This window comes from Amblyomma maculatum, chromosome 6 (genome assembly GCF_055883805.1).
Source record: "Amblyomma maculatum isolate TAMU_Amacu chromosome 6, ASM5588380v1, whole genome shotgun sequence".
NCBI lineage: Eukaryota > Metazoa > Arthropoda > Arachnida > Ixodida > Ixodidae > Amblyomma > Amblyomma maculatum.
Window position 1 is genome coordinate 70,255,668 of NC_139349.1, and position 127,500 is coordinate 70,383,167.

The 127,500-nt window shown below is 45.9% G+C and overlaps 1 protein-coding gene and 1 long non-coding RNA gene across 2 annotated transcripts in view; both read right to left on the bottom strand.

Moving 5' to 3' along the window:
• Positions 1-1,048, bottom strand: part of LOC146185990 (uncharacterized) — a 10,023-nt gene extending 8,975 nt beyond the window's left edge. The window contains exons 1-2 of the mRNA XM_084607962.1: positions 980-1,048; positions 107-181 (exon numbers count right to left, since the gene is read on the bottom strand). Of these exons, the coding sequence (XP_084464088.1) occupies positions 107-181; positions 980-1,048 (144 nt within the window). The remainder of the gene's footprint in view (positions 1-106; positions 182-979) is intronic.
• Positions 1,049-23,770: 22,722 nt separating this feature from the next.
• On the bottom strand, positions 23,771-99,916 carry LOC146185991 (uncharacterized). Its single transcript, XR_014707833.1, has 3 exons — positions 99,762-99,916; positions 24,492-24,568; positions 23,771-24,020 (listed from the first exon to the last, which is right to left on the bottom strand). It is a non-coding gene; the product is annotated as an uncharacterized LOC146185991 (long non-coding RNA).
• Between the last annotated feature and the right edge of the window lie 27,584 nt (positions 99,917-127,500).

Genomic DNA, 127,500 nt, shown 5'->3' on the forward strand with positions numbered 1-127,500 from the left:
TGCTTGCTTCCATTCTCAGTTCTCAGAACTAATACCATGAAGGTGGCGTTGTAATTGGTAGTGCTTCGAGTATGGAACACGCTGCGGTTGCAAGGATATTTGTTACCTTGTGAACTTCCGGCCATCTCTTGAACAGCTTCCTATCTCTCGTGCCTGGGGCATTGCAGTTCTTCTTTGAAGGCTAGAAGTGATCAACGTAAAGAAAAAGTACCTGCATTCAACCGCTGCGGTAAGCACCTTTTGCTCAAAATATTTTTAGTAAATGGCAATTGTTAAGTGCGAAGGACTGCAGCGAAGGACGTTAAGATGGAAATGAGGAAAATTCGACCAGACTGTAATCCTCAGTAAATATTCTCTGGCTCGTGCTGGCTACATTTAGTTTTCTCCAACCATAAAACTTGTATTTATCGGCAGCAAGATTTCGGTTTGAAGCCTTTTGGCCAGTTTCGCAGAACTCGTGACGTCCGTATCGAAACGGAAGCCTTGCCACTGTTTTTAAATGAACAGCGGCGTGGCATGACCTCCGCGATCGGCACCTTTAAATCATGCAATTTACCGGCGAAATCAGCTTTAATAGCCGCATATGTATTTTATTTTATATTTTCCTCCTTTTTCTAGCTTATAAAAGCTCCGTTTATGGTAAAGACTGTTCTCGCGATTAGAAAGTGATGCCCCATCGATACCGTACAACTCTTATTTATCCTCAGTGACCCTTTGATGTAACTGTACTAGGTAGAATGAAGAAAAGCACATGTGACTGAGGAAGAAGTACAAAAGGCATTGCAATTGTGACAGACAATACTCGCGGTGTTCATCCGCACGCTGCTGTTATTTGCAGAATACCAGCCCTTGACGAGGAGAATCTAGCGATAGAACAATGACACGCAAGTATAGGCTCTCGTTTTGCAGTCAGTTTCATTAATAACGACATCTACAATGCAATAGCTTCCATCGTGCCGAGTTTGCTGCGTCACGATACCTTGCAGTCTGCCGAAAAGCGGGAGGGAGGCATCGTCGACGTGTATGCCACAGCAGTCTTCTTTTTCATCGTAGCTCACCTGCCCACCGAGTGAGCGTGGAGCGGTTGGTGGGCGCAGCAATAATTAAGTCCACAATATCTCTAAGAACATGAAGAGGAAGAAAGAATAATAAAAGAAGGAGGAGCATTATTCTATTCTGAATTTGATTATTACAAGGTCTCCTTTTCGACAGGCCCAATCTTGACCAGTCCTTCCAGGTCGGTAAGGGCCATTTCTGTGTCTGAAAATAACAAAAGCAAGAATTATTTACTGGTCTGCAACTGCAGTAGTCTGCAATATAAACATGCCCACCCTTTACAGTTTCTGCCAAACAACCTCTACTTCACATTGCAACATAAAAGTATAGTAAATCTACCTGTGCAAGTAGTCCACACCAGCGTGCATAATTGCCACAGTAGCATATCCTAACCTAATTCCCTTATTAACATACACTGGGTCACTGGCCGATCAAAAATAATAATAATAATTACAAAGCTGTGAATTTACAATTACAATTAAGTGCGGATTTGGCAAAACCAACTTTAATAATATTTGGTTCACAGGAAGGGAAAGGCGCAGTAACTGTCACACCTGCTCTGTGGACACCCGAACCGCGTCGTAAGGGAAGGGAGGAAGGTGGGAATGAAAGTGGAAAGAGAGAAAGAGGAGCCGTAGTGGAGGGCTACGGGGTAATTTCGACCACCTGTGGATCATTAACGAGCGCTGACATCGCACAGCACACGGACGCCACTTCGTTTCGCCTCCATCGAAACGCAGCCGCCGCAGTCGGGTTCGAACCCGGGAACTCCGGCACAGTAGTCGGGCGTCTTACCACTGCACCGCCCGGTTTAGGGGATTTTTTCACAAACTGCATCGTCACTTTTATTCCTACTATTATCATCATCAAAAGTGCTAGTATATCGTTATCACCTAAATTCACCGTCATTGTAATCGCTACTACGATCATTATCACTAATAATGAATGGAGCGTCATTATCATAGGTACACTATCATCATTATCAGTAACTGCCTTGTCAGTTTCATCGCTATCGTCCTCACGCTGTACAAGAACGATTGGTTTCCTACGACGCCGGGTGTTTTCCCATACAATAAAAAAAAAAAATAAACGTCCGCCGTGTAGTAGGGGGGAGTGGTTTGTGCGCTCCGTTGGGAATAAGAAGAAAAGTGGTTCGATTCATGGTAGAGACCGATTTTATTTTTTTTTTATTTTTTTTTTACATTTCATGCGGCGGACACTTCCAGCGAACGGACACGAACGTCATCATGAGCCTAGAGAGGCTGTCGTCTTGATACCGTTTCGGGTCCCATACGGGGTCATTGTTCACAATGAAGACGATACGAGATTGGGAACAAGGGTCACGTATGAGACCCGGTTGTGTTCCCGGTCCCGGTGAGTTGTGTTCCAGCGTCGTCCTTGTGCACTCCTTCCTTGTTAACCGTCCTCTTTTTGCTGGTTTTCACCTTCAACTATGCCCCAACTGACCCAACAAAGCTACGCATCTTGAATCCGAAGTAACATTTTCGTTTCTAACTTGGTCGATGGGCTAATGTTCTTTTTAATAATGTTTCACCTTGACCCGACGGTGTTCCGTGTAACTTTAGAGTACGTAATCGAAAACCCCTGCAGAGAAATATTTCTAAAGGAGGAAGGGGAAAAAAAAAATAATGGATTATTTACCGCAATTACGCAGTATGGGAATTCGATAAGCTAGCATTTCGGTTTTCACATCAGTTTCGGTTAGAGGCTCGGTTTTCAAGATCAAGCAGCCTTCGGAGAAAGTGCTGCCACTATTCAGCACACTATGCGTTAGGAGGTCGCTTAACGCATATTAAAGGGGCAATGCGATAGCGGTGCATTTTGCATCTGTTCCTCACGGCCAAAAGAAGATGGATGAGACGACGTCCAAGGTACAATGCACGAGAGAACGGCAGCTGAAGAGGCAGAGGTTCGGCTGCAGTGATGGCGCAGTGGTTTACGCAGCGGCTAGCGGAGCGTATTTTCGCACTGTCAGCAGCACAATTCAGGAGTTCCAATTCACCTCGCGTAGCACACAACAGAATATTTTTCAGCACGGACAAGTGAACAATCAGCGCAGAGGCATGGATATATTTTTTTGTAGCTGTTGCCAGAGAATAGCAGGAGTTTTCTTATCCATGATAATAAGGTTCCCAACATCAGATAGAACAAGGGGAAACCAGAACAGTATTCTTTCTGTAAAACTTCACAGATAAATCCTTATCTTCACCGCAGTTCTTGCGGTGCGTCAGAAATCCAAGCATGGATATGCGAAATTAAACCGTTTTATTTAATGAAAAGTATAACACGAAGAAAGTGAATCTTTTTTTTTTTTAGAAAAACACTTCTTAACACTCTTATTCTAGCACAAATGTGCAGCAATGACATATTCGGATATATTTTCTCGTGTACCAAATTTTTGCATTTCAGCAATTCATAATTCGCATTCCTATTTGCGGTAAGATGTTCTGCCTGTCACGGTTTCACAAACTAGACATCGAACCATGGTATTGAAACATAAACCAATTCATTACTACAACTGCACAAATACTACGCATAGGTCGCACTAGAGGAACATTGTTTCAACACTCCCACTGTTCACACTAAGACAATTAGTCCGCAGAATTAGAGCATAATCTTGAGGTACAGATTAACACACCGAACACTTCAGATATGCTCTCGCTTCATAGTAACGGTTGAAACCGTACATCTGCCACAAAGAAGGACGTCTACTATAGAATCAGACATTTTTTTTTACACGAATAAAGCACCAGATAAAATGAATAATAATTTGGAAGTTCCCATACACCGTTATAGGATATTCGCAATACGACTGGGTAACTTCCATCCTCACGAGCGTCATATTCTAGCAAGCGCTCACTAGAGAGCACATTGCATTGTACACTTGTTTGAATAAACATATACGGGTTAAATGTTTCACCACACAGCGAAACAATGCATTAAGAGAGTTCCGGAATGCTTGGCATTCATACGTAGTTTCCACTGTGTCGGCTATCAATACACAGCGTCTCCTAACGGCGCTGCCACCGAAAATTATCGCTGCGATGCGAAGAGACTCATGCCCGCAACAGGGCGCAAGGCGATTCCGCTCGCATTGCGTCGCCGCGACCACAGTTGAAAGCATCGGAGAAGGCTTTGACGTGACGAAGAGGCAGGTTGACTCTCATCGCCGGTGGTGGTTGTCGCCGCCGGAGCACCTGTCTTTGCTCAAATTCTTTGTCTTCCTGCTGGCAGTGGTCTAGGGCGTAATACAAAAAGAACAGCTGCATGGAGCTGGTGTCTGGTAAGGTGACGAACCGGTACTCCAGTTTCCAGACGCGGCGCACGTCTAGCAGCTCCCGAAAAGCATGTAGAGCTAGCTCGATGGCCACCGTCTGTTCAAATAGCCACCGTCGCAGCCACTCACCTCCGGGGTTCAGCAGGGTGTAGAATTCAGAACTTAGCGTTTCATGCTGAGAAAGCGTCCGCCAGTCATCCTCCATGCACCTTCTGGCGGCGTGGAGACGCCGTTCCGACTCTGCACCAAAGTCCAGCGGAGCCTCGCGATCGTAGACGAAGTTCGAGTAAAGAAGGGGGACCATGGAAGCATAAAAACGAACGGCCACGCGGGGCAGATGGAAGGCGAACAAGCTGCTGTTTGCGGGAACTGAATCGTTCAGCAACCCCTGCGGAACACGAACATTGCGTCCTGGTGCGTCTAGGTAGGGCCACGTGTTCAGCGGCAATACTGGGTGCCTACGGGGCCCTGAACGTAGATCGCGGCCGGTCTCCCTGGCTCTTCGCGTGCGTAACAGATTGAGGAGGTCCCCTAGGGTGTAACCAGCAGCCCGATTTGTCTGGTCGCAAGGGGTATTTTCCTGCAGCTTGCCAAAGGCAAGCGGGCCATCCACTCGTATACGCTGCAGTCGGAAAGAGAGCGCGATGAGCGCCCGAACGTCGATCCAGGAGACGCGAGGGAGCGTACGCAGGAAGGTAACCTCCAGGTCGGACAGCCAGCGCCTTTGCCAAAGCGCGGCGCCGGAACGTTGCAGCGGCAGCGTTGCAGCCCTGACAAAGCACAGGGGAAAGGCCCGCTCTAGCATTCGAAGGCACAGGCTGTCGACGCTTGGAACATCGGACCGGCCGGTGGCTTCTAGGAAGGACAACTGGCGCAGAGCTTGCAGTGGTTGTGGGATGAAGGCGGCGATCCTAACCAGGGCACGGAAACCAAGGTGGTTAAGCAGCGCATTTGGCGAGGCCTTTCGAAGTTCCGCTGGAAGCCGCTCAAAGTAAGCTGTAGATAGCAGCAGCACCTCTCCAAGGTCGAAGCAAGTTGTCGAGTTTCTCGCTCTACATGATTCCTTCCACAAAGCAACACACACCAGCTTAAAAATGTCTTCGTGCAGCGCACATGATTTTAACATGGTAGTATTATAGTAGTGTCGGGACAGGTAAACACGCTCCAGCAATTCGAATACCAACATTATTTCGCTGTTTAAGCGTTTTCTGTGGTTAGGGTCAGATTCTCCGAAAGCGCGCAAGGCTTCCTTGATGGCACTGTCAACAAGCGAAGACTGCTCGCTGATTTGGCTTGGGAAATGGAGCAGCTCTGGCGTCTTTAGGGTCGTCACACCCCGGCGCTCGTCCATCGGGTTAATAGCGACGTAAATGTCGGTGAACACTGCCAGGCCGAGATCGCGCAGCAATTCTCCAGCGAAAAACCATGCATCTTCGCGAAGACGTTCTTTGTAAGTGGGAATTGGCCATTCTCGAATTTTCCATTGTCTGAATACCTCTTGCACATGATGCAAAGAGGATAATGATGAACTATCTTCGCATGCTTTCAGAAAATTCGGCGCTGGCTCCATTGTTTTTAGATTGTTCATGAAATATTTTTTGAAGTTTCTCTCCATGCGATCTTCAAGTAAAGCGTCTTCAGACAAAACTGCTGCTTGGAAGACATCACTACTTCGCCTCTGCTGCCAGCGTTGGCAGACGTGTTGATAGAAATCTTCGCAGGGATAGACCGCTTCACTCAGCAAGCTCTTCAAGAAATTTCCTTCTTTTGTGCAGTAATCGCTATCGCAAAGATAGGTGTCGGGAAGCTGCGTCGTCGTAATGGGTGCAGCCTCAGTTGCTTCGCTAATCGTTGTTTTCGGAGTGGTAGATAATGAACTGTCGTTCACACCCTTAAGTGTCGTCGTACTGAAAACTACTACAGCAATCCATAGGAGCGTTAGCACACTTAAAATGGCTACACAACTGCGTTCAGGGTACATTTCCTGTACACTTTCCGTCAGCTCAAGCATTTCTTTTTCAGCTGCTGCCTCTTCTTCTGCGGACGCAATCACTAACACAGGAGCGGGGAAGACGTTTTGATTGTCAGGTGCATCAGTCTTCGTTTCAGGTGGAGCGTCTTCATCGGCTGGCGGGCATTCTCCCAGGCCTAAATCATTTGCAGCGGTCATCGCATCAGTACCTTGGCAAGATTCTGCCGACTGCATCAGCTCCTCGCTAAGGTGGGACTTGGGTTCCGGCAGGTCGCGTGGAATATCCTCTAGTGCATTCTCTTCAGTGTCAGGCTTGCCACTTTGACTGTCGCTTTGTTTGACTGCCGACTTCTCGTCGCCATCTTGAATTGGATCTATCACCGGAGTCTTTGGAGCCTTTGGAGCACTTCGGGCCAACAGGTCTTTAGCATCACTCGGCATTGATTTTGTTGTATCCTCAATGGAAACTGGGTCATTCGGCTGCGAACTACCAAGTTCAGTTATTCGCGACACACTTGCAAGTCTCATACGTTCAAATTGGTCGCTTGCGTACGGATCTTCAGTCGCTGCGTTGAGCTCCCATCCTGGGGAACCACTAGATTGCTTTTGAGGAGCTAACGCAAGCACAGTCCTTGGCTTCACAGAAGGGCGATGCGCTACAGGTGCCTTGTTGTCGGGATTTCGCTTCGAGGTAGCTGCACCCAGCACACCAAGCAGGCGGTTGCCAGCTCCAGTCAAACTCCAACCCCGCTCGGACGTAGACGTCTTGGCGCTTGTTTTTGCCTGCTTTACAGAGATCGGGTGCACAGCGCCGAGATCGCTCGACCTCGTGTGGCTAGTAGAACTCAAATACTCCGGAAATTGAGCCCTGGAACTTGCATTTCGGCATTCTTGGCCTCGTTTACCAGCTGATGTCGACAATAGCTTTCGCTTTGCCGGTATGGGTGCATCTATATCAGATAGAGAGCGGCTGAGTAGGCTCTCTACCTCCATCGCGATGCTGGCGGGGCTTATCAAGTCATCCTTCACATTTTTACGAGGATGACTAAATGTTCGGTGCTGAACAAACTGAACTTCGGGAACTTCAGGCTCATCTTCTACATACAGCGTTTCCGTGTTACCTGGGACTGATCCATCACATACAGGCGCAGGTCTCTCAGTTGGCGCTGCTATTTTTTTCTTTTCATCTGTCACCGGTTCACTCGACACAGACTCCACCATCAATTTCTTCGTACCGGCCACTGACTCTATCTTACACTCCGGTTCAGAATTAGTCCCATACGACACGCGCTTTTCGCTGGGCTCTTCTACAGGAGAAAGCGAAGTAAGCAATGGTATGAGCCCTCCGAGTAGGGGTGTGGCTTGTGACGCGATTCTTTCAGATTGATTATGCTGTGATGTATCTTCTTTCATCTTTTCAATGAGATCCTTAGTGTTCCAAGAGAACTGCTTACCTCCTTGTACAATGGAACCCGCATTAGACTCTTCTTTTCTTGATGAATCGCTTCCTGCGTCTGAGCACCGACGACCGCGATAGCCGTGGCGGTGCCTCCAGCCACCTGCCCAGTCTGACGGCGCGTACTGAGGTGGGTATCCGTAAGAAGCTCCTGGTGCGTAAGGCATCGGCATTAAAAATGGGATTATGGCTGGCACATCGTCTGGTGACCACGCGGACTTCGCTCGACGTTGCTTTGTGTCTTCCTGGGCATACTCTAGCACCCGCAAGCGCTCCTGTATACGCGCCATTTGCATTTGCGTCATATCTTGCCGTTGACGCCATTCTTCTGCTTGCCTGCGCTCCTTCAATCGCTCCAACTCATCTTCAAGCATCTGCCTCTCAAGGCGAAGTTCTTCTTCTTCCCTCCTTTCCTCTAAACGTGCTTTCTCCTCCTGGCGTTCCTCTTTCAGGAGCCGTAGTTGACTTCTAAGCTGGCGAGCTTCTTGTTCGGCTCTTAATTTAGCTTCGAAATCGTCCCGTCTTCTGCTTTCGGCCCATAAATAATCTGCATGCAACCTAACAGTGTCTTCTTTTTCTATCTTCGTAGAATCTTCGGGCACTCTTCTGTCTTCGTAAACTGAGCTACTGCGCAAGAGACCAGGAAAAGTGTCTCCCGACTTCGGGCACTCGCTCTTCTTTCTTCCCAGGCCAATGCAGTGGTCTCCGCACTTGACCACGCAAGTGCAGATGCTGCTCGAGCGCTTTGCAATTGGGCGCCGGTCGAAAAGGCTTTCGTCTCTTCTCCTGTAGGTGAAGGCAAATTTCCCCGACGGCGCTCCAGGTGGAATGTAGTGAGGCCGAGCATAGGGCATTTCCTGAACACCTGGGTAATCATTTCGGTCTGGGAAAAACGGTTGACGCGGCTCGTAAAATACCTCTGTGTAAGGCGTCCTCCAGTACTGAAATGGAGCAGCTGCCACAGGAGGTGCTTTTTGCCTTTGTGGCCCAGTGTCTAAAGGGGGAGCAACAAAGTCCGCGCTAGGCAGTGCTCGGTGTGAGTCCATGGACCTCATGCTTTGATCGGCGTGTTGCTCAGTCTGATTATAAATATCCACCTTTACCAAAGGTTCAGTTGTCGGCGGCTCCAATCGCGTCTTCCACAGTCGGCTACTGCTCGGATATGGTACCGGCTGCTGCCCTGCAGTTCCTTGCGGCAACGTGTCCAAGGGCCGTACTACCCGAGTTCTCCGCAGCCTGGGGCTTAAATATTGTCCATAAGTACCTTGCCCGAGTTCGGCTACCTCTTCGGTCACTTCCTCTACGAACCCCACACCTTGCATCTTCTGTGCAGATTCATGAACCGACTTTTTCAATTTTGAATCTAATTGGTCCGGCCTCTCTTTGTGGTGTGTTTGTTCTTCAGCGTCATCTCGGGCTTCACGCCAGTGATCTGGTCTTCGTCCCTTTTTACGATGCTTCGGTTTACTACGACGTTTTCGTGCATAATCTTTGTCTCTCCTGTCAAATTCCTCAGAACTCGACTCCGATTCACTTCCTTCATCATAATCACGCCGTGATCGGGATTTTTTACCATCCTTCCTCCTGCGCCCCGGTACTCCTCTCCACATCCGCCTTGCTCCCCTGTCTTCATACTCATAGTCCTCACCACGTGCCGGCCTCCACACTGCTGTTGGTTCGTGAAACTCGTACTCGATGACTTCCTGATCCCTTTCATGCGGAGAAGTGACGCCGAAGAACGACAGCAGCCTTTGCAAATTGCTTTCAGACTGGGGACGCCTGATCACGTAAGTCGCCACCGGCAGCTTGCTTGGTCCAGCTTGCACTTCTTGATTCTGTTTCGAGGAATGGTCGGTGAGGGAAATTTCGTCGATCGTCTCGGTAATCGCATCCGCCACTTTATTCATCCCGCGATCCCTGGAGGCCTTAAATTCTACGTCTGCCACGGCATCCTTTACCGCCTTCGAGATCATTTTCTCGGTGTCTAACTTCATAGACTTCCCGTCATCCGGCCCTACACTTGGCGCTAAGGGCTTTTTGCGCCCCCGTGGCTTACGCGCTTCAGTGTCGGCTTCGTCTTGCCTTTCGACGGGTGGTGGCGCTTTCTCTCTTTCCTTTCGCTCTTCTTCAAGCTGCCGCTCTTCTTCAAGCTGTCGCTCTTCTTCAAGCTGTCGCTCTTCTTCAAGCAACCGCTCTTCCTCACGCCGTCGCTCTTCGTCGATCCGCCGTTCCTCTTCGAGCCTGCGCTCTTTTTCTAGCTGTCTTTTTTCTTCAAGCAGACGTTCTTCTTTCTCTCGCTCCATTTTCATCTCTTCCTTCTTTTCCATCCGCCTCTGATCTTCTTCCAACCTCTCAGCCTCAACTTCGAGGGGCGCGCCTTTAACGTATTCTTCAACTGAGACGGATGAGCTCTCATCAAGGGCATCCGCGATGGCGCCCGTGAGAAACACCTTCGCCGACTCATCTTCAAAGTCCATGTCATCGCGAAGAGCTGCAGCCTTCGAAGGGGGCCGTGGTGCAAATGCTGCTCGTCGGCCACGAATACCTCCACGAACACGGCCTCTGGCGCGGCCTCTGGCATGGCCTCTCGCAGGGCGGGCTTGAGGCCGGTGCCTCGGGCGACCTCTTATGAGGGCACCTCGTCCTCTCGTACCACGGCCACGTCCTAGGCGAGCTGCTCCGCGGGCTCCTCCATGAACTCCTCCGCGGTTACCTCCACGACCGGGGCCCGCTCTTCCACGGCGTGCCATCAGAAACAGCTACTGAAGGGTAATTAAGAAATGCTTGCAAGAACGTTCCGAGTCTTTTCTTTCTCTACAGGGCACGCGCCCGCGCTGGTGAATCAGCAGAGCCTTTCTGTTGGCTCTTCTTTTTCCTTGAGTGACGCATAAATTTTATATCAAATAGAAGACAGCTCCAGGTGCATCTTAAATGGGATGACAGCTTGACCATAATCAAACATCTCCTTCGATTCCATGCTCTAAATCGTAGCAGTAATACCGGTTCACACGAACCTTATTTGAAAATGGCTTCAATAACGGGAAACCTACTTGTCATTCATGGTCACGACTAACAAGGGAATTGTAATTTGAAAGATTTTTAGAAGGAAGCACCTGTTGCGGATGAGCGCACTTGTTGCCAAATAAATATCATCGGCTATGATGCCGGAAGTAAACAAGCTCACAGGTGCTTTTGGTCATCTGGTGCCAGACAAAGGGCCGCTCAGTGAAATTTTGTTCAACGCTTGTTTAAGTTGAGTTGGTTCACGTTCTGTGCACCATTTCATATTCCTTCTGCATAGAAAAGATGTCGAGTAATTCGAAGTTGAGAGCACAATATTCTTCTCACTACTTGGTTCACATCCGTGATGTTGACGGCCAACGTGCAAAAAATAAGGCTCCGCAATCTTTGGCTCGAAGCAAATGGCTATGTGGTCTTGCCTCAGAGATGCGCAAATACTTGGAAGGACTTGGTCGACTCCAGCGCAGTCTTGGGAAAGCAGCCTGTGGCCGACGATACCTGGGATTACATCCGCAACCGTAGTTGACGAATTCCAAATAAAGCGCATGATCATATAATTATTACGGCATAATACATTACATCAAAACAGGAAGGAAGGACTCAGCCCTCACAAATCAGTAAATAATTGGTGAAAAAAATTGCGATAAGGGAGAGCGCACACAGAGGCGTGCATATTCAAGTATGGCGCTCAGATTCAACGTAGCGGCAGCGGAGCGGCCCATTGAGGCACCCTAATATTGCTCAGGTCTCTTCTTACTGTTAAAATCTCACACGCTTAGTAAGTTACAACTCCCTTAGCAGATTACAAAACAACACACACCACACGCCAGCTGGTTAAATCAGTGGTACCCTACACTATACTCTCTGCAGTGCCCGCACTATGGAGAGGTAGCTATTGTCTACAGCATGGTGTGAACATGCCAATTAAATCTCCTAGTTGACCTCATTCCAAACTCTTCGGAAGAGTAGAGGGAGATAATTGTGCTCAGCGATGATCTCGGCCGTCAGCATTGGCTGGAGCGGAGCGATAACCAATGGATTGCCGCACTCAGCGGCCATCTCACATGCTCTCACAAGATTTTGTAACTGAACATCTTTTCAATCAATTGGTCATAAAGTTAACACAACCAAGACTAGAGCGATAGCGGCGGCGGCACTCTGCTCCTTTGCTAATCGTGTTCGCAGTCACCCTGGTACCATGGTACTCCGCGCACGGTAGCCAGCACTTTCCACGCAAGTTTGGACCAAATTTAGCGCAAATTACGGCGTACCAACCTGGCAACGTTGGCAAAACGAGAAGCATGGAGGCCGCTTGCGTCGAAGATCGCAGTACGTGCAGCGCAGTGCGGCGGGTGGAACTGTGCTGCTTCACAACTAAATATTGCTAGTTAAATATTTCTTAGTTCGTTTTGATCAGTTTACGCGACTGTGGGAGTTAGAAGGCTTGCCAAGGTGGTGGTGAGCCCTAACGAGCGAGGCGTGACAGTCTGTAGAAATACAGCCGGTACACCAAATACACCATCGACCATGGTGTTCAACCATAGTGCTCACAGGAAACGACTCGCGCAGTACATTCTGCGTCTAGTAAAACGCTGTGCGTACAGCAGACGAAGCGATACGAAACTACCACAAGTATGCCTTCATCAGATTTTTTTACTGTAAAAAGAAAATGCAATTTTCAAGCAAGTTTTAGATTTTTAAATTTATAGACTTCCTTTTTAGAGTTCTTGTGCAAGTAAAGTGAAAATAGTTAGCTCATTTCATTATCAGAAGCCAACTAATGAGTGCAGGCAACCAAAGGAGTACCATGATGGCGCTACATGAGTGTAGCATGTATCTATAGTGTAGCACAGTGTAGCACAACCTCCTCGACACGCTTCACCCCTTGCAACTGATATTAAGTAGAATCACTCGACAATTTTCAGTACCGCGAAGGTCCCATTGCGTATTGGCAACCATGACCGGCGCTGCCATGAAGCTTCCAAATGCTCGGGGCGCGCCTCTGGCGCAGCTATGGGCCTGGTGCGCTGCAGCTTTGGCCGTACATGTGGCGCCATCTGGGAGGCGCCGTCGAGAAAGGCGGCTGTCTGGATCCACAGCCATGGGTAGCGCTTACGCTGTGTTCCGATTCGTTCCTGGTTCCCCGTAAGAATAAAAAAATAAACGCCGACTGAAACAAGAGCCTCTACTTACTGTTGTCTTTATGGTCATTTCCAACCTGATATCGGACCCATTGCTTTTCGTTTCGGCTGCGCATTTCCCATGTTTTTTTTTTTGTTTTTTTTCAGGACTGCACGCTAGGTTTCTTTCAAGCATGCGCATGACCGATCGCTTGGTTGTATCGAGCGCGCGGCATGCGAAAAACAAAAAAGAAAAAACGGGGTAGTATTTTTTTTTTCTGGACTCAGCTGAAGCCCTAAGAGTTGTACTATGCGTGCATGCTTGGAACCAGCGCTCGGCACGTCTTCGGACACGGCCTGTGTGTTAATGTAGAGAGCTCGCAGTCTTCCTGCCCAGCGGGATGCTTTTTTTTTTTTTTTAATGACTTCGTAATGATAGTTCCAGCTGTTATCGGCGCTCGTTTTTGGGAAGACTAGCCTGAAGAAGTACGACATCGAGAGCGAAGCACATTGCAGGAGTGCGCGCTCTTGCCACGCGTTCACGGCTCTCCGCAAAGAGAAAACCTCCTTTAAGACTTACAGCTCGATTTACTGTTGTGTTTATGGGTGCCTTAATAGTTATAAAAAAACTGCAGGGAAGCGACTGAAAATAAAAGTGTTTTCGGTTTCCTTGGCAATTATACGAGAGCGATGCGACTCATCGTTAACAGTGGCCCCCGACCTTGCAGATGCAACTGGCCTCTGTCATATTGCGTGGGTTAATTTGACAAAGACTACATTTAAAAAAAAAAAAGAATTACACATGTGGTGAAGAGACGCCGAAAGGGCCGAATAAAACTAACCTCCAAGCTGACATCGTAGAAGGCGCGCATTTTCCAAAGATATCCGAGGGCCCCTCTGCACTGTGAAGTTCCTCGCGCACTCCATACACGTGCTGGCTTCGTACAGTTTCTGACCGCGCACCAAGCAGTTATTCTTAAAATAAGTCTCAGCATTCTAGGATCGCCACCTCAGAACAGCACGCGCTGCGGAGCTTGCTCAGCTATGCCTGTTTTTCTGTGCACTGCACTGTCACAAGTCACCTCTCATTTCGACGCACCGAATAGAAAATAAAAACTACGGCAAAACTGCAGTGGCGAAAAAGCACGTGCACACATGGCCCGGCGCCTTAGGGTACATCTCCAGATACAATCTGGGCTCGTCCTGTCCTGCGAAAGAGCTTGCTTCTTTTTTTTTTTTTTTTTTTTGAAGAGCGATTCCATTGACTGACAGTGCCCAGCTGTACTCGGCTCTCGGTTCTGGGGGGTCGAATACATGTCGTCTACACATGCACTGCCACCGATCGAGGGGAAAAGCCAGTGGTGCGCATTGCACACTGGCTTAGTTTTTGTTTTATTTATATACTTACTTTCAAACTGCCAAATTGTGCGGATTCCAAATTCCTACTTCCAAAAGAAAAAAAAAAACGAAGAGCCGCCGGCAGAAGCGCTCGCGCGCCGACGATGCGCTGCACCCCAAGCGCCGGCGGCCTTCTACCAGACGACTGCACGAGTAGCGGCTTTCTTTGCTTTGCTTTTGATTTATTTTTCAACACAAACACATGGTACACATGTCTCTTACGTGCGCATGTGGCGCGAGGCAGGAAATGGTCGAAGAAAGTTTCGTTCTAACAAGTTTGCTGTCGAGAAGCGTAGACTTCGCGTTCACTCCGCCGCCTCTCTCCGACGAGCAGACGTACCACATACGGGAGCGCCGGCGGGAGGTGGCGCCACTTGTTCCGGAACAGTGGCGCCTCCATACCAGCGCACTAGGCCCATACTCAAGTCAAACGCAGAGGACATTTTGAAAGAAGCATGCATGTACAGACAAGGCAATTTTCAACCACTCCCAGGAGGCGCCATATCTTGTGAAAAAGGCGGATTCTAATGTTACTAAGGTAGCTGCGGTGCTCTTCAAGGCAATGTGCAGACATTTGTCTGTACATTGCCTTGAAGAGCACCGCAGCTACCTTAGTAACATTGGAATCCGCCTTTTTCACAAGATGTGGCGCCTCCTGGGAGCGGTTGAAAATTCGTCTGCTACTCGTTGAAAACGTCGTTGAGAGACGCAGCCGCCAGCGAAATCGCGATTTCTGTACTTGACAGGTAGCGCCATCTGACGCATACGCCTCACACCAATATGAACTGCACACGGCCCCTGAGGTTAGCTCCCGCGGCGCCTATTGCAGAGGCTATAAACTGCGAATGCGCAGATGAGGCTGGTTGTTTTCAACCAGGGGAAGGCGCGCATGCGCAGAACGGCTTTGTGAAAATGGCGTATTTGCGAACTGTGAACGGTAAGCTTGAATGGAAGGCTGAACGGCGGTCTGCATGCGGATAGGCCTGCCAAAGAGTTCTATTGATTAATCTGACACCTTGCTATTCTATTGTTATTTTCGTGGTATTGTAATCACTCGCACGTTCCTGACTTCCTTGATTACCACTGTAAATGATCACATTGAGCGATTCTCTATGACAAGCGATGCATATGCAATTTAAATGTACATAATCGCAAATGCATGCGCACACCTTGACATAAGCTCACTCGTGCTTGCTTGTTAAGCATCTTTATTGACGCAATCAAAATCTTTATCATTAATAATTATCACTCATCGATAAGCATTGTTACTCGTTTCCAGTCGGTTGCGGTCACTCAAATCGTCGTTTGACGTATTGGTCTTTTCTTAGTCGTGATTAGTCATTCCTAGTCATTATAATCACTATCACTTATCGCTAAGTTTTACTTGTTTCCGGTTTGTTGCAGCGATTTGAGTCTGCTTTTGACATATATTGGTCCTTACGTAGTGACGATGAGTCATGCCTGGTCGCTGTAGTCATTATCACTCATAGTTAAACATTTTACCGATTTCCAATCAAGTGCGATCATTACAAGTCATGGTTTGCCATATTGGTCATTTCGTTGTCATTAGCAGTGACGATGAGTCATGTCTAGTCATTTTACTCATTTCCAGTGAGTAGCGGCCACTCAAGTCGTCGTTTGACATATTGGCCGTCTCTTAGTCATGATGAGTCATACCTAGTCATTGTAGTAATTATCACTCGTTGCTAAGCATTTTTACTCATTTCTAATCAGCTGCGGTCATTACAAGTCGTTTGACATATCTGTTGTTTCGTAGACATGATTAAACATACCTACTCATTGTATTCATTATCACTCATAGCTAAGCATTTTACTCGTTTCCAATACGCTGTGGTCATTACAAGTCATCGTTTGACATACTGGTCCTCCTGTAGTCATTAGCAGTCATGATGAGTCATGCCTAGTCAATGTTGTCATTAACACTCGTCGCTAAGCATTTTTATTCATTTTCAATCATTTGCGGTCATACAAGCCGTAGTCTGACATACTGGTCGTTACAAATCATTATTAACCATAATTATTAGTCATTAGCACTAGTCATTAACTATATCGATGTCTGTTTATAACTATTATTCATTACCTATCACCATCAATCGGCTTTATTCTTAATCTCCCTCCCCACACGTCCGCCATTTGCAGCGACACATTAGCATACAGGTGCCACTCACAGATCACGAGCTAAACAAGCTAGCTTAGAAAGCTCTTGAAGATCTTTCTGGACTCATGCAGATTGCAGCAGCTGAAAGCGCTTAGCCTGGCATTCTGCCGCTAATTACAAGAAAAAAAAACCGAGCAACAAAACCCAGACGCGAAATATAGCAATCTCCGCACATGCACTGCGGTGAAAGGCGACGGGGCTGGGACGGGCAGGTCAGCGCTACTAATATTTCCAGCGCAACAACGACGGCTTTACAGATAAAGAAAAGCAATCCCCTGATGGGGCTGGGACAGGTAGGTCGATCACCGCCGCTTGAGGCGGGGGCTAGCCTGCCACAGAATTTTTATCTGTTGTAGGCCGTCATTGCACCCGCCACCGTTTCGGTAGTGGACGACGGCCGTTGTTGCGGCGCGCGTCTCTCTCTCCCTCTTCCTTTTCTTCTCTATTTTTTCTACTATCCATTGATGTTGTTGTTGTGGCCCCGCCGGGGTGGTGCAGTGGTAAGACGCCCGACTACTGTGCCGGAGTACCCGGGTTCGAACCCGACCTCGGCGGCTGCGTTTCGATGGAGGCGAAACGAAGAGGCGTCGTGTGCTGTGCGATGTCAGCGCACGTTAAAGATCCCCAGGTGGTCGAAATTACTCCGTAGCCCTCCACTACGGCTCCTCTTCTCTCTTTCCACTTTCACTCCCATCTTCCTCCCTTCCCTTACGGCGCGGTTGCGGTGTGCACAGAAATCAAGTGAGACAGTTACCGCGCCTTTCCCTTCCTATAAAAAATTAGTTTTTTGTTGTTGTTGTTGTGGCTGTAGGAAGAAGGAAAAGAAAATGCACGGGCCTGCTACTGGCTCTGTAGCTGAGCCACCTCCGCTGATTTATTTATAGGAAGGAAAAGGCGCGGTAACTGTCTCACTTGTTTTCTGTGGACACCGCAACCGCGCCGTAAGAGAAGGGAGGTGGTGGTGGTAACAACTTTTATTGCCACGAAATGAAAGGAATTATTTCGGGCTGGGGCGAGTCTAGGGTGGCCTCCAGTCGGGAGCGACCTCTTGAGCTCGCGTGACGAGGGCCAGTTGCATAGTTTTTCTTGGGCTGGCCAACAGCTTGTCTCATTCCTCCGCTGAGGGAGCTGGCAAGAGTGTCTTTGGAGGGGGATTGCTGGCGCATTCCCACAGTATATGGTCTTGAGTGGCCTGCGTCCCGTCACCGCAGTGCCGGCACGCAGGGTTGAATTCTCCGTTTGTAATTAACGATAGTCGGTAGGGGCTAAGAATGGCCTTTGTTTGTAGGCGTCTGAGTGTCGTGGCTTGCGCCCGGTCGAGGTCGGGGTGAGGGGTGGGGTACGTGCATCTTAGCTCGCGATAAAAGTTTGTTACCTCCGCGTATGTGCGCGGTGCCTCCACAGGCGCGTCCGTTCCCGATAGATCTCCCGTCTCCCGGTTGGTTAAGCCTCGAGCTAGACGGTCGACCCCTTCGTTTCCGGAGTTACCCGCGTGAGCCGGAACTCATACGAGATTGATGTGATTGAGAGATCGGTTGCGCAGAATTCGTGCCGCGAGTGCGCTTACAGAATTTTTGGCGAAATTTTGAACGGCGCTTTTTGAGTCGCTTAGAATAGTTTTGGTGTGGGGATCCGCGATGGCCAGTGCGATAGCTACTTCCTCTGCCTCGCATATGGAGCTAGCATGAAATGTTATGGCGTTACATGCTAGCTCCATATGCGAGGCAGAGGAAGTAGGAAGATGGCAGTGAAAGTGGAAAGAGAGAACGAGGAGCCGCAGTGGAGGGCTACGGAGTAATTTCGACCACCTGGGAATCTTTAACGTGCGCTGACGAGGTCGTGCAGACAGAAGAGAAAATAGAGAAGAAAAAAAAAAGAAAGAGGGAGAGAAAGGCGCGCGCCGAAACAACAGCCGCCGTCCACCGCCGAAGCGGTGGCGGGTGCCCTCTACTATCCGCACGAGGTAGCGGAGGTAGCTCAGGTACAGAGCCAGTATCAGGCCCGTGCATTTGCTTCTCCTTCTTCCTACAGCCACAACAGAGCTAGTAGCAGGCCCGTGCATTTTCTTTTCCTTTTTCGTACAGTCACAACTTTTGTTGTTGTTGTTTTGGCTGTAGGAAAAAGGAAAAGAAAATGCACGGGCCTTTACTGGCTCTATTGCTGAGCCATCTCCGCTGCCTCGTGTGGACAGAAAATAAAATAGAGAAGAAAGAAAAAGAAGAGGGAGAGAAAGACGTGCACCGTAACAATAGCCGTCGTCCACCACCGAAACAGTGGCGGGTGCAATGACGGCCTGCAACCGTTAAAATTTAGTGGCAGGCTAGCCTCCGCCGCAAGCGGCGATGACCTACCTATCCCAGCCCCATCAGGGTCAGGATCAGCCACCCTTCACCACAACTTTTAAAAGGCGTCCATGTTGTGACTGTTTGGAACCTTGATGATAGGGCTGGGACAGGTAGGTCACTGCCGCTTGCGGCAAGGGCTAGCCTGCCACCATTTTTTATCTGTTGTAGGCCGTGATTGCACCCGCCACGGCTTCGGTGGTGGTAGTGGTGGTAACAACTTTTATTGCCACGAAATGAAAGGAATTATTTCGGGCTGGGGCGAGTCTAGGGTGGCCTCCAGTCGGGAGCGACCTCTTGAGCTCGCGTGACGAGGGCCAGTTGCGTAGTTTTTCTTGGGCTGCCCAACAGCTTGTCCCATTCCTCCGCTGAGGGAGCTGGCAAGAGTGTCTTTGGAGGGGGATTGCTGGCGCATTCCCACAGTATATGGTCTTGAGTGGCCTGCGTCCCGTCTCCGCAGTGCCGGCATGCAGGGTTGAATTCTCCGTTTGTAATTAACGATAGTCGGTAGGGGCTAAGAATGGCATTTGTTTGTAGGCGTCTGAGTGTCGTGGCTTGCGCCCGGTCGAGGTCGGGGTGAGGGGCGGGGTACGTGCATCTTAGCTCGCGATAAAAGTTTGTTACCTCCGCGTATGTGCGCGGTGCCTCCACAGGCGCGTCCGTTCCCGATAGATCTCCCGTCTCCCGGTTGGTTAAGCCTCGGGCTAGACGGTCGACCCCTTCGTTTCCGGAGTTACCCGCGTGAGCCGGAACCCATACGAGATTGATGTTGTGATTGAGAGATCGGTTGCGCAGAATCCGCGCCGCGAGTGCGCTTACAGAATTTTTGGCGAAATTTTGAACGGCGCTTTTTGAGTCGCTTAGAATAGTTTTGGTGTGGGGATCCGCGATGGCCAGTGCGATAGCTACTTCGTCTGCCTCGCATATGGAGCTAGCATGAAATGTTATGGCGTTAATGAAGGTTGACTTTGGAGTGGCCATACATGCCACGTATGCTCCGTTTTTGATGTGCTGGCTGCATCCACGTACACTGCTTCTGGATCGTCACGACAACTATTGATGCGACGCGCGTCTTTCTCTCCCTCTTCTTTTTTTTTTTCCTGTCTATTTTCTCTTCTGTCTGCACGAGGCAGCGAAGGTGGCTCAGCTACAGAGCCAGTAGCAGGTCCGTGCATTTTTCTTTTCTTCCTACAGCCACAACAACCTTGATGGAGAAGGCAGGCCGCGGAGCACACGTGAGCCATACTGACCAATCGGTGGCGCAGCGGCGCGGGGAAAAGAATCGCGGTACTCTGAAAATTATCGAATAATAATTGGTTCGCAGGAAAGGAAAGGTGTCATATCTGTCAGAATTGTTCTGTGGACACCAGAACCGCGCCGTAAGAGAGGTTGGAAGTTGGGAGTGAAAGTAGAAAGAGAGAAAGAGGAGCTGGTAGTGGAGGTCTCTGGAGTACTTTCGAAAACGTGGGATTTTTAACGTGCGCTGACATCGCACAGCACACGATGTCTCTCCGTTTCGCCTCCGTCGAAGCGCAGCCGCCGGCAGTCGGGATCGGACCCGGGCACTCTGGCACAGTAGGGCGGCGTCTTACCGCTGCACCACCGTTGAAATTATCGAGTGCTTCCAATATTATGTAAGGGGACTAAATGTTTCGCCGCAGCGCCTATATTATGCATAATATTATGAAACCGAAAGCGACATCTCTCGTGGCTGCGCCAAACTCGAGCAATGTTGTTGAAAAATGTTGCCACCAGATGTCACAGCATGCCCGCGCTAGGAAGCTTACGGACTTCCTGCCTTCCTGCGCGATACTGGATAGCTCAGTGCGCTTAAAGGAAACAGCCCAAAGCGCTCCCCTGGAGCGTGCTGTGGAGCCAGTGTTTAACCTGACCTACGACTTAACTAAGCATCTTGTTTTTCACGCTTGGGATATTCATTTCTTATATAAGAAATGTTTGTTGGAAATTTGGAGAAAAGTGACTTAAAAGTTATGGCTGATTCCGGAGCAATTCACATTCGGCTTTCAAATCCCCTTTCCATATGGCCACGACAATATGGATGTGCAAAGAAAGCACAGGCGCTAAACTAGCAACCGATGTTTATTGTCAGGCAAAGAGGGAATCCATACGGCATACAAAAACAGGGTCTACGGATACGGTCACAACCAACGAGACAGAAGGTATGAATGATCACACAAGAGCAGTGATGATAGGGCTATTAGCAGTGAGACACAATGCATGAACTGCGGCAAGACACGTGCGCGGGTAGAGGCTAAACTCACATACTGCCTCCTAGCGCTGTTTCCAATCGGTGAACTTAATGAAGCAACTAGCCTGCCAAAATGCCCTTTATATAACGATCGTTCAAGGCCTTCCCTCTAAGTTCAATCTATTAACATGCATTCACTAGCACTATCAGGATTGTGCTTGGTTTCGCCTGCGCTGCAATACCAATGTTGCCTTACATCAGAAAACTCGTGAGTCACGCTAACTAGTAAACTGCCTAACTAATCTTTAAGGGTTTAGTATTCAAATATTATGCTATAGGAGCTAGAATTTAAATGAAGGTTTGTAGCCGGACGTTAGTAAAAGCAATATCACTTCATGAAATTCAGAAAACGCGCTTTCCGTCGGAGTTGTTAGTGAACCGATTTTTCCCATTGCGCACACTTTTTGAAAATGGCGCGCTGCGAAGGGTTACAGGTTGAATACAAGGATGAATTACAAGAGCGTCCCCTTTGAAACGGGGCGGCGGCAGTTCCCGCCATTCTCATTCTCGGCTTATATACATATATATATATATATATATATATATATATATATATATATATACTGGAATGACGACATAGCTCATGGATTTGCAGCAACAACATGCAAGGTTATATATATATATATATATATATATATATATATATATATATATATATATATATATATATATATATATATATATATATATATATATATATATATATGCATGTTGTTGTTGCAAATCCATGAGCTAAGCTATGTCATCATTCCAGTTAGTAAATTTTTGCTTTACCCTTCTAGCCTTAAGTCATCTTTCTGCTTTTCAGCCACTAATCTTGCAGTCGCTTTTCGCTAACTTGCACCAAGGACGGTGCCATTTTCACTGTCACTCTTCGTCCTTGCCCCACATAGTTTTTTTACTCTTACCCTAGAGGGAAGGCTGGTGCCGCCATCTATAGGATCTTCCATGCATGGATCTTCCTTATGACCACTTCAGCCACAATGGGCGCACTAAGCATCATGGGCCGAAGAACTACTTGGTGCAGGACTACAGCTTTTGGCCAAAACATAATGAGATAATAAGCGTTGTTGTACAGTCAGAAATTTCCCGAAATTCAGCACCGGGACTATAAATTGCAAAAAGCGAGCAAAACGGCACGTAAGTAAAATTTCTTCAAAAGAAGCGATCGCTCTCTTCCCAATTGGCGAAGTATTTAACAGCACGGAAACCAATATTTCGCACCTAATAGGCGCACTTTATAAAGAAAAAATGTTTTGAAAATATATATGGCTGCTCAATTGTTCAATTATTTTGAGAAGTTTTTTTTTTTTTTTTTCGGAAAACAATAACCTTTTACTGGTGTCGTCTGCTTTTGCGTCTTCGCTACTATGGCTCCCGCGCTCTACGTTCGCGCCTCCAGATAAGGATGATGATAACGAGGAGGAGGAGACATCTTACTAACTCCACTCTGTGTTCCCGAAAAAATCGGACTGTCCCGCACCAAGTAGCACACAGTCCCATGATGCTTAGCGCGCACGTTGTGGCTGAAATGCAGTATCTCCATTCCTCCATGTCTCCAGCTTTCCCTCTAGGTAAGAGTAAGAAACTTCATGGTTGTTTCGGGACGCTGTTTGTTGCCGCCACTATTATGCTTGACACAAACTAGGTGACATAACTTATTAGGCGCTCATTTTACAGGAGACAGACCCCAGCAAGGGCGCGCCGTAGAGTGATGTTTGTTGACTGACGTCGCTTGGTCACCCGCTAAATAGGCGCGCTTTCCGAAGAAGGCATGCGGAGGTCGAAATTCGTTTAGCCAGAGCGCCGAAGAATGTCTTCTTCTCGAAATTTTAAACAGTAATATGCCTATTACTGATGACAGTCTCACAAATCTTCAATTCTTACATCTGTACGAAATATTTAAAAACCAAATCATAATGATTTAATAAGGCGACTTACTGGTTAGCACGACTTACCAGCTTTCTAATGCCTCGCCATCACTGATATTGCAACGCCGATAAGCCACCTCGACAGCTCAAAAACCTATTTTTAAAAATTCTTGTTCATTTTTGCACAAGCAACTGGTATATATATATTTTTTTATTTATTCAATACACCTTACAGGTCCCAGTTCGGCGCCTAAAGAGGGGTACACACTGTAAAGTATATAAACTAGATGGAATCATAAATATTAGACACCAACAAAACTGAGCTCGCGGTAGCATTGGATTATCCCTTGCGCACGTTGTAATAACGAAAGGTAGCTCTACATATCGATATGCATTGTTATGGTTGTGGGATCTACGTCAGCTCAGTAATCAGTTCAGTTCAGTCGTTCAGTCGTGTTCGACTCTTCGTGACCCTATGAACCATATCACGCCACGCTTTCCGGTCTCTTACTACCTTCCTAACATCACATAACTTCATCTGCAGTTATATAGTATAAATTGACAGACGCGAGCACCGCGCGTGCAAATACCGATTACCAGCCGCACTGCGAGGCAGGAGTCCTTGGCAGCAAGCAGCTTACTCGACGCAGACGTACTCGCTGTAAGCTTTTATAAGACGATCGCTGAAAATAGTTTTAAACTATTCCAACACATTGCAACACTTGGCACTCTTCGCCACTTGTGGCTTCTGAGTGGCTTCTGTGAACGTATGCCGTCGAAAGGTCAACCCAGCAATGAAGTTTATTAACTGTCAGTATACGTATATTGTGTTCACACTCTGTTGTTATGGTTACTATACTGTTTGTTCTCTTCAGCGCTAGTATAAACGGCATCCTGTGTTTTTCAGCATTCGCTATACAGATGGTGCACCAATCGGAGCTGTCCGATGGTAAACCCGCCGAGCCGGACGGATCGATCGAAGCCAGTCATGGCGGTTCCAGGAGGGCGCCGCCGTGACGTCTTACCCCAAGTGCCGTGCTGTGAAAGTCGGGAAGGAAAAAAAGGCGCTCATCACCTCATTGCATCCTATTGCCGCTTGCAGATCGCAGTAGTCTGACTTATTTAACAGCTCTTAATCAAGAAATATCAAAATTAGTAATTAGCACAAGGTACAAAAATACTTACACATAATGTTTTGTTACAACAAAATTTATTTGCGGTTTTTGACCGTGAACCTGTTATGACACCAGATATTTCTTTATTTTGTGTAGCTAGAACTGACATATATAGTACACACCTGCAGACTACAGAAAGGCGCAATATAAAAACTAGAAGACTACAAAAAAAGTCAGTAAAGAACTGAGAAGTTACTTTATGACAGAACTACAGGATATTTGTCGAATTTTTTACACAGTTCTGCACTTTTTCTGCAGCGCGGCTTAGTCAGCAGGGCAGCTGAGCAGACAACCCTGCAACTGTCTGACATTGGCAAGAAAGCATTGCGCATACCCGCATTCTCGTCCGTTTCGACGCTGCCGTCCAGCATGGGGCGTAAAAAGAGGCCGCATTGATGCTCTCGTGACAACCTGCGATTGTAATAAAGACTGAAAGAGGTCTTCTCTTCGACGCCTCGTGAGATGGAGGCCAAGCAAACAGGTTATTTGGAACGGCGATCCTTTGCAAGAACTTCATAAGAATCCATAAAATTTTATACAGTGACCTCTTGTCCATCTGCTTGCTTTGCAATCATAACAGGTCGCCGACCACAGCAGGCAGACTTGAAAATACGCTCATCGCTTTGTTTATTTTGCATATTCATCAGGGAATACCCGTGACTTAAGCTCCCTGTCGATCCATCTCCACGTCACTTTGTATGAACAGTTCCCATAGCAGGTTTTTCCTCGTGTGTCACGTCCTCTTTCCCCTTCGCGCGTGAAACACTCCACCGAAAATGTGTCATACTTCCCCTTCCTTTGCATCTGTCGACATCGCTTCACACTGCCCAGAACTGCTCACCTCAAGACGGCAGAATCCCCACTGTAACGCACTGTAACAGCGCGGCTCGTTTCGTAACTAGTCAGCATAGAAAAAAAAAAAATTGAATTGCGCTGCGAAAGCGGCTGATTGGCTATCGACTACAAATAAGGTCGTGGGCAAAGTTTCGAAATTCGCACTTCATTTTGACGCCTACAGTCAACATTAGCACGAACTGCATCCCAGGAAAAACCTGAAGCACATTCTAGGTGGTTCATGTAGTGAGAAAGATGGGCAGCACGGGTACGAGCTTGTGTTACTCTTGTTTTTTTTTTTTTTTTTTTTTACGCGGTAGTATAAGCAAGCATTGCCGCGGAAAAGCCGCTGCCGGCGCTGCGGCTGTAACACGATAAAACACACGCGCACACACACACACACACACACACACACACACACACACACACACACACACACACACACACACACATATATATATATATATATATATATATATATATATATATATATATATATACATACATACATAGGGAGGGGGTTGAAGCTCGAATGGGTCCGGTAGGGCGTAAACGTAAAGGAGGTGACACACAGTGGAAAAAACAAAACTTGAATCCGACGTTTCGGCCGGGGTCCGGCCTTTGTCAAGGAATGTAGGAGTGTATATATATATATATATATATATATATATATATATATATATATATATATATATATATATATATATATATATATATATATATATATATATATTGGGTCCGGTAGGGCGTAAACGTAAAGGAGGTGACACACAGTGGAAAAAACAAAACTTGAATCCGACGTTTCGGCCGGGGTCCGGCCTTTGTCAAGGAATGTAGGAGTATATATATATATATATATATATATATATATATATATATATATATATGTGTGTGTGAATTCCGCTTTCCTTGGCCTCTCCGACTGTTGGCTTCTTTCCTTCATATATATATATATGCCGTATATGTTGTATGCCGTTAAGTGTACCGCTCCAGACCTTCGTGTGCGGGTACAACCGTGGTCGACTTTGGTGAACTGTACTACATATTTCTGCACTCAACCGGTTTCATTGTGCAGTTATGGCGGCAGAGCTGCGGGATATAAATTCGGTAGCTCCTAACGAACAAGTGAGCATTAACGACGACGAATTAGCAACAGCAAATATCATATATCAATTAAAATGAATCTTTTTATTTTCTTCGAAGGCTTCAGACAGCTGGAGACGACGAAGCTTCGCTTAACTGGCCATGGTTTGAGTTTAGCTTAAGGCTATGATATGAGATTGTTTTTATTCTGCTATATAGATTCACAAGGTTGGTGTCGAAAAATTACAAATATTTCGACTTAAATTCGGTCTCACTATTATTCTGAGGTTCACTTAGAAGTGCAGTTTAGCTCCAGCGTTTCTTTCAGTGTCGCCTTCGCCCTTTCCAGTACGCTGCTTTCCTCATTTTTATGCTTGACACTCACTGGCGATGTACGTTATTGGATGCTCATTTTAACGGAACAGCTTTTTCTTTTTTTTTTTTGCGCCATTAGTTCTGATGTTGCCCACAAAATAGGCATGATGAAAATCGTAACTGATCTAACTCGTTTATGGAAAAATGCCCAGTTGATACCAGTTGGTTTTCATTGGTTCAATTGGTTCAATTCCAATTGTTTAAACAAAATTGAACTAATTTTCAACCAATTTCCACCAGGCACATGAATTAAAGTGCACTGCTTGGCCACCCACTGCACATGCTCCCGTTCTCTTAAGGACGCCACGCAGCCTTAACGTTCCTGGAAAATGCTCATGTGTACGATGAACGTTATACTCAAATGATCCTTATTGCGTAAGCCTGGAAAATATTCAGTCCGTAAGTGCCTTGCTCTGAATAGTCTCCTTTCTCCTTACTGTGAAAAACAGCCTCCGGACGTTCGATTGACGTCACATAATGCTTAAGATGGCTTCAGCTCGTTTCAGGCGACAAACAGTTGAGGCTCTTCGAACATAATTGCAGTCGCGACGAGCGCGTACGTTATCTCAAGTGATTTAAAGGGAATGTGTAATTTGACACCAATCAAAATAAAATTTATCTAAGAAAAAGAAGATATCTGTGTGCGTTCTGGGGTTCAAAATAAAAATAACATAGTGTCCTGTCGCAGTTTGTGCCAACGCCACTTCATTGACTAAGGCTTTCCAAAAAGTGTGCCGGTAAAACTTTGTTTCAAGCTGCACGCTCAGTGTATATTTCAAAAATATAAGAACCTGCATGTGGTTCGCTTTTTTTGTTCTTCAGTTGTTAGGTTGAGCTAAATACCCTACGCAAGACTCTTATGGTGTTACTAAGTCGATCCGGCTTTTCAGTATAATAATATTGGGGTGTTGCAATAAAAAAACAAAAACAATAACCTAACAAACATAAGGAAAAAGGCCGACACTCATTATCATGTATCTTGATTAAGGAACACGGAACAGCTTTCCCCTTTACCACATAGCCTCTTACGAGAAGGGGAGGGATGACCAAATTCCCCCTCCATTGTTGGCGAGAAATGTTCCACGGGGAAAACCAGACATCCAGTGTTTTGTGTCTTGTTTTGTATTACGTGTCGTGCTTTGCGATATATAGGTCATCATGCGGTGAACATGCAAATAAAATCTGCTGATGGCGAGAATCAACAAAACTGCAACTTATAAACTTTTAACTTACAGCCCCAAACAAAAAAACAATAATAAACAATATGGTTCTCACGTAGAATACAGTGAGTCACTCTGCTCAGTCATGAGGGTTCTTTAAATTGAACTGTTTGTTCTTTTTCCAAAAATTTTCCCGATAACTGTTGGTGCTGCTTACAAATGGATCTGCGGCGGTGTCGCGCGAAAGGTACTGAAAACATCCGTATGTGCAATACTCCGTCCACTCCCGCTTGTGCAAGCGCGCAGATGGGTTATTTAGATTTGTAATGACAACCATAAAGTGCAGAAGGCTGCTACTATTTCTTTCAGTAGCAGCGGTTGTGTTCTTGCGGACATACTTATCTGGCTCTGCAGCAAAGGCTACACATGAAAGGGAAATAGATAAGTATTTCCCCCAGCCATAAGGAAAGGATCGAGCGCTGTTTACTGTAGGGGTGCAGAGGTTGGAAAGGCGGGAGTTGGTCATATAGGCCCTTCCCCGCGGCACGGAAATAAAGGCCCGTCTCTTTCCTCTTCCTGCGCAGCCTTGGCCACACTGGCAAATAAAATTGTCCCCGTAAAACAGTTGCACTTTCGCACTTTCGTAGTTTGTTATCTTAAAACGTGTGAAAGAATTTTGTGGCAATGCTAATTCCCCTAAATATTCGATCAACACCGTTCCTATTTCAAGTTATTAATCAATTCGCTCTCGCCTACCGTCTGTTCTGTTGACCGTCCTGGTTAGCTCAGTTGGTGAGTGACTGCCCCGGAAAGGCGGTGGCGCCGGGTTCGATCCCCGGATCCGGACGAATTTTTCTTTAACTACGAAGTTTCTGAGAAAGCTTTATAGCGTTCATTTGCAGCCTAATGACGGCGCTTCGGTGGATGTCAGTGAGTGATTACTACCTTATTACGATGCCGATAATATTTCGGCATTATTATTCCTGACTCAAATTGATATACATAATGGCAAATGTTTGGTTCCGTTTGTTATGACTTATGAGGTTTAACCTTACAAAGCGACTCAGGCTCTGAGGGGGCGCCGTGTGGAGGTTTCCGGAAATTTCAACATCCTAGGATTCTTTGACATGCACTGACATCACACAGCGCCCGGGCGCCTTGATTTCCGCCTCATTGTAAAACAGCCAAGATCCGCGGCCGGGATTCAATCTCGCGTCCTTTGGTTCTGCACTCGAGCGGCTCAATCGCTGAGCTACCACGGAGGGACTAATGGCAAGCGTGTATTGCATCTCGGAGATTGAAATTGTCACCAATATGTGCGCGTATGTAATCAGCCATAGCAAGGGCGCAACGATGTACATCTATGACAGCTTTCGCTTCTCTCATGTTCCGGTTGCCAAAGCGCTACAAAACCGCAGCACCCTTCGAAGGGATCGCGAATTTCGCGGGAGATGAAGCGCCAACAAAGCTGTCGCCGCATCTTCTATCCTCTGGGGCGCGTCTGGTGCGGCGGCTTCGTTTTCCCTCCATCGAGATGCGCGCGGCGTCACATTCGCGCCCTTTCGCTGCGTGGCGGCCGGTTCCGAGAAGCCGTTGCCGCCGCCGCCGCGTCTCTCGTAAGCGCGGCGGGTAGTGTAATAATATTCTCCGGGCATGTGTGTGCTCGCCGGCCGGCACAAGCGAAGGGGAAGGCGGGCGAACCTTGATGACGATCTCCCTCCCAGCAGCGGCAGCTAGAGACCGGCCGAACGGGGCGCGGCGTGATGATTCTCGGAATCGCCGCCGCCGCCGCCACCACCATCACCACGGAACCGCGCCGGTTGCCGGGGCAGCCGCTGACGCGCGACTGGCGCAGTTTCTTTTACAGGATTACGTACCTGCTCGTGAGAGGTCGGTTCGAGCTAGGGCCCCGTTTACTGCTGTTTATTTTGTGCGTTAGGGTGGCGGCACCTGCAGTGCCGCTGGAGAAGCCGGGCTCAATAAAGTTTCCCACAGCATACTTGCTGGCAGAGATTTCTACCTGATTTCAAGAGCTTGCGTTGCAGACGAACAGATGAAGGCAGTAGAACGAGACCGCGAAAGGCCAGATAAGATGGCGCTGCACAAGGTTTCTTTTGTGCTTGTTTTTAACCAATAGACTAACCGCTAAATTTGCGATTGCCTGGAAAAATCAAGTGCCACAATACTGCCTTCGACGTGTCCGTGTTGGTAAACGGTACGTCATGACCCCCCCCCCCCCCTTCCCCACGCCCCCCCCCCCCCTTTTTTTTTTTTTTCATCGTCATTGCATCGTTGATCCCCCGCAAACAATGTGATGCCACACGCTTCTGCGCGACAAAAAGACGCCATCTCTCTCTCTATGAAAACGTATGAGGCGAAGAGTTGCATGGCGAATCTCGTTAAAGCGGACAAGGTCATGAAGAGCCTTGGTGCTGGCAGGATTTCGTCATACAGTTTTCTGCGATGCTCACGGCGGGCATATGTAACGGTCACGTATGCCAGCCTTAGAATGTCACCTGAGCAACGAAATTTCGATTCACTTTGATCCAGTGAGAAAAGAAAAATATCTCACCACTTGACTCATTTAGCAGAAATGGACGTTCGAAACTGTCGCTCTGCTCACGTTACTAAATAAACGCAGACCATGCACAAAGGAAATGTATGGGAAGGGGTCGAATTTGTATTTCACAACACACACTCTTACACTACAGACGCGACGCGCTGAAACTGTCGAATGTCCCTTGAGGAGCAGCGTTACATTGTTTCCTGTGTGATGTGTAATCTCAAGCACTAGCAAGATCCCGTAGTAAGGGTAGGTGTGCGTCCCTGCAGGCTGTACCCTCTCCTTTGGCCGGCAGAGACTGTTTAGTCGCCCGTGATGCCGTTCCTCCCAGCGTCTCTTTCTCTCTCTCCTCACGACTCAAGGCCATGCCGCCGTAAGCAGGGCTCTGAAGAGATCGGCCCCCGCTTCGTTTCGTTTCATCCCTCCATTTATTTCTAGCCGCTGTCTAAGTCAAGGTCATTCTTTCGGTACGGCGTGTCTAGGGCGCGATCATTAGGGAAGTGCTCCCGCCGTCAAATTGCGCGAAGTGTAGCCCTCAGCCGACGCGCAGCCTACAGTCGCTGTTCCGATTGTCGAGGAGCTCGCCCGGATGCTGGTCGGAAAGGGAGAAAGAAATCACGTGGTCCGCTGGCTTCCGCTTCATTTTCTTGCGGCGCGGCGCACGTGCTCCTTGGCGGGCACTGAGCGTGCTCAGCACGTCAAGTGTCCACGGACTGCTGTAGAGAAATCCGCCAGGCCGTGTTCGCCGGGAAATGAGCGCAGAAAAAAATGTGTGTGATTTAACGTGGTCTGCACGACTGTACCTGCGTCGCCTAAGGGTAGCGTGTCAGAATAGCGAATTAAGGGTCCCGGTGGGTTCGACTCCCATACCAAAAAGCTTCTGCCAACTCCGCCATGACGTCACGCTAAACACAAACCACCGAAAAAGGCACAAGCATCGCTGCTACACGAGCACGGAGGTTTCCGACAGCCCGCAACGGCTAAATGACAGAGAGGAAGCCCTGCAGCTGATACACTAAAAACACTCAGCACTCCGGTGAGAAATAGAGTTTGGTTTTAAGAATTCAAGATAATGATTACATCTACGTTTTCCTATGCCACTTCGGTAGAAAGACGACAAGCGGCACATTCTCCAAATCTCAACGCTGGCAGGGATTTGGTAGTAGAGAGGCTTTGTACGTTGATCCTCGGATACCTGGCCTCTTGAGGAAAGCATGGTTTTTCGGCATCAGCTGGAGCAGCATCTACATCAAGCTCGATTTCAGTTCACTTCAATTTTAAGTTGATTCGGTGGTGTGAGCTGCCTCAGGAGTTGATTCCCGCGCCATATCATCGAATTTAAGTAGGCACTGTCAAAACGTTCACTGGCGCTTGATCAAGGCGCTCCGAATAGATTGTCTTACCGCTGTTTTTATTCAGATTGGTTGTAGTAGAAGGAAAATGGCCTCGGTGTAACCGTTGACCGAATAGCCCCAACAAAAGCACACGCACGTTATGAAAGGGTCCATTTTTATTCCACCTTTTCTTTTTTTAGAGAACAGTAAACTCGTCCTGAAGGTGAACTCATGCCTATGACCAGTGCTTTGTTTCCACTTCCCTGGCCCAGTCCCACCTCCATGAATACTTCACTCACCTGCACAGCAAACACATTATGCGGGCGCCTGCATAATCCCGCGAGCAAAACCTACGGCGAACAGCTGCGAAATGCGGACAAGCAAAGCACATCAGCGAGGGCAGACATTGCAGCGGAGGGAAGGAGAGGGACAGCAAAGTCGTGAACGATTTTCCGGCGTGCAGTCAACGACCATGCACTGCGCGAAAGTGGTGTTTATAGCCGCACACGATGCTACAAGAATACGGAGTCGTCTGATGTCCGCCCGAATCACCTGTTGCTACGCGATTAAGCACCGGGCCGCCTCCAGCAGTCGTCCCCGTCTCCATCGCCGGTGGAAGAGGAACGCCGTGAGTCCGGAACACCGAGCAGCTGGCGGCGGCGCGGTCGGGCGCTGCAGTGCGCGCCCTGATGCAGCACTGCAAGCTCAAGTGAGCGCGCCGTCCTCCTCCTCCTCCCGGGTGTCTGCGATGCCGTCCCGCCCTTTCTGCCTGTAAGACTTTCTTAGGCCGAAAGGCAAGTGCAGTCAGTTTATAAAGAGCAAGTTTTAAAGAAAGTTACTGCGGCCATCTTGAAGGATTCGCACTCGAGCAGGGCGTTCATCCTAAGCAGATGTGTTACGTAATCACACTTTCAGTGCCTTGGTGCCTATCAACACATTTAGTTGACATATTCATCTCAACAGGAGCATAAAAAACACCTGCTCATTATTATTTTTTATTTATTTATTTATTTATTTTTTGCCGCAAATATGGAGAGGCAGATGGCTCGGAGCGGCACCAACGTGCTCCTTGCTTGTGGTAAAAAAGGGGCAGCAGCCGGTATAACAGCTTTAAAATGTCATGACCTCTCATGACGGATGGGTGCAATGCGCGACAGAGATAGTATAAATCTCAGCATGCCGCACTACCTTTCAGTACTAGTTACATGTGATTAAAGGGCGACGTACGAAGAATATATATATATATATATATATATATATATATATATATATATATATATATATATATATATATATATATATATATATATATATATATATATTACCATTTTAGGCATATATCGGCCTCCCGCTGTACAGGGCCGAAGAGGCACCGCTGCCGCTGATATCGCTCGCTCAAAAACGACGACTGAGAGCAACACAGTCGTGGCGCGCGAATGCCCTTGTCGCAGGATTTTATTTGTATTTCGCGGGCTTTCTTTTCAGCTTGGAAAAAAAGATATACGTGACGCTTTCTTGGTCGCAATTATTTGATTGGGGGTTTCGGAAAGTTCCCTCCAACTTTCCAATTCACATTTATTGTCTAAAAGGAATACTTAGCAAATTAAAAACAATTAACTACTTAGAAAGTTAAGTAATTGCAAAGCAAAAAGTATATGGTGCACAAGGCGGCTGGCGCTTGTATGCAACTGGTTTCCCTGGCTTACCTCTTATATTTTATTTTTTAACATTTTGTTCAAGTTAGCTTGGGCACCCAGTACATATATTATATAGATGGGTACATATATATATATATATATATATATATATATATATATATATATATATATATATATATATATATATATATATATATATGGGTGTGTTCACATAAGAGCTATAATCATGGTCCCATGAACATTTTTAGTTTGCAATGCAATTCTTATATGTGGCGGGCAAATGTCTCGACAAAAACGAGTAAAGCGTAATTTTGGTTGGTTGATTGGTTCACAGGAAGGAAAAGTCGCAGTTGTCACACTTGCTCTGTGGACACCTGAACCGCGCCGTAAGGGAAGGGATGAGGGTGAGAGTGAAAGTGGAAAGAGAGACAGGAGAGCCGTAGTAGAGGGCTACGGAGTAATTTCGACCACCTGGGGATCTTTAACGTGCGCTGACATCGCACAGCACACAGACGCCACTAAGTTTCGCCTCAAACAAAAAAAAACGTATATCAGAAGAGGTGGAAAACACCGTTTTTGCCATTTCAAAAGTTGCAAGTTTGGGGCATTGATGCTTACGCAGTCATCTTCTATTATTTTTTACACACTAAATCTATGCAACCTTTACTTTTATAAAACCTATTAGGAACGCGTTTTGTTGTTTGCAGCTGATTTAGTATAATAATGGGAAACTTTGCTTCAGGAGCGACTCGCTACAAAAAGGTTCATTTCCAGCCTTACATACTGGCATTATGGATTGAGTTCTTTGTAGTAAAACTTTCTCTTTATTATGCGAGTTATGCTCTAAATTTAAGACAAAATTTGGAGCTCTGTAGATTACTTAGTGTATTCTCCACACGGCATCAAAATCACCCGAAATTCGAAACAGCAAAAAAATGTAAAAAGGGCCACTTTATTTAAAGAAAAAAAAACATCCTCGATTTTTATCAAACTCTCTTTCAAGAATCCACAGTACCTCAGAAATATTATGGACTAAAAAAGTGCTATATTATATTTTTAAAATTATAAAAATAAATATAGAACCTAGCGCTTGCCCTGAAAATTGCCAATATTCAGCGCTACATTCTGACACGACTAAATAAAGTACTGCCACTGAAACTATTTGTATATATTACCCAGGCCTTATTCTTTATGTCTGGAAAAATTGAAGCTATGCAGTGGTCCGTTCTCTCTACATATATTATCTTGAAATCTGCCAGTGTAAGAATATTGAGAAATTGACAACTGTGATTCAAATTTAAAAATCTACCCACTCTTCGATTTTTATTGATATCTCCCAAATACGATCATAAGTAGTTTTTAAATATCAGGCATTAAAAGTTATTGCATTATGTGAAATAAAAATATAAAATATGTATATAACTGAGCGCATATTTTAATCAATAGAAGTACTTATGACTTCCCCTTAAGGAGTAGGCGTCAAAACTTCGATTTATTATTTGCTAAATTTAGTTACAATTTTAACTTACGCAATATTCAAATCCTTCTCAATGCTTATAAAGTCTTTTCATGCTTGTTGGCACGGCTGAAGATGGCTTAAAATGGAATAAATTCGCTCTTTCTTGTAATTTCATGGGAGAAAGCAGGTGACGTTCGAACTTTTCCTCTATCCTGTATTTATTTATTTAATTTATTTCAAGATACTGTCAGTCCTAACTGGAACCGTTGCAGGAGTGGGTTGATATATACAGGATGTGAACACAGACATACAATTGAAACAAATGAAAATGAAGATTTCGCTGCAATCTCATGCAAGCATATAATAAAAGGCACGATAACAAAAACAAGGAAAAAATAAAGCAACAGAAAAGTCAATTTTGGCTAGTTGATAGCACTGCTATCGCAGCAAACTGTTCAAATTTTTCCAATAAAGGCTGTAAAGAAATCAGCTTATCAAGACAGTTCCACTCGCATATTGCACGTGGGAAAAAAGAAAAGTAATATACATTGTTGGCACAAGTGTACTCTTCAAGCGTAAATTCGTGCTTATGACGTGTTCCCCTGGTATGGTTGAAATTTAAATATCTAGTAGGAATCATGTTAAAAAACTTGATGAATTAGTAAATATAAAAACTTGACTCTGTGCAAGGCTGCGCGGCTTGCTAGCGTAGCTAGGTCTGCTCGGATAAGCAATTCTGAGGGAGAGTCTGTGCACTGGCATCTTTTGTATCTGAAACGAACCGCTTTTCGTTGCACTGACTCGAGCATAACTATGTCATTTTGTGCGTACGGGAACCAACAAATGTTCGCGTATTCTAAGATTGGTCGGACAAGAGCCTCGTACGTCAGCAGCTTGGTTTGGGAAGTAGAAAAACGCAAGATGCGCTTAAGAAAAAAAAAAAAGCCTGTCCGTTGCTTTTTTGGTTATGATTTCCACGTGTGCCTTAGGTGCAAGGTCTTCAGAGATGACAACGCCTAGAATTTTTTTTTTTTTCGATGCGGTTTCGAAAATGACATTGCCGATACCATAAGGGAAGTTAAGCTTTAATTTCTTTTTTGTCGCCGACATTGAGACTGATTATTTTTTTTTTTTTTAAGGTTAATGACCATTTGCCAGCTACTACACCACTGCACAATGTTGTTAAGGGCCACACTTAGCCGCACTTGATCTTCTGGTTTATTTATTCTGTGATAGAGCACGCAGTCATCTGCGAACATACGTATCTTTACATCCATGTGGTTCGCTAAGTCGTTAATATACAAACGAAATAGAAAAGGTGTTAGTACTGTTCCTTGCGGTACTCCAGAGATAACCGGTATACCGTATTAGAAGCGTGGTCATTATACTGCACGAATTGTCGGCGCTCTGACAGGAAGTTGGCTGTCTATTTAACAATCGGTTCATCACCAAGGATACGGTTGTGCTTAAAAAGCAATTTAACGTGGGACACTCGGTAAATGGCCTTAGAATAGTTAGGAAAAATTATGTCTGTCTGACTTTGCTCATTAATCTCCTGGGCTAGGTCGTGAAAGAGTTCTACTAGTTAAGTGACAGTGGACAAACTTGCTCTAAAGACATGCTGGTTGGGATGGATAATGCCTTTGGTCTCAGCATACTCTTGGTGGTATTTTAATATTATTTGTTAAAAAATTTTTGGAGCAAGTGCATGCCAAAGAAACTGGCCTAACTAGATGGCAGTGATGCGTCGCCTGGCTTATAGATAGGAACAACTTTAGCTATTTTCGATTTAGCTGGGAGGCAACTATCTTCAATTGATTTAGGGCATATAAGGTAAAGGTACTCACTGACTTGTTCTGCATAGCCCCTCAAAAAGCAGTTTGGAATGCCGTCAGGACTGCAGCTCTTTTTAACGTCTAAGCTCAAAAACAGGAAGAGAATACCAGGCGCGGTTATGGTCGGAGTGCCTGGCAAGTGCATCGTTTCATCAGTGCGGCGTACAAGGGTCTCCAAAACAACGTTATCTTCAGGGAAAACGGACTGAAAATAGTTGTTGAAGGAGTTAGCATGTTTTTTTTTCTTCTACGTCAGAACCTATAGAAGTCTCGATTTGTTACTGATATAGCTCCCGAATTTATGAGGTGAATCTATAATAAAGTTACTGAGCCTAACGCACTTTCTCTTTAACAGTTCTTGTTAGAGCGCATATGTTATCACGTAAATCTGGATTTGCATGACACCTTTTTTTTTTTTTTTTCGTAATCTGTTTATCTTACGTTTCATATGGATAATTTCCCGCGTGATCCATGGATTGTGCTTTCTTGTTACCTTCCTTCTCTAGTTCTTAAATATATGTTTTTAAAAATTCGTTTCTCAGTTATGAAAAAAATGAACAATATTCTATTCATGAAGACCGCTTTTAGAATGTGCACAAAAGTACAATCATAAGCAAAGCGCTTTTATAACATGATAACATTGAGGGAAATTTATATTTCATTATGGTGGCAGCACGAATGAGCCGAGATGACGAGTATTCTTGTCAATAGATCTATCTAACTCAGAAAAAACATGAGCCAACACGGAGAGAACCCGCACTCCACATAAACTGCAGGTTGCGCTTTGCAGGTTAGGTGGACGTTGAGTTCGTTCCTTGCTGGCTCACCGATTTTTCTGGGATAGATAGCTCTTTCGACAAGAATACTCGTCATCTCAACTAATTCGTGCTTCTTCCGCAAATGAAAATTTAATTCTAGCAGGTTCTAATTCTTCTAACTAATTTAATTCTTACTATCATGCTGCCAACCTTTTGCTTATGATCGTACTTAGGTGCACATTAGGAAAATGGTCTTCAACAATAGAGCATTAATTTTGTCATAACCAAGAAATGAAATAATATTAAGATCTGGATTGAATAGCACTGCACTCCGCATTAAAGAGATTACAGGATAGAAAAAAGTGCGAACATCACTTACGTTCTCCCATGAAATTGCAAGAAAAAGCGAATTTATTACATTTTAAGCTATTATCAACCCTGTCAGTAAGCAGAAAACGACTTTATAGGCATTGTGGTGGCTCTGGATATTGCATAAGATAAAATGTAACGAAATTCAGCAGATACTAAGAACAAAGTTTGACACCTACTCCTTAAGAAGAGGCCCTAAGCACTTCTTTAAAATAAAAAAAAATGAGTTCAGTTTTCTTTTGATAGTGTTAGTTTACATAATGCTATACTTTTGGTACCTGATATTTATAAAGTGCTTATGATGGTTTTAGTTAAATCGCAGTATTTTTATAATTGAATCAAAGTTGCCCATTTTTTTTAATATTCGTGAATTTTGGCCGATTTCAATATAATATGGAGAAAGAACGGACAATTCTAGAGTGTCAGACTTTTCCAAAAATTAAAGAGCAAAACTTGCGTACTATATTCAAAACGTTGCAGTGGTAACACTTCATTTAGTCGTGCCAGAATATAGGGCTAAATATTAGCGATTTTCAGGACAAGTGCTATTGACTTTTATAATTTTAAACCAAATATAATGCAACTATTTTCTAGTCCGTGATAGTTACGATGTAGTGAAGATTCTTAAGAAGTATTTTAATAAAAATCGAAGATAATGTTTCCTTCTAACTGCAATCAAAGTTGCGCCCCCCTTCCCCCCCCCCCCCCTTTATTCTTTTTTTTTTCTTTTTGCTGTTTTCAAGTTTCGGGCGATTCGGATGCCTTTTAGAGAGCACACCAAGACATCTAGTGCTCCGAATTTTGCGTGAAATTAAGAACCTAACCTCCATAATAAAGAGACAAAGTTTTAGTGCCAACAACTTTAGCCCTCATGCCAGTATATATGTGGTTGATAATGAACATTTCTGCAGCGCACCACTCCTGAAGCGAAGTTTACGAATTTTTAATAAATCAACTGCAAAGCAAAAAAAAAACACAATACGGGTTTCTAATAGTTTTTGTAAAAAGTAAATGTTGCACAGATTTAGTGAGGAAATATAATACATGACAAAATATTATTGCGGAAGTAACAGGTTTCTAAACTTGCAACTATTTGAAAATGGCAAAAACAGCGTTTTCCACTTCCAGGGATATACGAATTTTATTTTTTTCCAGAAAACTGCGCCATATGTGCAAAACTCAGGTTCATTCCTTTGTGTCGAGATATTTGCCCACCATATATAAAAATTTAATTGAAAACAAAAAATGATCCTGAGACCTCGGTTACCGTTCTTATCTGAACACACCCATATAATAAGCAGCTCCGAAACAACGCCTAATCTATCTTAACATAATACAATGACTTTAGCAGCCAGTCCCGATTAGTGAGCAGGTCAGTGTACGTCGAATCTTAAGAAATGGAGTCTTGTTAACGTTTACGAAGGAGGGGCGACGAAGAGAAGCTCAAGAAGATTGAAAGCAGGACACAGGGCTCGTCCTCCAAAAATCAGTTTCGCATCGTGTACTTTTGAGTACCTTCCCAGAAATACAGTCTATACCCGCTGAAAAAAAGTCCAATCGTGATCTTTATATAACTTACTCCATCGCATCTTTATTGTTATATCTCCGGTGCATCAGGTTGTCGGACAAAGCATCAACTTAGGTTACCGCCGTTTAACTACTTCATTATATTACAGCTAGGTTCAGTTGCTAACTCGTGACCTGCATCCATTTTCAACGCGTAACAGGGACAATTACCGAAAACCGAGGGATGTTCCACCTGGCTTTATTAAAGTTAAAAAGTCTCACGTGAACTGAACATGGAAGAATGAACGTGAATTCGAATGCACATTAGACTTCAGGGTTGACTCAGGGGCTTCAAAACTCGCCTCGTATGCAGTTGGTACGGGGTTCGATCCCCACTGGCGCCGGGCACCCACGAGCGTGCAGCTTTCCCATCGCTTGATGCCTGGCTTCTCTAGGATAAATGAACTCCAGCGCATGTAGACCGCAAATACATTTTGCCCCTGCGCTCCATATCCAAAGCTGCCTCTGAGCAAAAAAAGTCATCACCGTTAGTCAGTAGGTGCGATACGTTATGGAATGCTTTAAGTCCTGCTTTCAAAACTTTTAAGACCTTTTTGTTTCCAGTTTTGCGAGCCCTTCATCATTTCTCACCTGACGCGATATACTTTGAAATAATTTGAAAAGCACTAGACATGACCTTAAGCAAAATGTAAAACCAACAACATCAGCATCGATTGGCTTCCCCCAAGATGTCGCCATCGACCCGCTTGTTGAGTACGGGCCCGCCCTCCGCGGTTCCGCGCTCGCTTTAAAACACGATGGTCAACCGCAAATGAGGAATGAATAAATCGTCCGTGCTTTTTTTATTAATAACGTCAACGATTGGGATACCCGACTGGGCCAAGAAAACGTGTGCAGAGATGCAGAAACCACGTATATTTTACACTTCCACCTTATTTGCTATCCGTGGTTACAGCGAGGGAACCGGGTTCTAGCAATGCAGCGTCAGAGGTTGGCTCTTTGCTTTGAGGCCAAAATTTCTCGCCAAAGTAATCCGCGCATAGTATGCGACCGGGACAAGCATTCCATAAACGGGGCGTGTGTACGGAGACGTAACTCACGCTTTACGACTAGACAACGCGCCTTCGCCCTCGGATGAAGCTGACGGCGGAGGATTACTGCTACAAGTCCCTCAGTTTGGCCGGCGTATCTAATTGTTGATTGGAGGATCCTCGTGAATGTGTCGCACTCTTCAACGCAGGCCGCCACTATAGAGACTCAAACACGGGATTAGTCAGCACGAGGATCATTTCTCTCCTGCGCTTACTTATTTCATTTTTTGCACCTCCTTCCTTGGTCGCCTACGGTATAATCCCCCCACAATATATAGTCACTGTAAGGCGTTTTTGGCCGGATTACAGCGTGTCTGGCGTGACCGTGGCTGGCCGGCGCCCAGCGCGAGACCAAATCTTGGTCGTCTGTGAAGATTTAAGCTGCAAAGACACCATCACGAAGACAAGCGCTTCCGCACCCTTTGTACACAGCTGGGGCGTCTTGGGGCCGCCATAAATACATATATATATATATATATATATATATATATATATATATATGGTGGTATGACTCGCGTGACTAACCCGTAATCCCTGAGGCAGCCCGCGCTGCAGGTGACTTTATGTTAGCGGTCACTCCTGTACAGCCAGTCTGCATCCAAGCTTGCTGCCACTGGCTTCGGAGCCTATCGCAGCGCTTGCACACCTGTCCCGACACATAATCTGCATGCACGCAGTTTCAGAGCCGCAATAATCTTGTTCAGGTCGTACAAGCACTTTCCGTGAAAGAATTGCTCCCCAAGAGCCATTTTTCAGTTCAACACATAGTTGATAGCATCTGCTCAGATCTGCAATCGCCAGGTGGAGTGGAAGAGATTTTTTTCTTATCGGTGAAACCATCGTAGAGGTCAAAGCCAAAACCTGGCCGTTGCTCAGCGCTTGAGCAGAGTGAGTGAGTGAGTGAGTGAGTGAGTGAGTGAGTGAGTGAGTGAGTGAGTGAGTGAGTGAGTGAGTGAGTGAGTGAGTGAGTGAGTGAGTGAGTGAGTGAGTGAGTGAGTGAGTGAGTGAGTGAGTGAGTGAGTGAGTGAGTGAGTGAGTGAGTGAGTGAGTGAGTGAGTGAGTGAGTGAGTGAGTGAGTGAGTGAGTGAGTGAGTGAGTGAGTGAGTGAGTGAGTACGTGTTCGTAGCCACGTGCACATGCACATAACGTATGTCTGTATCCGCCAGAAGAGACATTCTGGGGATGAAAAGATCATAACGCTTTGTTTTGCTTAATGTTCGATCGGACGTGCTCTCTCATAGACGCCACGCTAAACAACCGTGGTCATGCTGTGCTCAAAAATTTCACATCCCTCACCAGTGCCCAGAATGACTTGATCGAAAAAATGCCTAAGCGATAGGAGTCCGTTCAACAGCGCGGCAGTCGCATTCTTCCAGGAAACCAACAAGCCGAGTGGCCGACGGAGCGTGTAAATCCGTTGCTGTGTTGCGGTGGTCGGCGTGAAATGCCTTTTGATACGCTCTAAGAGAAACATACACACAATAACAACATACAAGCAGACAACGAGTTGTGCGCTCACGGGTCAGATGAATGGAGCGCCTGTTTCGCTCGACTTGAGCGCTTACCCTCCCAGACGGAAGTAGGCCTTCCGTTTTATTGCACATTCATTTGTCACATTAAAAATACCTGCACCCAGCCCACTCCTGTTGTAGCTGTGGGTGTTGTTTCCCTTGTCGGGTCGGCATCGCAAGCGGTTCGGCTCCGCGAAGTCGTTATCTTCGTGAAACGAGCTGTGAAAATTACACTTCCTCCTCGTAGTAACTGAATGTTGTTATTCCGGCTTGGTTGCACAGGGGTCTGGGGAGATCGTGGGCTGTTCTCTTTGTACGGTTGAAGGGAGCGCTGGTGCGGAGACTGTATGTGAAAAGGAAACAAAATGAGAAGCGATACGATTTTCTCACAGCAATTCGAATATTTATCGACAAGACTAAATGACGAGCCTGCAAAGCTATTTCTTTCCCAATAGCACTTTTTAAGAATGTGAAACAAACGATATTAAGATGCTCGGTTTAAGGAATCATTAGCTTCTGCCATTTTATCTCGAGTAACTGGCCTTAGTGTTCTGTTTTACGCGAGGCGTACCGGGCTCGTTGCGCCGAAAAGCCATCCCTACCCCGGTTTCAAAGGGAGCTTTCAAGGAAGAGTTAGATTCTTAACGCGGCAAACATTTGGATAGGGTCTTCATGCGATGAGGCAGTCACAATTGTTATTGACCTGATACGTGTTCGCCAATGTAGATGGCGCCTCCACGTTCTAATACATCATCACCAAACTGCTCGTCCCTGTCAAGATAGAGACGAAATAAGAGATACCTGATTTTGTTTGGTTTATAAGATTTGATACCCCTAAGCTACTCATGCTGTGAGAGACGCCACAGTGGAGGACTCCAGAAATTTCGACCACCTGAGGTTCTTTAACGTGCACTGACATCGCACCGCACACGGGCGCCTTACTTTTCGCATACATCAAAAAGCGGCTGTCGAGGCCGGAATTCGATCTCACTCCCTTGGGCGCAAGTCTAATACCCTAGCTAGTACTAAACCATAGCGGTAGAGCGAAAGATATGCCAGAAAAATAATAGAATCCTTGTATGGAGTGTATATGGTATACGTAGTGTTGATTGAGCGATTGACTGAAATTGATAGCGTGATTGGTTGGTTGACTGATTGATCAGTCAGTAATGATTGGTGATTAGTGACTAAAACCAGTGGTTGATTTGGTTTATGGTGTTTAACGTCCCAAAGCGACTCAGGCTATGAGAGACCCGTGTTGGGGGTGGTGCAGGCAAACAATATCGTATGTGCGTCGCTGAATGTGAACACGTGGGGATTTTACTAGTCTGCCAACGTTGTCTGACATTGTATCAGATCCGTGTATTTGTGGGAGGCTTCGTTTGAGGATGCGTCTTGTCATGCTGGTCATGCTCCCCGACCGGGCACGGTTCATAAGACGGATGCCGAGATGGCAGAGAAGAACGGCGGGTATGAGGCAGCTAGAAGGTTAAAACTAAAGAGGGATACCGAGGTACTATCGTTCGAAACGGAAGCCAAACGCCGTAAGTGTGCAGGAGACGCCAAGCTGGAACGAAAGCAAGCTGCTGAAGATCGTCAACTCAGGGTTGAAGCTAAGATGTTCCGTAACGGCTGACATTCCGAGCTGAAACGTCGTCGTTTAATAATAAGCAAATAAATGGGTGTGATAAAATTAGCATATATCAACAAATGAGGCGATAAGCGCGCACGCTATCGCGGGTGCTTTTAAGAAAAAAGCATAAGCGTCCTTCTGTCATCTTTTTTTTTTTTTTATACTTTAAGCTTGACATAAAGTAAGTTACGCCATCTCGGTCAAAATTCTGCTTATCAGGTAATTAATTCTATTATATCAGCAGCAACAAGAGCACCGCATAAAGTAATGGATGACTAAATATTACGTTCCTTAATTTGCCCTAACACGTAGATTTCGTGTCTGGGGCTCGCGTCTGTGGAAAAGACTGGTTCCTGTAAGCCGTGAATATTTTATGTGAACAAATTCTGCACGTACCTTTAACTCAATGCATTTCGGCACAAGTGACGTTCGCCAGACTTGCAAGCATAAACCAGATAATATTATTTCCACTAGGTGCGCTTTGTGTGAGCGAGGCATTGGACATGATGAAAACGACCGAACAGACCGTCGATTTTCATTGGAAGATAAATAGCAGTTGGCTTTCAATTGCGTAATGGTTAATCATTGACATGGCATTTTGTATCTAAAGTTGTTTCAGAGACAAATTTATTTGGTTCACCTTATTTATTTGTTACCTGGATTACCCTACAAGGCATTACAGCAGGTGTGCTATTCATGTTAAACGGGTCATGAACCAATGAATAAACCATGAAATAAGCATCATTGAATGCGCTGCGGTAGCTCAGTAGTTAGGGCGCGGGACTGCTGAACCTCAGGATGCAGGATCAAATCCCGGCCGTGACGGCCGCTTTCCGATGGAGGTCACAAGCAAGGTGGCCGGTTACTATGCGATGGCAGTGAACGTTAAAGAACCTCAGGTGGCCGAAATTGCCGGAGGCCTCCACAGCTGCTTACCTCATCGGCTGAGTCGCTTTGGGACGTTAAAGCCTGTAAGCCAGCCTAATTGAATGCAAATTTATTCTACAGCAAACATCACAGTCAATACAAATTTAGAACTAATTTACTGCTGTCTACGGCTTAGCTTTTTTTAAAAAAAAATAGCGTTTTGTGTGTAATACCGATCGCCATTAGCAACTCCTGTTTTCATCCAGCAACGACATTTAAATCAGATTACACCGAATTTCCACAGAGCTGAAACAATACTATTAGGCGACTGCAATTTTCCCTAACGACGCTTCACTTGGTCACAAGCCAACTCTTTTGCCACCCAAAGTGGGGTATGAAGTGGGTGCATAGTGGGTCCGATGTAGGCAATGCAGGCCAGTCCCGATGGGCTCGATACGAGTGCTGCAACGGGGCCCGACGTATAGGCCTGGAGGGGGCTGTTCACATTTCTCCCGCATTGCAAAATGTGCACGTCCCGCAACCTTTCCCCGATAGTCCTACTTCACACATATTTGAGCAGGCGCTCTGGATAGAGATTTTTGTTATTTTGGTCAGCCCCTCAGATGACATAGGACTGATGCGGGTTCTACAGCAACAAGCCAAACTTGCGCTTGTACACATCATACCCATAGGGGTGAGATGTAGATAACTGATGGGTAGCCCTAGACCAAGTTCTCCCACCGAATATCTACGCGCATAAGTAAGATATTTTATGCTCATCTGCCCTTTAAACAGATACAGTAAGTAATTTAGCAATAATTTCATATGATTAATCTAGCCTAAACGACTTCATGTCGCGGCTACGGGAGGTGGTTAGTTCGAAACCCCCCGCCGGACACCCGCCGGTATAAGTGGGTACAAGCGTCGCTCGGCTTGGCGCTCTGCTTTTCTAGGGGTGGGATTCTCCCTGTTCAGGCGGGGAAGTTGTGTGTTCTAAACGCTAATACTGCACGGAGAGTTGCAGGCTGTTCAGAGCGACCACTTAACAGCAATGTGCATGTCGCAGTCGTTTAGAGCAATCTATATAAGCGCGAGAACCAAAGTCATTGAATTTTCTAGCCGACAAATGTTTGGTTTATGGGGTTTAACGTCCCAAAGCGACTCAGGCTATGAGAGACGCCGTAGTGGAGGGCTCCGGAGATTTAAACCACCTGGGGTTCTTTAACGTGCACTGACATCGCACAGCACACGGGCACCTTGCTTTCGCCTCCATCGAAAAGCGGCCGCCGAGGCCGGGATTCGATCCCGCGTCCTGGGGAGCAGTAGTCGAGCGCCGTAACCACTGCGCCACCCCGGCGGAGCCCTAGCCTACAAAGGATTCTAACAACTGTTATATGTACAAATAAAGAATGGAAATAATGTGTTCAAAATAGTATACAGACACTCCGATGTGTTGAGCTCCGCAACGCCCAATGTAGGACCAACAGCGGCGTTGATTCGGCAGCCCCATTTGGGCTAGCGCTATTTTTCTCTACAAGAGCCCGCATTTAGGTTGCATCAGCAGTCCTTCTTAACAAATCTGACGAACGTGCTGGAAATGCCCATGTGAAACCTGAAGCGGTTCTGTGTTGGCAACCCAATTGGGCTCGGTGTTTTAAACCCAGAGCCCACTTTCTGTTGCACATGCCTTCAAATTCCCCGCAAGAGACCGATTTTGGTATCCCGCGAACACGCCCGCCTTCCAGCCCCATTACAACCGATGTGGTACCTAAAGCGGTATTGTTAAGGCGGCCTCATTTAGGCTTCACGAGGGCTTGCCGAAATTGAGCTCTCATTCATATTCCACCTGCCCTCAAATAACTATACAAGGGACCGAGGGGGGCAGCATGTCGGCATTCTCTTTTTTTGTTTTGCCCCATTACGGACGATGCAGGTACCACAGAAATTTAATTTAGGTGGCCTCGGATCTAGGAGGGCTTTGCTACAAATAGCCCACATTTAGGTTGATCTGCCCTGAAACATCCTGCAAGGGACCCTTGTAATTTGGACGCAGGAATGGGCTCTGCTTAGCCCGAGCAAAGCTGCTATAGGTCCCATGTAGGAAGAACAGGGGCAAGCCCAAATGCATCTTGCTCACATTCGCTCCGTCGGGGACCGATTCAGGTATTAGGATGGTTGCCGCAGCCTTTTTTGCCTACATAGGACCCACTGGGGCCCCACAACTCCTCTGGGTTTGTATAGGACGAACTGGACTGAGCGATTTTGTATTGCTTCTAAAGATTGTATGAGATCTACATGGTAGGGGTCCCAAACTGATTATGCATATTCGAGCTGTGGACGAATGTAAGTTGTGTATAATAGTAGCTTTAGTGATTATGGGGTCAGGGAGAGATGTCGGCAAATATATAGTGTTCAACTTGCCTTAGCAGTTACGTTGTAATGTGTGTTTTTCAGTATATATTATTGATAGTATGAATTCCCAAGTATCGATATGAACTTAAGCATTCTGATGAAGTGTTATTGGGCAAATATGTGAGACACATCATGTTATTATAAGATATCCTCATGGCCTTACACTTCTTAATGTTTACTTCCATGTGCCATGTGCAACACCACATAATAATGTTATTAAGATCTTCCTGAACAACTGTGATATTTGAATAATTAGTTATTTTGCGATATAATGCGCTTATAGTGGAGGGGTTTACAATGAGCGCAGCGCAATCTTTTGCGTTTCCATTCAGGTCCAAGTACCCCACCACCTCAACGGCTCAGTTCTGGCAATCCGTTCCACGGCGTCTAATTTCGTTGTTGCTCCTTTCTTGTTTTTACCCTTTAAGCGCGGAGGTGGCGCTACAGTTCCATTAGCGAGGTGTCATCACGACGCTCGTGCCAGCACGGACTTCGCCAAGAGGAAGCAGGACGACGACGGGCCGAAGGGCAGCAACGCGTGCACGAAACAACTCACAAAGGCAGGCCGCGTCACGGCGGTCCGGTCGTGGTCGCGCAAAATCGTACGGTGCGCTTATAACCCGCGCGCACGTCGCGTTCACGGTCGTCTGGGACTCGTCTGTAGCAGCGGCGGCCAAAGCTAGCGACCGCTAAATGAAATCCACGTGTCCCGCCCTTAGCGGTCGCTTGACTTGTGCTTATCCGCCATCTCGACCATTCGGCGAGACAACACGACCTTCTTTACTTTGGGTCCTTGGGTCCACACGGCCATAGAGGCCTTCTGGTCGTCAAATGTGAGTTATGTCACACTGATTCTTTTCCTTGCTCGTTCTTTCTGCCTCGTAACCAAGAAAGAACACTACCGTGGCAAATTCATCCTTGGTCTATCGCTCATCGCTGTCCACCTGTTTCGTTCTTTTTTTTTTAGTGGACTCGTAGAAACTTTTTTAGGACGATTATGATATTTCCGAACCGGAAATTTGAGTGCGGCCCTTCATTTTAGACGACGTGAATGGCAGGGTCCTTTCGGCGGCGGCGGTGATGATGATCTGCTTCGGCGGTCGAGCGGTGATGTACTGTCGCCGGCGGCGCGCACATTTGGATTGTGCCATCGGCGGCGCTGACCCCCATTCGGACAGCTCGTTTAGAAGCAGCGACAGAAGAAGCATTTTCATCGGTCGTGTCACTCAGTCTTCTTCTTGATGAAATGAAATGCTACGAGTAGAGTGGTGGATAATTTGTCATGCGAAATATCGCAGAGCAGAGTAGAGCTCGTGGCTATTTCTCTTCTACTGAGAAATTCTCTTTGGTTTCTGACTCTCTCGCGGCTGCATGATTACGTTCTGTCAATGGTGGGTGTATGGATGGATGGATGGATGGATGGATGGATGGATGGATGGATGGATGGATGGATGGATGGATGGATGGATGGATGGATGGATGGATGGATGGGTGGGTGGGTGGATGGATGGATGGACGGACGGACGGACGGACGGAGACGGACGGAGACGGACGGACGGACGGACGGAGACGGACGGAGACGGACGGACGGAGACGGACGGCGAGGGACGGACGGACGGAGACGGACGGCGAGGGACGGACGGACGGACGGACGGACGGACGGACGGATGGATGAATGGATGGATGGATGGATGGATGGATGGATGGATGGATGGATGGATGGATGGATGGATGGATGGATGGATGGATGGATGGATGGATGGATGGATGGATGGATGGATGGATGGATGGATGGATGGATGGATGGATGGATGGATGGATGGATGGAATATAGGAGCGTCCCCTTTGAAACGGTGTGGTAGCAGTTGCTATCATGCTCATTTTTCCCCCTATATCTTAATTATTGTTTTAGATTGGTTAACTATACCATCATTCTATTCATTGAATTTTTGTTTCTAAATTACTAAAATTTTGTCTCTTCTCTGCTTTTAAGCCACCCATCTTACAATCGTTTTTTGCTAGCTTCCACTGCAGGTTCATTCACAAGGCCACTGTGAATCGAGCTTGTATACAATGCACACGTACCACCGACAAGCTACGCTTTCTTCGCTTTCCTGTCTGCCAGATATATGAGTACCATACGCAATATGAACCAGAACGACGAATAGAATGGCTCTGGTAACAGTGGCTACTTTTCCATTGTGCCAGAGAGGAAGCACCAGCTGTCGCGCGTCATTGTCGGCGCAGAACAACAGACCTTCACCTGTGTCACATCCAACCTTCTCCTCTGCAACAGGTTGTAAGCAATAAAGGAGGCGCCGAATCCCATACAAGAAAAATAAAATTTCATACAATTATGCGGTAAAGTGCTTCCAAGTATTATTAATATTACACACTAACTGACAGTGATTGTTGTGCCAACTTTTCGCCCTCGCTGACGCATAATATGGAGGCTGTGATGCAACACGTCATCAGCAGTTATTCAGTTTTATGAATCTTTCGCGGCTGTGCTATGAGGTCAGCGAGACAGGGTGAAAACGGAGAACCATTTGTTCAGCCACATTCTGAGTCTCAATGCGCTGAAGCGCGTCACTAGTGGTTACGAATCGTGCCCTTCCTGCGCCAATTAGAAGCGAGACTGGTCAGTTGAATCGCGGCGGTTGGCTTTTGGAGGCCCATATTTTCCGCACCAGGACGACGAGACACCATGAGGCACGCACGAGCCTTGCAGAGTGTCGGGCCCAGAGCGTCGCAGTGGAGCGCCGCCGCTCCGCATGGCCGAACAACGACCCGCTGGCGGCGAACCCGTTTGGGCGCTCCCTGTGCGGACAACGGCGGTTCCGTCTGGATCGGCGTCTAGACTCGGCCCGCCGGAGCCATCGATCGCCATGCGGCGTCGCCGCTGACTGCGCAGCCGCTGCCCCTTTGTTGGCCGCCTTCTCTCCCTCCGCATCTTCTTTTGTCGCCATCTTGTTCGACCGCCGCATCGGCGGCCTCGCGCATGGACAGCGGCGACTGCCACGACCTTTACGCGGCGACTTCGCAAAACTGACAGGGCAGGGATGTGTTCCAAATAACAGTTGTATAGGTATACAGATCAGCAATTGAAAAGGGTGCACGAAATCCCAGCCGAACGGGGTCACCGATATGCGATGGCATGTAGAGGTCGGTGCAGATGGCAGGAGAACGATGCTCGGAGAAGGCGAGTGGGTTATGATCGAAGCAATGTAAACGAGACTGCCCTTCCTCCCGTAAAAAGATAGATTCCATTGTGAGCAACCTAGGTTCAAGAAGAGCGGACCGGGTAACACCGAAAAGCTATGGGCAATTATTTTGTTGTTTTTGTCAAACGTTAATAAATACTCTTAATGCCTTTCCACTTTCAACTATTCTTAAACGTTACAAATGAGAGAATATGCCGTTCCGAACCTTTAATAAACATTTCGACTCTAAATATACAACTTCCCCCCAAAACTGGCACAAAAACCTTGAAAGGCTACTACTAGTGAGCTCTCGGCTGTCATTAACACTGCAGGGCAAAGAGCAACTGGCAATGAGGACGACATGCACTACAACACAGCATAACCAATACATGAGACACTCACCATTTTAACAAACACCTGCACGTCAAGCTTATACAGCCCGCCGTGACGAATCTCTTATAACTTTTAATGTTTTATGGATAATATTTGACGCTTTCTATTTAAACTTTCAATTGGTGTATACACTCACTTTAAGCCAGGCTCCATTTCTGGTTGGTTTGCGGCGTTTATACCTTCCCAAGGCGGCTCAGGCTATGGGGATGCCGTAGTGGTGGACTCCGGAAACTTTGCACCGCCTGATGATGCTCAGTGTGCCCTGGCATCTCACAGTCCACTGGCGCCTTGCTTTTTGCCGCCTTTTAAAAGTGGCCGCTATAGCCGGGGTTGATCCTGTGGGTTTAGCAGGCGAGCCCGTTAACCAGCGAACAACCGCGGCGGGTTGCGGCCGGTTTCAAACACGGATGCGCCGTCTCAATAGACGAGTGCCCTGCACTTATTCACCGAGGCGCGGCCTGCTTTGTCACTGCGCAAATTTTGTTTCTTGAAAAGCAGCATTACACTACGAAGAGTGACAAACGTCTAATCCACATGCTAATGGTGCATTCGTCATTTCTTATTGACATGATTTCATCAGTTAACAACGTTCAACTCAAATTATGAGCGCGTTGTTAAATCGTAGGTGCGACTCATATTTACGCCACATTAAATAACATTTTTGTTTATTTTTGATGGCATCAGCATGACATTACAAATGGCCTGAAATATTACTGCTTTAACTCCAGACTCTATAACATCACTTGTATGTTGGTGCTGAAAATTCGGTGCTGCTGGGGAAAACCTAGAAAAGAAGTGTTAATATATTTGGATTATAGGGCTTCGTTTCTCAAAGCGGCATGGGCTGTGCGGAGCGTCGCATTGACAGCCTGCAGAAATTTCCACCTCTTGGAGTTATAGCGTGCACTGACGTCGTAACATGACCTGACCGCCTTTCGGTTCACCTCCATGAAAACGGGGTCGCCGCGGCCGGACGGAACCCGTGTTCTTGCGATCCGATCATCTGTCAAGCGCCCTGACCACTGAGACACTACCGCGGCGGGCAGAAAAGAAGTATCAGGGGCTTAAATATCATTTGAAATGCTAATCTACCAAACAAGCAAAGGTGTTTTCATGTGAGAAAAAAAAAAAACAGTCTCGCGAATCTGAGCCGTGAGAACAAGCGTCTAAATCAATCAGTTCAGTTCTTTTTTTCCTGAGGTGCTCTTTTACCAGCTGCCGCGTATGCTGCACTCCCAAGCATCCGTAGTTACTGTTTCACGGCCCCCACTGTCACTGTCACTAACTCAAGATAGCTTACCATTCGAAATTCATACACGCCATTCAGTTCAGTATGTGCTGACACATTAGTTTCAGGTTACTTTCTAAGGCGAAATCCTTGGTTTCCTCATGGGTGACGTGAGCAGATTGCGGTATCAAAAATATCACGTGATTTCTCGTTAAAATTATGACGCAACGGTTCCTTGGGGAGCATTCAGGGTGGTTTAATATCATTTCACTCCTCAATCTGCTAGTCGATTTTCGATAGAGATTCAAACTGATATCATATGTACCTCCAGTTGTATGCCGGTAATTGTAAGAGGTCTGACCCAGGTGTAAGACAGACAATGTGCATTCCTTTCTTCAAAAACCAGCCATTGTCATTTCGGGGAAAATACACTTTAAAAAAATCTGTGCCAGCCTATCAATACTAAACCGCCAAGAAAAACAATGCCAAATCATGTCACACGGCGCTTACGCACGTCTTAATAGGTTTAAGCGGAGTTAAATTTCGCCTAATACTGAGTGTTTCTCGGCAACCACGTTTACAAATATTAGGGCAAAAGCCTTTATTGACTCATTAGTGTGCACATGATTTGTGAGTCCGCGGAGGGTGTCACACCTTCATTGTCTAAAAATGAATTGATTGATGACTAAAAGAATGGCTGCTTGAGGTAGAGGTGAAAAAAGAAAGTGTCTGTGTACAAAATTTCGCCAATGTAGAGCAATTAGTTAAATAAATACAGCAAGAAAATCAATTAGACGACAAAAAAGCCGCTGACGCCGATATAGTGCGCAGACGTCAAACCAGCCACGGACGTCGAAATTGTGCACTATACGTCAAACATATTCATAAAACGTGGGAAAAGTTGGAGCAAAAAAGGAAAGAAGAGGAAAACGAAAAAGCAAATGAGGGAAAAAGCAGCAAATGAATGCAAAGACTTACCGCACTTAAGCGAGATTTGAGTTCTTTCAACAAATTTCTGAAGAAAATTGATTTTATTAAATATTTGTCAAAAAGGACAAAACATTTTTCAAAGAGGGCATTTGGCTTGGCGAGTCGCTCACTAAGCATGAAATTCGTAGATTATTTACATTTCAGTACACTTCTTTGCCGTTTTTTTTTTTCTTTTTTTTTTCAGTTCACAAGTGCAGCGGAATTTCACGACGCGCTATATTGCGTGTATCAGTGACTACATTCACGCTAAACCTCTCCTTTGAGCAGGAACGCAAGAGCAGTGTTACGTTATAAATTAGGGCAGATGGGAGAGCGAAGTGGACTGAGTGCTGCACTGGAAACAGAAGGGGGCATAGAAGGATGCTATTAAACTCAAGGAAATGCATTGACCTGCAGCTCCTCTCACGTCGCAAAGAGATCACGTTGAACTTTACGAAGAAATCACGGCGAAGAACTCGAGTAAAGCATTCAGTTTATTAATGGGCATTAACGTCCATAGCTTGGGGAGTCTGCGTTTCACAGTGCTTTTGAAAAACCGGTAGTGACTGATGCTAACTCTCGCAGGCAGGAGCCGGCTTACTGAAAGCCGTGACTATAATTGCCTGACTATTATTTCAAGTAAGATACGAAATGATGGCATGTATAAAGAAACATGCAACAATTTTGACCGATAGCAACTTTTCATAATGTAACGTCCCTTCCAACCACGCTGCGGCCTCAATGTTGCCTAATTAATCGGCTATTTTTACAAGCTCGTGTTTCAAAAACAAAATTGAATATATATGATTATATTGAAATAAACATGCCCCCGGACCTGGCCATTTTTGTTGAGCGCTTAACTGATCCCGAACACTCAACGAAAGCGCAGTACTCCTCTTAACGAAGTTCCGTATAACAACTAAAGGCGTGCTCCCCTCCATTTTTGAGAACCCGAGCATCAGATTATCAAAATGTCGTAACAAATTGGACGTCATGCATTAACAATATTCATACAGAAATATTTATTACTACCTTCCTACATATTTTGCGCGCCATGCTGGCATAGTATTGAAGAGGGGACTATAATTATGAACACGGCGTGGGATTTTCCTCTGAGGAAACGGAGTTACCAGACTAACATTGATAATGGCACGTCGTACGGAAATCTGCGTAGCCCGCTAGTATTAGGCACCCAAAAGTGTGACGTCACTGTGGTCTATATCCAGAGGGAAGTAGAGTTTTGTATACAATGACGGCAGAATGCTTGTGAGTGTATTCGCTTACATGCGCATTTTGGAAAAGCCTTGGGTAGTCCACTCGCGTCATTCCAGTCGATGAAAGTTGTCGTGTGCGTCCGAGGCTTTTATTTAATAGCTGCGTGCTACATCATCAGTGAAGATGTAGCCCGCCATTCGTCAACAGCTTAGAGCCGCCTTACGCTGAAATTCCCCCTCGAGGACAAAGTTGAGGAGTGCAGCAAAAAAAAAAAAAAAAAAAAGTCTTAACACCTTTGCCTCATGGTCGCGCATTTCTCGCTCAAATAACCACGGAAAATTTGCATGGATATTTCGACTGACGTTTCTTTTAACGCATTCCCCAGTTTACTTCCAGTAAACGAATCTTGAAGAAACCTTCGACCACGCAGGCACAGCTTGCCAGGATCGACGTGTTGTTACACACTAAAATAAAGCCTCTGTTCTCTTGACTATAAGGGAAGTATATTCACGTAAGAATAATACCATTTTAATGTTAGTAATATTTTTCTTTTATTTAGAATATACTGCAGGCCCTTACAGTTGGCCCAAGCCAGAGGGGCAAAAGCATGCTGTCAGCACATCAAACAAAAGGTTAGTAAAACGTGAAGATGCGTATACAAACTATACAAAATACATTAGATAATATAAATAGAGCAATAAAATGATGCATTTTACCAAGCCTGTGTATTGTGCCCCCAGAGCTACAAGATGAACTAAGCGGCTCACCAAAAGTAGCAGCTATATTTGCCACCCAGTTGTGAGTGAAGCTTTGCCGGTAAAATTAGGGCAGCCATTACCTGCATAGTTGTGTACACTTACACAAAAAGAGTTAATGCATGACGGCAACGCTTTTACCAAAGAAAAACTTAGACGGTCTTAGACGGCAAGGGGAACTTAAGAAATAATCTGCGCTTACTGCAGTCTGAGCGAACCACTCTATATATGCTAAAGGGAAAAAAAAAATGTAAATTCAGCCACCACTTCTCAGTGGTGCTTTCTACATTAGCTGGGTGGGCATTATATATGTAACACCTGTGCGTTCCAGAAGGCAGGCATCATTCACTGCAGATTAGTGCGGAAAATTGCAAGCTAAATAACGCATAATGTAGGGCTATATGGCTGGTCATACGTTGTCAAGATGCGGAGATTGTCTGTTTTCCCAATTTTTTAAACTTTTTTTCCTGTAATAATTACACGCCGTTTCATCTTTCACCCTTCACTTGTAAGTAAACTTCAATGGGCCTTCTTACTGAACAAACGTAGGGGTGTAGAGGGAATTTCGAAAGCGGAATTTAAATGTTCCCCATTGATCAAACGTAACGTTGCTTAGCAAAGCATTCGTTTTCATTTCATGCTGTTTCGGCCTGTACGTTCGTATTGCGCTGCTTGTCATCATTCAGAGGCAGGACGCGGCTCTCAAAGCAACCTCTGCGCAACACTTGACCCACTTCCGTTGATACGCGCTCTTGTACAACCCGCTACGGACCGCACCCTATAGGAAAGGGCTCTCTATAAGCCGTTGTGAGGTCGTTATCAGTCCGTCACGCACGCGGCTTCGACTCCATGGACGAACGCAGAACCGCTTCCTTACGCTCAGCTGGATTTTCCTGCCACGTGTGGAGGGCGCTTCAGTGAGGAGATCGCACTGAGGTCCCAGCGAAGCCCTGCGATGCACCATCACAGCATGAAAGGAGCGGTGACGTCGAAACGTCTTCTGAGAACCAGCATTGTGAAAGCACTGCTCTTTGGTGAGGGCAGTGAAAAGTACCAGCGATAGCTATGCCATAGAAACACCCTCCCTCCCCCTCCCCCCTCTTTTTTGACGCTTTTTTTTTTAATGCCTTTTGCCAGGTACATAACCACACATCACAAACTACTAGATCACTCGCTTTGATTGTGTCAAGGGTTACGTGAAATTAGATCAAATGATTAGGTTAGTAGCGTCGTACGCATCTCGGCCGGTTGGAAGGCTTGCTTAATAAGTGACAGAAAGGCAACGAGAGGAACAACTAACGGAAAAAATTGCAACTGGGCTCTCCACCCCTTCATTCTTTCTATTTTCAATTCCTCGTCTCTCGTACACATTGCAAGGTTGTCAGCCGTCACGTCCTTCTGGCTGACGTCCCCGCCTTCCGTCTTCCTCTTTATCTCTCTCTTAACGTCGCACACCACACGGGCGCCCTTTCCGTTTCGCCTCCATAGAAGCGTGCCCGCTGTGGTCGGAATTGAAGCCGGGTAGGCTCAGCACCCGAGCGGGCTAGCGTCACCGTGTCGGTGGCAAGCACGTACAAAGAATGTGTCAGCAACCGTTCAGCCATGAATAACCTTGCGCAGTGTATCAAATCTCGACTTTAGGAGAACATACTGCTTCAACACATAATTTAATTCCTCCTTCTTGCCTCGCTACTCGAACTCACCCGCTGTTACTCTGCCATAGTTGACGTAGACGCACCCGGCCAAGCCGTGGTCCTGAGCACTAACCCAGTTCAAGGGCAAATTTTATTTAACTAAGAAGTTTCTAAGAAAGGAGTGCAGATTTCCCTTGTGGCCGTACGGCTGCGCTTGGGAGGATGCTATCCTGCTAACGGCTAATAACACCCTTATTGCAAATCTACTCCGCAAACCTGAATCGCCAGATATTGTCTTTGCTCAGCCATTCCTCAGGTCGTTGTTTTTAACATATCTGGACGATTGTAGCCCTAGACATGACGGTATACTTGTAAGCGTGTTTTGAAACTCTATGCAGTTCATGCTTTTCTATAGTTTTTATGCTTAATGTAATTTTTTTGGCATACACACCTGGTGTTTCGGCAGTGGTCTTCACGAATTTATTAAAATATTTTTAGGTATAAGAAGTGATTTTGAGGCGTACCAGAGTCTGTGTTGGCAGACACCAAGAAACAATAGTGCTGGTAGTAAGCTGCTTGTCTGTACACTAATAGATGACTTGCAGTGAGAAGTATTGTTGCAGTTAGGGATTGGGGGGGGGGGGGGGGGGGGGGTAGCTGGCTTGTAACGGTAGCCACGCGAAATTTTGTAATTTTGAAAACGCATTGGCCTTCGGCCTGTGTTTCCACCAGTTATGGCCACGTTTAAAAAGAGCGCGTCCACAAAGTGTAGCGAGGAACACCAGCCACTACCGTTGCGGACAAAAGTAAACGGAGCACTCAATTTCCTTCTAAAACTTTTCACGCGTTACATAATTGAAACCGTCAATAGTGGTATGCGTGAACCGGTAGCAGGCTCCAGTTCCTTGCACTTGGACAAATAGTTTTCTTATCTGCACAACAAAAGGCGGGATCTTAGATTCAATGCGAAAGCGGGCTCTGTTTACTCATGTGCGTACCTATACATGTCACTTCATGGCACGGTCGCCACTGTGTCACGGATTTTTGACCTTAGCGTTGACAACAGCGCACAGCACTCCTTCAAGGTTCCAAAACTTTAAAAAGCCGGTGATTGCACGGAGAACCAGACACAACTCGCTGCGGCTTTGTTAAACCTCTCCACGAGGATTTATTCGCTTCAACTTAGGGTTGTTCTAGCTCGCTGCTAACCTCCGTAACGCAGCTCCTGCATGAACATTTCGTGACATCACATTTCTCCGCAAAAATGTTCTTCGGGTAGATTTTTTCTTGCTCAGTATCAAAAAACATCGTGAAGTCATTCCTCTCCATCTAGTTTTCATCAAACTATCATAAGCTTGTACCATCGTAGGCACATACCCGGATGGCTTATAGAATATTTGACTACACGCCAACAACGACTAGTTATAAGTAGGACCACATCATTGCCTTTTAATATGCTACCTGGTGTGCCCCAAGGCTACGTCCTTGGGTCGCTGCTTGTTTTCATCTTTGCCAGCTATAGTACTCGCTTGTACTCGGTCCCCTGCTTAAATATTCTACCGTAACTTGTTAGATCGTCAGCTTAATTTTCCTTTTTGTTCAACAAATGCGCCGTAAATCATATGTTTAGGAAAGAGGGATCGCGTTGCAGGAGAAAGAAACGAGAAAGGAAAGGAGTTTTGCTAAAAAATGTGCAAAGGTTGTTTTGTACCCTTTCAGATGACATCAGGAGGCTGCGAGCTGATTTAGGTAGAGTTCTCAAGTAATGACTTTGGTTGTAAATGCACTAGTTAGCATAACGTGGCCGTGCTCAGCCATAATATAAGAAAGACCGGAAAGTATATCTCTTACTTTCTCAACAGCGGTACAGGAAAATATTCTTGTGTTAGATGTATAGGCATGGAGTCCAGTTCCACGCTAGGCTGGATGCATTAGGTCAGTATTATAATTGTAAAATGCTTACTCTCCTTCCAGCCACTTTTAAAGAACGATAATCACATTCCATAGAGTGCATATTGTCGACACCCAGCACAAGACTTGGGATGCTATCCTACCATATGTGACATTCGCGTACAATACGGCAGTCCAAGAGACGACACGCTTCGCGCCGTTTCGCCTAGTTTACGGCAGGGAGGTTCGGACGATGCTGGACGCAATGCTCCCTTGCGAAACAGATACCGAGCTTTCTACCGACTTCGAACACTTTGCCCAAGATGCTGAGCAAGCACGCCAACTAGCACGCGTCCACATCGCCCAGCAACAGGACAAGGATTCACGCCGGTACAACCTCCGCCACAAACAAGCTTCCTACAGCACCGGGGACCAGGTGTGGGTGTGGACTCCTGTTCGACGCCGTGGCCTATCAGAAAAGCTGATTTGCTGTTACTTCGGACCATATAAAATCTTGCGGCGCCTCAGCGACGTTAACTGTGAGGTGCTCCTAGATGGCCCAGAGCAGAGAGGCCGTCGGCTACCTCGTCCAGAGACAGTTCATGTCCTACGCATGAAGCCGTTTTTTACGCGGTAACTGAAAGACGGCATCTGCAAACTTCTTTTTTTTTTTTCGTTTGCTTTTGTCCACCTGTATGCACGTATGCCGTGTGCGTCACGCTTAAGGAGGGAGGAATGCCAGGGGGCGCTCGGAGCGAAAGACGTTGAAGTGGCGCTCGGAGAAAAAGGACGAAGTGAATCGGCTCCGGACTCGCAGGACGTACCATACGTATTCCACCTGCACCGGCTCTGATAACCTAGCCCTAGTCGCCAATACCGTGACAATGTAAAACATAATATTTCAGTACCGTCCATACAATTTAGCAATCCACATCATTAAGCAACGAAGAATGGAACTCAAGAAAAGACTGTAGAAAAAAAATCTAACATGTAGTTCCGGCTTTCGCGCACGCACGCACGCACGCGGGCGCGCGCACACACACACACACACACACACACACACACACACACACACACACACACACACACACACACACACACACACACACACACACACACACACACACACACACACACACACACACACACGCACACACACACACACACACACACACACACACACACACACACACACACGCACACACACACACACACACACACACACACACACACGCGCGCACACACACACACACACACGCGCGCGCGCGCACACGCACACGCACACACACACACACACGCGCACACGCACACACGCACGCACACACACCCACACAAACACACACGCAGGCACACACACAAACACATGCACACACGCACACGCACACACACACACAAACACACGCACGCACGCACATACACGCACACGCACACGCGCACACGCACAAGCACACAAACACACACAAAACATATGCTTAAACTCCCCCCCCCCCCCTTCCCCCTTCCTTTTTCAGTGATGATTTCGAAATAATTCTTCGTTTCTTGCTTTTATAATTGCTTGTAGCTGCATGCATTCCCTCTATTCGCGCAGACCTAACTGGGTTGTCGTTAACTGACAATTTCATCTCTGCGACACACAACGACAGCGTAGGCCATTTCACGGTCGCGGGTGCCACCACGTTGACTTTGTGAATGCAACTTCCTAGTTTTGTACTCTTCCGCTCGCTACCGCTCTTCCCGCGTCTCATATCAGCGGGAGGACCGGGAGTCGTGCGCGCGATGGTAGTGTTGAAATTTGTCATCACATCTTGTTCCGTGCAGACAGAGAGTAGCGCCGGAAAGCTGCTGCGCCAACGATACGGAGCGAAGCTGCTTTCTGAACTCTGTACAACGAGGACAGAACGGCGGCTCATTCCCACTCCATGCAACCTGCACAAAAAATGCAAGCGGTTTGCAAAGTTACATACGCTCCTCCGAGCCACCGCGGTGATCTGGGCACAAAGTTGCAGATGTGAACGAAATATGCCTTCAGCCAGTCAAAGGTGTCTGATACGGATCTTTTCCTGCGGAAATGCGAAGGCATCGCATCGCGAGAGAAAGCGTGCGAGGAAATAAATTTTTTGGCAGTATTGCATAGCTTAGAGGTTTGAACTGCGAGCTCTTCATTTCGCGGCTGAAATTTAAAACTATAGGCCGCACTTTCTCAAGCAGAGTACGCATACGTGCTTGATATGAATGAGGTGATGATGTCATGAAGGCGCCTGGAACGTCAAAGTGAAATACATGTCTCCGACGATCGACTTGCAGCCAGGTTTCTTCATAAATGTTTATGTCACGTCGGCTTACTATTCTGACTGTTTTGAGCGAGAGTTCTAAAAGCTCAGCTAGGCGTGCGGTTTGTGCGGCCAATACGGTAACGCGTTGTCGTTGTTTACCACTGCGAAGCGTGCTTTGCAGAGGGATTAGCAGTGAGTCCGTAGTTAGAGTGTTTAGCGTATTAACAGTGCTGCAATGATAAAACTAATGACGATACCAAAATACAGCCAGCGTCCTGAGGCTGCAAAAAAAAGAAAAGAAAAGAAACAAATCGAGCACTGTGCAGCGCGTCCTGTTCGCTTATAACACAAAGTTTTAGTCGCAAACCAGCCAAACACAAGATTGGGGCCCGTTTTTGCAGGTACAAAGTGGTACTCGGAGCAATATGAACACACGGAAGGCAGTAGTGAAAGAAGAGAGTAATTATTAATTACCATCCGACCCAAGTTCAGGTAAAATTTTCTTAATGGTGGCACATTTGACTCAAGCTGAATTGAACCAGCTGGTACCAGCTGGGATCTATTTAATTAAACCACCTTGACCGCTCAATATACTCGAAGGCAATGGATGATATGCAGGTAGTTAGCTGTACCTTTTTGTAGAAATATAACCGTGCCCCTTTCAAGCTTAGCGCGGAATAAACCGTTCCGGGATGGTTGCCTAAATATATTTACATTTATGTATTTTTTCGCCAAGCGCTCAAAGTTTCCCAGCGATGCATGAATGGCAGCTCCACCAGGACACTGTGCAATAAATAGGACGCTTTATGTAAAGCATATTCCTAAGACGAGCGCACATTCCAGGTGTGTCATTGTTTGTGTTTTGTTTTTTATTACGAAAGCAATACTACTCTCATTTTCAGCCCTTCACGAAGCCACGGTCGGTAGGCACGTTTGACCTTTAATGACCCCAGATGGCTGTGACGTCATACCAGCTGCGAGAGGTGGGCAACCAAGCCGAGTCGTCGGGTGGCGGTGGTTGGTAGGCACGGCGTGTTGCAGCTCGAGCCCGCTGCTGCCGAGTGGAGGCGCTGCGGTCACCTCTTCTCTCGCAGTTGAGAAGAGAAGGAGGAAAAGGATGGGTATATAAATGCTCGCGCTTGCTCAACTGAGGCATTCGCTATGCATCCTGGTAAAGAGAAAGAAAATCACGCCGTCTCGATGAAGCCAGGAAAAGACAGCAGGCTAGAGAGATGAAGAACGGGAGCAGCGCCTCGCTCAACGGCGCGCTCAAGATGCAGTTAGACGAGCATGTCGCGCTTCTCTTGAATCGTCCTCAACCGTTGACGACTCCGAATGGAATCTAATGGACGCTGTCCATTACATTAATTACATTACATTCATTAAATTAATTACATTATTGTCATTCCATTACATGTGTGTCCTGGGTTAATCGTACGGTCAACATGGTACACCACAATTGGGTACACTATGAGCTGAAATATAGCGTAGCCACGCTATTATTGCTTTCTCAACCTACCGGGCTTACCGAAAGCTAAGCCCCAGCTAATTATTTTTTTCTTTGAAATCCGCATAACTGTGTTAAGCAACGCGGAGGAACTGCTGGAAGTTCAGCAGAGCTGTGAATGTTGAATTGCCTTAAGCGTGGTAGAGGTTATGAAGGACTTTTCTTTAGAAAATGGTGTTGTTATATAGCGATCCCATAACGACAGGCCAGTGTCGATTGTGTAACACAACCGAGCGCGGTATGCATTTGCGTTCGCACCTTCAACGTAGTGCTAGCTCCGTAGTCTTGAGTGACGGTTGGGGAGGGAATCTGAATGGCTGTTGCATGCAAGCTGTAGTCATAAGATTCACTCCCCGGTAACTAGGAAACGTTAGCCTGCGTGATTAAAAGTACCCTGTGGGACAAATACAACCAAGTCACTTTATGGAGTCGGTCAAATTCCTAGTGCAATACTTCATGAGCATGCACTCGCTAACGATAGTTTGGCTAACTGAAGAAACAGCAGCATCTGTGCCGGGATCGGATTGCAGCCGTTCCAGCTCGCGAAGCGACCTCTTGCTGCAGATGAGCTTTAAGCCGAGAGCCGCGCTACTATCGGCGCGGAGTTGCAAATGGCATCAGACGTTTAATGGACCCAAAACAACGTGGACTATGAGCGACGCCGATGTGAAGAGCTCGAAATTGATATCAAACGATTTTTTTTTTTTTTCAACATGCTTCGGCATCGCGCACGACGCGGGTATCTTGCGTTTCGCCTCCATCGGAAAGCGGCCGCCGCAGCCGAGTTCGAACCCACGTTCTCACGCTCACGAATAAAGCGCTTTAACTCCCGACAGCGCTAACTGTTGAGCCCCCGCGGCAGTGCATTTGAGACCAACTGCTCACTGGCAACATTCATCACGACAAGAAATGCTACAACTTCGTCCACGGCAGGTCTCTCCGTCCAGCCCAAAATGGCATTTCCTTGGCGTCCTCTTCGGTTGCTCTCTGATTCCAAGGAGGGATCTGCACACAGCGGCTTCACGGAGTTCGGCGAAATTGAAAACCACAAGTTGAGCTAGAAATCCTGAAGTTCGCATCGTCACGGCGTGGGAACCTACACTTGACGCGAATTCTTTATTGGATAGCGCCGCAAGACACCCAGAACTCACGAAATGAAGCTACCTCTCCCTCCCCCAACCCCTTCCAAAAAAAAAAAAAAAAAGAAAAGAAACAGAAAGGAGAAAGAATTGGATTACGCATCTCAGGACGCCAACGAGGGGAAGGGACGGCGACCGCTGGCAAACCCTTTGAAGCCACTCACAATACCATGCGCAGAGTCACCCGCAGCGAGCCGGAAACGCGCTGTGTTGCGGAGACCGGAAAGCCGGAGATGCCACGAATACCGAGACGTCTGCTGCCCCCCCCCCCCCCCCCTCCCCTTCTCTTCCGCCGCGAAGGGCTGCCGAAAAAAAAAAAAGCAAAATAACAGGCCACGTTCAAGCAGACCAGGCCCATCTGCACCGCGCCAACAGCACGAACTGTGGCCGGTCGAGAGACAGTCAGTGCCCGAGAAGCGGTCAGAGTCAGCCGCCTCCCGTATCAGCGAATACGCCAGCGCTTTCCAATACGCAAACGAAGCTATGGCTTGTGTTTAACCGCTAGCAATTTGCATGCTTTCGAGAAAGGTAGCATCGCTGCCACGCGCTTGCAAGGCTGGCTTATAGGTTCGTTGCTCTTGCCTCCTTTCCACACAAACACACCCCTTGCTTTCGTAAAGCCACCGCCGTCATCGACGGTATACCGAAGCAGCGGCGAGAGCTGCCGAGCATATTATGCTACCAGGAACGCAGACTTTGCCCTTCAGGGAAATGTGGTCGAGATTGTACGCCCCCCCCCCCCCCCCCCCCCTCACTTCCTGATTCCAGAAGGCCAATGCTGCTGCTGTTGCGAGACGACGGGGATTTCCCTGAGCGCACAACCACGCTTTCGTGGGAGCCTCAATACAGGTTCTGAATGACGACTTGTGGCGTAACTGGAGATTCCACGCACGGAAAGGAAGAGGGAGGGAGGATGTCATTTACTATTTGGCTTGTTTGATCTGCATATCAGATGCATGCTCTTGCGATGCCATCTAGCAGAATGACCTCATCCTTATGGTCCCGGCCTTGGTAGCGCTATTCCTGGCCTCGACGGAATACATTGCTGACTCATTCCTCGTTTTCCATTATTTTTCTATGTCACCATATGTCTACGGTTTCCCGTGGAACTGCACTCAAAGGATGCATTAATAACTTGAGAGTGGTTCTGCTGTGCCAACAATAACTATAAGATTCTTCGTTTCGCCTTGAATATACGCGTCATTCCACAATTTATGAGGCTATGTATGCAGAGGTTTGATGCGGCGTTAGACGCTTCTAAGGCTTTCTTTTCTATCCGTTAATAGTAGTACCAGTTTTCTAGCAAACCGAGCTTAACGTTTTCGTCAGAAGAATGGTATGACATACTGCACGCGTATTCCAATAGTGCTTTTTGACTCCAACCAAACTTCCCCAAGGCACATGATCAAAAAGAGAGGAATAACACAGTGCATTCAAATTTTTTTTTGCTCTGATTAGAGTTGCGTGGACCTTTTTCAAAGTGTCTATTAGAAATCGAGGGAATCGACTGCACACAGAGCCTGCCTAGTTCAGGGGTCTGAGGTAGGTTCTTATCTGCCTCGAGTAATACGCTCTTCATATCGGGGCCGCTTAAATAAATGGCGGACTATTAAGCGTGATTAGTCCAAGTACGAATTCGGTGCTAACTAGCAATTCAATGTTCTCTTCGGTTCCGGTTCAAGGGTTGGTTTTCAATGTCAAAGAGATTTCAGACAAAGATCTACAAGTTTGATGAGTGACAGCCTAGCAGTAGCATACTATCAAAATTTGGGACCGCTTAGCAAACAATAGGAGGGCAACGCGATAGCGTTGCGTTCTGTGTCCATTGTCCCTTATGAAAGTTGATGAAGATGACGACGTACAAAGTACAGCAGGGAGAGAGTGGCAGCATAACTTGCGAGATATCCGACTGCGGCGCTGGAGCAATGTTTAATACAGCGAAGCTTGTCTGTTCGCGCCGCCTAGAGTTCGAAACTCCCTCGTTGCGACGAAGCTTTTTAGTTTGAACGCCACCATCTTAACATATATTCGGAGAAACGTCTCGAAAAAAATACACAGGTCAATAAAATAACCCTGTCGTTATTGCGGTTCGAACCCAGGCCCTGTGTATGACAGACGCACGCCCGCTTTCAAATCATGTCTTACCAAGTGGTCCAAACTTTCACATTGATCGCCCATGGGTGGTTTGCGGCACCGATCATATCAATCGTTTCCGGCTTAGATCGATCGCATAAAGGCAGCGCCAGATGACATGACTCATTTACGCTGCTTGTCCCATTAGGATGACATTTTCGCTGCCTTGAATCTGGGTGACTGGTAATTAGAGAACGACCAATCCGGAGAGTTCGAATCTAACCCCGGACCCGTGGCCTCGCACAGAGGGGTCGTCAAGTGCGATTCAACATTAGGTCAGATGTTAATTTACACTGGGTTATGAGGTTGAGCTGAGTATTATTTGTAGCTGTATACTAGATACAAATCGACTTCATCAAACAGATTCTGCCCAGAAATATTCTGACGCGGGAGCGCATGCTCACTGTAGCCCGGTGACCCTTTCTCTTGTCGCAAATTATTTGCTATTTTTTCTTTCTTTTTCTTTTATTTCATTATAGATCTGTAACAAACAGCAAGAAGGGGGCTGATCGCAAAAGGCAAAAATTACGAGGGATTTTAGCGACTTAAGTAGTGAAAGGCGAAAGTCTGAGGGCCGCATTCTGCTACGCAACTGGCGCTAGTTAGTAATTAATAATTAATAAGCAGAAAATTAAAACCAATTAATTAAGGTATTACCTAATCAGGCATTAATTAGTAATTAATGAGTAACTGATCATTGATTGTCATATGGCCATATGAGGCGTGGTACTCTGTGATTGGTCGAAACCTCTATGACGTCATCCCGCCTCGGCCAATCAGAGCCGCCGCAAAAGCGGGACACATTTTGTCCACGACAGCATGAGCCATTAAAGGCTTTCTCCTTAAAAAACAAGTAAGACGAGACAAGCGGATATCAGCAAGGGTGAGGATAGTTAGGTGGGCAGAAGGCGAGAGGTGGCGCACAAGGGTAAGCGCAGGCAGCACTGGTGCTGGAGTGCTCCGACGCGACTCTTCATCGCGGCCGCCGACGCGCGAAGGGTTGTTCTTTTTTTCTGCGCCGGCATCGCCGGTCTTCTCGGAAATGCCAACAACCGGCCGGCCGGCCCGCGGGCGAGCAGATGGAATGCCGACGCTTCCGGCGCTCTCACTGGGCTCCTGTTGCCGCCGTAGCGGCGGGCGAGCGTGGCGGGCATGCCGAACCGCAGAAGCGGTCGCGTCGCTATCCGTGTCATTAAACGTGTGCAGCCTTCGAGACGCTGTAGGACACCCCTCCTTGCTTCAGGGAGTCGATTCAGATTTTTGCACTCGTCCGGACTCGAGGAGGGTTCCGTACACCAACGTAGCCCACTAGTCATCAATGCGGTCTTAAGCGCGCGAATATTTTACCAGCTGATGTCACTTCTAAGATCGGCTGCACTTTCCGTTATGCCGCACATTTTTACTGAGGCGAGGTTAGGAACATCCTCTCCTAGCAACGGTACTCCCTGCAAAGCGCTCTGAGCTCACGTGTGCTGTGTCGTTTGCTTCTTCCGCGCACTATCGGGGTGTCTCACCGCCTTCCTTTCTCCTTCCCTGCCTCGCTTCTCTTGTTCACCCTCGCATCCGTGACATCACACACACGGCCAGCTTCGCTTCGAGCTGTGACTCTGAGGTTGCCCGATGCTGCGCTACGCATATATGTATTCCGCCAAACGTGCATAACTAACAAATCCTACGGAGTCAACACCACTGACGTCACACTCGCAAAGCGCAAAAACAGCTTCATTGGTCTGCGGCCAGGAAAAGCGCGGTGTCAGCTGTTGAAGCTCTGAACCGCAGTCCAGGCGGCGACTCACCAGCACTCACGACCTTGCTTGCTTGCTTCTTGTGCGCTGTTAAACGAAAAGTTCAACGCGTCAGATGCCACGATGAGGTTACGTATATTTGGCCAACAAGCAGTACTGGATTATGGAAACACTGATCGCAACATCGACGCCGAGTCCGGTGCAGATGACATGAAAATTCCGCGCATTTCGCATCGATTTAGTCGACGAAGTATATATTTTCGCGGGTCTGTGGTGTGCCCTTTGGAGAAATTTCAACAGCTTCAATAGTCAGTGATTCATATCCTTCGCTCGTCGGAGTGTCTCTGAAGCCGCATTGCGAAGTAGGACATCTCATCACATCTGCCCAGCTGCAAGGCCACATGATAATGTTTCAATGGATTCCTGCCCACTGCGGCCTCCATGGGAATGAGCAGGCCGATGTTGAAGCGAAAAGCGCTCTCATCAATGGCTTCCAAACAGCTGTGCCTTTTTCAAGAGCGGATACGACGTGTCTTCTAAAGAGTTGTATGAATATTGCTACAGCGACTTACTGGGCTCAACCAGACGCCCGACACATGCGTCTAAGAAAGCTTGATCGAACATTTAAATTTACTGTTCCGCGTGATATTCCGCGTCATCAGGCATGCTTGATACATCGACTTCGTTTAAACGTGGCTTTCACGCGCAAGTACTTACATTTAATTGGACAGATGGACTCACCGGAATGTTTAACTTGTGGCATCCCAGAGACTGTGGACCATGTATTATTGGTGTGCCCAGAGTATGCGAACGAAAGAAATGTGCTAGCTGCTTCCTTGAAGCGTTTAGACAAGAGGCCTCTGTCGGAGGAACTGCTGCTGGGCGCTTGGCAGGACAAGGGGAAGGGCATCCAGGCAGTGCGCGCTCTTTGCCGTTATTTGAGCGCCAGTGGACTTGATTCACGTTTGTAAAGCAAGCTGCTGTGTCTGTATATATATTTCATATGCCTTCTCCCACATCGTCACCCATCATGACCTTCTTTCTTCTCTCCTTCCCCTTCCCCAGTGCAGAGTAGCAGGCCAGATTTGAATTATTCGGGCCAACCTCTCTGCCTTTTCCTATCAATAAATCCATCTCGTAACTTTGGAAGAGCCCCTACCCCGAAAAGCAGTGCCGACATTGTATGAAGCAATACTTGCGCGTTCATTTCTGTGACGGAGGAGCCAGACATGTTTATTGGACACGTGCCGAAAGTGCCCAAGCACGTTGCCAGGCTGGCTTGTGCATTTATCTTAGCGCTTACTGATGCAGATTTCTTCACCCTCTAATTTGTGTTTTACGAAATCTGTTCAATTTTACACAGACACACACACACGAAAAGCATTGTTAATTAATACGGAATCACACACCTACATATTTTAAAGCTTTAACGCTTAGTTATGCAATTTCATATTTCTTTTAAAACACACTAACTGCCGCAGTGTTCAGACCAAACGGAACACGTTAGCTCGTCAAATTGCTCAACTTGTACGTCGCCCTTTGCGCGAGGCTTGCATGTAGCCACGACGTTATGTGGTAAAACACCCGTTTAAAGGGCGTGTGAGAGCTGTTAAAATCAGCCAAACGATACTCAAACATTACTTAGCGAACTGATACAAACTGGTGCATGGCGGATGAGAATGCAGCTGCACTTAAACAGGCCAAGAATAACTTTCGTAAGAATGATTTACCCTCCATGCTAATAACTGATATCGAAAAGTTCTGGTTCCATTAAACTTAAGGAGGGTGGCATTGTATCCTTGATTCCCAAAACTTTTAAGAAATGTTACTAAAGTGCACCCGAACTTGAATTCTCATATGACCCTTCCCTTATGCACTCATATTTCTCCCCAACTTTGCATGAATACGATTGCCTAGTCATTAGTTTCCTATAGTCACTGAGTTACGGGGTATATAATCAATAATTTCTTTTCTGAAATCATGTTTTTTGCACTTGGACAAGATTTAACCAGAACCAAGTTTTTCAAAAACATGATCTGTTATTCCTCTATATTTAAACACCGATTTTCCAGAAGTATCTGGACAACTATTCTCCGTCTGTCGAATGAAAGGCCTGTCCTTAATATCATGGAGATTGTACTCCTCCAGAAATAAGGCGACAAGCACTCTCCGTGTGACTACATTTGTATTTATCACGCGAGCAGTCCATGTAAAATTCTAGAGCATCTTGCCCCTAACCTTCCTATATTTGTGGGAACGATTTCATTTCTTTTTCCACTGCAATATGGATTTCGCAAGATATGTTCATGTTAAACACAAGTATCGTTTACATCGAAGCTGAATGTCATCCCTTGATCACTCTTAAGTTCACGACTGCATATTTTTAGATCTATAAAAGGCATGTAAAGTATGCCATAATCTACTGAAGTTTAAATTACATTTATTTAATACTAATTATGAACTGCTTTCTAGGCTCGAGGGCTGTGTCACTAATACATTTAAATTTTTGACTAATGAATAATACTTACAGCCAAGTGAAGTACATGCCATTGTACTTCAAGGGTGCACTTTGGTCCTCACTTTTTTAAAATTATATTAATGATTGACCCTCTAGCATTTCATCTCATATTCACTTATCCTCAGGCGACAGCGTAATATTTGGTAAATAATACCTGTCGCTGAAATACATACGCTTCAAACCACTTTTGACACTATTTCTACTTGATGTCACTAATGTTTAAACGAAATTAAACGTCAACAAAAACATTTCTGCGTGTGTCCTGAACTAACCACCTCCATTAATACTAATCAGCTGCAGTAAAATGTCTCTCTAGCTCATATTATTCGTCTTGCAAATATTTTGGTATCTATATACTAAAAACCACCTTTGGTCTGTACACATTCTAAATATAAGTAATATTGATAATCGCATGCTAGAATATCTAAAATGTAATTTGGATAGCATCTTTTTGTCATTAAATCCGGCATTATACAAATCGCTAGATCTCTCAAAACTTTAATATGCGGCTACAGTTTGAAATTCTTTTAGGCAAGCCCTAATTTTCTTATTATAAATTTACGGAACAAGTTTTAAGATTTTAGTCTTCCTCGTTACGGCTGAATCGCCTACATATATTTATTTGCAATTCAATTAAACTTAGTGTTCAATGTTTGACATCTCGATACAAAACCCTTAAATCTTCTTTATCAAAAACTATTTCATTGTTGCCTTCGTGATTAAATGATCTCATCCCTTCCCCCCTCTACTTATGAAGCGAAGGTTAGACCACAATATATAACTAATACCTTCTTTCAGCTATTTCTTTCACATTTGTGCATACATATGCTGAACTGAACCGCCTTCCTGCATCGACCGCTACATTACTGTTGATAACAGGAGGTTCAGAAGCGCATCAGGCAACACTAAACGGGAGCACCTAGTTGTGTACTAAAAGCTACTGTGTATTCGCGATTCCAGCAATCCATGCGGCACCTCGCGGCGAAGCCATGCAACGGAGCTGAAGAAGTCCAGCAGCAGAAGCCCCTCGCTTGCACTGGAAACGCGCTAGCACAGCGCTTGTAGCACCGTGAGAAAAAAAAAAAAGGAAAAGAAAACGACTTCAAACCAATTCTGCAGCGTTCCGCAGTGCGTGTCAGCACAGTGGCACATCGTTTCATGTATTTTCTATAGCGATCGGCGCCAAAGAATAGATGCATTTCCAATCTCCGCGGAAAGCATTAAAAGGGCCATCGACAATTTTTATTCTCGTCAAGTTCTTTCCTGTTCTGTTTTACGATTTCTTTCCTGGTATCAACTGCCTTCTACTAACCTTCTTGGAGCACGGAACACCTATGGATAAGTACGAGTGAACAACAATACGTACTACGCAGCTCGACTTATGCGTCGCGTACAAAAGTCGATCGGCGCACGTATAAACAGCTCCCAGCTGTGGCAGCTTGATCATAGAACTTTTTAAACTCGTTCTGCTAAAAACGTCATCGTCAAATGCGCCTGAGGGAGCAGTCTACGACGATCGGCTGAATTCTTCGCCGCATCAAGCAAGCGTCTCGAGATCTGCAGGCCACGCAGCATGTGACACTGCGCTCGATCTTGGACCGCGCTCGTTTCGAGAATCGGGTCCATTTCGGGATCGCTCGTCTATGCGGCCGCTCACATTCCGCGTTGCAGCTTACCAAACTTGAATAAGATTCCTGAATCGGTACAATCTTGTCGGCGACAGGTCTGTGACGACTAGCGCGGTGAACTGATCGAGCCGGCACCTTTTTCTTTAATCTATTTTTAAACAAATTGTAATTTCCCAGGGACAAAGCCCGCTTGCAGGACACTCATTTGGTCAAATGCTTACATGCGTATCGCACCTCGCCGATTACCAAAGCATCAGTGAATGTAGTTATGCATGTACATACGCACATTGCATCTAGAATTAGCTTCATTTCCATATTAACCAAACAATCAAGGGGTCTTGAATTAGCTCAAGCTCAGTCAGAACAATGAGAAATACTAGCAGTAAATGCAAGAGCACTATGGCTCATAGAAATTGTAACATAAAATTGTGATGAAGAAAGCACCTACAAGCAGCGTACATCTAAATAACTTCCCAAAAGGAGTTATCAACTGAAATTGGAGAAAAAAATACTGAATTCCTTTATCAAAGATATGTACCATTTTAACAAACATGTTTAATACAACAGATTAAAAATAACAATCATATGCTGTTCCACCGTCTAGTAAAAAGCTTTATCGCCTTAAAGAAAATGCAAGTGGCTCTTCTTATACCATGCTCGAATTATTAGCCCCGAAAATGTCCAGAAGCATTATCTTCCTCAAATGGAATTTTTTTTCCTCGTGAAGTATCTTCCTAGTGACACTTTGCAGTCTGTAGAGAACAGGTTTCATGTAACCAGAAAATTTCAAACTCAGAAGCTGGTACCAAAAAGAAAAACAAATCTTTCTTGCCATTCATCCTACACCAGCGGTGCCATGTTCCCTTAACTTGAAACCAGGCCAGTGGCAAGACCAAAGGGTGAGATGCCATGTAACACATTTCATGGTCTGAATGAATTTAGGCACACCGATTTAGGCAGCTGAATGTCGAAGGTACACACATCAAGGGCGTGTGCCTTGCCACAACTGTTAACTACTGTGAAGAGTGCACAGTAGGGGAGCCAAAGGTGCAATAATAACTTCACTTTCATTTGAGCTGTTGAATCACTTTGCTGGTGCAAGCATCAAAAGAGCAAGGCGAAAATGAGGCTGACGAACCATGCACAACAACGAAGAGCACAATCTTATGCTTCACCTTCCTGTCTGCCTTTTTACTAATTTTTTAGCGCTTTTTTTTTTTTGTTCAACCCTGTAACTGGGTTGGAAGTACTTCATTGATAGGTAGACACAAGCCAGACGGGCCGAGCAGCGTGTGAATACAACCCAACACGAAATTTATACTAGCAAGCTCCTCGGTCACAGACAGCCTGCAGGAGCGAAGATTCCCGAGTGTCTCGCTAGAGAACGAGTTTATGGTATCCGATAGCCTACATGTAAATACACACAAGAAAGAGACTACGCAGCAGGCAGGCTTTTCGAAGGCATCACTTATCACGATCGCATTCTCGAGGAAAGCAAATGCATATACGCACGGCACGGGCAGTCGGCGTAGCGAGATAAGATGCAAACGCACCTGCGTGCTGAAATTGACACCGAGAAAGGTAAGCGGCACCATCAATCACGAAAGAACTGTTACACTAGTTCAGTGAAATGCGCTGTTAATTTATACGCACTAACGTGCACAAACCAAACAAAAAAAAAACACACATTTGTTTTAAAATAATTGTGATGACCCCTCTCGCCATGAATAGCTTCATATTATCCTCAGAAACTAAAACATAATGTGGACTGGAAAAGGAGGTTTTACAGCTAATCGCTATTAAACAGCCGCAACAAGCGCGACGATCGGAGGCTCGTACCCTGAGCGCGGCGCCTTTCCATCACGCTGAATAATACGAAATCTTCCTTTCCTGTAGTAGTATGTTAACACCTAGTAGTGACAACATGTTCCCGTTTATCAGAAGCCTCAGCGACAGAGTAACACGTAGCTTTTCTGCGCGGCACATTTCGTAAACACATTCGTCAGTTAGATTGCGATTTCTTGATCTCCAGCAACGCCAGCGCCTGAACTACGGTCTGATAGTCCCTGGTGCACTTGGAGCATGTCAGAATGAAGTGTGAACAGTAAAAAACGCGACCACTCTTCACAAAACACCACAAATTTCGCCACAAGCAAGAAACAGTAATACATTTTCAAGGGACGATTTAAGCGCGGACCTCAATACTTCCGCCATCTTGACAGTGTGGCCAGACGTCGGAGCGCCCCTTGTCGTTCAAGTTGAGATTAGACTGCGCTTTTCGAACTGAACGCAGTGTGTTCTTTATTATTTAGCAAGCACATCAACAACGCTCTAGCTAATGTTGCATAATAATGAGCCATTAATATCTGCACTGCCAATTGTGCTGCACTGCGCATACTTTGAATTATTTTTTACAACTTTCCTTCATTATACCTCCATCCTGAAAGGATACGAAATAAATAACCAAATGAATAGATCCGCTTATAAATTACGCACAAATAAATAAACTAAATTTAGTCTGCAACCTCAATAAAACAGTGCAGACAACGGTGGTTTATTGGTTCCAGCATGCGCCTCGCACAGGCTCAGGAGATGCGACATTCTACTTCTTATAGTGCCTCCACTTACTCATCGGTTTCCCAATTTATACAACAAACTTTCTCCTGTCCGGGTGGTCGGACTCTTCCATGTGGCATGCTTCGAAAAACGCGTCCTTCGCCCAACTTCGCGCTCACCAAAAGCGCTTTACCCACGATGCTCAATTGCGAACCGCCTTTACATTAAAATCAAATCTTCCTGATTGTGAAGTATTTATTAAAGCTTACAAAACCCGAAAAGACATGCTTCGAGAAAGTGCAGCCGGGTCAGGCGGTGCGTGGTTCAGTATTAAACGTTTCTCCTATTTTTAAACAGCGCCTGTTTGCAGGTTATTTTCTCTGCTTACTGTGGTTATTTTTAAACAACCGCAATTGCAGCCACGCCGCAGTTCGTTTCTATGCGGTCCCTGACCAGGAGGAGCCCGCGTTCGTTGCAGTGTGCCGTTACGAATGCGGATGGCGGCGGACATTAATCTTTGCCAGTCAGTGAAGTTTAATTTAGTCACGGAAGTGCGGACGGGCTCTCATTGGTACACATTTCGAACAGCAAAAATTAAAGCAAAGTTCGAACAACAATGCCGGAGCTTGTTTTCGGACGATCCTTGATTTAGAGCCAGAACTGCGTCAGCACTGACGAAGTGCTTGGGTTTTCGCCGACGTGTGCATAGCAACGAGAGGAGAGTTTGTTGTGAAAGTAGGCCCGGCTAATGGAGGCCGGAATAAAGTGCAAGTAACATATGTGAACCTCAACACACAATGCATTGCGCCTTTTTGTTCACTGATTGAAGTAACAGGTGTGATTCAAGTTTTGATGGCATGAGTCGGGCATAATGCAAGCTGAGTGGAAGTTGGGCATTCCTAAATCACACTTTATTACAATAGAAGTGGGTAGTCCGCATGTGTTGCATTTCAGGGCAGTACGGAACGTAGAAAGAAAGAACTTAGTGCGTAAGAAATGACGCCTCTATAGGAGATGTGAACCTTGCGCTCCGGTTCACCAACCTGTAGACGCTGCACCTCATTGGGTGCTCTCACGAGCATGGGGAAAAAAAATAACCCTCGGCCTACAACAATCCACTTGCGGGTGAAAAACGTTTAAGGCGACAGCCTCTATTGCCTCATCGTTGTGGTGAGCAAAAGCTTCATACGTTTGCGACGGCTCTGATTGGTCGAGACGGGATGGCGTCATGGAGGTATCGACCAATCACAGAGCACCACCACAGTATGCGCGAATGCGTGCCTTATATGGCCATATGCCAATCAATGATCAATTACTAAGTAGTGACTAATGAAATAATTACTATTTTGTAATTAATTGCTAGTCAATTATTAATTACTAATTAGTGACGTATGAGTAGTTAATTAATTAATTACTACTTATTGCCGCGCACCCGGTAAAATCACCCACACAAGAGTAAACGTAGAACAAATAATACAAGGAGCGCGATGTCGTCGCTGCCAAGCAGAATTCACTGAATAAATTCACTCGCAGAATGTGAAAAAAGTAGTCGCTCGCATTACTCGTAGCAGTATTCATCCCTACATGAGCAACAGTCGCGTAGCAGAATGCAGCCCTCAGGATTTCGCCTTTCATCACTTTAGTCTTCGAATTTTTGGTGCACTTTGCCGCACACTGCACACTGGAAAGTAATTTTGCTTGTTTTCACCGCTTTTTCACCGCCAACCGTGCAAAAAAAAAAGAAAAAGGCACCATCCTTCCATCTGCTCGATGTCGATTTGGTTTATGCGCTTTGATGTCCCAAAGCCAGTCAGGCTATCGGGGACGCCGCAGTGGAGGAATCCGGTTAATTTCGGCCTCCTACGGACCTTTAACGTGCACTGCCATCTCTCACTTCACAGGCGCCTTGCGTTTCGCCTGAACAGAAACGCGACCATCGAGGCAAGGATCGAACCCTGGTCCTCGGTCTCAGTGCTCGAGTGTCTTGACCAATGAACACCCCAAGGCGGTATAACTCACGCCGTGCTGCATCCTACGCTGCGCGAATCTAGAGGTAAGTATACCACAGCAAATATTTTGTGTTGATTGGCACTGAGAAGACGCCGAAATTCTTGGACGAACAGAAGTTCAAATGGGGTATACTTTACGTTTTTCTCTTAAATACGAAGAGCCAAAGGCAGCATGTGATAGCTAATATATATACGCCCTTCGATTTGCATGCTTGTTTTGGGTTCGTGCTTCAGTCCTTTCTGACTGCGGACAAAGCTCACCTTGTGAGTTTATACCCGTCTGTTTTAGCCCGACTTGCAATAGCTAAGGCAGTTCAAGAGGGGGCCCGCTAAAATCTAACATGGAATAAATCCAATGCATCTCTGCATTAAAAAGCAGCAAAACAATTGTTTTTTACAAAATAGCCATCATGGTAGGATTGTGCTTAGGTACTTGGTTCAGCCTTTACGAAAATACCACACAATAGCTCGAATGTCGTTAGGCGCATCATAATAGGGTTTTGCAAATCACGCCCGAGAACCGTTTGAATTACATGGCCACCGTATCAGATATCATCGACATAGGAGCATTTAGCCTTCTAGGAAGTCTTTAAGTTTATCGAAATAATTTATCCTCTTTCCTTCCTTCCCTTCCCTGCATGGTCCCGCCGCGATGGGGCAACGATTAAGCCACTCGACTGCTGTGTCCAAGGATACATACATACATACATACATACATACATACATACATACATACATACATACATACATACATACATACATACATACATACATACATACATACATACATACATACATACATACATACATACATACATACATACATACATACACACATACATACATACATACATACATACATACACACACATACATACATACATACATACATACATACATACATACATACATACATACATACATACATACATACATACATACATACATACATACATACATACATACATACATACATACATACATACATACATACATACATACATACATACATACATACATACATACATACATACATACATACATACATACATACATACATACATACATACATACATACATACATACATACATACATACATACATACATACATACATTAAAGGATCGAATCCCAGCCGCGCCGGCCGCTTTTCAATGGAGACGACATGCAAGGAGCCCGCGTGCTGTGCGATCTCAGTGCACGCCAAAGAATCCCAGGAAGTCGAACTTTCCGAAGCCCTTCACTACGGCCACTCTCATAGCCTGAGTCGCTTTGGGACGTTAAACCCCACAAACCAAACCAAACCAAACCCATTCTCGCGTGATGAATTTTCGGTCTCATTGGATTAGAGAAGGTGATAGCTAGAAACACTGTTTATGAAAATGCGTACCGAAAGGTATCGTCTCGTCTGCGAGCCTGGCGAGTGAGACGGACAGAGCGCGTTCTCTCCAAACTCAGTTAAAGAAGGTTCGTGGTTGAGTTTCTCTCCAGGAGTCACCTTCATAAGTTCTGTAGTGGCCACGGGGTATTCTTACACAGCTGCGGAGATTAGTGCGAGTACCGCGGCATAATCATTGTAAGATTACGAAGGTAAGGGAGTCGGGGGAGGGGGTGGCGAGAAAGAGGACGAATGCAAGCAGTAGGGAGTTTGGCTTCATATGCCCTGCGCCCCCTTTCCTCCATCACGCACTGCTTTCTAGACTATATAAGTCGGCCATGTTACGGTCCCTCCGCAGCAGCTGATGCCCATTCCGCGCGTAATACGCCCACCACCTCCGCGCAGACATAATGACGCCCTCTCGTTGTGCCGCTTGGCCCGCTTTCATTTTCCAGAGTTGGAGCTCAGGAATTCCTAAACTGCACCGGACCTTGAAATGAGCGCCGCTGCTCTGGCGTCCTTTCGCGCAACAGAATGACCGAGAACACAGAGCAAAAACAAAATTAAAAAACAACAACAGCAGGCACGGAACCGAAGGAGCGGGAAGAGAGGGGGGGAAGCTTGTTAAGCGGCAAAAACCGTTTTCTCGAAATGCCGCAAGGATACATGCGTTCCGAGCATTGCGCTGTGAAAGAGTGCAAGGAGGAAAAGGGCATGGTAGGCAGGTTTCCATGTGAAGTGAGGGTGGTATTAACGGTCGCCGTTGTGTACAAAGGACTGCGTCCGTTCGCTGCCACCCTCTCCATTCTTTTTTCTTTGAATCTCTCTAAGGCATTAGTTGCTATACCGACCCCTCATTTCCAGGGAAAAAAATATAAAAGGAAGCAAAGCACCGAATTCCGCTGAACGGTGAGAAGTGAGAGAATGAGAAACTGGAGAGCAGTCCCGTTTTTCCGACGCAACAGCGAAAGCCAAAGACTGCGTCAAAAACTCTGTCGTGCGTCCCTGCCGCAAGAAAGCAACTGCTCAACAAATTTTGCAGAATGCGTGATTTTGGATACTGAATAAATGCGATGAAAAAAAGTAAAGAAAAGCAAGGCATTAAAGTGTGCTGTTTTAAATTTTGTTTCTGTCTCTTTTTCTTCTTCCCCCTTATTATTGCTACATGCACTTGGGCGTTGGAATGGAATATTTTCGGCGTTTAAAAATACTTCCTAACAGAAGCTACCTATCTCGGCCTAGCAGCTTGCACAATATAATGCAGGGAGTACAATCCCATTAATTCTGAACTGCAGGAGAACCCCGCGTATATGTAAAGCAAATTCTCCAGGCTGTACTTTTGAGCAAACTCCTCATCAGGAAGTTCACAACAGCAGCAGTAAACAATATTTTGCATTCTCAGAAATAAAAAAAAAATGTTCTTGACTGGTGCGCCGTGTGAATGTTAGAGCGCCAGCTGTGGTGTGAGCGAAAAGGAGGTTTCTCGCAGAGGTGTTTTGTGTTGCCCAGAACTATAGAGTGATACTCAACAAGTGAGCTTTTTAGGCAAGGTTCGCTTGCAGCAGCGACAGTTAGTCTTTCTCTTTACACACGCTGGTCAGAGTATACAAACTTGCCCCCCCCCCCCCCTTCCCCCTTCCCCTTAGTCAACACGGTTATTAATAGGAACACATTGCAGTACGCTGGGTTGTCTTCAAAATGAGATAATCAGTAGTTCGTCGCCTCCAAGTGCGTTGCTTTTGTGACCTACGGTGATCGTCCGTTGGTGCGCAATGAAGTTTTGTGTCCAGATTAGCACAACAACCACAGAAATTTATACGATTTAACTCGTGAGTCGGGAATTTGGTGAGAACATCACGACTCGTGGAACGTGTTCTCGGTGGATGAAGGACGTCAAAGGAGGTAAGGATGGCCCTGAATTGCATCATCACTTATTTACCCTTAAATGCCCTTTGGTCAGGGCATTACATAACGGTGCAGGGGAGGGAGGTGGTTGGTACTTGAATTTATTCGGTTCTCTTTCAGTGGCAATGGAACCAGGCAGCTCGTTCATACAACGTTGCCGGACAGAAACAATTTATTGAACCAGTTTATGCAGCCATGTATGCATTGGTAACCTAAAGATTTTAAAAAGTAGGCGTCAAATGCGAAGTGGTGTGTGCAAGACAGTTTCTCTGCAGTGGATTGTTGGAATCCAATTTTTGAGAAGTTATAGGCTGTGAAATTTTGCGCCGATGCGTCAGCCGCTGAAGATAGTGAGATAGCTTAACATTAGTTACTCTGTACCATTTGTCACGCTGCGATGGGATGAAACGGGCCGTGCCATTTTGAATGGCTTCAAGCAGTTTGATTGGATACGTTTGACAGGGATTCTAGGTCACCGAGACATTGTCGGCTTTATGTCGAATAAATTCTTGATAGGCGAGTTTACGGATGGAATGGGGCAAAACAGCGAGGAATCATCGGATGAAACGAAGACACTTAGAAGAGTCTCTACAGATTTTCAATGTGTGAGACCAGTTAATTTTCTTGTTCACAATGATACCAAAATATAACGGTATCAATGTACACTTCGGAGTGGTATAGGGTTTGATGAGTACGGATAGCTGAGGTTACGGTGATTTCTAGATGCATACTTGAATTTACATTTGCATACACTTCTTACAGCCTTTTCTGTGAAAACTTTCAAGACAGTTGCGGCGATTGTGAAAGCCTATGGGCACGTTACCCTTTCAGGAAGAAAGGTGTTAAGCAAGGAGAAACAATCTCCTCAGTTGTCTTCACAGATTGCTTAGAGGAACTATTCAGGGACTTGGAAAGGGGGCAATTATGGATAACGGTTGATGGAGGATACCTCAGTAATATGAGACTGGCTGATGACATTGCCTTGCTATGTAACTCAGGGGAGAAACTACAAAGAATGATTGATGAGCTAGAAAGGAAAAGCAGAAAGGTAGGCTTGAAAATCAACATGCAGAAGACTAAGGTAATGTTCAACATCCTCGGAAGGACCGACAGTTCAGAATAGGAAGCGAAGCACTGGAAGTGGTAGGCGAATATGTCTACTTAGTAGAAGTAGTAACCGCAGATCCTGACGATGAAGCGGAAATAACTAGGGGAATAAGATAAGGATGGAGTGTTTTTGGCAAGCACTCGCAGATTATGATTAGCAGCTTAACGGTATCGCTCATGAGGAAAGTATACAACTGTTGTATCTTACATGTACTCACTTATGGGGCTGAAGATGAGAGGCTAGCGAAAAAAAAATTTACATAAGTTGATGGCAACGCTGAGAGCTATGCAATAGGAAATGGCAGGTGTAACGTTGATAGGAAGCGTGCAGAGTGGGTCAGAGAAATAACTCGAGTTAATGACGTTCTAGTAGAAATCAAGAAGAAATGGGCATGGGCAAGGCATGTAGTGCGAAGAAAGGATAATCTATGGTTGCTTAAAGTAACAAAGTGGATTCCAAGCGTTGCAGGAGGCGGTAGAAAGTTAGGTGGGCGCAACTGGGTCAAGTGGATGCAGCTAGGACAGCACCGAGTTAATTGGGAAAATATGACAGAGGCGTTCCCCCTGCAGTGGGTATATTTCGGCTGATGATGATGATGACCTTACCCTTTCAGGAAACTTTCCAAATATCCTGAGTTTTCCCGCAAAAAAATCCCTTTAATTTTTGAAAAAAATAAATTTATTCGGGCGTCCCGAGTCCGTGCGCAGTAGATCTCTGGCCTGCTTACGCTAGTTCAGAAACAAAACGATGTTGATGTTTGCCTCAAGTGCTTAGGTGTCTAGAGTAGGAAGGTGAGACGGGTGGAATGACATTATGGTTGCAGGCGAGATCTGGACATATTTCTATGGCCCAGAAATGAAGTGCCAAAATATTCTGTGTGGCTGAAAAGGGCGGCCTCGGCCATGAAGTCTAATGCGCAGACATCGGCAAACAAAGCAATGGTAGTAATATTTTGCGACCACAGAGTACAATAGTCTACACACAGCTAGTTGCTACAGGCCAGAAAGTAAACTCCGAATTCCGCAGAAGTGTTTTCGAGGTGCTGATCAGGAAACACATCTCATGAGAAAGACTAGAGGTTATAGGAAATTTGGTACTGCACTACAACGCAGACTCTCATTCTAACACAGCAACGCAATTTCTCACTCGGAAAAATATCGCCACAAATCATCGCTCACTTAACAGTCCTGACCTTGCCCCATACGTCTTTATTTTGGTCTGCAAGGCAATAAAGGAATTAAATATATGTCGCTGTGATGTGGGATACTTCTCCCCTGAAAGTGGAGAAGGGTGATTTTTTTTCTGCCAACAGTGACTAGTGCCGGCACCGAAAGCGGCGCGAAAATGAAGAGCGAACTAAAATAGCTAACGCTCTGATGTGCTAAACACTTTATTTGCTGTTTTTCTGTGTTTTACACCAATGTACTTTAGCTCACGCAGACTCTACAGCTTCAAAGCTTTTAGAGGGCTTATTGTTGCATGCACCCTTCCAGAATGATTAGATGCAGTTCGTCTTTCTGTCCTGCTACCGTCGCACCTGCAGCCTCTTCAACTACCGAACACATTTCTTTTGTCACTGTATATTGAACCTAACGACATATCTAAGCAAGATATTTTAAACTTAAATATTAACCCGATCGCGCTTCAAAAGTAGCCACAATTTTCTTCCTCACCAGCGCTCCAGATAGCGAAATCTTAGACGCGCGAGCTTATCTGGTTTTGGAAAGGGCAGGGAAATGAAAAATAAGAAAAACAACTGGCAACTATCACCAGAAGAGCTACAATACACGCCTTCTATGAAGGTGAAGAGAAAGGGCGTATAACAAGCGAAACAATAGAACTATGGCGAAGTGCGCCCATATTCACAATGTGAACACAAAAGGCCCAGGCACGCAGAAGCAAGTAAAAGGTCAAAATGCAAAGAAACGGTGGGCCCGGCGTGTCATCTGGACGAGCAACTGCAAAAGCATATGCGCAAACCCAGTCCTCGCAGGCGCTGCGGCTGTATGTGTCCCTAACAGAGTCACAAAATCCAATGACGCCTATGCAGCTCTAGTTTCTTCCACTTAGAATCCTGTGATAATAATGAACAGTTGTGAGAAAAAGTGGAGACATCGCTGTTTGGGCGGCAGGAGCGGCTGCTGGGATGCTCTATGTTCTCTCAACGACTGTACCGCAAATGACGCCAAGTATTTCCCTCGCTCTCGCTGCGGGGCTTATCACGTTTGATAAAATTGTTGTATTGCTTTCAGCTATTCTGCTCTTGATGACTCCGGCTAAGGGGAGCGGATTTCTTTATGCCCAGGACATGTCGTCGTTGCGCATTAGTGGATTAAGAGGACGGCAGCGCGACGCCAGACCACTGCGCCCCGAAGCGACAAAGACCGGTTTCATTTTAGTTGCACTGACTCTTCTTATCTCATCGGGACTCAGTAAAAAGGGGTCTATTTTTCTCCGTGTTTTGAACTGGTCTGCACGATTAGGAAGGGCAAAATTAGGATGGGTGCACAGCGCATATAGAGAGGCTCCGTCAGATGGCGCTGACAAGTAGTTCTGTCTAAGGTGTCTCGATGCCCTCGCCTCTCAGAGCGATCGAAGCCCTTAGTTCTGTCACAGCCTCGCAGAAGCTGTGGCCTTTCCACTTTCGTTTGTGTGGGACATGTATAGGAGCTCAGTGGGCACAGGAAGGAGAACACAACTCTTCCCGGCGTTGCGGTAGCCACGTGAGACTTTAGGATGATTTGAGCCCAAACCGCCCTTTGAAACGTACTTTCCGGGTCATGGAGCGAAAAGACGTGTTCCAGGTTTCGAATACTCTGTCGCATGGGTTAGGTGGCCTAAGTATTGCGCTGGGAGGTTAGAACCCACTGGTAACAAAATCACCCGTTCTTTAGTAAGGTTATGATGCGAAACGTCAGTGCAAATAAAATAAAAAAAAGTCTTTTGTCATCCTGCATGGAGCGCAGTTGTTCGAAGCCTGGCTGATGTCGTCCTCGACAGTTGCCGTCCATCGTCGTGACCGTCTTAACGCCACACTAGCAATTTATCAAGCTCAGCAGCAATCACGCGATCGCAAGGGCCAAGTTTATGGTTAATCGGGGTACTCTCTTAGCGAACTCGTGGTGCGAGAAAGCAGCGTCGGCCCACCCCTTGCACCTTTGCCGTGGTCTCTAACGTTTGCTCATGCTCAGAACCAGAGGGGGTAATGAAGCATTTTGCATACCGGCCTGAAGCTTTCCTATAAAACGGTGAAGTTGGAAAGCATTGCACTTAAATGAAAGATCAGAACATCAGAAAGATCGAATCCCGTTTCGGCGCAGCTGCGAGCATTAAAAGTGAGGCTGGCAGAAATAGTGCGTGTCTTTGTACTGGAGAATGGAGGAAGCGGTTCACAATATCAGGGGCGCTATGCAGAGGTGACTTTCCTGCGGAAAGACAAGCTGCGCCTTTCAGATACTTAGTGATGTTGAGAAAGAGCCTTAATTCATCCTAAGTACGGCAGGTGAAGCGAAAAACAGTCGCCACCATTCTTTTCTGCGACAACGTGAAATGAATCGGCTCCACTGCTTAAAACGAAAACGGAATTAACTAAACGCCTCACAGTGAAGACCAATGCTCACTGTATACGCCTCCAAACCTTTGCGTCATCCGCGAAACGAAAAACATGTCATTGAAATGTCAACTCCAACCTCTATTCAGTCACCTTTTTCAACCACAATGTCGATATGGGTAATGAAAATGACTAATGAAATTAAGTGTGACCAAGTAATTCCAGTAGCCCTTGCGAAAGTACGTGACCTCCACCAAATTTTATTGCGAAAGCAATACTACGCCAGGTCTAACCGCCCGTCGCTGTGTGCCGTGTTCGTGTCCGTGTCCACGATCCCTCACGACGTTTGAATTCACGCTACCTCTATACCACGGGCAGGAGCTGCCAACTCGGGTCGCTCCTTTCATACGGGAGGGTGATATCAGAATCAGCCTGCCACAACCGTTTGCATCTCGTTACCCCTACGACACGCAGGCACGTAGGGGAATAATGTAGCAGGCAAAAGAAGCTTCCGCCGTTGCTTTCGCAATTCAACTAGAACTAACCAGAGCTAAACCACAACTAATTTTTTTGTTATGCAGCTTGGACAACGAGGGCCTCTCGCAAGTTTTTCTGTGCCAGATATTGATGCTGCTTTTATGACTGTGAAAATAAATAAATGAAGCATAGAAACATAACACAGACCCGACCTTTTATTTTAATGAGGACGAACACACTCGCAATATCCAGCGTGCCTATGTTCTAGTAGTGTTCTGTACATGCACACAGGATCGTGGGCTCATATGCGTTCACTGTGTTTACCTCTTCATATATATATATATATATATATATATATATATATATATATATATATATATATATATATATATATATATATATATATATATATATATATATATATATATTATAGCGCAACAAGCCCCGTTACGCTAATATACCGTGTGCCTGCCGGGCAGGCAAGAACGGAATGGACGACGTCCACAGTCATTTTTATCTCTGACACATTACTTAAGCATCCTTTCTTCTCCAAGTTGTTTTCCTCTAAAGCTACGATAAATTCATTGACTTTTCAACTTCGAAGCATGTACTAAAATAAACTTTGATTCTTGACAGCGGAGGACGCTTTGCCTTTCATATTACCCGCGCCCGCACCACAAGCGCAAAAATACACCGTTGCGCTTGTCTTAAGATCTCTCAACTCTTACGTACCAACGTCAGCTCGTCTCTTCGCTCGCGCACCCCGTCACGGACTGATTCCCCTCGCAGCGCCAGAGGGAGCCGTACACGGCGCCGCCAAAGCCGCCATTGAAGCCAATCGTGCTCGGCGCGAAAATAGCAGCCGCGCTTTTCGTGTTCTCACGGGTGGCGAACACCCGCGAAAAAACAAAATAGTCCCTTTTTTCGTTTGCCAAAGAAACACGATGAGGGCTGTGATTCAAGTCTCATATCTACAAGCGATCTGCGCATCATTTGCCTCTGTGTTTCATGAATGGGGAGACTCGCAGCTGCCCAAACGTTTAGCAAGGAACCACTCGACTCGCAAGGAACTGTGTACACGTGGGAACACACCGAGAATGATGGATGCGCTGTATGCTGAAGACATCCCTGTGGGAGTAGCAGAAAGGAGCGGTTATCGGCCTGCTTCCTCGTGCACGAAGAAGTAGAACAATGAGCACTACAATCTTAAATGCCCACGAGCTGCGAGGAGAGTGATCAGAAAGATCTTTTGTAGAATTCATCGCTGGTAAATTGTAACACACTGAAGGAGCGATGATGAGCAATGTTTGAAAGAAAAGTCCACAAAAAGAAGCCCCAGATAAGGTCTAGCATACGGTGCCGGGTCGCACACTATTCAGTCATACTGCCAGAGGCAGCAACATGCCTGCAGCAGCTAAATGTTTGCTTCTGGGAATTCCTTTTATTATTTGTTATTCTCTGTCGAAATACAAAAATAAATGTGGTTCTCGCTACTTAGGCAGAAATTTGTAAAATATTCCGCCATTTCTCTTCAAGTGTCCGACGCAACTGCTTCTAATATATATTTGCATTCCACATGGCGCTCAAATCGCCATTCTTAATGGGACAAAATGATTGCGCTAAATACACAAATATTTGAAAGAGTTAAAATGGCCGAAGTGCCAGAAAAGTTCGTGGTGCCACTTTAACACACTGAGTGGCATGCCAGCACCCCCGTGCCTCAATTTTTAGTACTTAGCGACGTTATACAAGGCGTTTTCTTTTTAGAAGGAGAAAAGGCAACTGGCTTTGGTTTTGTTTTAACCTTGAGGCTATACTGCTGGCTACGATGGACACCAGGTAAGAGGTGGATTGCTTTAATAAGTTCTCTAATTAATTGAATATGTAATTAAGGTTTCTAAATTTTTACTTTATTTTTATTTTAGATTTAGAGCTTGTCGTCCGAATAGCCGCTCGGTTCCGAAGCGTCGTCACTCAGTTTCGGGCTGAATGTTTCTGGAGCTTTTCTTACATACAGCCGTAAACAATATGGACATAATTAGTGTGAGTGTTTTGCAGAGTGATAGGCTAGTATCATTCCCGATACTTTCGAATGTTGCGGCATCACGCTTGATGACGTCATTGAATAGAAGTTGGCGGGCAGCGCCCACAAGCATGATCCGTCGACACAAGTACGGGGGGACTTCTGCTCAAATGCCACCGCGGCGCGCTAGTGTATCGGCGTATAACAAGGAAGAGGAATTCCCGGTGCTTTCTGTAATTGCATAACGTCGGCCGCCGTGTTGAACCACGTGAATGACGTACGGCTTTCGTCATTTTCCTCGACGGCTGAGCGTCCTTCACATACGTGACCGCGCGGAAACTGCTTTCGCGCGTGAATCGTGAGCAGCACGCCGCAGAGAATGCGTGAACGGAAATTGGGAATGATAGTTGCAGTTCTGTACGGCGAGTTAATACTATCAGTGCATTTAACGATTCACGTTACAATTGTTTTAAACGTTTTAAGCTTTCGGTTTTTAATTATACGTACCTGTTTACCAATACTACGCTGAAAAATTAGCTTTGCAGGAGTTGCACACTGGCGACATGTGTTAGCCGATTATATCTTGCAAGTGTTTTTCGTATTTTTTGAGAGGATGTGATCGTCAAAAAACCGCATTTTTCATTTTACCATATCGTTTTGGAATTTGACAGTCTGAGCAACTTTACCATGAAAAAGCAATTAGTCCCAGAAATGATCGAGAAATAATTGAAAATTTCGGTTAAAGCACTCGCGGCGGCTACAACCACTGCATACTAGATCCATTTTTCAGGCGTCGCTTCAAATCACGGCGTCGTCCGCAATTAGGTTTGGGCTGTGTTTCCTTTTCTTTTTTTTTTCTTTTTTTCCCCCAAAGCTCGCTTCGCCGCTTCCCACTCCCAGAAAATAATTACAATAGAAAATTTTCACTGCAAAAACCTAGCTCTTCCCTTGAAACTCTGAACCGTGCTGTCTTTATTTCTTATGTTGGCCAAACATAGCATTCTTGAACAATATTTCATGATCTTATTTTAATGTCATCAGTAAAAAAAAATTTAGAACGGAGAACCTATAGAGTGCATACCTATTAGATTGCAAGAATGCAGCTATTATTTTTCAGTGTCATAATAGCATATGTAACATTCAGAACGTTTTAAGTAATCTGGCACTAGGCGCAGAAAAGGATTTACCAGGTTGACATTGGTTTGCGCAGTTTTACCCAGTGGAGTGTTACAGACAGGAAAGCTCACTTTGCACTTCTGTGTCATGTTTAGTGACATGTCTAGAAGCCCCAGACGCATGCTTTTAACTCATGCGTGGAATTCAGAAAAGGAAAGAATCAGCTGTCTTCCAGTTAAAACCAAATTTGCATAGCGAAAGTCAAGCTCTATAAGCTATACATTGCGCATTGGCCTAGCAATAATATCATGAAAACCAAGTTTCTCGAAGCGTGCCCCATTCAGCGAGATGAACGCAGCATTTTGTCCTAATTCACTGACGAGGGGCACGCTGGAGTAGGTGACCAATCGTAAGTCACCTGTAGGCTGAAAACAAAATGCTCATACATTCATCTAGGCACAGTAAGATGACAAAAAGTTAGACCTTGACCAGAAGGATATCATGTAGACTAATATTCGGTTCCACGCTCCTCCACAACTGTCAAATCTAAACACTATAGTATGGCAACGCTTGCTTCATTCCAAAGTCGCCTCAATAGCAGTTGTTAATGCCGTTGTTCAGCAAGCCGGCGCAAGAGCCAGAGACATTACGAACAGAAGTGATATTTTTAACGGTTTATTATAAAGGCTGAAATATTTTAGAAAATATTGACCACGTTTCAAACGCTAAGTAGGACTCTGCCTACTAAAGTAATCCCTGCTGGCATAATGGTTTGAGAAGTAGCAGTGAATACGAATAGCGTGGGCGCTACCTGCAATTCGACGTCTTGACGCAGGGTTTATATAGAGCCGGATGCGTAGCCTATTATCTAATGACATGCTTTCGCACTTGCGTGATATAAAGGGTCTAGAATTTAATGGTCCCTCTCTTATATCGCTTCTGCTATGTTTACTGGAACTTTACAGTCCCGTAAGAAGTATGCCTGGCTAGTGTTTTGCAGTTTTCTATCCTTCGGAATGATGTAAAACCTATCTTGAAAGTTTAGAGGAGCCGAGGCGGGTTTTTTTCTGAGTCCGAAGCAAGCTTCGGAGGCGGGACGAACAGAGTTCCATTTACCTCAAAGTTTGGAACACTGGGGATGCTCAGCAAGCACGCAGTGTGGTCCAGATGCTAACACTCCCATGCTCTAACATCTGACAGAGGGTTCGCCTGTGTGTAGCAGCGTTGATTTGGAGGCAGAGTATGCCCCTCACGTGCGAAAGGACCACAGTTCGAATCCCAGGTGCCGCTCAATATCATACCTCATGAAAAAACAACCCGATTTACCATGAAACCGAATACAAAGTTCTGCTGTGCGACCTGATCCCGGCGGCGTATTTGGGTTTGCTCGGAACGGTGGCTCCGCAAGGGACAAAACGACAGAAGAGACGAAGAAAGCGGGCTGTTCCGACTAGCATCTACCGCCCCCAGGAGCCGAGCAGCCTAGCGATTAGCGGCGCATGCTTTTTAAATGGGCTTCATGTTGGACGCGGCACTAGCTTGAGAAAGCCTATACTACTACTACTACTACTATACTACTATTATTATTATTATTATTATTATTATTATTATTATTATTATTATTATTATTATTATTATTATTATTATTATTATTATTATTATTATTATTATTATTATTATTATTATTATTATTTAGTAGTAGTAGTAGTAGTAGTAGTAGTATAGAGGAAGACTCGTTTCACTAAGTTGGCACTGAATTGTCTGTAGGTAACGGCCAATATAAATGGCTGAATATTATCTTCCCAGTTTTAATTAATAATGATAATAATATTATTTGTTCACAGAAAGGAAAAGGCGCAGTATCTGTCACACTTGTATCTGTGGACACCAAGGGATGAAGGTGTCCAAGACGCAAGTGTGACAGATACTGCGCCTTTCCCTTCCTGTGAACCAATAATTATTATTATTAATAATTAAAACTGTGAAGATAATATTTAGCCAGTTAATTCGGCCGTTAACTAGGCAATTCAGTGCCAACTTCGTGAAACGAGTCTTCCTCTATACTACTACTACTACTACTAATAATAATAATAATATTAATAATAATAATTAGCAGATAAATATTACTGTGTATTATTATTATTATTATTTAGTAGTAGTAGTAGTTGTAGTGCTAGTAGTAGTAGTAGTAGTAGTAGTAGTAGTAGTAGTAGTAGTAGTAGTAGTAGTTGTAGTAGTAGTAGTAGTAGTAATAGTAATAGTATTATAGGCTCTCTCAAGCTAGTGCCGCGTCCAACGGGACGCCCACTAAAAAAGCATGCGCCGCTTATCGCTAGGGTGCTCGGCTCCTGGGGGCGGTAGATGCTAGTCGGAACAGCCCGTTTTCTTCGTCTCTTCTGTAGCTTTGTCCCTTACGGAGCCACCGTACCGAGCAAACCCAAATACGCATCCCGGCGACCAGAGCCAGCAAAGCCGACACCTCTCACAAGGGCAGGATCTAGCCTCCGCAGTTTAGCACATGACTACCCTAGTGAAAAAACATAAGTCACAATAACCTCATACAGATTTCTCATGCTACACTCATACAAATCTCATATAATCTCGTACAAATATCACTCAACGAATGAGAATTATATGAGATTGTATGACATTTGTATTAGTTTAATATGAGGTAAGTGTGATAAACCTGTGTGAGGTTATTGTGATTCATATGGTTTTTCGCTAGGGTATCATCTCCTAAATGAGTACTCGGCGAAGGCATTCCTTAAAGAAGGCGTCAGATAGTCAGTTGGGCAGATAAGAGTGTATACATAAAGTCTGTGCTGATGAGGTGACCGCAGCTGGTCACGATTGAAACCGGGAAAACACTTAAGCTCCGCATTTAAAGGTACGATGCGACAGCATTAGTTTAGCCCGTTTTCCGGCTCCTCACACGGATCTTCATTAGTGTCCGTTATCATTGTTGGTCGCTCAATCACTACTCTATTATTTCTGCGTCCATTATCCCACACATAATCACTCTCACGCATCCGTAAGATACTAAATAATGTCCCCTAACACGGCCGGGCATAGGCATACATCCGCTGTTCAACTAAATCGCACAGAAATGAGTCAGACATGCTTCGTACCTGACTCGGAATCCAATGGCCTTGAAAGGATGGATTCTAACATCATTATTCCATCTCAAAAGCGAAATCTGAATTGGCAGCGCATGCCATCTACCATGTCACGTGGTTTTGTGACGTCACATAGCCCGACGACCCGTTAGTGGGCCGCCACATCACCTACCCACTACCACTTGCCAAAGGAACGTCCATAAATGTTCGCTCTCAACGCCGGCGCCGGATTTTCCGGTAAACGGGCCATTTAAGGCTATCGTGGTAATATGGGAGACGCTGTTCTTACTGCACTGCACGCATCTAGGTTGATTATGATGCACCTGCAGAACGGCGCACATTTGGCATAAGCCCAACGTTCTACACAAATAACCAACAGGAACAGCAGCAGCAAGCGTTCTTCGAGTAGCGTTGTGGTGCAGCCTAATATTCTGACAACGCGCACCTGTCTACCGGCTTCCTTGCATTCGACCGGCGGCCAACGACTCCGACGAGCAGCGACAAAACTGCGCGCTAAATGGCTCCCCGTCGTCTTCCAAGCTGTCGGCGAGATGGCACCTCGAGCCGAAACTGCGTGAAAATCGAGGGGGTGAGAGAAGAAATAGGCTCGCAACACCAACAGCACCAAAGACATCGATGAAAACCTCCCGTAGCTGATCGGTCGGTTGGCTATGATTTAAAAAACAAAAACTGCCGGTCGCTACAGGGCGCTCGTTATAAATTCTCGATCGCCGCCGACGTTCCCGAAGAAGGCAGCGAAGCGCGCCGAGCGGGCTCCTGTGATCGGCAGCGCCCGTCCCAGCACGACGAGCGGCGGAGAAGGGACCCCGACCGCGCGCGATAACGACGTCCCGCTCCAGGCCGGCAGCGTGCCCGCCGTTCCGCAGGATGGCTCGCACCAGGTCGCGCACGTTTCTAGCCGACGAGGCCACGTGTTCCCTTCACTTATGCGTAGAGCGGTCGTTGCGCACGTTCTAAAAACACCGGTTGTTTGAGCATGCAGGTGGGAAGTGGTTTTGCTTCCTACGTGCGCTAAATTATTGATTAATCGGCGGCTAATGGACGCGGGAGAGTACGAGCATCGCGCTGAAGTGGCATGATAGTGTTATCATGCGGTGCTTCCATCCGCGAATGATTCCTCGTTGTTATACAGTATTGAAGAGCTCACGCAAAACGTCCGCGCACTCGATGCTCACTTGAACCAGCCGACTTCCCCTGTCGCCACGTCATTGTGCCGAGTTGTGACCGATACCGCATTTCATCACCCTGAAGCATCGGCAATACCCTAACGTGTGAACATATCTCTAAGGGCGAGCTGTGCCTCGTCCTCCACGCCGCGGGTGCCCGTCTCGCTTCTGTTCCGTTGGCACACACTAGAAACGTCGACAACCCAAAACCCTCCCCTGGTCGTTCTTCCGGCATGCATTTCGGTGGCTTTTGCCAGTAGCCAGGTACGTGGAGGAGGGAAACGGCCCATTAGGCCTGGCGAGTGTTTGCTACAACGGCATTAGCATCCTCTTGCAGAAACAGCAACAGCGTCCGGCCCTGAGGCTCCGCGTTGTCGCCATGGGAAGTTGTTATCAGGGTCAGTATTTACCCATAGCACCGCCTATGCAGCACTGACCGAACGGCCGGTTCCGATACTTTCGCTCTCAACCACCCTTCGTTCATCCTGCTTACTCCCTCCTGCATGCGGGCAGGCTCTGAACGCCGCCAGTTTTTTCTTTTCCCGCTTAATTTACTTCTCTTTTTTGCATCTGCTCTCATTATTCTATTGCACAATCGCTGTTGTACAAAAGTGGAACAAGCAGAGGCTTTGTTCTTGTTCTTCTAAGCCTCACTGCGCTTACTTTCGTTCCCTGATTGAGTATAATTGTCCTCCTCTTTTTCCTGTCTCTGTGCGCCATCACTGAGGGAATACTCCGGAGACGAGCTTTACGCCAAGCGTTGTACATCAGATACACGCAATGTGATACACACGGAATAATGGGGCATTCGGAGTTCGAGCGGAGCTCTTGATCGAATATTTAGGGGAATCTCCCAAGGTCGAGTAAGATTTGTAATGAGGGAGTAACTAATCATTTACATCCACCCAAGCGCAGCCATAAGGCTGCAAAGGAAAGCTATACATCTTTCTCAGAAACTTCGCTGTTCAAGAAAAATTCGTCCTGGTCCGTGGATCGAACCCGGGACTAGGGATGTAAAATCTCCAGAAATTTTGAAAGTTCGAAAAAAACAAGTAAAAAAGTTTTTTTTTTTCTGAGATATTGAAAAATTTTCAAAAATATCAATTATTTGTATGTATCAAGAAGTGTTGCTACATTAAAACAGCAAACAGTCTTTTTTTCTTTTTTTTTGTTAGCAGAGTACTGCTCGTGCAAATTTTGCGCTACTTTTAGACTGTTATAGAACGACAAATAACACCTTTGATAGTTATTGAAGATTCCTGCCATGTATGTTGGAGCCTCCACTATTGCGTATCAGAAGTGGTCAAATTTAGTCTTGTGTACATCTAGTGCAGGCATACGACCACGGGACATAGATTATAGAAGCTGCGTTCATTCGTTCCAGCGTGCAGCTTAAAGTGTCTTGTTAGATGAGCGGCGCCTGAAATGAGAGGAGCAGCCAGCGGGTAAGCAAAGTTCTGTTTGTTTCCGTGCCTCCCTTTCCTTAGCGCGCTCTTTTTTTTTTTTTTCGTCTGATATGTATTTCACGTGTGAATTGTTTTTCCTGGCAAAATGTTGTGCGGAGTTCAATCTATACCTTAATTTTTCTATGCAATCAATCATGTGCCAGTGAGGCCTGGCCACGTTTCCGTGCTTTCTCCTTCCTGGTACTAGTCTAGTCTTTCTACATTTACATTCGAATGTGTTTTTTATGTTCCTGTGAGTTATTTTGTACTGTTTGAGGTTTACCTCATTTTTCCTTACATCAAACACGGATCCATATCTACATGCAACATTTCTGTATGTTAATCTTGTGTTTTTATGTATGCTTACTCTTTCTCGTGCTTTTATTGTCTCGTGCGCCCCGCCGGGGTGGCGCAGTATAATTAAATCAAAATTAATTACTTAATTTAATTATGCTCATGGCGCTCAAGAATGGCGGGTTACCATTACGATAAAGATAATAATTGGTTCACAGGAAGGGAAAGGTGCAGTAACTGTCACACTTGCTCTGTGGACACCCGAACCGCGCCGTAAAGGAAGGGAGGAGGGTGGGAATTAAAGTGGAAAGAGAGAAAGAGGGGCCGTAGTGGAGGGCTACGGAGTAATTTCGACCACCTGGGGATCTTTAACGTGCGCTGACATCGCACAGCACACGGACGCCTCTTCGTTTCGCCTCCATCGAAACGCAGCCGCCGCGGTCGGGTTCGAACCCGGGATCCGGCACAGTAGTCGGGCGTCTTACCACTGCACCATGCACGGCCTGCCAGAATTTATTTTCGGGAAAGCGTGGACAGGTTTTTGGCAATCCAGAAAGCTGCAGCAGAACCTCCCGAGTGGCTCTCAAGGCTAGAGCCTTTGTTGTGTATGCGTGAATTTTAGTGTGTCATATGTAAATAGCGCATGTAAACAGCATTTCAGTGATTTTTGCTGATTTTATTCTCGTGAAAACCAATGTGTCAAGACCAGGCAATAAAGAAAGAAAAAAAAAGCAGGAGTGGCGCTGTGGTTATGGCGCTTGGCTACTGTGCCCAAGGACGCGGGATCGAATCCCGTCCTCGGCGGCCGCTTTTCGGTGGAGGCGAAAAGCTAGGCGCCCGTGTGCTGTGCGATATCAGTGCACGTTAAAGAACCCCAGGTGGTCTAAATTTCCGGAGCCCTGCACTACGGCATCTCTCATAGCCTGAGTCGCTTTGGGACGTTAAACCCCAAAACCAAACCAAAATTTTCTCATGCACATGTTAACATGCAGTTCAAAGTTTGCCATATTTATCTCCAAATAAGCCATGCGTAAATAAGTATCAGACATTTCTGCATTTTAAGCTATACTCTAGTCCTTTAATATCAACGACTCCATGTTTCCTTTATCAAATCTTGCTAATTTAACGTTTACCACATTTCTCGTTAGTACAGTAAGCCATCTGACAAAAAGAAAATGCTGTTTTGCGTGCGTTCTCAGTTTGTTCTAGTGAATACAATACATACACGTGAACTGCCAGTTCTGTTCATTTTCTTATAATGTTTGGTAGACAGAAAAGTTCATCGCATATTTAATTAGCTCATTGACATACCAAGGCGCACTAGTATTGGTGATTTGTTTGTGCTCGCTTTTTCCTAGATTGTTCTAATGTGTTCAAGTTGAGTTTCAGACATTTTTTCTTCCATTTCGATTTTTATGCATTGAAATTTCATCTTGTTGTTCTGAAAGAGGTTGGGACACCATGATTTGAGAATTTATAAGCATGTTATGGGTTTTCTTTGTGTGAGAGGTCATCCAGAGCCAAAATCTGAACACAACAAACCTTTTACATATGTCTTAATTCAGCTCCAAAAAAGCGTTAAATGCTCTTTCGCCCGAACGAGATGCGTCATTAGCACCATTTAATTTAACGACGTAGGAAGCTCATAAATGTATCAGTGAATACTAGTGACGTCACATCATAGTAACGTGACGTACTATCAACGGCGCAACGACGAGTGACAACTGCCAGCTGCTGATTGGCAGGCGCCTCATCTGGTGGATCTTCATGTGCGCCCGAACGAAGCTATCTCATCAATGAGACTTCAACCTGACTAGATTTTCTTTGTACTTTATTTGAAATACAAATAAGCAAATCAAGACAATTTCATATGCTCGCGTTTCGACCCTCTGCGGAAGAGGAAAAAACAAAAAAAAAAAAAAATAAACATTTCGGCATCTGAAAGTGCTTTAATAGACTAAGCATTTATCACGAACGTTCTGAAACAAGCCTAGTTTGTGCAACCAAAACTAAATAACAGCCAATAAATTATATTCTTCCAGTAGCCTTTGCAGTGCTCTTTCTTACTCAGAAGCAGCCATCTATCAATTAGCCCAACTTTTCATGTTTCTTTAAGGGAATCATACTTTATGGTTGTTTTTTGTTTTCGGTTTTCTATGCTTCGGAAAAAAACAAACTAGAAAAACCTTTTTTTTTTTTGTCTTCCAAAATTTCCCGTTTTTTTTCCGAGCCCTCCCATCTCTGCCCAGGACCACCGCCTTTCCGGGGCAGTCATTCTATCAACTGAGCTAACCAGGACGGTCAGCAGAGCAGATGGTAGGGCAGGAGCGTATTAATCAATAACTCGACATGGGAATGGTGTTGATAGAATATTTAGGGGAATCCTCCTAGGTGGAGTACATTTGTAATAAGGGAGTAATTAGTCATAGACATCCGCCCAAGCGCAGCCATACGGCTACAAAGCTAACCTATACAGGCTTCACAGAAACTTCGCAGTTAAAGAAAAAGAATGCGCCACTAGCGCAGCCACGGTTCCAGACAAAGGGGAAAAACTTTTTCTGCCCTTAGTAGGAAGGAAAGAAAGGAATCCCTGATGAGCCCGATTAGAGTGCTAACCAGTTGCGGCCTCAGTCAAAGCGCACCGAGAATCTTTCTGAACTCGATGTGCTATGCGCATGCATGCTATAAGGGGCTGAGCTTATAATTTCTGCTTGGATTATGTCTACTGCAGGTATATGGTATCATCATCATCATCATCATCATCATCATCATCATCATCAGCCTGATTATACCCACTGCAGGGCGAAGGCCTCTCCCATATTTCTCCACTTAACCCGGTTCTGTGCTAGCTGCATCCACTTGACCCCTGCGAACTTCTTAATCTCATCCGCCCACCTAACTTTCTGCCGCCCCCTGCTACGCTTTCCTTCCCTTGGAATCCAGTTTGTTACCCTCAGCGACCATCGGTTATCCTCTCTTCGCACTACATGTCCTGCCCATGTCCATTTCTTCTTCTTAATTTCTACTAGAATGTCGGTAACTTGAGTTATTTCTCTGACCCACTCTGCACGCTTTCTATCTCTTAATGTTACCCCTACCATTTTTCGTTCCATAGCCCTCTGGGTATATGGTATCACTGATCCCCAAAACATTCATGAACAAAAAACAATCCAAGTAATTTCCACCATGTGAAGGATGTTTTTTGCTTTGTTTTTCTAAGTGCGTAACATATATAGCACTGCTTTTGTGTTATAGAGCAATAGCTATTTACAGTGGTGTCCGTTCTATTGCGCCAGAAACGACTCCAGTTCAGCTTTCTTGGTCCTTCGTGCTACTTTGCCTGAAAACATCAGGCATAAAATTATGTAACAGGCGCATGTCGCCAAAGCGTGCATGGCGCTATTCGGCTGTACATAAACGAAAAATTGTTCAGTAAAACCCACAGTGCATCAGGCCTTTACTACTCCGATTTAAAGATGTATGCCACGAAGAAGAAACACTCGGATGCCCTTGCAAATACTGACTGAAGAAAAGGTCTGTTGCCAACCCAGTGTGTCCTTCCCTCTGCATGTGTCCTTAGGCTGACAGACTTTCAGAAAAAGTAAACGCCGCGCAATTACATTTTACAAAAATACTTAGCGCCTTACTTAGAATTTTATACACAGCGCTCATATTGACAAAAATATGTTGAGTGTAGAGTTGTGCAAATAACTGCGAAAACATAGCAAAGTTATTGGATTGTGCATCCATGTTTACTGCCAAAAGGAATGGTGTCAGCCTATAACCATAGGATACCGTAGCGAAAAAACCGTATGATTCACAATAACCTTACGCAAATTTCTCATACTAAACTCATACAAATCTCATACCATCTCATATATTTCTCATACGTTGAAAGATATTTGTATGAGATTATATGAGATTTATACGAGTTTAGTATGAAAAATTTATATGAGGTTATTGTGACTCATAGGGATTTTTTCGCTAGGTTAATAAACAACAACCTCGTATACAGCATAACCGCTATTCTCAATAACTGATCCGCTGAGTCCGGGCACCACGTTTCAGAAATAACGCTCAACCTTTTCTAGGAAGCATCCTTCACAGCATCAAAAAAATAAAAAATAAACCAAAAAGACTGATGATAGCATTCTGCTGGGTTCCGACCCAGGTCAAATTAGGTGGAGAGGGCCGACTTATGAGCTGCACAAGCTAAAAAGAAGGAAATAACAAAAATACACATCCTCTACAAGAATTGCTCCCAATTAGTAAAGTGTAAGCTAAAGCTAAATAACAGATTAAATGGAACAATCAATGTAGTAATAAGCTACGCCTGGTAAAACTCATCATTGAACAGTAAAAGTCATACACGCAACAAGGGCGTTTCCATGAAGCAATTCTGTGCCGTATTCGTATTGGATACACACAGATGACATCCAACGTTTACTGAGAAACCGTAAACTCATTTGGAAGTGAGCTTACTGTGAACCATATATTTTACTCGATTTTACAATGAATTAATTCTTTTCACCCACTTTCACTCATAGAATACAATTCGCTCTTTGAAACTTTATTAGTCTTTAGTTGTTGCTTTGTTGTTGTTGTTGTTGTTGTTTTTCAAGGAATCGGAGATTCTGAACAAGTTCTCATGTCCTTTTTTTTTTCTTTGTTACTGACCGAAGAAGCTCATTAGCACTTTCAGTTAGCCTATGATAGTCTTAGCTACCCATGTGATATAATAATAAACACAACACAAACTCGAACCACCGGGGAAATATACGATGTATTGCACCGTCCAATCCGAGACATGAAAAAACATTTCTCCCGGATTTATTTACTAGGAATTTACCCACGATATAGAATCACCAGTTATGCTCAAGACCCACACGCAACCCACAGTCCATATTCTGTCAAGTTTCGTTCATGTAACTCTTTTGTGGCGTTCTTTGGGACCAGATGTCATTCGGCAGTAAACCCTTCCATTCGCGCATAGCAGAATAATGCGTTGGCGTGTAATAAGACTACTGAAATGAACGATGTTGATAGGCGACGACTCTGCTCATTCCTTCGAGGGTTTAGTCCTGGTGGCTGTGCCGTCTTTACTGTGAAAATAGAAGGAGATGCTTCCTTACTCACCAGCAGATCATGCAACAACGATCGCTCCATAACAAAACTTTCGAAATTTATGAACTATTTCAAACCTTTCAGAGCTCCCAAAGCCAGTTTTCCTGTTTTACAAAAATGCCTTTATTATATGGCGGCAAGGCCAGTTTTTAGGAGCAGAAATGAGGAGAACATTGCTGCAGACTGTCTTTTGTACTCAGCAGCATACCGATCAGGCCGTGGTCCCGACGGAATAAGAGCAGCTCTTTCAAGAAAATGCTGGACAAGTGCGTGCATGCACTTCGTGCATTCATTGACCTTGCGACATACGTATCCATTGCTGCACCAGATTACTGTCCTGAACACTGGCCGCACCACCAAGTATACGGTATTCTCGATGTGTAGAGCAGGTCATTTCGGGAACTTTGCAGGCAGAGTACAGTTTGTTTTCTTAATTACCAAAGTTATTTACCCGAATTCGTTTTTTTTTTTTTTTTTCATCTAAAGTTGACGAGAATGAAGCGCGAAAGATGCGTATTAAATGTTTATAGGCCTACCTTGAGCACCACAAGTATTGCAAGTAAAGACACAAGTGTTATAAAAGGAAGCAACTGTCGCATAGCGAGCTATGCCTATGTCGCGCGCCGTTTTCCGGACCCGTGCACAGCCGGGGAGCGGTCCTTTTTTTTCTTGCCTGCACGGCGTGGCTGTGCTTTCCCCTTCTTCTTGGGGGGGTATTCGCTATCTACGCCGTTCGGAAAATGGTTAACGGCTGTGAAGGAGGCGAGCTGTTGAAAGCTCGCGTCCCAAACGGTTAACGCCTGAGGGCTTGGGGGCGACGGCTGAAAGCACGGAAGGAGCTTTGTGTTTTGTGCCGTCTGCGTCCTTGCTGTCCATGTGTTTTTGGTTGGCCTTTTGTGTGTTTGGGTGCCAGGCGGAGATGCGCCGCGTCTTCTTGAAATTCACGCGGTGCTCGCCAGGAAACAATCTCGTGGGCACCGGCGTCCTATTGGTTCCTCAGCTGTAAAGAAAGTCGTCTCATTGGCTCCGATAAGCGCATTTCCGCCTGGTAACAAACACTGCCTGGGGACTCCTGAATAACGTTGGACAGAGGGGTTTTGGCGGCAAGTAAGGGAGGACGGCGACCATCCGAGCTGCTGCTCGAGACCCCGGCTCGGAAGATGTCGCGCTTGCCTGATTGATGTGTTGTTAATTTGAGTTTGTTGTTTAATTGGTACGACTGGATTCGCTTTAATTATTGTTTGAGTTCATCTTTATTAAATTCAGTTAACTTGTGTCATCAATCGGAATCACCTGGACCCTTTCTTCAATGCGACGGAGCCGTCGTGCCGTCACGAAAGTCCAACTTGCGAACACTTCGTTACAAGTGGTGGAAGGTGCGTGGTAACGACGACCCCGCTCTACCGGAGATGCGCCCCCATCTCAGGAGTGATCCGGACATGCAGGCGACAGCTGACTTCGCTACGATGACGAGCTCTCAACCGAGGATGTCCATCCTCCCTCCTGTTATTAAGGGAACCCCTGAGGAGTCCGTGGCGGAATGGCTGACCTGCTACGAGCACGTATCATCGTTGAACGCTTGGGACGACGACACAAATGTGAAATTTTTGTACCTTACCTTTGATGGCGATGCGAAGAAGTGGCACACCACACAGCTGTTTACCGGTGCGCCGATTTCGTGGAGTGACTGGGCGGCGAAGCTCAAGACCTGCTTCAGCAGCCGCGACGCGACGGAAATCGCTCACCTTCGGCTGCAGAATCGAGTACACCTGCCGTCGGAGTCTCCGGAGCAATACGTTTATGATGTGCTGCAGCTGTGCGCCAGGGTCGACCGCAAAATGTCGGAAGAAGACAAATTGCGTCTGCTGCGGGGCCTGCAACCGGCGACAATGGAGAAGATGATAATATCCGATCCGTCCAGCTGCGCCGACTTCCTGCAGACACTGCAACGCCTCAGTCAGGCCGCGCTGATGGGTTTCTCTTCCCGGGTGCTGCCGGCCACCGCAGCAAACACCACCTACCTGGCAACGGGACCCTGTGTTTGCAATTCTAACATCTTGCCAATAGCTGGCAGCGCTGACAACGAGCCTCGTCCGTTGACTGTGCCGGGATCTGGGCAGCCCCACCTACTTCCCACCTACACTGCTGCCTCCCATGGTCAACAACAAAGGCTCGCAGGTGAGCAAGATTTCAAGGCGATCGCCGCCTCTCTAGAATCATTATCCGGACGTCTAAAGGCAATAGAAGAAGAAATTTTTCGTAGGCGCGCGCCATGGCCCCAGAGAACCTCGCGTGACGACGACGGACGGCCGCGATGCCACTACTGTAACCGAAGCGGTCACATAGCTCGAAATTGTCGCCAGCGAGGGAGAGAAAAGGACTGCTCCCCGGCTGTGCACGGGTCCGGAAAACGGCGCGCGACATAGGCATAGCTCGCTATGCGACACTACTGTTATAAACAAAGGTTGAATCCGAATCTTTCAGAACTACCCGAGTCCGCATTCTAGCTGATACAGGAATGGAGCCTACAGCTCGCATCGGCTTCACAAAAATTTCCCAATACAAGAATACACGAGTCCGTTGAAGAGACAGCACAGCTTCGCTGGCACCTTTCGTAAGGATTGTACACCCTTCAACCGGCGCCCAGCATCTCGTGCTGAAAACGGGGACGTGAACGGAGACAACGGGGCTGCGCTGGCGGTGGATTCAAAGAGTTATAGGCTAAGCACTAAAGTGTAATTATTATTCCTGTTCACTGACCTAATCCTCTAGGAGTCTCTACGAGGTGCACATAATTCTGGCGGCTGCCTCAGGCTGAGAAGCGGGCTCCTTTTGTTAATTGGAGCCCCGCGGCATCTCTGTGATGTTGATAGGGGACATCCTTTGTTACCGCCGCTGCAGGTCTCTGCCGGAGGATAAGCATGGGAAGGAAGTGGTGAATGACCCCCCGAGAGTTTTACAACCACGCTGATAACTGTTCTCAGTTCGTTTGTCTGGAGACTCGTTCGGCACCATGCGTGCTGGTCTTGTGAGCCTCAGCGGGCCCGTGCACTTTCACACCGAAGCCGCGTTGCAGGACTCGTTACTTCCTCTATCGCAGAGCTGTAGTGGCCAGCAGCTCCACACTGGGCGAGCAGCCAACGGCTAGCTCGACCACGACACAAGCTTCGAAGTCAGCGATTTTTTTTTGGCATTCAACCGCCGTTTCTTAAGTGAATATCATCCAAATACCTTCTAACGACACAAGGAGTTCAAGGGGCGTGACTATCAAGGGACATTATGCTAAGACGTTATGAGTTGCTTCTAAACGAAGGTTTCGGCTTGTTCTTATATTGCGGCCTGTTTGAACTCATCGCCAGCCCTCATAGGGCAGTATTCCAGAGAGCCCGAGTCGCTTTACCGAAGAATTTCGTATTACAGCTGTATAGCCCGTTATACTTAGTGGCACGGGCACAGGCACATTATTTTTCTTTACTTTTAGCCTGTCTCACCACAATATAGGTATATGCGTGTATTGTTGCATTCATTTTTCCTTTCCGCATTTACGCAGAACACCGGGTAGGAAGTTTCCTGTGTGGTTATGTGCTAACCATGGTTTCCTGACTGTTTCTCATATGCAGCACTCGTTCCTTTAGTTATGACAATATTTCATAAATGGCCCTCTAAAAACTCAGCTTTATGTAATCCGAGTGCACAATACAAGTATGGAAGGATTGATGATCTAAAAGGGAAACTCCAGGACAATCGTCCTATGCGTACTTTGTCGCGGTGGACTGTATAGAAGCCCCGTTGAATAATTATTTCGGATGTAATCTCGCACCGCAGCCTCTAAATCAAAATCTCTATATTTTCTATACATATAGGAAGCTATGAGGGCAGCTTTCTTGTTCCGATCGTTGGCGGGCACCGTGCCACCGCTTCTCGTTCCTTTCGTGCATCATAGGCCACCTGGCTTCCCGCACGGCTCCAGCTGGTGCAGCTGGCTATATCCCGGCTTGTCCTTCGAGTGATTCGCACCCGAAGTAGGCTTCTGCTTTGATTGTGCACCGTGACCAATGAAGCGGAAAACTCTGGTTTGCAGCGTCATTGATCAACGTATGTTTAGTTGCCTGAGGCCTTGCCTAGGCCGTATACAAATTAGCCTAATGCTGTTTTTACTTTCATAAGAAGCCGCCTTTTTCTTTACTAAAATTCCTCCCATTTCAATTTCCCTTACTTCAATTAATGTGGGCTCGATAAGGCCTGCGTGGTTTGTGAGTGTTGCTCTTTTCTTTCATTTTTGCTTAAAATTAATACGCAGTCCTCCTCTGCGTCACCCATGGAGGCGAAAAGCAAGGCGTCCATGTGCTGCGCGATGTCAGTGCACGTTAAAGAACCCCAGAAGGTCGAAATTTTCGGAGCCCTTCACGTTAAAGCCCTTCAAACCATGCCATAAATCAAATCATCTCTATCATCTCTCAAATGTATGATTTGTACGTTAAACCACTTCTTTTATTTTTGCGCAGCTCATAAGAGAAACTGAACGCCTGAGTTCAGTGTCATAGAAGCCCACACTATTATAATTACACAATACCAAACAGAGGGCAGGCAACGGTGTCCGGCAGATGTCGTTGCTGTAGACTGGTGCTGCGGAGTGTCAGTATAGTTCCTCCCACGTGGTTCCTCCGGACAACACCGTCGCACAGCCGTGCCATGGCGAGCCGGCAGGTTCGAATTTTCGATGCACGTGCAGACATAGGGGTGAGTTGAGTATCCTTTCGCGACGTGCACGAAAAGGAGGGAAGCGGCGATCCCAGAGGAGAGAACACGCCGCTCCGCAGTGAGGGGCGTTCTATGCCCATAGAGCACGCATACGCTCAACCTCCTGGCGTAAATCATCCAACTCCGACGCCCCAGGCCGGAAACAGCGTGGCGCTCGAGGATGCGATACATTTTGCACAACACCGTGCAACGCATGAGGATGGGAAATGGCCGCAATGGTTGAGGGGGAGGGAAAAGAGGGAAGGGCATGTTGGAGGAAGACGGAGAGAAGATTACGCGCCCTCTACACAGTACACTCACGCCTTGAGAGGGTCTGGAAGAGAGGAGAGAGCGTGCGGTGATAGCGGCGTCGTGGACCAACGTAAAGGGTTCGGGGCGCAGCTGTCTACACTGCCGTCGATGGCGGTGGTTGCGTGAATGGAAGAAAGCGCGACGAAGGACACGCCTGGAAGCCTGGAATGCGCTGGAGAGCGCCGCGTCACCTTACCGCGTCGTTTTTCTTTTTTTTTTTTTGTCCCCCTTCTCAGTTCTTTCCACGAGGTTGCGTGCAGCAGCGCAGAGCCCGACCAGCACGGTGCCCGATCCCGCGACACCACAGGCACGACAATAGTACGATTACGTTATATATATTGCAGTCCAAAAAAAAAAAAAACAAAAAAAAAAACTATGAAATAAACTGATCTGTGGTAAACGTTGCTTATAGCCACCCAAGACTGGAACAAAAAAAAAATAATAACTAACCTGATTCAGCCATTTTGCATTTGGGTCCTCCCCGCCACCGACACTACGGAAATTTGCCAGCCTGTGCGGTGACTGACAATGATAGAAATCCCGGTGTTATTCCGGCATAGGCATCCAAAACTGTTTTCCATATTAACGGTGCCATCCCAAACGATTGTAATGGGCTGCGGCTGCTGAGCTCACGTGATATTCGACGAATTTCGGAAGTGTGTTTATCTTCATCGGTTTTCTCCAAGGAATCGTTGTGCTTCAAACAAGACGTGTCCGTAATTGTTCTGTGCATCACGCCGTTCTTTTGAACTGACATTGAAGACGTCATCACTTGCTGCCAGGTTCTCATTTCACCCCCGATGCTGAGCTGACAACGAAGCTGACAACGAAAGACAACGAAAGCGAAAGGATAGCGGAATTTCAAGCCCATCTCTTCTACATGCACGAGAAGAAACTGTGGTAAGGATTAAAACCAGCGGAAAGACGCAGACAAAGAGAGAAGCACACAACACAACACAAGAGCGTTGTGTTGTGTGCTTCTCTCTTTGTCTGCGTTGTGTTGTGTGCTTCTCTCTTTGTCTGCGTCTTTCCGCTGGTTTTAATCCTTACCAATATGTACCAACTGGCCCAGCTCTCCACACTATAAAACTGTGGCTACTGGTATTTGAAACCCCGGAAGGAGACTGCAGCCATAAAATTAGGAGACGCCTACTACTGGGAAAGAGCCATGGCTAGCCTTGACCGCCTAGTAAAGAGCAGAGACATTAGTCTGCCAACCAAGATCCGTATAACTCGTGATATGGTATTTCCAGTTGTGATGTACGGATGCGAGAGTTGGACTGTGAGAAGGCTGACCGCCGAAGAATTTACGCGTTTGGATTGTGGTGCTGACGGAGAATCTTGAGAGTTCCTTGGACGGCCAGAAGATCAAATCAGTCGATATTGTCGACCATAAACCCTGACTGCTCATTGAAGCGTCAAATTCTAAAGTTAAAGCTCAGCTACTTTGGTCATCTGATGAGAAGAGAGGAGTCGCTGGAGAAAGATTTGATGTTGGGAAAGGTTGAGGGTCACCGGAGAAGGGGTAGGCAGCGAACGCGATGGTTAGATGGCATCCTCGAGGCGCTGCAGATGAAGTTATATGATGTTAGGAAGATAGAGATCGGAAAGCGTGGCGTGATATGGTCCATAGGGTCACGAAGAGTCGGACACGACTGAACGGCTGAACTGAACCGAACTGAACTGAACTGAAGGATGCGAGAAAACCAGTAAAGAGACTGTGACCTCGGTCTTCTCCACAACAGCAACAGCATGACGATGCCCTCGGTACATCTGACTCAGGAAATAAACGTTTTTCACTCGCTATGCAGCCGGCGGAAATTGCTAGTGTGTTGCGCACAAGGGCCGACAAATCGGTGCAGTTGCTAGACGTTGTCACCAAGCCTGAGTGCGGTGTGAAGATATGGCCGGTAACAACGCCTGTCCCGCCTCCTCACCCAACCCCCCCGGCGTGCGATGGCGCGAAGCCCTTGACTCGTTGCCGCAGCACGAGTCTCAACGTCACTGGTGGAATGCAGACGGACCGCGATCGTTTGTATTTGCAGCCCCCGGCATATTTCTTGCGCGGTGAGGGGTCTTGGCAGCATCGCGAGGTTCTGGCACGTCGGGAGAGGGAATAATTTAAGGATCCCAGCCGACAGAACATTATTTGACCTCTGCACGTGATGTTTGGCGCAAGAGGCCGACATGCCAAGGAAAAAAAATATATAAAAAAGGGACGGACAAGAATAAGTGAAGGGTTGAACATCTTAGGCGGGGACAACGAAGCAGTGTTTGGCAGCCAGCTTCGGAAGCAATGCCGAAAGTTGTGAGCTGGAAGCGAATTATATGTCGGAAGTTCAGCGGCCCGGAGTTTCGCTCTCGGCGTAGTGGTTCGCATGACGATGAACTTTAAAAAAATGCGCAGAGTTCGTAGACAGGGCATGTGAAGAAGAAGACAAAGAAAAATGTTTTCGGCGGCTTTTGCCAGCCCTTCAGGGAACCGCTGTTCGGCCCGTGTATACGGTGCAAGCGGGGTCCTATTTGCGCACGTGTTGCATGTCGCTCCATAACTTGAAAAAGTATTGGACTACTGCCTCCGCACCGTCAATATTATACCTTGGTGAACGTATACGATCGAACACGGACATATCGAACTTGAAGAAGGTAGCTTTATTGCTGGACATATGAGCAATTCGATATGTCAAATGGCGATAAGCTTATCTGCAACCTATACGCAAGAAAACATCTTCCTACAGTAGTGGTGCGCTTTTTCAGCGGCGCGGCGTTCGCTACGTGCTGGCATTGCACCGCTCGCCAGGTGTTGCGTAATCCAACCTGCTTCGCATTAAAGCCGCTGTGAACGGCGCTTTGGATCTGGCCATTTCGGACCAAATTAAATCTAATTATGTTACCAGTACATCATAAATACGATACTGGGTTATAAAAGTGGAGATTTCCGGAACGCATTCGAACGCGCAGAGCATCGCGTTATGACAACAGGTAGGCTAAGTTTTGCTGGGTTCACTGCATGGCCCCGATGTGGTGTGGAAGAGGAGGGACAGACGGGCCGCCCACAACCACACCCCACGTTCACCTCCTCACGGTGTTTCAGCTCGCTAGCCTTTCCAGCAGATGCCCGAGGCCCGTGCAGCTGACTCGCCTCCTCCGCACGCGCAAAGTTATCGAAGAGCGCCACTTGTAGAGGCACCTCTTCCAGAGACGCGCCGCGAAGTCTAGCATAAATGAAAACCAGCGAAGTTCGCCTGGGATGCGGCCGACCAACTACGTCTGCCGGCCTGCGTCTGAGGCGGGGCCCCGCCATCCGAGCTCCTTCATCCGCTGGTTTAAATAAAAATGTATACTCTCTCTCTCTCTCTCTCTCTCTCTCTCTCTCTCTCTCTCTCTCTCTCTCTCTCTCTCTCAGTTAAATAGACAACCACGTTTCCTGCATCCTGCACTGGATATTCTAGGAAATAATTTGCGCTTTTTTTTTTTTTTTGAATAGCCAATTATTCGAAACATCTGGGTCGGATATATTCAGTTATGACTTTAAACGATCGCTAGTAGATCGAACATGAAAGCTCGTCTCTACTTGCTCGCTTGTTTGTTTGTTTTTCTTTTCTTTTTCAATACTGCACTAATGCTCACGATTCAATTTCGTTAGCTTTATTTTTCTTTTTTTCAGCTCAACCAATTTTAACGCTATTTGGAATAGCCTACAGCACTGAGTGACGGGCATAGATCCGTTGCATGCACTGCACAGTAAGCAAGCCATTGAATGGGAATGGGAATTCGAACAATACAGCTGAAATAGCTCATCCACTCCGTGGCGGAGTATATACTAACGCAAAACGTTAAAATGTGGAGATGAATGTAATAGACGCGACTACAGAGACTAGACAATTATCTTCTATTGTTCTGTAACTCGACCTCTAGTTATTTAGTCATAGTGATTGGGACAGAACTTGACTCCTCAGAATCAACAGCCAAGCTTTGTGCTCTTGAGATAGCATGCTCTCGGCTTAAAATACTTGAATGTATTGCAAGTCCGCTATGTGTAGCCAGGGAAGTCCCTTTTTTTCGTGCGCTCTGTGATTGAGCAGGTAACAGCGCTGGAGCGACGGAGACTCCGGGAGTCAGCTGTTTTTTTTTTCGTCGCACTGATGCGCCCAGCTGATTAGGAATCTAGAGCCTGTGTCGACGCCCACTGAGTCACAGGGCGATCGCGATGTTGAGCACGCAAACGGCGACGAAGAACCACCGGTTCGGCGGGAAGCACTCGCCGCGTTCCCTCGCGACCTGCGCATATTTTCGGCGTCGCGTGGCCCCCAGGTCGGCGCGCTCCCGACGGCGGAGCGGTTGTTGGCTCGGGGTCGCGTGGGCCGCCCGCCAGCCCGGGTGGTCGCCCGCGCCGCTGCCATCCCACTCGCCCATGTACTCTCTCTCGCGAACGAGTCCCCCGAACTCGCACGCGTTCGCCCCGCCAATTGTTTCAGCTTTCTTTCGCCTGTGCGTGTGGCGCTGCCGACACGGGCGTCGTCGTCATTTCCGCCTTCCCCAACGAACAGCGGCGGCGACCTCCTTGAGATGTGTCGCTGGGAGGCGTCGGCACGCTTCCATGTCGCCGCCGCCTTGTGGCACGCTGACGCAACCGCAGGGCGACGTCATCAGCGGCTGACGGCTGAATGAGCGAACGAAATGAATGACGCGCACGCAGCGTGCGTGTCTGCTCGTTGTTTGTGCGGCGTCCTTGTTGTGACCCGAGTGGAGAGCGTGTACGACCCGTTCCCAAATAGATGAGCCTGGTCACCACCGAACGCACTGCACGCAATGCGCGGGGGCGCCCATAATGAGCAGCCGGAATGGAATGCGGACGGCGACGCTGCCGAGTGTACTCTCGGCACCCTGAGGCTCACAGGAACGCTTGCTTGCTTGCGTCTTCCTTGCTCGCCCTGTCGACGGACCTTGCGACAGTTGCTGTTGCTGTCTTCGAAGAGATGCGGAATATCGCGCTATGCTCTCGCCGACTGAGTCACCCCCTTCGACTGTTCTCCTCAGGCGCCGTCCCAATTAGATACTCTCTGTGAACCCCGTCTCTGCGATTCCCGCTCGGTGCGACCAGCATTAGGTCGACGTTGCCGTGGCGTGGAATGCGCTGAAATGCTAGTGCACTTGGAAAACGCGCTCGGGCTTCTGGACACCTCGCGCGCGCTCAAATGAATTTGCGCCCCTTACATACATATAGCTAAGGTTATATCGCCTAGCTGGAGACGTGCAAACAGTGTAACCGTAAAATATAATCGGTTTAAGTTTTTTTTTTTTTTTTTTTTTTTTTTTATCAAGTAAAATGCCATCAACCTAGTTCTATCAGTTGCGAACGTGTTAAGCTATCAGAGGGGAGGGGAGGGGGGGGGGGGGAGAAGCAGCATAGATTATCCCCAGATATATTTGAAAACAGTTGAGCGCAGTTAAAAAAAAAAAAAAAAAGCCTTTGTGTGTAATTGCGCCCCAAATTGCACTTAACAAAGCATGAGTGCACGATTTTCTGGGAACTCACTGCTCTTTTTCACAACCGCCATTTCGATGGAGGTGAAAGGCAGGCTCATGTGTACTGTGCGAGATATGATATATACTACGTAGAAAAATCTTAGTTGGTAGAAATTTCCTTGCGAATTTCGTGCGAAAAAAAAAAAAAAAGCCCGTATACGAATCTGCTATGTGGCCAAAGAATCTTGTGTCAAACTCGGTATATAACGGTCCCGGGAAATTCAGTTCCCATCTCATCCTCCCTAATCAAAGGAGGTGCCCTTGTGACATAGCTATGTCACAAGGTCTCTTGACGTCATACAACCCACCGACCAATCAGTCAGTGCCCAATCGCGTCATCTGTAAACAACCCCCTGTCGGAGACATGCTCGAGATTGTTCGCACACAAAGCCGACAGCTCTAGCAATGAAGTACCAGAAGAAAGGCTCCTTAATGTCATCGCATTAATGGCATGACCGCCTATGTTGTGGAAATTTCACCGCAGCCATAGTTATTATTAGAGCGTCAATTTGCTTCGTGAGCTACATACATGTATGCGCGAAACGCGCCGAGGTGTCAGTGTTGCCGCAAAGCGTGGTCGTTCCTTACGCCTCAGCGCCTTGCTACTGCAAGCGGTCGTAAAGATTACGTGCCAGCTATCTTCGCTCTGGCAGTCTTATGAATCACCTTCGCCACCGCCGGTGGGCTCCGCGCGCTCGGCGACCTACAGTAGAAAATCCGCTAGCACCTTATCGGCCACCGCCGTGCCTGAGTCAGCCACACGTCAAGCTCTACGTATCCAGAAACGACCGTCACTAAATGGTATATTGTTCTCGCATGTATGTGGCGTTGAGTAGGAGAAGGGTACAAATGCTTGTGAGAAAGTATTCTACCAGAACTTAGGTTTCTTCTAGTTACCTTCATCTCTGTTTATAGCCTGTCTAGGCATGTCGTTGCATTAAGCCATAATTGTTTCGCATGATACTTAACGCCTTCTATTTGCCATGGTCGTGCGCTAGCAGTATTAAATTAAATATTAGTTAAAATTTGACGGGGAGACATATAAGGCTGCCTTTGTGGGTGAGTGCGAGAGCATTATGGTCCCACCAGTGCAATTGTATCGGTGTGTGCGTGTGCGCGCGCGCGCGTGTGTGTGTGTGTGTGTGTGTGTGTGTGTGTGTGTGTGTGTGTGTGTGTGTGTGTGTGTGTGTGTGTGTGTGTGTGTGTGTGTGTGTGTGTGTGTGTGTGTGTGTGTGTGTGTGTGTGTGTGTGTGTGTGTGTGTGTGTGTGTGTGTGTGTGTGTGTGTGTGTGTGTGTGTGTGTGTGTGTGTGTGTGTGTGTGTGTGTGCGTGCGTGCGTGCGTGCGCGCGTGCGCGCGCGTGCGTGCACCCATTGGCCGTATAGGTTTCCGTTTCACGCGGCATCTGTGAGTAGTAATCGCCGAAAACTCGGTTTGAAGGCGTACTGTTTGGGAGCGTTGGTTCGTAGTCACACAGAAAACATAGTCCGGTAACAGAGGACGAGGCGAGTACAGAACATGCGCCAACAGAGGTTAATGTTCATGTGCACTCATTGTCAGGAATTTGTTTATTGTGGTTCCTGACCTTTTATACTGCCTAATCGCCACTGATAGTAGCGCTTGTTACGTCCTCGTCTCGTGCTTTGTTGTTACTGCGACATGTTTTCGGGGCAAAGAGATACGATATCAGTCGCATATGTCGTCGGTTCAAATCCTTATTGTGAGCTAGCCTTAAACTTAACATAGAAGATGTGAGCTGTACATGTCACTAGAAATGGTATGAAACAAAACTAAACGCAGATCGACAAACTGTTGCATCAATGTTTCAATACAAAGTTCGGGAAGACTGCCGTCACATAGAGGCCCATCTGTGCTGAGCGTGTAGAACGACATGTGCAGCAGAGTGTGAAGAGCCTTCGGTCACTGATAGATCTATGTCACGACGTTGAAGCGGTGATTACTTTTGCGTCATTCGTTCGGTTCATGACATATTTTTATGACCACACAACAAACGACGCCGACGGCTTTTTTCGTAATTGGGTATGTCATACTTTCTCCTTAATGTAATGGAGTAATATCGAGTAGGGCCGATATTACGCACTTAAGTTTTCATTTTATGTGCTGTGATTGAAACAGCCGGCTCTCAAGTCTCCCCACTTTCGGTTTTCGTTAATAAATACATGTGATAGCGAGAACCCTGGTACCCAGGGCGGCTTCTCACAGGTATAACCCTCTCTATCCTAAGGAGCGCGCGCTGCGCTCCACGGAACGACCTCGCAAAACAGCGACCCCAGCGGCTGCCGGGTCCTCTGAGTCATCGGTGAGCACCGTTAAGCGCGCGCAGCTGCTCCGCCAAAGGCCGAGCACGCGGTTGGTCCGAGGCCGCTGAGTCAATCCTCGCCTGTGCGCCGTATGTGCCGCCTCCCGAATTGCACGCTTCCGGCATTGCGCATCTCTGTCGACGGATGACACAGATCGTGCTTCAGGCGTTCGACGCCCTGCTCTTCTCAGAATGCTATACTAGCACCCCTGTCTTGTCATATGTCAAAAGGCCCGCGCTAGGCCGCTTCCTTTGTAGCTTCCAAAAATTCTGAAAAAAGTTGCCGGTCGAACATGAGGGAGCATGGTGTCGAAATAAAATTTTTTCGGGTTCGGTTCGGGTCTGGGTTAGCTCCTTTCGGGTCAGTAGTGGTAAAATTTAGTTTTTATTTGATTTTATCTTCAGCGATACATTTAATTTCATTCGCTATTGAGGATGCTTAGCAAAAACACTCCATGTCATTTTTATTTTTCTAGTTATTCCACTCTTATGATCCTGACGTGCGGTCATTACTATCTACGCTAAGTAGATCTTATTTCCTTGGTACTGAGCCTCTCGCTGCCTATAGTAAACTGTTGCTCCCTGAGATGCTCGTGATAATTACTTCAGCTGTCTTCGATACTAATTTTTAGTCCCACCATTCTGCTTTGCTTGTTTTGGTCCCTAATAATTATTTGGTAAGTGATCCCGTGAGTTACTTACGAAGACAATGCCATTGGCGAATCGCAAGTTATTCCGGTATAGTCCATAGATTCTTATCCCATGCTGTTTCCAATCCAGATCCCTCAATATCACCTGTAAACGCAGGTAAACCTGTCAGCACCACCTGTATACCTGTCAGAAGCTCGACGCAGTTATCATCGACGAGACGCCGGACACACGCCCTTATCGAAACTGATACGTTCCATGCTGGGACTTCAGCGACAATATGGTAAGGATGACAGTGACGCTGCAGTTCGACTTGCAGGGCAAGTGGCTATGCCCAGCGACTCAAGCGGCGTTTACATGGACCCGACAGGAGCGAGTTAAGTTGAGTTATCCGGTCGAAAACCCGTTAACCGGGTTCATGTAAACCCCATCAGGTCGGGTCTAGAAGACGACGGGTCGAGTCCACTCAACTCCTGTGCACGGGGTGGGTTGACTGGACTCGACCCCGCTGCAAGAAGCATGTAAACGCTGTCTGGTTGAGCTGGGGCACAGTGGCAGACGAGAACAGTACGGAAAACGACCCGTTAGTGCCGAGCCCACTCAACTCCTCAACTCGACACTCCGCTGTCGGGTTTATGTAAACGGGGCTTCAGTAGACTAGCGGCCCCGTCACCACTCACGGCAAGTCTGAGCTGCCGCAGCTAGGCCACCTGAAATTCGACTGAAACCGGAGGCCTTGACAGCGCTTCTCGGTGCAATTAAAATCAGCCATCCACGTGAACGACGCCTGAGAGCTACTGAAAAGTTCAGTTGCTTGAAAGCCTCGTGACCGAACAAGCGCATCGGCCATTTCAAGTCTACAGCCCATTGATACCTGCTACAAGGACGCCACCGAAATTGTGTAAAAGCGCTTCGGTGATCGAGAATTCATCATACGATGTCATCACTCATTTAATTTAGTTGTAGACTTAAGGGCATTGGCATAACAGAGGTAATTAAATACAAGACACAATAAACTAACAAATACCAGAAATATGGCAACATACTAAAATACAAATTGTTAGCCTCCTAATTACAAAAGTTTAGCTATGATATTTTTAAAACATTGGTCATGTCCCAATGGTAGCCATAAGCTTGGAATGGCGGCTGGAATCCTGGGATGTGCGTGGATTAAAAGACGAAAAAAAAAAAAGCGATCAGTAAGGCGAAGGATGATTAGAACTTTGCGAAAGCGGTAAATGTGACCAGAATTTGGGATGAATCCGAGGTAGTTCACTAGGTAGGTCGATGTTACGGTAGTGTATTCTGCGAAATAGTCAAAGAGGAGACAAGTAACGGCGAGATGCGAGTGACGGTGGACATAAGGGTTTGCTTCATGGTAGAAATGCTGGTTGAATTATTGTAGTTGTGAAGAATACGTCGTGTGGAATTATTCTCAACAAGTTCGTGCGAGTTTATTAACTTAGAAAAGCTCGAGTTCCGTACTGAAGTGTAGTGCGCACTGAAGTTTTGTAAAAAAGCAATTTTAGTAGTACGGGATAGGAAGAAAATCTACGTGTCATAAGCATCCAAGAAGTGGATTATGTGGTTTATGCGAAGGTATTAGGTAAGATTTAACATAGCATGGGGGGGGGGGGGGGGGGGGGGGTACCCCAAGGCAGGGAAAATGTGATATTGACGAGAAGGGTAACTTTCCACTAATCACTACTTACGCAGAACATCCGCAAGCCTAAACACAGGCTAGACAAGCTTACCCAACACCACTTAACTGTCACAACGAAAGAAGAACACACACTCCGCCGGCTACAGATCCACACTAATTATGCCACATCTAGCCTTGCAAAACAAAATAAAATGAACTGGATGACTTTCAGCGAAAGAAATCCACAATGCGAAACGTTACGCGTTCACAACGAACATAAGAACCATTTTGAAGGCAGACCACCATTCCACGCGACAAGTTCAGTGAAACAGCTAAAAATGTATTTTGACAAGTACTGGCTGCTACGAGTTTCGGAGGGAGTGCAAGACACGAACGAGACGCATGCGCGCTGCGGTATTGTGAAACCGTATGATGAGGTGAACGTGGGATGTTCTTGTGGCTGGCTTACGATTACTTAAAACCGACCTAAGTAAATCAAGGGGCAACCCTTTCCTCGCGCGCGCGCTGAGCAAACAAAACTTATCTCATTTGTGATGAGCCCTTCTGCAAGGCACTGTCTGTTGAGGCAGCGATGCGAAGCAGATTTTTATTTTTGTTTGTTGCCACTCTCAGGGTAGCATATTAAAGAGGGGAATGGGTGATGTTCATATGCAATTGTAAAACTAACATATACAAGCAAATACACAGCAGTAGTCGCATTATGCAACTATTAATGCATATTGTGCAATGGTACACAAACAATAGTAATGAGCTCAGGATAGCGCAGTGACATTACATGGTACATAGAGAGAAAAAAAAGGACGAAGTTATATAAACGTGAACATATTGAACGTAGCAATATCTAAGATTTTTTATCAAGAAGTATAAGACCCTACGATTACTGAGGGAATTATTAATTGTTTTGGTGTACATTGCGCGCTGTGGGCTGTTATAGTCGAAATTTGTCTATCAACAAAACTGGAGAGGGAAAGGAGTTTCATTCTTCACGCGTGCGGAGAAGGAAGTAGTCGAAGAATGTCTTAGTATGACATGGAATTAAATCAACTTTGTATATGTGGTCTAAGGGCGATGAGATACATATGAAGGCGTACAAAGTAATTCATCTGTGAGAACAGTGTGGTGAAATACTTTATCAAATAAACACAATCCGGCGATCTTCAGACGTGATGCAAGTGAGGTCAAGTTCAAGTTTTATTTCATCATAAATATTCTGGATGCGTGGTGATAATTGGAGAGGATAAAACGAGCTGAATTGTTTTGGATCATTTCTAGGTAGGTAATCCGATCGTCAGTACCAGGATCTCAAATTGATGACGCATATACAAGTAGAGAGCGAACGATGATTTTGTAGAAGGTAAGCTTAGCAATAACAGGGGCTGTATGGAAATGGAGCTTTAAGTATCCAAGCATACGGCTAGCTTGGTTAACAATAAATTCAACGTGAGTTTTCCAGCACAGGTTAGACGTGATATGGATGCCGAGAAACTTGCATGATGCAACATTTCGAGGGTAATATTGTTTAGGTGACACTTTGAGAAGCTGCTAATCATTCGAGATATGTGCATGAATTTACATTTCTTAACGTTTAGTGTCATTTGCCATGTTCGGCACAAAGTAGACACGTTGTTAATATCAGCTTGAATTGCGCATCTGTCGGTATCGCTTGTTATCTCAAGGAAAAGAACACAATCGTCCGCAAACAAGTGGATATATGAGCCAATGAAGTTGGGCAAGTCATTGATGTAGATTAGAAAAAGTAATGGTCCGAGGACAGTGCCTTGCAGAACATGAGAAAGAACGGGACGAAGAGGAAAATTAATGTAATTAGCTGTTACAAAACTGTCCACGTTCTGTTAAAAAGCACTGAAGTCATCGAAGTACATTAGTATCGAGCCATATCGTGCGCAATTTTAGTAGTCAAAGCTTATGACATACTCTATCGAAAGCCGTGGCGATGTCCAGAAATACATAATCTGCAATAAAACGATCGTCTAAGGTGTTGTTTCAGACGAGTATGATTTGCAAGAACCGTACCCTGAAGTGTGGAAAAATGAGTTATCGTCTAAGAAATTTACTATTTGTGTGAAGAGGATATGTTGAAAAAGTTTGCAAGAGTTGCCGGTTATTGAAATGGGGCAATAATTATGAGGTGAGTGCTTATCATCACATTTATGAACAGGAACTATACCTATCCTATTTTCCAGCTCGCTTGCATCTTGCAGTAATTTTCTGGACAAAATAATCGAGGAATATATTTTTTCCGTATTTTTAAAACTTTCGGTTAATGCCGTCAACGACAGCAGCTGAAAATGATTTCAGACTGTCGATTACTTTAAAGATTCCTTCAGGGTTAACGTTAACTAGAACACGACTCAAGGAAAAGAATTACAGGGACAATAATTTGGTATGTCTGATGACAAATAATGGGTAAAATAACCAGAAAAACACCTTTTAGCACAGTTGACCATTCGCTGTCCGGAGTCGGCTTATCTTTGGCATCTGTTAGCACAACACGGGAGGCATATCCTTCGGACTGACAACTTTCCAAATTTTTCTAGAATTCGTAATTAGCATATCTGCTAATATATCAGAACGGAGCTTTACTTTAGCAGCTTTAACAGCTGAGATATACGGACGTATAAAAAATAAGAGGGGGTGGGGGGGGGGGGGGGGGGGCGTTAGATAGATGTCTAATATACCATGGTACATTCGAGGTGTAAGAGATTTCTCGGATGGTTATGAAGCTGCTAGCGCTAATCTTGATCTTGAATAAAGTCCAGTTAGTTTCAACTGAGTGTTGCTGAAATTCCTCTAATAGCGTGGCTAAAGAGTTGTTCAACTAACAGGTAATTTGGTTGAAATCTGCTCGGTGGCAATTGTGCAACATTTTAGCCTTCCTAATTTTTTCTGCATAGTTAGATTGATGGAAAAGCTTATAGAAGGTGATCGCTTATTCTAGGAATGTATGCTACTTCTGAGCATATTGCAGGGTTTTTGCAGAGAACCAAGTCTTGTATGTTTGCCAAAGATCTGATTCGTGTAGGTTTGCTAACAATCTGCGTAACGTTTGAAGCCTGAACATAGACCGGTGAATTCTTTGCAGGTGAAAGATGTAGAGTTGTTAGGATATGCAGATAAAGACAATGCCAGAGAAATTGAAGTCACCGAGAAAAAATACAGACTACGATGGGTAACGCGAAGTGAAAATACTAACGGAGTCATGACGCTCAGAGACGAATGCAGGTTCTGCGTTAGGAGCGCGATAGCTGATACCTAAAATGAGTCGGCTGTAGGCTATGTTTTAAAAGACCCATATAATTTCTAAGTTGGATGCGACGTTAAGGGCGAATTAGTCGATCATGTTTATTAATACCCACAAGGACGCCACCACCTTGCCTTGATTCTCTGTCGTGTCGATACAAGTTAAACTACGTTAAGTGAGTCAAGAAGTTCGCTGCCCTGAACGTAGTCATTTAGGCATATTTTAGTCAGTACTATAATATTGGCACAGCATGAGTCTACAAAAGATCAAAGTTCGGTGAGGTTCTTGAATATACTTCTATTAGTGAATTAATATATGCGCCGAGGTAGTGACTGCCACTGACCTTCTGCAATCTTTAATCAGAAGCCGACAAAGATCACGCATTTGGTTGCACGGAAGGAACAGGAAGAGGCGCATCGTGAATAGCCGATATGTGACAGCCGGAAGGCTTTGAGCGAGCATCGGTTAGCGCAGGTACCTTTTGTGTTGCGGGATTGTACATGAAGCACTCGTCATTGATAAGCTTGGTTTGGTTTGTGGGGTTCACTGTCCCAAAGCAACTCCTGGCCATGAGAGACGCCGTAGTGGAGGGCTCCGGAAATTAGGACTGCTTAGGGTTCTTTAACGTGTACTGACTTCGCACAGCCTCCATCAAAAAGCGGCCGCCGCGGCCGCGATTCGATCCCGCATCCCCGGGCGCAGTATAGTCGACCGTTCTAAGCAATGCACCATCGCAGCGGGGGGTCATTCTTAAGGGGGTAATTTCAGTTGAAAGAACGGTGAATGTGGACAGGATGTAGCGAACAATGTTTTTTTTTTCTTTTTTTTTCTTTTTTTTTCAGTTTATCAGGCCTATAGCAATGCTTAGCGACCGGCGTATTGCCATCACTGCGAGAAAAACACGCCGCTAGATTGGGTGCAGTGTATTCTTGCGTCTAAGTTAAATATAAGCTTACCTGTTCCCATTCTTATAAATCGAATTATCCGCGTGTCGAAATCTTCGCAATGCCTTCCTAGTTCGATATGTGCAGGTTCGACTGTACTGCATTTTTCGTCACATAAGTAAGGGCAAACCTTATCGGTGTTTTTGGGCGTTGGAATGTATCTGGGAGAGAGCCTCGATGAATGAATCTCCCATAAAAATTGAAGTAGAACGGTGTCGCACTAAATTTCTTTCTTCGTTTCCCCTTTTTTTTTTTTTTTTTCTTAACGGAACACATAAAATCAACTCGGCGCGACGTCGTTGCGCAAACGTTCCCCGACGCCCCGGCAGACAAATCGCTCTCGGAAAGCCGCCACGCAACGCATTTCCCTCTGAGGAAAGCGCGCTACCTACTCGCCTGCCGTAACTCGTGTCCGTCAGCCATCGGCGCATATCTGGGCCAGTGGGCCAAGTTCCAGCGCGCTCCTCGAAGGACGGCAGAGGCGAGACCGCCTTCCCTTGTGACGTCGCTGCGCGCAATGCTGCAGCAGCGAAAGGGAAATGGAAGGAGCCTGTCTGCGCTCGTGGGTTTAGGCGCTAGTCCGTTCCATTTGCTGCGGCTTAGCTCACACTCTGCACAGCAGCAACAGAAGAGAAGTAGTCGCGGACACCTCCTGTACTGCCAGTTAGAATACCCTACATGATAGATGCTTAAAGTCAGTCGCTTAATATTGTTGCAGCTGCCAGTGCCAGGGAGTCGCAGGACCTAGACCCATGAGCGGACAGATTTTGCCCATCGTGAGTTTGACGAGCTTTAAAACATTGCAACGAATAAACGAAACGCAACACTTAGTTGAATTATTCATTTTAGGTTTCTTTCGAAAACAAATGAATACAAATTAGGGCATTTTGATAAGCTGCCGGAATCTGAAAGCATATATTCGTTTTTAGGCCGACACTCTTCTTGTAAGCGAAGTTTTATGTGCCGCTCTCTGAGCATGACTATGACCTTCACTTCGTCAACGTAATAAGTAAAATCAGATTGAGTTCAGGACACATCAGTTATTATACCTCAAAGTTTTGCGCAGCTTGAATGTCGGAGAAATAGCATGCGTCAAGCAATTAAAAAGATATGCCTGCCGTAGATTTTGCCGAGAGCGGCCGACAATACGCTGCTACTTTCTTCGCCTTACTGGGCGTTAATTGTCAATTAACATTCCAAATAATTTCCAGTAATTATACCTCACACATCCGTGCAGGTTCATATTAACGCGATATAACTTTAATGGCCCCGCGTCGAAGAAAAGCCGGTCAGCGCCGGACGCATGACCTCATGTGGTAAGCTAGAACACCCCGATGTTCATGTTAATCGGGACGCATATATATATATATATATATATATATATATATATATATATTGGAGAAGCATATCAACTAAAGGGCCCACATTCATCAAATCACCTGGATTGCGAACAAGTTATTTGCGCTACATAAATGGTACGGACACAGGAAGAAATAGACAGGACTGGTTACGAAACCATGCTTCACCAACTAGACCAGCAACATGTTTTGTTGAGGTTCCCTAGTCTCACTGAATGTTTCGTTTAGCTTCGACGTTAGCGCGAAAATATCGTCGGATAGCATAAAATTGTACTCAGGATGGTAGGAATAGTATAATTAGGGCCAAAATTAAATCCCAGTCGGAAAATATACAGGAGAAATACTGTCGTCAAAAATGAATTCCTGTGCTTTCGAGCATAAACCGTTTGTGAAAGCAAACATTTCTTCAGTAGCATCACAATTTGATGTAGTTACAGCAGAAAAGTGCCACAGAACTACAGACTGCACAAAATAGCTAGAGAAGCATCTAAACAACAACAAAAAGTGCTAGAGAATTGTACATAGAAAAGTCTGATGTTACAAGAGAACTACATTATTTTAGTAACACTTTTTATTGGGCTAGTTGATCACTATTATATGAAGAAATTCAGCACAAATAAAGTAGCCCCTTCTTTTTTCGCCTTTGGGCTATTTTATTTGCGCTGAATTTCGTCACATCATATTACAGAATATTTTGCCGTATTTTGGACACGGGACTGTCGTTTTATTTTCTTTCGACTAGGATTTGAAATAATAATATAACTTGTCGCAAATCATTTCGTTAATTTTATAGCAATTTAGAAATGACTCCAGTTGCTGAACATGTTTTGTTAGTGCATCCGGAAAAAGTTGCGAATTTGAATGAAGCAGTACAGTCACCAGGATAAACTGCCCGTGAGATGGTGTAGAAGCATTATCGACGTGCCTGTTTTAAATGCGAGGTTAAGTGCTGATAAAGAAAAACACAATGTCACCCATGTATTCATTCATTCATTCATTCATTCATTCATTCATTCATTCATTCATTCATTCATTCATTCATTCATTCATTCATTCATTCATTCATTCATTCGAATGTCGTTTGCTTTCCTTTGCCATCTTGACCTCATAATAACCATCTCAACCCTATTCTATGCTGAAGGACCAACTGACTTCATAATTTTGTAGAAATCAAAAACACGATATAGAATGGCACATATGTAATAACACTCTATATTTCGACTTTATGATACTAGTTAACAAATGTAAAAGCCGTGCGAAGAAGCTCGCGACTTGCTGCATCATAAGCTCAGCTATGAGCCCACTTCAGGACGCAGGCCTCTTCCACAGACTTCTCTTCCCTTACAGTGTAGACTCTCCATGTATTTCTATCAATAAGGTCTATATATCTATGACAATACACTATACTTATAATTCTGTCTGACTACAATGCAGAAATTTGTCTTTCTGTGTCTATACACTGCCTATAAACGACAGAAAATGAAGATTGCTATAGATTTTGGTTTATAGATTATCAACGCACGACATTTAAAAGGACTGCGAACTTCAGTCTATAGACGAATTATGAACTAAGTATAGGTTAAATAAAGGGAATGCACACTATAAGAGGTCTATAGAAAGTCAACAGACAATTTTTGTAAGGTTGGTGCCTGAAGGGGCAGGGTTAATGTTTTGAGGACAGGGTTTTAATCACACTAGCATCCGACAAAGACACATTCTCGGCCCTAGAAAGGTATAAGCGCCAGTACAAGATTACAGGGCACGTGCTCTCGGAAAATGATATTCCGAGCGCGAAGTCGGCATTTACAGTCACCTGGCATTCGTGGCAGCGATAGAACACGCCCGGCCCCTTATACTTATGGACAATCCAAACGAATGGCTCTTTTTTTTTTCTTCTTTTCGTTTTTCGGGCGTTTAATAGCCGTTTGCTGCGGTGTGTACAAAGATCGAAAAAACGTTTTTCTCTTTATTGCCACGACAAATGGTGGCTCGATCGTGCGGGCAAAACGTTGTCCTTCGGTGCGTTGTGGTATCCTCGCGAAACTTTCCTGCTTACAACTGGCCTTGAGTTCACAACTTGATTTTTCTTTAGCTTGTAGCACAACGTGCATGCAAGCGAGGCTCAGTTTATTGCGAAAAAGCACCAATGCATGCGCCGTCCTTAATATTCACGGATGATAAAGCGTATGCGTATGGAACCTATGCTATAGGTGTAGAAACGTAGTGTTGGGTTTTTACAGCTCTGCTACAGCCAGCGCCACAAGAGAACACCCACACACTTCCCATGACGTGTCATGCCAGGCTAAATTGAGCGGAAATTTTGTCGCATTTGCCGAACGTTGTTTACCCCGTTCGAGGTAACGCCGACCCCGACTGCAGGTAAGCGCTGCCGGGCTTTGTACATCTGGGTCATGTGTTTGGCGTTGCTTGCGTGAGCCGTGGCGCCATTCATCAATTTTCAACGCGCAATAACCTGATCCCGCGCGACTCGCAAGCTTCAGGAAAATAAAAGACGCAGTAGCTGCTTTCTGTTTTTTCTTCGCTTGCCACGCAGTTTTTGGGCGTGTCCGCTACCGCCGGCAGACATACGTATACATCTGTGCCAATGAGTCAGACGTTGAGAGCCCTTCACCCAGATCTTGTTGCTTTCTTCCTGCGCTTTTGACTCTTACTTGCTTCTTGTTTCAGCTGTTCTTTATCTCTTTTTTCCGTAAAAGTTTCGGACATTTCTAGAGGGTGTATTTGCAAAACAACTTTTCATTACAACATGACATCAAAGAGAAAACGCGGTCGCCAGCTACGGAAATGACTCCTTGCAAAGCGGCATGGAAGTTGAGAAAGAAAATGCAAAATTGATCCGTGGTCTGTGAGTAGAACCCACGTTACTTACAATAAGTTTTCAAATTATCATATTATCTATAGAGCGATCTCGATGCTTGCTACGAGAAAACTACTGGCTTCAAGCGACCTGGCGTTACTTCAAACGCTATCAAGCCCTTTAGACACTGACAGAGCGCGCGTTCGATTTATAAATTAGTAATAGTAGTAGTTATTATTTATTAAAATAATAATTAGGAAGTCAAAATGCGTTTGTTGCCCTGGTGTCTGCTATCTCAATTCCTGAAACACCTGAACTGGGACGGCGGAAATAACGATAGTGAACAGAAGGGGGGGAGAAATGAAACAGGTAACCGACAGGGATAAAAGACAGGGTAGAATAAATTAAAATATAAAACTATATTGTACTATGTTAGAGTCAGTTGTAGGAAGAACATCTACAAATTATGCCTATACAGTTTGCAGACTCAGTGGGAGAGTTAATTCTGCAAGATGCAGCTCAAGCCGCATTACCTTTTTACCTGATTTAGATATGTGAAGGCCATAAAACTGTAAAAGAAACTAAATGTGTAAAGGGGGTTTCAACGAAGAAAATTTTGAAAGAAATATAGAAAACTTTTAATGCGATTTCAAGGCTTTAAGACTGATTGCTTTCACTTTATACTTCTGTCTGGCTTTGAAAACCACTACAGCGCGCGTCGAAGAAAGACTAGGGATTAACTGTCATCGCCTGTTTCTATAGTCTTTATCGGGTCGAAATTCTCACAACGGCTATATAGGACTCTTCAATGTGCATTGAAATCCGAAAGCACTCGAGTGTCTTGCGTCTCGCCTCAATCGGAACGCGGCCACCGTGGCCGGGATCAAACCCGGGACCCGGGTTAGTAGTCGAACACCTATATGTGGCATCGCTTGTTAAAACAGCTTCATTCAGGCGTTGCTGCTACGAGTAAATGTCCGTATGCGCCAAGCTGAACGCAACAAGTCAGGTTTAATGCTTTCCCTCACGGCTTTAAGTCTCACAAATGGCAGAACGTGCTGCCGCGCACAAAACCATAGACTTTAGCCCGCGTAAGAGAAGCTGTATCTGAATACAAGCCTTCTTGCGGACGACATTGGTTGTTGCATAATTTGTTTCCTGGAAGGCTGTGCAATATATTCGCGCTGCCATCTAATAAGCTTCATTCGATACGAGGCAAAAGTTTGAACTTATGCGGCTGCGCAGTCTTGTCGTGTGCACTTTAAAGAGCACAGCAAACAAAGGAAAGTGCTTATAGTGCATGAGGGTTGATTAGCGTCGATTGGCTGCAAGTATTAAGAAATGGGCTGCCTTTGCGTAAGGTCTGGAAGCACTTTTTGTGCGTGCAACGGCCACTGGCGGGAAAAAGCGAGCAGTACTATACCCAAGTACAGTAACGTTGCGCATGAATTTCCTAATGCGACGCATTTGACAAGGTATCTGTTGTGGCGTAAGAGACCGGTTGCACAGCAAGAACATTTACGTCCATGAAACGCACGCTGATCACTCGTCGTAAATTGGAATCTCAAAGCACAGTGGTGACGTGAAGCACGAGCCATGGAGTAAAACTGATCAAACATAAAAACAAAGAGTATATATATATATATATATATATATATATATATATATATATATATAAAGGAAAATGGCGAATATGCACCAATGTAATGACTTTTGAAGGGCTGGGTGGAGAAATATAAATAAAAATAGCCAGTCCACATACATACATACATACCATAATTTCCGGACTAAAGTCCACGCAATATATGTGTACATGTTTAAAAGCTGAAGTTCTGCGTCATTAACTCAGTGTGCGGACTATCGCGGACACATTAATGTATATGTATCAACTCGAGGAAAGTTTCGACGTATTCTAGGTCTGGAATCAATGCGGTTGCCTGAAAAGACGCGGAGCTTTACTTCTTGAGAATAAAATGCTTACCTACCCATTGTACGTTACTTGTACCCATTGTACCTACCCTATAGTCTTCCTTCTTCTTTCCTTTGGCCGCGTGCCTTTGCGCTGAAAACTATGTCCTTAAATCTAGAATATACCAACTAGCCCAACAACTAACTCTACTGTAGAAATCTCACTTACACTTGTTTTTCAGTCGAAATTGGAAATCAAGAACAAGAAATGAGCATGGTCAGGACATGTCGTGCGAATAATGGATAACCGATGGTCGCCAAGGATAACAAATTCGACACCAAGGCAATGAAAGAGTAGCAGGGTTCGGCAGAAAGTGAGGTTGGTGGATGAGGTTAAGAAGTTCGCAAGGGTCAAGTGGACGAAGCTAGCACAGGACCGGGTTAACTGCATAACTTTGGGAGAGGTATTCGCCCTGTAGTGGGTATAGTCCGGCCGATGATGACGACTTCACATACGCCCGTCCGTCCATTGGAGGTCATACTACTAAATGATGATTTAGTTGGTTAATGGGGTTTAACGTCGCAAAGCTACTATGGCTATGAGGAGCGCCGTAGTGTAGAGGGCTACGGAAATTTGGACCACCTGGGGTTCTTTACCGTGAACTGACATCGCCATACTGCTAAAAGAATTATCTCAGAACACAGGACCATTCCACGTGCGTGTATATAATAGACGCACGATTGAAAAGAAAGCCAAAGGAAGCCTGAACAATAAGAAATGAAGCTGCAAATATAGAAACCCACAACATCGTCTGGATTGGAAATTGATTACCGTTACTGCACGACAAGGAATCGATTGGCGAAAGCCCTTCTCACGGATGTGCGATGCATGTTTGAGCAGCCTCTTCGCTGCCGCCGAAGGCACTAGTCGATCACTGCTCAGCACACGAGTGTACAGGACACGCCGCCTGGAGAGACAGGACAGTCCTTCCGAACGCCTTGGTGGCGCCGCCTTGCTTATTCCATCCTTTCGTCATTCGACATGTTGTGCTTGCAGATCTTCAGGCACACTGTACTGACTAGCGTGAGGTAGCCTCTCCTGTTTCACCTGTCACGCACATCGCTGAGACAACAGCCCCGCCTACGCACTCCTCCATTGTCGACAAGCAGCAGGGAAGGCAGCTCCATCCCTGACGGCGCCGTGCAAGCAGAGGATGGGTTTCGCTGTTATCGACTTCAATGAACCGATCACGAGTTTGCAGTAGCCCGCATGTTTACTTTGACAGTGCAAACAACACCGGCTTCATCACGGCTGCTTGTTGCACAGGGAACTCTGACAGGTTCTGTCATGAACGCAGCGTAGAGCGCACTTCACAGCTTATATTCAGCGTGATCCTTGGGATGATGCCTTAAGCAACAACGGTGGCGTCAGTGTAGAAATTATTAGAAATAGTGAATGACAGATCATCTGAGTGAGAAGATAATGTGGCTATAAAACACTCGGGACAAAACCAAAGTATTGCTGCGAGACATGCGGGGGTACATTTTTTTGCATCTGATGCGGCAGCCTTTCGGAGAATCCGATCGCAATTTGCGCACCTGAATTGCACTGCGGTCAAATATAAGTGTTCTAAAACCATCGGCTGTAATAAAAGAAAAGGGGGTCAGAACGGGCCAAATTTTTCTCCTTGTGGATAACTGTAGGAAGTCCTCGATGTTTCTTTATCGGTAATGCTCGATCACAGTTTGGTACTTAAGATCGGGAAATCAAGAATTATGTTTTTCAAGAAATGAAAGCAGCATTGAAAGTCGTTTACCATGTACTTCATGAGACGTAGAAAGACGTGTGTGAGGTTGGTATTTCAGCCTTTGTCTTATATTGAGACATTATCACATTTACAGTTTGTATACGGCAAAACACATTCTATACCGCTCTAATTAAACCTCAGTCAATGTGCGGATTGGCACAAAAATACCTGGATGGCGAGTATAGTTTGGCAGAAAGCCGCGTTACTGGGTGTTAACGAAGTTATCATTAAACTTCGTCGGAATACGGCCTTCTCCTTCAAAGAGCGCGCCGTCCCATTTCATTTTCTTTCTTCTATGTATCTATGCATCGTTCCGGGTGCGCAGACAATTATTTAAGGTTTGCAATTATCGTAGTTAAATTACACTCGACATGAGCTATCGAAAGATATGTGACTTGTCTATGTAGCGTACAGTTCGGTTAACTGGTTATTTGTAAGTAAAGTTCAACTTTACTGATAAATAAGCAGTTAACCGTACTTACGACGCGTAATTAGTAAAGGGGTCACTTTGTCATGTGGTCATACTCAGCTTAGTTACTACGCCAACAAGTATGACTTGCTGCTAGACAGGCTATAAGCCCTAGTTTTAAACTTCGAGGTCGAGGTGAAGGTCGTTGTGACGGTTGGAGTTAGTATTCATCATTTGCATCGTGTAGACATAACACTCTAAACAAATTTCCACGAACTACAATTTCCACAGATTTCCACGAACTACAGCGCAGAATACATTTTGATACATCGCTCCAGGCGATGAGCAAAGCAATAAAAAGAAGATAGGCAATACTGGTACTGTGGAGGAAGCAGAACAGAGGCCAAATAAGGGCCTAATGCGCAACCAGAGAGCGTAAAGAAGCCGTTGAGACCATAAATGGCAAGCGACATTCAGGCATTGCAACGTAGTGAAGCTTCCAGGGCACTCGTAAATTCCGACGATACGTCACCCGGACATCGTTCTCTCGGGCAGTGTCGGCCAATCAGACACCTTATTTCTGTGAAGCGAGACTTCATCTCTAGACTGCGAATTTTAGTCAATGTAAAAAAAAAAGCGTACATGGTGTCTGAGTCTATGGTATTATTTGCCGCAGCAAACAGTGTATCAGTCAAACCGGTGCGGATGGTTTACACGCACGCGAAAGTAACCCCGAGTAACAATCCAGAGTCTACACAAGAACGTTGCCTCACGTCGCTCAGTCCAGAAGGAAGGAGAGCGCAGTTGCTACTGGCTCTAGCGAACGGATCCGCTCGATCATGGACCGAATCTCTCGCGTGCAGTTTCGTCCAGTTTTCGATCGCATTCAGGGCACGTGAATGCAGTGAGGCGTTTCATGTCTTCCACACATTTTAACTCTTGCCTGGGGAAACCCAGACGGAGTGACCCGCATTGCCCCCATTCCAGGTTCCCACCGCCGTCGCCACTGGCTTAGCGCTCCACAAGAGTCACTCCATCGCTGTCGCTCTGCCATAGCGCCGGCGGCCGGACTGGAAATAGAATCGTCGCCGTTAGCGAGCGTAAGCGGGAGAGGGCAAAACTGCGGTATCGTCATCGCGCACACTCAACAGCACCGGAACTGCACGGTCCTGCATCGTCGTTGAGACGCATTCTTGGTGCGCCTTCGGCCTTAATCTGAACGACAATCGATATACGACAGGTGGGCAACGCCACAAAGGTATTTAGAAAGCCGCCACCTTGTAAACAGGAACACGCGCTCGAAAATGAGCCAGAAAGTTGGAAAGGAAAGCACTCGTAAAATGCGAAAATACGAGCAATCTGGTGCATTGAATCAGATAGAGTCCCGAACAGCTCCGATGTATTGCGCGATATTGCTAATTTGCCGATGGGGACAATATTCGCCCTTGGTTACAGAGCAGAAAAACGGCAACTGCAGTTATTCGCCGTCACTGCTGCCTTGTACGCGCGCAAGATTGGTAAGCATTTGAGCTTGCGTTTTTGTAAGACATCCCAAAAGAAAAATAAAAGGGTCCGCCCATTTAAAATCACCGAAATCTAAAGCACTGCACGGGCTAATAGTGCCTGAATCTTTCCAAGTG